The sequence below is a fragment of the Phyllostomus discolor genome, chromosome 8 (genome assembly GCF_004126475.2).
Source record: "Phyllostomus discolor isolate MPI-MPIP mPhyDis1 chromosome 8, mPhyDis1.pri.v3, whole genome shotgun sequence".
NCBI lineage: Eukaryota > Metazoa > Chordata > Mammalia > Chiroptera > Phyllostomidae > Phyllostomus > Phyllostomus discolor.
In genome coordinates, this window is record NC_040910.2 from 858677 (window position 1) to 999650 (window position 140974).

Here is a 140974-nt window from a genome sequence, read left to right on the forward strand (position 1 = left end):
ACAGTCAGCATCTACTTCGCTGTCTCCGTGGGCAACCCGCGTAAGGAACGGGCGCACACCGACCCAAGTGAACCGGGGGAGGCGGTGAGCTGAATCCGGGGGGTTTCTCCCTCCGGCTTCTGTGGGTCGGTGGGGACCCTGCGTGCGTCAATCAGGCAAAAGTCAGGAAGTGTGTACCACGAGCTACATTTAAAAAGTCTGGCAGTGAAGTCCACTGCGAGTTAGGTGAATGCTGCTTAACATGAAAACACCTCCTCCCATCTGTAAATATATCTGATACCCCATTTGGAAAAAAAAAATTCTCATTCTGGAAAGAAGGACATTGGGAGACAACCCGGGGAAACGAGAGACCAAACAGATGCACCGTCCGAGCTCCAAGCACACAATTCCCGGACCTCAGCGCTTCCCGGGACGCGGCCAAGGCCAAGTTCAGCCCGGGGACAAGGCAGGGGCCAGCCGTCCCCACAGTCGGAGGGACAGCCAGGGAGGTGGGTGGTCTGCAGCTGTCGTGCCCAAGGAAAACCTGACAGTTGTTTTTTTTTTTTTTTTTTTTTTAAGTTTGACGGCCTCTAGACGCAGCAGGGAAGAGTAGGGAAGGAAAATCTTAATGACGTCTGAAATAAGACAGAAATTCTTGCTTCTCTTTTACATCGATTTGATTTACTTGCTTAAAAAGACAAAAATAAACAAAAATAAGATCTCCAGTTTCCTTTAAAGACATTGAATTATGTCAAGCATAATTTCTCAGATCCCTGGGAGAAGCGGGGTCCCCTCAAGCCTGCAGAAGCCCCTCCGGAGGGAGGGGGGTGGGCAGGCAGCGCGGCCAGGCCCGCCCAGACTCGCCACCGGGCGGACGTTCTGCCTCGAGCGTCCCTGAAAACGTCCACGGGCCTTCCGCGTCCTCACCGACCGCACAGGACAGAAGCCCCGCCCCCCGTGGCTGCAGCCCCGGCGGGAGGGCCCTGGCGACCCCAGGACAGGAGGGGCCGGCCTCTCCGGAAAGTCGCCGTCCGGTGCCACGGCTGAGAGCAGGGTTAGCTGAGAATTACTGGTGTTGGAAGAGGTAAGTTTGGATTACATATTTGTGTGTGTGTGTGTGTGTGTGTATATATATATATATTTCTTTTAAATAGGCATTAAAACATCGTCTTCGGCGAGCGCCCCCTCGTGGCACACGCAGGAGCCCCGCGGCCCCCGGGGCCCGTGAACACGGTGGCACTCCCCCCCTCGCCTGTCACGTCTCTTCCTCCCGGGGACAGCGACGGAACGCACAGGCGCCCCCATGGGCGGGGCGGTGACGCCGGGTTGGTGGCAGGATGGCGGCTCGGACTGCAGTCTGCACCCCTGCCGCTCTGCCCAGACCGGGGGGAGACGCTGCTGGAACCACGGCGCACCGAGGACGCACGCTGGGGGTCAGCCCGCTCCGCCGGTGACGGGGGAGTCACTCCTCTCCCGGCCGGGGACTGACCGACCCGGGAGGCGACAGTGTCCTGCTCCCCCGGGCGTGGGGGCCCTTGACTCAGACGCCAGGCCACCACCGACCGACCTCCAGTGCGGTCCCAGTCCTTGCCTGTCACTCGGGGCGCTGACTCGCCCCTTCCATGAAACCAGGGCTCTGGGTCCCAGACGGAGTGTCACCTGGCCGCTCACAGGGCCACGGGGCCGTGCTGCGGGCCCCACCCTGGAAACGAGAACATGCCACGGGACCCCACCGCGAGCTCACCCAGGCTCGGTGCTAGGGACTCCGGTGTGTGCGCACACAGGCTTCGTTGCACGGACGGGCGGGAGCGGGTTTGTTCGCGCGGTGCTCCCGACCCGCTGGAGTGCCCGAGGGGCGCGGGTGGCGCCGGGGCTCGCGGTGCTGGCCTGGCCGGTCCCGGCGCTACGTCACCTTCTGCAGCTCCTGCCGCAGCCAGGCGGGCAGCGGCTGCCCGAGCCGGTGCAGCAGCCTGGAGAGCCCCACGTTGTGGTCCCGGTAGTAGCTGGACAGGAAGGCCCTGGCCTGAGAGGCAAAGGGAAAGGAGGCTGAAGGGAGGCGTCCGCCGGCTGCCGAGTGCGCGCGCCCTGCCCTGCTCCGGAGGTTCGCGCCGGCAGGGGGCGCTCGTTCCCCTGCCGCCGCCACCTGGCAGCGGCGCAGCCGAGAGAGAGAGAGACGACACCAGGTGCAGGTCTGCTGGATGCCGCTCGCGCCCCGTGAGGCCTGGAGAGTTCGGGGCGTGAGGGACCTGATGGGCGTGTCTAACGCCGAAGAAGAACCCGTGGGCGGGTGGGGTCCGCAGGCCGCAGAACTGCAGGGCCCAGCTGGTGCCGGCTCGGCTAGGGGGGGGCAGCGGGGACGCGCCCCCATCACGGGCTACTGCCCACCGCTTGCCTCAGCACCGCGTCCGTGCAGGCCCTGGGCGCGCACGCTTCATACGTATTGTCACGCTCACACAGCTCATCCCAAAGCGCCCGAGTACTGCACGTTTGGAAAGGGGTCGCTGTCTGCTGTTTACGCTTCGGGTGCACCCCAACCTCGAACAACGTCTGCGCGCACCTATGGATCTCTGTCTCTGTCTGTCTGTCTGTCTGTCTTCTACGCGCATAAAACCACTGACAGCAGCGCGAGAAACAGGGTGCGGGCTGCTCCCGCTCCTTCTGACGCGGCGCTCTGCCCCAGACCGGGAACGCCTTACCTCGGGGTCCATCGGCGGGTACTTCCGGCCTTTGCTTTTCCCGAGGCATTTGGTCTTCCCGCCTTCCAGCAGCTGACACCAAAAGCCCTTCTGGGGGTCGAACCTACGAGAGACGGAGGGGGGGCGTGACCCTCGAGAATGATTGACGGCGCGGAGTGTGCTGGCGCGGAGGGAAAGGGCCGCGGGCAGGCAGAGGGAAGCCGCGCGCCGCCCGCCCACCCACGCCCACGGCTTCCGCGTGATCTGATTCACTCCTGCGAGTGTGACCGCATTGGCCTGAGAGTCTGTTTGACACTAAATAACTGCGTGTGTTAATACAGTTCGGAGCATTGCTGCTGCAACGAAAACAGACAGGCATGTCGAGTCCAGTCTGGTGTTAGCATTAGGTTCCACGTTTTACGTACTCGCCCATACAAGCTCAAGGACGGACCATCAAAGCAGAAACCCAGCATAAAGGGCCTTTAGAAGATTTATTTACTCGTTACTGTGATTTCCTTGTGCAAACACATTAACGGGCTTCTGAAATCACTCAGGGGCATGAGGGTGGGGCCCGAGGGGTTTACCGTTGGGAGCACACAAAGCAGACTTGATTCTCACATTGTCGTTTACCAGTTATTGTATCGTTTTCCGTATGAACAGCTGCAGACCTCCGTGGGCCCCACCCTGCACACTCAAATGACTGGATATAATATAAATGCAATTCTGAGAACAGGAACATGAATCCACCTTCCTACTTTGGAAAAGTACCGTATTGTCTGACGCTTCCGCTCAGGGGAATCTGAAAGGGTGAAACGGAACGTGTTGTATTTGGCGGCAGCGGGGGCGCCCCGCGCTAACCACACGCGGGGGCGCGAGGGCGCCTCGTTTCCGCGCTGGAGGCAGAGACGAGCCCAGCAGACCAGCCTGGTCCCCGTGCTGTTAAACTCTAACGCCACTTTGCTCCCAGGGTTGCACAAAGTCACAAAAATAAAAAATAAAAGAAGAGGTGTGGTCTAACCAATCTGTTTAAACGGAGATGGAAGCAGGTTCGAACGAGAATCCCGCTCAGGACGCACGAGACCAGACGCGGAGAGAACGAACCGGGCGGGAAGGGCGCCGCCAGGGGCCGCTCTGGGGCGGGCGGTGTGCGTGGGCATGCGGCAGCGGGAGGGGGGCCGCAGCATCTGAGGGGGGGGCATGTGTCCTGCGGTTCTGCGGTGTTTCAGAGGCGCCCGGCCAACTGGGGGGCACAATCCATGGGCTGCAGGATGCTTGGCTGCCCGGGCCCTCGGCTCCGATCCCGGTGCGGGGCAGCCGCCTCTGCACGCGTGTGACCTCGGTCACGGGGAAACTTTCCTCGTGGTTCCTGCCCCACCTATTCTCAGAGTCGTGACCCTCGCGGTCCAGGTGGTCCTCGTCTGTGTCATCAAAGAGTATCAAAGCATCACCGGGCAAACAAAGACAGGGGGAGAGATCCAAGCCCACCTGCTTTTCCTTGTGCTCCTCGCCCGCCCCGGCCCGGCCCTTCCTGGGGTTTCTGTTCATTCCCCCGGAGAGGAAGGACAGTTCTGCCCGCTGCGCAGCCGGGCCGGACGCCGGCCCAGTGGGGTCCCGAACCGCAGCTGTGCCTGGGGGGAGGCCGCTGAGCTGCATGGGGGTGGCAAGCAGCCCACAGAGTGGCTGTGGTTGCGGGCTGGTGGCTTTGGGGACGGCCTGTCACGCAACCGCAGATGGCTGGGCACTGTGCACTGTGCAGGATTAGGTCTGAGCTGGTGGCCTCAGGTGGCGAATGCGGGGCAGGTGTGCAGTGGTGTCCCCGTCCCCTCTGCCCGAAGTCCCACTGAGGTCACGGAGCTGGTGACATCGTCAGCACTTTATCGCTGACCGTCAGTCACCCGGGGGACGAGACCAGAGCCCCCCACCTTTGTAACTTCGCTCTGAGGACCCCTTCTGCCCAGAGCGGGCACGTGGCCAGGCTCACAGGGGAAGGCTCACAAGAGGCCACTTGAGATGCGTGGCGTCGGGGGTGGGGTGCCAGCTGGGGGAGGAGGACGCCGCTCTCTGAGCCACGTGATGACGAGTGAACCCACAGCCCGTGGTAGTGAGGCTGCACACCCGCCCGCCGGGCGTCACTCATGACGGCCCCCAGTGGGAGCGCGGCCAGGCGCGGGGACAGACTCACGTGAGCGCCACGGAGTAGTTGTAGTGCGGGGAGACCCCCAGGAACCTCTGGACTTCGTCCATCACGGTGGCCGGGTCCGACCTCAGCTGCTGTCCGTCGATGATGAGCAGCTGCAGAGTCACAAACAGTCGCTTTACGGACAACACCGAACACAGCGTCCCCCAGACCGAGCGGTCCCCTCCCTGGGACGCGGGGCGGCATCCGCAGCGAGGCCCGGAACAACGGGCACAGCACACGGCACACGCTGTTCGTCGCCCTCGTGTCTCCCGGGAAGTGACGGCTGACACGTGCCGAGGCGTGTCTGCGACCCCCCGGGAACCTGGCCGCAAACCGGAAATAAGCACAGATGTGCTCTCTCGACGTGGCGGCCCGGCAGAAACCCGATTTCCTGCCTGTGAGGCCAGAGAACCATCCCGCTCACGAAACCCCGAGAGCTGACCCGGAGAAATGGTGGGGCTCGCAGGGAAGCCGCCCCACTCTTCTCCTCACGACCCGAGACTGAGGCCTGGGGCTCCGGGCCTGGCCTGGGCCGGGGCAGGAGGGTGAGCGAGGTGGACACCTTCCTCAGGTCCTTGCTGACGGTGCTGCCCCACACCCCCACGGTGACCGAGTGATGCCCACACAGCCGCGTCCCTGCGCCAGCCCCCGGCGATGGCCTGCAGGGTGCGCACAGGGGCCCGCAGGCTGCTGCCCAGCTGGCTGCTTGGTTGTTGGGAACTGCCCTGCTGGGCTCAGAAGCTGTAACCCCCCCCCAAGGCCAAGGCTAAGGCTGAGGGAGTGACCTTGGACCGTAAGCCACCAAGGAAACAAAAGCTTATCTCCCTGGCAGGAGCGCCGCTTCTGCTCCTTTTACTTCATCCGTAACTGGGCCCCAATGCTTGGTCGGTTAGCCAATGACGGGTAAGATTCCCCAAGGGGGGAACAATCTAAGACAGGCACGATCACGTGGGAGGCCCCCAGGGAAGGACTTTGGGGGCTACAGCAAAAGGAGGTGATGGACCCTCGCCCCTCAGCTTTGACAAAGCCTGGGTCCCCATTGTCTGTGAGAAAATCTCCTTATCTCTTGGCTGCCTTAGTTCCTTTGCTCCACCTAAGCCTGAAACAATGACAGAGGGTGGTGCCACCCTGTGCTGGAAAGGGTGGGTTCCCTGGATGATCAGGCCTAAGAAAGAAGATGTAAAATCCGGTGAAACCTGCTTTGTTTAGAATGCTCTCAATTAAATGATAATGGTCCAAGCAAGAAGTGAGTTTGTTCCTCAAAGTTTTATAGCTCTTTAGCTATCTGACCCTGACTCAGAATAGGCCCTCAGACTTCTTTGTTATCTATTGTTTGACCCTTACTTCCTGGCAATGATTAATCAGCCTTACCTGAATTCCTGTGTAAACGAACCCAATAAAAGCCCATTGAGGAACAGGCTCCTGGCCCTTCTCCTTTGAGAGATTGGCCATCTTCCCCCCCCAAGCAGATCATGTCTTGGTAGACTTATTCTCATCTGTGGTGGGGGGGGGGCCCTGCAGGCGAAGCCCCCCCCACACTTGGCTCATAGCCCAGAGGGGCTGCCTGGGAGTCTCGGGGTCTCCGTGTGAGGGCTCACCCCCGGGGCCCAGCTGCTGCCAAAGGGAGACCCCGAGAAGGGGCTCATGCCAGTGGCCCACGTTTGGACACCGTGGCTGGCACTGAATACATAAGAACCACATTCCTGCCGCAGGCATGGCTGTCTCGGATCCCAGATCGCTACTCCTGGCCCTGCTGGCCCCCTTCCTGTCCGTCGGCGTGGTGCGGTCCTGACGGGACACGCAGAAGCGGCAGTTTCGGGACGTTACCTGTGAGGCCGAGAAGTGGGCGAGCCAGCGCTCGAGGTGGACGGCGTACCAGCCGGGCGCCAGGCAGCGGTGTTGCAGGGCCTTGAGGGCAGGCGGGGCCTGGGGCCCGGTGGTGACCACGTCGTAGAAGTTGAACCTCAGGGCGGCCGGGTCCTCGTGGGAGCGCTGGTGCTGCGGGGGAAAGCCAGCGTGAGGCCGCGCCCCGGGGCCGGCGCCGGTCGGCATGGGCGTGCAGGTCTCCTTCACGCCACGGGAGTGACCCACACGAGCAACCGGCTTCAGAACAAAAACTGTGGTGAGAGGGGCCGACACCGAACCCTGGGCTCCGCCACGTTGCTGGTGCAGAGCCCGGCCTCGCACAGACATGGGGGGAGCGGACGGGACGCAGCAAGTGGACAACCTAGAGAGCGTGGGCGCAGGACGAGGGGGGCGCTGGGGTTCCCTCGGGGTCCGATCAGAAGCGAGAGTGTGTCTGGGACCCGAGGGACCGCTGTGACGGGAGGAGCTTTACATCAGCCGGGGGAGGCTCCTGCATCGCTGAGCTCAGGGGTCCGGGACAGCTGCCTCTGTGGGTCCCGACACTTCTCCGATGCCCCCCCCCCCCCCCCCGCAGGACACCAGGGACAGGCGTCAGACGTCTGTCGCCGATGCTCGTCCTGTTTGCGTTCACGCTGCCCACGGTCCTGTCCTTTGCTCTAACCGAGGGCTCCCTGCCAATCCCCCAGCACCGCCCCGCTGCCGAGTTCCGGCTCCGGATTCTGAGTCCCTCCCCCCGCCCCCCACCCCCAGCAGACCAGGCGAAGCCCGGACGGGCAGGGTCGCTCTCGTAGCCGCCGGGGAGCGGCAGAATGTCTGCCTCTATCGGTTCGGGGTCATGCATGTTTACTGGGGAAATGTGGAGAAGCCGAGAAAAAGAAAGAAGAAACATTTCCATGACCAGTTATCCTACTATGGTCTTTAAATGTTCCCCGAGGCCGTCTTGACCTCGGCGTTGCTTTCTACATGCCAAGAACATACACAAACACGCCTGTGGTGCTGGGATTTCAGTCCGTGCCCACGGTCGCCCTGCAAAGCCCAGGTCACCAGGCTCCGAGGGGCCTCACCCCCAGAGGAGTCGGTGTCCCTCCGACCGCCCCCAGCTCGGCCGAGCTGCCTTCACACCCCGTCCCCTCCGGCAGCCGCCTGCCCGCTGCCCTCTGCTTCACCAGGTTCGCCCCGCTCAGCATCTCAGGAGGAGAGGCCGCCGCGGTCCCCCCACGACTCGCAGCCGCCTGGCGCTGCCACGAGCACCTGCCCCGGGCTCAGACCCGTCCCCGCAGGGCCTGCTCCGGGCACTGGTTCCGCCAGCGCAGCACCCACAGCCTCGGCCCCACGTCACCGTCATGGTGGGTCACAGCGACAGCCCATCCCCCGCCCCCCACCCGTGTCTCCCGTGCCATGACTTTTTCACGGGGACACAGAAAGCCCTCACTCAGCGGTGCCAACAGGCCCTTGGCCGGCGGCGACAGAAGGCAGGACCAGGGCGGTTTCGCCGAGGGCTGGCTGGCGCATGCGCACACGCGGGCCCCTGCGCTGCTCTCCGCGGCGGGAGGAAACGCCACTGGGTGACGCGGGGATGTTCGGGGGTTCGCTGCGCTCGGTCACCGTCCGGTCACCACCCGGGACATTCGATTCACCCTTGACCCTGTTCCCACCAGGTCCTGATTTCGACCCCTGACCGTCTCTTGAGTCTCCCTGCCCCCACCCGGGTTCCCTCCCGCCCTCTGTGCACCACCTCCGCCTCGCTCAACCCACGCCCACCCGGCCCCGCCGCCGCACCTGGTACCAGGAGTACGCCCTGTCCGAGGGGTCGATGAGGATGGTGATGATCTTGGCCTTGGGGACCAGGGAGGCCGCTCGCTTGGGCGCTTCCTCCGAGTGGAAATAGTTCGCGCTCTTCTCAAACAGAAAGTCACCGGTGACATTGGACGGTGTCGGGAAGAAGTCCATATACCTGGGGGCAGAGGACGACACCTGACGGTAAGGCTTCCCTGCCGCACACACTGGGGACATGAAGTGACTTGTGCATTTCCCATTCATTTCTGTGCATTTCTAATTATCGGTGTGAAAGCAGCCGAAACGCTGGCTGCTCGCTGCACCGGGAGTGGTTTGCACGGACCTCGCCGGGGAGGGGGCCAGGCGGGGCCGGCGGGCCGCTGGGGACGCAGGGAAAACCCTTCAGACCCAGCTAGTGCTCTGTGCTGGCACAGCCAGATCCAGAGAGACTGCGCTTGCCCTTGGCGAGCAGCGAGTGACCTCACGTTGCCTAGCGAATGTCTCGAAACAGCATGCTTGTGTGTTTTCAAACTCCAACGCAAACTCCTCCCGCTGAGCTGGGCGTGCGCAGCAGGCGGGGTGACGTCAGAGGGGCTGGGAAGTGCGACCACCCTCCACCCCTGTGCGTGCGCGTTGGGCGCGCCCCGTGAGCGCCGGAGCGTCTGTCTGTCCGTCTGGTCGCTCCGGGTGTTCCTGCCTGCGGTCTGCAGCCCTCAGCCGGCTCCCTCCCCGCGCGCGGTGGGAGCAGCCGCCGTGTGGGACCGGCACGTTCCGAGGTTACTGCCGGGGGAGGTGTAAGGCCGAGTGCGACCCTCCTCGCAGCCCGCCACCTCCCTAGCCCCGATGTTCCGGAACAGCAAGGAGCAAGGAGGGGTGCCTAGAAGACACCGTGTTCCTCTTCGGCGTTTGTTAGGATGTTTCCCCAACGCGAAGGGGTGGGAGATTCAGCCTCATTCCTGCCAGACACCCTGCCTCTCCCTGAGTCACACGTGCGATCGTGGCCCTGCGTTCAGTGACTCGCCTGCGGCTCCCAAGTCCGCCTCGTCTTTTTACGGTTCGTTCCCACACTGAGACCCTAGGGCAGAGGGGACGCGTCTCTACTGAGCAGACGCGAGCCGGCCCCCGGTGTGCCCGCCCTCCCCGGTGTCTGACGGGGCAGGTGCCTGGGAGGGGGCACGGCTGTCCCACGGGCTGCCCTCAGGGTGCCCTGTGTGCCCGGGTCCTGGACGCCGGGGCCCTAATCTCTTAGGATATCAGGACAAACTGAGGACAAGCCCCAGAGAGAAGGTCTGCTCTGTGTAGGTTGTCAGGTCTACGCTATCCCGTTCCAGGAAGAATACTGTGATGTAAGTATCTTTTCACAAGCGATCAAATGCAAGCTGATGCTCCTTCTGTGTGCTTGTGTGACCCGCATTAGTACGGTCTGCGTTTCCCAAACGTTCCGTTGTTAGCGCGACAAACACCAGCCTCGTTGACAGTCCGTGTGGCTGATGAGGGCGCGTGCCCCGGACTGTGACATAGTACAGCCGACTGATTCCTTTTTCCCTGGGCGTCATGGTGAAGACAAACCCTGTATTTAGTGTAAAAAAAATTCTAGGTGCAGTGAAAAAATAATAATATGTTTAAGAAGAATTTAAAGTATCCTTATGAATAATTCTCGTGAGCAATGTTCCATAATCTTTGATACCCTACCGCATTAACTGACCTGAAAAATATCGTCGTCCCTGCACCACCCAAATCAAGTCACAGGCTGCACCGGACAGATGCTCGTCACTAGGGGTTAATGTCTACCACGCGGTGGCGGACGCAGGCCTAACACACACGTCCAGCAGCTGCTCGGGGGCCGCGTGCCACCGATAGGGGCCGGCGGTGAGTGCCCGTGTGCCGAAGGCGGGGCGCGTTCCCTCACCAGTCGATGCCCTTGTGGTAGTTGTTCCCGTTGAAGAACTGGACCTCCTCGAAGGTGCGGGGGCTGGGCAGGCTGCTGACGACGGCCGGGTGCATCAGGAGGAACAGGTACAGGGCCGTGGTCCCTGCGGCAGAGAGGGGGGCGGTCAGAGGGGAGAGAGTTACGTCGGCAGGACTGGCTCTCAGAAAGCACCGTTCGATTCTCCAGTGTCCAGGTGATTTCCTCAGAATCGGCCAGGTACCTTTCGTGTGTCGGCAAGCTGGCCATTTTTCACTGGTCCGCATGGTTCTATTGGCTGCAAGTCATGATTTAATGTTGCCACTGGCCCATGTGGGCAGGCTGGCGCTGCAGCCCGAGGGAACGTAGGGGACCAGGGCCCAATGCCCTCCTGGGGTCGGGCAGCCACAGCACTAAGGGCGTCCCGCACGACCCTGCACAACCTGGACCTGGTGGGTCCCCAGGTCCATGAGATAGAATGCGACCCCCAGCAGGGGGTGGCTGGAGCTGCTCTGTGAGCTCCCCACAGGGAGGGCCAGCGGCGACAACTCTTAGTCAGAAAGACGCCTTTGCTGGCCTCCCTGCACCGAAGGGGTGTGGGTGGGCTTGGGTCGAGCCAATGAGCACTTACAACCCAGGGAGGCAGGTCCCTCCCACCGCGAGAGAAGAGCCAGGCGCTTTCCAGCACGTGAGGAAGTGGGAACTCAGGGAGGGCTTCCAGGAGGAAGCGTTCTTTAAGGCTGCACCTTAGAAGCGTAAGTGTTCCCCAGAAGGTTGAAGGAGAGGGGCGGGATCGCGGAAGGACAGGTCCTTGAGTGTCCTGCCCTGGGGCAGGGTGTGGCAAGCGAGTGTGAGGATGGAGCTACAGAGACCGGCCGACAGAACCCCGAGGGGCCCGAGGCAGAAAAGGGGGAGCCCCTCCACCAGGGTGAGGAAGTGTGGGCTGGATATTCAGGTAATCGGCCGTCGGGGCCGGGGCCACGACCCCGCACGGAGAGCCTGAGGGTTAGTGATTATCCTGGGCTTTCGTTCCTTTTCATCCAGTGTCTGATACAAACACCCGGGGAGGACGCGGGGGCGGCCTCCCACCTTCACGCACTCTGGGGAGCCTTCACTCTCTGTACCGCTGACCCCTCCTGGCTTTCTCGGGGCCGCCAGTCCGCTGTGGGGGAGGGCCTGGCCCGCCGCCGAGGCTCGGACTGCCTTCTGGACGAGTCCAGGCGACGCCTTGCGCTCGGAGGGGCCCTGTGCTGAGTCTAACCCTTTGGGAAGTCCTCCCTCGCTCTGGTCAGGTCACAATCGGACCCGGAGCCAGGCCAGGAAGGGTGCCTCTCTGTGCCCAGGACCCCAGCGACTGGGGTCTCACCGAGCCCCAAGCCCGGCCTGGAGCAGGTCCCGCTGCTGGGGTCCCTTCCAGGGCTCGGCCATGGAGACGTGGGGCTCACGTCCATCCAGCTCCACTTGGCGGCCTGGCAAACGGCGGCCGGGGGGCCACTTTGTACCTTGTGTGGTGGCACGGGGTGCCCGAGCCACGTGTGAGTCGACAGCTCTCCTGGAGCCAGGGCTTTTGCACTTACCTGGGCCCACGCTCCTGGCTACCGCAGCCTCCAGTGGGGCAGCAGCCCCGCCCACCGAAGCAGTAGCCCCGCCCACTGGAGCAGCTGAGACCCGGAGGGCTCCCTACGCTGCGCCCGGGTGGGCTTTCAGAACAGTCACAGCTGCTTTTCACACCGGGAAGCCTTTTCATGGCGTATAGAGTATTATCGCCTTTTTTTTTTTTTTTTTTTACTTTGTCTTGGGAAAGCCACAACCCAGCTGAAAGCTTCATCATTTCCATCCCGGTGGGTGAAACGTTAAAATCTAGACGTGCACGCTGTCGTCTCCATGGACGCAGACGAGGAGGGGGACTAGACACCCACGCACGAACGTGTGGTTCGCTGGTGGAACTGACAAGCAGTCACGCTCCGTGACAAGTGGCGGAAGACATGTCTCTAAATTAAATTTTCGACACAATTTTACAACACGGGACTGTTTTCTGTCTCTCGTGGTTGTTCCAGGGTTAACCCCCTGCCAGGGAGTCGGCAGGAAATTGATGCCCGTTTTCAACCACCGGCGCTGCCGCGGCGACAGGTGTGGGGGTGGGCGCCGCAGGCGTAAGGACCGTCCTGGTTCCTTTTACGTCCCCGGGGGGAGGGGCTTCCTGGCCCCCGCCCGGCGGCCTGGACGTTTTTGCCCACGACCTCTCCGGCAGCCTGTGTGCCCCCACCACTAACACCGCCACGTCCCACCTCCCCGGGGCGGCGGGCCGGCCTCAGCCATCGCCGCCGCCGGCCGGGCTGCGCTCGGCGTGCTCACTGATGAACGCGCTTCTCGCGGAAGCAGTGAATTCGGAATACAGCGGCTCAATAAAAACTTTAATTAGTCGGGACATGAGCAACGTGGATAAAACTGTCACACCCTGAAGAAAGTATAAAATATTCTAATTAAAAATGTCATCTGGCTGCTGAAATACGTTCCCTCTCCTACACTCTCGTCCTCCGGCACACGAGGAACCCTGGCTGGTGGACCTCGGGTGCATCGGAAAATAAGCCCAGGCCGCACTTACGCTTAGTGATTATTCACACACGCACACACATGCACACACACGCACACACACGTAGAACATGGGAAAGCAGTAACGACAGCGGCTGGAACAGTCACTGCAAGGCTGGTACGCCGGGTCACATTGTTCGACTCAAGCGCTTATTAAAACGACTGAACTCAGGAGTCAATTAGGCCAAGCTGCAAACAGTGGAAGTTAAAAATCATAGAGCAGAACGTCGACTCGGAGTTGTCAAAAATCAGACATGTGTCCGATAGTTTCCACATCTGCCATTAAGACGTTCGTCCCTGAGTCTGGCTCCAGCGGCGCCCGGGCCCCTGCGAGGACCAGGCGGACGGAGAGCGGGTTCTGGGCAGGGCGGGCAGGGGGCCGCGTGGGTGTGGTGGGGGACGGGGGTGCCCGCCTTTCCAGCAGCGGTCGGGGATGCTTCGGGGCGACCTGGTCACGGCAGGGAGCGGTGCGCCGGGAGCCTCACCTGTCTTCTGCGGCCCGATGACCAGGAACTTGGGTAGGTGGTCGCAGGTCTTCTCTCGGGACCAGATGTCCTTGTGCCGCTTGTCGTCGCACGGGTTCTGCAAACGAGGGAGAACAGTGGGGCCGCGGTGCGGGGGCTGCCGCCTCAGCCCCCCGAACGGCTCACGGCGCAGGGTCGGAGGTGCGCCCACCCTGGACCAGGGGCGGACCCTGCTCCGGTCAGCACGCTCGTTTCCACGGTGCCTCCTGACCCTCCGAGTCCAGCTGGAGGTTGCCCTCTCCCGATGCGAGGCTCCGGCCTGGCTGCCGAGATCCCGTCTCTGCTCCTCAGCCGTTGTGGGTCTGACCGGGCCTGACCGTAGTCCCTCCGCCTGGTCCCTCCTGTTCCCCCCCCAGAGGCTGGACACCCCTCCTGGGACTCCGCACGTGCCCACCGTGTCTGCACCGCCCAGCTTTGCCCACCTCAGCCTTCCCCGCCCTCCCCTCCCCTCCCCCCCGTGGCCGTGACCCTCAGGCACCACCCGGCCCGTGACACTTGGGAGGACTGAAAGGGCCTGAAAGGAAGGGGACACGGTGTTTGGGAAGGTTCACTGACTGGTGAGCCGTCTTCCCTGCACTGGGACACTGGAATTCGAACCCGGTGCTCACAAAACTCCTCCTCCACCACACGTGTGGGGCACTGAGGCGAGTACATTGTTCATCCCGGTGTTTGACACGGCCGCTCACTTGTGGTCGCAGCGGTGTGCCTGGCCGGGCCGTCACCCCCACCTCCCTCCCGCCCCCGGCCCGGAAGGGCGTCTGAAGGCCGTCTCCCGCGGGTGGGGTGCTCTCGCTTTCCCATGAGACCGCCAGCGACCCCCCCAAAGGCGCTTCGCGGGAACGAATCCTAACGCTGGCACTTCCAGCCGATCTTCCCTACCGGCCGCGGAGTTCCCACGGGGTGCTCCCGCTGTGGGGTCGAGGCTAGCTCGGTGTAGGTTCTGCCAAAGGGAAATATTTTCGATTTGATTTTTTTCTATATTGAAATGTCTAGATATTAGGCAGCAATATCTTCACAGCAGTTTCCCATTTAGAATGTCTTTTCCTGACAAGTGATTTTTCAAGGTGAAACCTGTCAAATAAGTCGTCTTTGGTTTCAGTTCTTCGGGCTGTTTTGTCGAATGCAGGCTCTGCAGGACCACGGAATTCCCCACATCCCATCCAGCTCTGAGCAGAACGGAATCAAATTAAACGTAGGAGACACACCAGAAAATGCTCAACACAGGTAGGTGAGCTTCCCACGTTCAGCCTCACGAACGTGCTCTCGGCCAGGCACCCCCGGCCTGCAGGCCCATCTCCCCACTGAGTCGTCTGCTCCGGAGGCTGCTGGGCAGAGCATGCCCGGCCGCGCGGACTTTGTACAAGACGAGGACAGGCGTTTCTTCGTAACACGGGACGTGGGTGAACACCTGGTTTCTTAACACCCGTCACTTCTCGGGGCCCCTCCCCGGCGGGAGTCACACCGGCAGGTGTGAACCGGCGGGTACAACCCGCGGGATGCTCAGAGGTCGCCATCCGGGCTGTAACACGTCACCAGCGATGATTCTGCTCACGTTTCTCCAGTCTCCCTGTCAGGTTCCCACGGTGGGGGCACCGGTACCCCTGTCTGGGAGACACACGGAGCACCTGGGGAGGGAGGTCATTCGTGCTTCTCGCTAACAGTGGAGGGTTAGGTTAGGGCTCCCACGTGAGGCTGGGCTGTTTGAGAAAGGCGTCCCGACTCTGGCAGCCCCGTGTGTCAGCGGATCTGATCCCAGGGAAAGACTGGTTCGATTCAAAGGAGCGTAAAGACACAGGGAAGACAGACTCCATATGAAGCAGGAGGCGAAAAGGCTTTTTGCAGTTTATTCACACCCTCCGTGCTGGGCGCATCCGCCTGGGAGTCTGGTTCTGGGGCCTCAGGCGGCAGCGCTTTGGTTTCTGCTCTCTAGCCCACCTGAGCCCGGCTGAATGCAGAAGTTCCCCCAGCAACTGGACCGATGAACAACACCTCAGAAAGACAAGCCAGCAAAGGAATACAAACAACCCATGGGACAATCCAAGTGTATCATCGGAGAGAAGGAAACGATTGGACAAAGAAGAAGCTCATGTAAATGCCAGCTCGACCACCTCCAGTAGCGCCCTAACGCAGCTCCGCCCTCCTGGTTCCTCCTCCCCCCCCACCGCCAACCCCTCCCCCCAGCCCACCCCGGAGACCCCAGTTACCTGCCAGAGAGGGTCTCTCTGCTCCGGGAAGAGCTCGAAGTACTTGCGGGCCAGCTGCACGGGGGGCAGGGTCTGCAGCCGCAGGTTGGTCCAGCTCTGCACGAAGTTGGCCAGGTGCACGAAGGTGTACGAGCCCAGGCGGTCATTCCCGTAGTTGGACAGGTGGGTCATGAAAATGCTGATCTGAAAGGTGAAAGGGGGGATGAGAACGAGCGTGAAATATCACAGGCAAAGGCCCCCAAGTGGCAGAGAAGCTCTGGGCAGTAGCTCCCCTGACTTTGGGATTCCGTGAGAAGCACCATCATCGTGTTGGGCGGTGTTCCGGGTGGAACTGTGGCCCCCGAATTCACGTGTGGAAACTGTGGCCCCCGCTGTGACTGTGCGCAGAGGTACGGCCCTGAGGGAGGCCGTGAAGGTTGAATGGCGGCGTCAGGGTGGGGACCTACCCTGACAGGTCTGCTGCCCTTGTGAGAAGAGGGGTCTCTCGCTGTCTCTCTCCCCTGCCCCTGCCCCCAACTGTGTGTGTGGGGGCGAGCCCAGCGACCCCAGCCTCCGGGACGGGGAGCTGGCAGAAAACACGTGTGTGTGTTTAAGCCGCCCGGCCCGTGGGGCCTGGCTGGGGCCGCATGTTCAGTCCCACTGCAGTCGTCTCTCCTGAGCTGACGCCTACAGTCACGGCTGAGGCCGGCTGGGCGTCCTCCCCTGCTCTCGGGACGGCACTGCTCCCACACCCGGTAACCTCATCCCCGCCCGGCCAGTGGTGAGGCAGAACCAGCCGGTCCTGATTCAGACGCCCCTTCCAGACCTTTGCTGCTGCAGGTGCGCAGAGAGGCTCACGGAAGCTGGCTTCCTTCCGGTGTGATGAGGCATTTTTACTGCAGTAAAGGGCCTGACTTCATGTAGCCAAACACTCTCCCGCGCTCATGATCCTCCTACAAGTTTTCCGACCTCAGTATTTTCCAACGTGTTTTTGTGGATCAGAGACTAGGAAAGAGTGAAACCTAGACCAATTGCTGCTGAAGAAACAGCGCAAACTCGGAACCCGAATAGGATGTGACCCAGTGAACCACCGCAGGGCGCGCGGTGGAAGGAACGACTCGGACCCCTCCGTGCGGAGGACGCGCACAGCCTCCATCTGAGCGGCAGAGGGCGCCACCGCAGCTCACAGGCGGCTGGCAGGCCGACCACAGACGCAGGCGCACTTGGGCCTCAGTCCACGTGGGTAGACGTGCTGAGATTCACTTCGTCACTTGTGACTTAGCTCTATCAATATTTCAGAGCAGCCATTTTATAATTACGTGCTTTATTAACTTCATTAGAAAAGCAAAAGCAATCAAATGTCACGAATAATGACAGCGCAGCAGACGGAACGTGGGACCTGAACCCAGGGAAGGGCGGGTCAGCGCGCACAGGGAGGGCGAGCGCCGCGGCCTGGCCCCGCCGGCCTGGCCCGGCTCTTCGGGGAGAGCCCCTGTTCCCGCCAGGCTCCTGTGGGAATGAAGGTGGTTTTCCGTGCCCGCCGCACCTTGACGTCATCGCGGCCTGGTGGGAGCAGCCAGCTGCTCGGCCAGGTCGTGCGCTCGGCAGCGTGGTTCCGGAGACGGGCTCTGGGAGCGCCTGTGGTCTGAGCGAGTGAAGCCCGGCTCTCCCCAGAGCCTGCACCCGGCGCGCCCGAGGGCCCGTCTGCTGGGAGTCACGGCCGAGACCGCCCAGCGCCCCCTGGACTGTGCAGAACCCCCTCTCCTCCCTCTGCGCCCTGCACGCGGGGGAGGCTGCAGGCCTGTCCCGGAAACCAGTGAGCTGACCCGAGACCCTCCCGCCGCGGCTGAAGGCGGGGTCGGGGACGCAAGATAGTAACTGGAGGCTCGGAGCGAGGAGCAGCGAGTCTGAGCCAGTCCACGTGAAACATGAGGCCTCAAGACACCCAGGGGGCAGCGCAGCCACTGACCGCGCCCCGGGGAGGCCCCGGCGTCCAGGCCTCAGGTCTCCTGGGCCACCCGGTGGCTGGAGAACCGTCCTGACCATCCTGTGCGACACCCTCACCCCAACAGCTTCATACAGAGGTTGGCAGCCGACGTTGTTTTTCCTTCTGCCTTTTTGAAAATAAAAGAGAAGGAATATCTGTCTGCAGAAGAAAATATAGAAACCCATGTGAGTATTAGCTTGGTAACTTAAAGAGTGGTTTCTTTTCAATGGAAATGACAGAAGATAGATTATTTGGGGACTCTCACACGGAAACTTATGAGACAAGGGATGGCGGCGTTTGAGGAGAGTCTTGTGGAGAGACTGCAGATCCACCTTTGGAGGCTGAACCGCTCCCAACCCTCTTGCAGCCTGTTTGTCCCCTGGGCTGCATCCAAAGCTGCTTACTCTAAAGGTCAGAGGAGAAAGGCTATTTCTTAAGTCTTTACACAGCTTGTTTAGACAGAAGTCTAGATTAAATGCCCCGAATGCCAGGTGATAAAACGTTCTTCCTGGGGGTTCACGTGGCCTTGCTGGAGCTGGCTCAGGGTGCGTGTGTCCCGAGTTTTACCCTGGCCGGTGTCTGTCCATCTGTCTGTGTCCGTGTCCTCTCGGCAGGACTCAACCCCAGAGTCTCTGGAACGTAACGTGGTGTCCGTGGTTGATGGCCATGTACCTGCAGTGGTTCTCATGAGACCTTCATAAGCACAAAGTAATATCCATTTGATCCCAATAACTATGCATTTAGCTCACGTCACCACTATGATGAAGAACTAAGACCGTAAGCCCTCGCTGGCATAGCTCAGTGGATTGAACTCGGGCTGCAAGTCAAAGTGTCGCAGGTTCGATTCCCAGTCAGGGCACATGCCTGGATTGCAGGCCACAGCCCCCAGCAACCGCACATTGATGTTTCTCTCTCTCTCTCTCTCTCTCTCTCTCCCTCCCTCCCTCCCTTCCCTCTCTAAAAAATAAATAAATAAATCTTTAAAAAGAAGAATTAAAGATTTAAAAAAATTAAAAAAAAATAAAGAACTAAGACCGTGTAAAAGCAGTGTGCTCCGGGGTGATTACAGTTCCTCAGGACTGAAGTTATGATGAAAAACCAGGCTGCAGGTGGAGCTCGGGGAGAATACAATGATAAAGCCGTGGACACCTTCCGCCTGCCGGCTCGCACTGTGCTTCTGAGACGGAAGTTTAAGGCATGCGAATGTCTAAAATCTGACAGAGACACAGCTAAACCCACTACCTGGACAGAACTGCAAAGATCACTTTTAGACCAGGGCGGCGGTCTGGTTCCGCTTCATCGCGGCGCTAACATAACCCGGCCGGCAGCCGGGCGCTAAGTCACGGCCAGAACTCCGGAGGGCGAGCGGGCCGCGTTCTGCCCGCGGAGCAAACCCAGTGCCGGGCGAGCGAGGGAGCCGCCGCGGAAGGAGGCTGAGCCTGACGCTGTGGGTTCTCAGCCGAGCCCGCGTCTCCTCTAACGTCTCTTCGCTGAGAACGGACATGGGCACCGCGGCCGCGAGGGTTCTGGGGGTGGCCTGGCGGGTGGTCTGTGGGCGGCCCCGGGACATGGGTCTGCGCGAGAAGAACCCCTGCGGCCGCCGGAGCACTGCGACCCGGTGTTTCTGGCCGGATGGCTCGTGTGAACTACGCGCCCTGTACGAGGTGAGACCAATGAGGACAGGGGGTGGGCTGAGGCATGGATAGGGCGGCGGCAGCAGCGGTGTGCGGTGCGAAACAGCTCCCGGCCATCATTCCTTTTCCTGGACCGGACCGCACCGCTGCCCTTCAGCGGGCCGAGCAGGCCCCTCCGCTGGGCGGGCCCCGTGTTGGCCGCGATGCCCAGCCCCCCAGCACCGCCTGCGGGCGGCGTGGCCGTGCCCCGTGGGCGCCGTCGTTGGCGGACGCATAGCTGGGCCTGGAATCACTGCAGCGCAGACGGGCGCGTGGACTCAGGCACGCGGGGCCTCACCCTCCTGTGACAGAGACCGGCGGGAACAGTGTGTCCAACGGGTGGGTTCAGGGTGAGGCATCAGGGGCTAGTCCCAGGCCCCCGCGGCGGCGTCCAGGGGGTCCCCGAGTTCTGCGTGGGCAGGCAGGCAGGCTGGGCTGCCGCCTACGCCCCTCCCTCGGCCCCCCACGCGCCCAGCTCCGTCACGACCGACCCAGCTGGGAACACGCCTGAGTTTCCAATCACTGGTTTTGTACACACTTCACTCGGTGCCTCTCTTGTGAAGTTGCTAATGCACAAAACATAGGAGGAAGGACACAGGGAAATAAGATAAAAAACGGAGGTCTCGTTTGTCCGCGGATGAAGCATCAGCCCTCCGGATGGAGTGAGAATGTCTCGGGGGGCAGCGCGGGGCGGTCCCCTTCGTGCGGGACCAACACGGTCCTCCTCGGGGTGTGGTGCGGTAACCGCAGCCCGCGTGCCCAGCGCAGCGCCTTCCGCTGAAACTTAAAATCGTCTTTCAGGGCCAGCGTCCTTCCTTGAGGTACGCGTTAAACGCCTGCAAATGGTGCCTTTAGAAACGACCCCAGCGCGTGGCTCAGAGGGGAAACGCGCCGTTGGGAGAAACGGCGACAGGAACGGCAGCTGCGCAGGCCGCGCGGCGGGCGCGTCCCCGGGTGAGCAGTGCGCATGCGCGGCTGGTGGCCTCTGACCCCGGGCGGCCGGCGGGCGAGCTGCGGCGCAGCGGTCCGTCGTGTTTAGAAATACGCCCATTAGCTTGTTGCGTTATTGATGAGGCTTGTGGTTCCCGTAAAGCGTGAAGATAAACGGAGCGCAGGGCGGCGCCCCTCGTGGCCCCTGGACGGCCCTGGCTTTTCCACTCGCGTCTCTGCAGACGGCAGCCTTGCGTCTCCACGGGAGTCTGAGCCCAGGCTGGAGGCAGGGGGCGCGAGCCGGCATCCCACGGAGCTTCACGGGGGCGGGGGGCAGCGGGGCCGCGGGCTGCGGGGACGCCGGCGCGCTTCCCGGTACTCGGACACACGCGGTGGGACTGCTGGGCGAGAATTCGGGGCGCCCCAAGCACCCTTTTCTCAGTGATTGGGCCACCAGTCACTCGGTAAGCACACCCACCTGCGCCCTCAGGTCGGAGAACAAAGGACCTTTGCCCCGACCGGGCACGTGGTTCCGCCTGTCACTCCAAAACCACGTCACCCGCTCGGAACTCACTGCTGAGGGGACACGCGTCCTGTTCCAAGAACGGAGCAGAAACTGAACGGCTGGTTAAGGCTGATCTTTCCCCACCGCATCCCCCGTGGCACCCTGATGCTGACTTCCTCCCGCGACCCGGCCACGCGGCTGATGCTCACTCCTGTGCGCTGGCTGACGAGGCGCTCGGGGACACGTCCTCCTCCTGAGACCAGGGAGTGGGCACCGCCGGGTCCCCGCGACCTCCCTGACCGTGAGCAGGGGCCCCCCGGTGCGCTCACGGGGGGGGGGGCCGGGTGTCGCCGCCTGGGCTCTCACAGACTTCGCCGCACGCTGGTCTAACTGGGAAGCGCCCTTCCCGGGACAGTGACAGCTGAGCTGGCCGCCGTGTCCGTTCTGCAGAGCTTGTTACCCGGAGAGCGCGCCGGCCAGGTCCCCGCGCCGCAGCGGCAGGGCGCGGCGCGGTTTAGGTGAGAGCTGTCTGCGGACCCACGTGCGGCACCACCGTGGGTCCGGCTTTCTCCCGACTCCACCAGACTCGGGAAAGCAGAGCGAAGCCGAGACACGTGTCAACACGTCCACACACATGCGTGCACACACACAGTGACGTTTTGGGTCTTTTTTTCTTCGAACGATGAATTAATTCTCCCACGTCTCCACTTTCACTATTCCGAGGAATTTTGACTTAACATGGTGTTCTATTTTTACAGTTTTAGCTAGAAAGCAAACCATGGACTGAAATAATGTATTTCAAAATGTTGTTTAATTAGCTAACGTGAGATATGTCCCGATCTTATTGGGTTTAGAGACAAAGGAAATTTTATGAAAAACAGGTCACAAACACGGGGCTCGGGAAGGACCAGGTCTCCTTCTGTGCCCTCACTGTCACGCCCCGCTCCGAATCCTCATCCAAACGGGTGCTGGTTTGACTCAAGCAGTGGAAGGGAAAATATTCATATATTTACTATTATTTTTAAAATTCACCTATCAAAAAATTGCCCCCTCCTATTCAGGGACTTCCTGCGATGAAAAGTAAACACCAGCCGTGACAGTAAGAAGCGTCCTATTGGCCCGCGGTCGCTATGGTGACTGCGGAGGAGGCGCAGGCACGGGTAGGCGGGGCTGTGGTCAGTCACTCCCGGCCCACCTGGCCTCGGGCAGGGGCGCACAGCTTTCCCGCCCCCCACCGCGACCTGTTCTCAGAAACCTGCATGTCCGATGCAGGTCAGTTCGGTGGCCAGTCCAGAACTGGTGAATTCAGACACTACCGATTTCCTGGGGCAAACCTGTAGTCGTGAGTCAAGACGAGTTTATTAGTACGAAGTCAAAAGCTTATCCAGAGGAGCAGCAAAATGTAACATTGGAATGCTGGAGGAGCTGGTAGTAACTCACTTGGAGTGCAGAGTTAAAACATTTTGGCTGAAGTAGTTTGGCGTTATGAGGAGCCCGTCCTGGCCGGCAGAGGGAACGATCCCAGGACTCTGGCAGGGAGATGATTCAGGGCTGTTTTCATCTGCTCACCGCGTCTGCTAGCCCCGAGTGGGCTGGCTCTGTGTCCCCCAGAACAGCCAGGGGCGGGCCGGGCGCCAGAGGGCGGGCGGGAGCTGAAGAGCCGCGGGCACAGGGACAGCCTGCGTCTGGGGGCGGTGAACCAGTCAGAGCAGGTTCTCCAGAGCCACTCAGAGGGGGGGCAGGGGGGAGCAGGAGCATCCAGGGGTCACCCAGGGCACACGGGCGTCCGCTCTCGACCCCCGCATCCTGGGTCTCTCGGAAATGCCCTGCCAGGGCTCGGACGTCTGTCAGAACAAAGGGAGGCCCCGCGGCGTCGCCCTGCCGCAGCGTGTGACTCACGTCGGGGAGTGGGATCCGCGCGCTCATGCCCAGCGGTTGCTCTTTGTCCCGAGGAAAACGGGAGGGCTGTCCCCGCAGTGGCCAACAAGAGCAGCAGTGTCTGGGTGACATTTGGAAACACAGGAAATGAATTCTCCGTCGAGTCTGTTCTTCTGCTGCGCTGATAGGCCATTCGGTCCCACAGCTGCACACGCCACCTCCAGGCCACCACATGTCCCCTCCTGGGGCTGGACTGCGGCGGACTGCGGCAGACTCCCGCGGCCTAATGACCAACGGCGTGAGCGCCTGCAGTGCAGCCCAACTCCAAGGTACCAGTTCACGGACTCTGGACCCCTCCCCCAGGCTCGACGCTCCGGCCCCGCCCACCCGCTTCTTCGCGCTGCACCATCGGGACTCGCTGGCCCTTCCCGGCACATCTGCCCCTGGCCCTGCCCCACCAGCGATCGGAATGTGAGCGGCCGCGCTTCCTGCCGTCCCTCCAGCACTGCACCCCCCCACCCCCACCCCCAGCCGCCCCGAGTCCCAGCCCGCCCCGAGTCTCGGCCCCACGCACCCTCCTGGGCGCTGACTCTCCTCCACTTGGCAGCCAGACCGTGTCTCTCCAATCAGAATCCTGCTGCCTCAGACCCTGTCCAAAACCTTCCCAGGCCTCCCACGTGGACAGCCGCAGAGTCTTACAAACACGTGAAAACACGCCGTGAACACGGACGGAATAACGAGACGAGTCCTCCAGTGGCCTGTAGGGCACTGCACGCTCCGGTCCCGAGACCCCGCGGGTTTTATCCCCGACCCCCTCTGTGTCCAGCATACCGGACTCCGGAAGGCTCTTGAACCTCTCTGCGGGGCTGCTCCCCGGGGGGTCCACCTAAGGACGATCACAGGGGTCTCCGGACCCAGGCTGGCCAGCATGCCCTTGCCCGCCGCATTGCCTCCTGGCCCTGCGCGACCCTGCTGCGGAGAGATGGGACTGTTGCGGCTCGCCGGTGTCCGTCTCTCCGCGCCAGGACGTGTTTGCTGCCGGTGGCGCCTCCCTCCTCTGGGCCGCGGCCGGCGCAGGGGCGCCGCGCAACACGAGCGTGGGCTGCGAGGGAGCCAACCCCTCGTTCCTCTCCCACCGAAAACAGAGGAAGTCGATGAAAGTACCGTGGGTGCTAGACACTCCTCTTCCCTTCGCCGCCTCAAAACGGTTCCTCCTAAAATGCCAGTTGACAAGGATTTTAAAAGAGTTCTCCAAGGTCTGCTGACATATGTCTGCCATCACATGCATTATAATAAGCATGCAATTATTATAGTGCTTTAAAAAACACATTAAAGTTACAGCCACACCCCCTGTTCCCTTGCGTAATTCTAACGTTCTCTCTAGAGCTGTTATTCACCTGGTTCCGGAATGGGAGTAGAGAGCGGTGGAAGGAGACTAAACACGAACTGAGGGCAGGCGGGAGGAGGAAAGGGTCGCTAGGCACCCGCTGTGGCCGGGAGCGGCTGAGTGACATGCGTGTCAAAGACGCCCCGGCACCAGGGGGACGTGACCTTGGCTCTAGGCATTTGAAGAGCCCGAGTGGAATGGGGGGACCAGTCCGTTGTGCGGGTCCCCATTTCACAAGAAAAGAACAGCAACTGCTCAAGAGGGGCCGCACGATTTCTGGTCCTAGGTTTTTTCAGGAATGTATCCCAAGATCTCCCAAGGGACGGCCCTACCCCGCGGCAAGGGGCGAGGCCAGCAGGGCGGCTCTGAGAGTCGGGCAGCGCGTGCTCCTGGCTCAGAGGCAGCGAGAGCAGGACGCCGGCAGGCCAAGGCCTCCGAGGGGTCGCTCAGTGGGGACGCAGCCCCGGCCTGATGGCCCGACCCTCAGGTCGCTGTGGGGGCGTCCTGGGGGATGTGCAGACCGCCCGCCCGGGATGGAGCCCCTGAGCCCGGTGCGCACGGCAGGGGCCACGGGGCCAGCCGGGCACTCGGCTTCCTCTCTCCACGGGTCCCCATTTCCTGACCCCGACACCAGGGGGCGGGCAAGGAGGTCAGTAAGCCCAATCACAAGCTAACACAAAGACACCAGACGCTGCGTTTATTTCTCCACCGGGGGCCTCCGATTTGCCCACAGTCCAGGTGCGCGAAGCATCGCCGCCTGCCTGGTCACGACCGGGAGGACACGCTCCAAGACCTCATCCGCCCGTCCTTTTCTGGGGTGGGACGAGGCCGTAGGAACAGACAACCGGTTTCCCTCTGTTTTCCTTGGGCGCAGAGCACACGTTATCAAAGGCACTGAGTGGAGGGTAGAAGCCTGCGCGTCTGTGAAACTGCGCTCCCTTTAACTCTCCTCCCCTGGCGGTTCATCCGAGACTCCTCTGACCGCCTGCCGGCCGCGGGAGGCAGTGAGCTGGCGGAGCAGCTGCGTGCTCCCTGCGGCCTAAGGGCGCAGCGGAGGCTGGAGAGTGCAGTGCGGAGGCCGCTCCTTGCGGGGAACAGAGTGGGGGGAGGGGGGGGAGGGGGGGGAGGGGGAGAAACAGGAGGGGGAGGGAGGGGGGAGGGGGAGGGAGGGGTGGGAGAAGGCTGGGAGAAGAGGAGGAGAGAAGGAGAGAGAGGAAAATGCAGGGAGACACAGTGACTGGGGGCGCACAAGGGCGCCGTTGCCATGGCGACAGTTTGACAGTTGGCCGTAAAGGGCGGGCGGCGGGGGCCGCCCTCCCATCTGGTCTGTGCTCCCTGAGGTGAGCCCAGGTGTCAGAAGGTTCGAGCAGCCGGCCCCAACCCCACGAGGCCGAGGAAAGGACGGCCGTGTTTCTCGAGGGGGGTTGCCTTGCCGGGGGGACAGCAGCTGGAGGCCTGGGAGGGGAGGTGCGGGTTCTCTTGCTGGCCCCGAGGCCCCACACTCCTCCCCCCCCCCCACCCCCGCAGTGGCGTGGACCAGGCAGGACTGAGCAGCGGGCCGCTCCCAGGCCCCTCTGGGCAGTCCCTCTGGCCCTTGACCTCTGTGCCCCGCCCCCCGCACGCCCCCCGCACGCCCCCCGCACACTGCCAGCTCCTCGCAGCCAAGTCAGTCCAGAGTCCACACCCTCGCCTCACTGGAAGGTCACAGCGCCCTCGGCTTTTCTGGCCCTTCTGGGGGTGGAAACCCTTGTCTGCTTCCGCGGGCCGGCCGCAGGCACCTCCATCACACCTGGGCCCCAGTCCCTGTGTCCCCTCCCCCACAGCCTGCGAGGGCTGTCCCTGGTTCCCGCTTGTCCGGTGAGCGATGATGACGCGGACGGGACGGGGCGCTCCCGGTGAAGGTCAGGCAGCGGCTCTCTGAGGAGGAGAGGTTTGACTTGAGACCTGGGGGGCGGGAGAATCGGCCTCCCTGACTCCTGGGGGCAGCTGCTTGGAGCCTGGAGCCTGGGGGGGTCAGCAGTGCAGCCCCGGGGGGCGGGGGGCAAGCGTGCTGTGTGTCTGGGGGCGGGACAGACATACGGGGGTTGGCTGCAGGGGGCGAGTGGGGGCGGGGGGGGGGGGACCTGGTCAGTGGGGAGAAGGCAGCAGACGCCCCGCCAGGGCCCAGAGCTTGAACCGGGTCCTGAGATCCGGTGTGGGCAGCCCTGCAGGCCTTCGAGAGGGGCCGGGCATGCCGCCCTGCACGCACCCATCCCTCCCCCGGCTCTGGGGACGCTGCAGTCCGCGGGGCCGGAGCGGGAGCAGCGTTGCGGGCAGAGGGGGTGCAGCAGCAGCGGCTAGGAGGCTTGCTGCAGACGCGAGGAGCAGAGCCGCCGCCTGGGGCACGTCTAGGAGCCCGAGCTTCCCCAGAGTTGGTTCATCCCCCAGCCTGTGCCCGGGCCGCTGTGCGCACACACTCAGAAGGGGGCAGTGTCCGAGGTCTCCGAGGTGCCTGGCGCTGTGCTGGTCTCCAGAAGGTCACTTTGCAGCCACAGCCACTGAGCCCCTGGCCCCGCACCCCGGGCTGCCAACCACCGGGCCCCACACCCCCGGGCTTAGAGATGGGCTCCCCTCCCCGAGTCTGAAAGGCCGGCGATGATGCCGGAGCCGTCACAAACCCCAGCGTGCACTTGTCAATGGTGAGCTCGGCAGAAGGGGGCTAAAAGCTGCTTCCAGTCTGGGGCCACGTGACGTGGTTAAGTTTCTTCCTTATCTCCCTAGATGTGTTTGTGAGCAGAGCACCCTGCCGTGCAGCGGGCCCGCCGACGCAGGTTCGATTCCTGGCTCCAGCAGGCGGCCGGGGGGGCGGCAGGTGGGCTTCTGGGGGGAAACCATGGGAGGACAGAGATTTCTAATTCACGTCTTTTATTCTCATTTGACGCGACTGTGGACCTACCAGGGACAGAGAGCGTAAGCGGCTGTGATAGCTACTTAAGGAGGAGTGAAATTCCGCTACTTGCACTTATGCTTTGAATGGCACCCCTGGGTGCCCGGAACTGTGATAACAGTGACAACTGCGCATCTGGGGGGACCCCGTCCACTCAGAACCTCGTCTTCGCATTGTCGAAGCCCCCTGACTGTCGGGTGGCGGCGGGCCTTGTGCTCACAGGTGCGCAACCTGCTCTGTGCTTGAAGTCTCGCTGCCTCTCCAGCCTGCGGCTGTCCTCAGGGACTGGCTGCGGGCCGGCCCCCTCTGCAGGGCGTCGGGCCCAGCGGAGACCACCCCGTGGGGCCGGTGGCTGCAGATGCACGAGTGCCCCCCCCCCCCCGTGGGGGCATCAACCCTGCCCAGACTTTTCTGCTGAGCGGGTGGGGTTGGGTTTTTAAAATTTCTACCAGGTTCAACTCACTCATCTGTGTTACCTACAATCACGTGACGTTTGGGAAGGCCTCCCACTGTTCACGCCGCTAGTGTCTGTGTGCTAACCACGGCGCTCGCCCTGCCCGGGTTCATTCACATTCTGAGCGAGGCTCACACGGCAGCCAGTGTCGACGCTGAGGCGTGGCCCACGTGTGCCCAGCGACCTCTCTTCCCTTCAAAACGAGAGAGCACAGGCCCGGAGACCAGCAGCCGCCCGAGGAAAACAGCGACCTCTGACAGCCACCGCTGGGGGGCTTTGTCCGACAACAAGGCCGGTTTAACGAGCGGCCTGCGTTTGACGGCTCAATCTGTTTCCCGGGATAAACGACAGCGACAGAAGTGCCACCACTTAGAAGCGGCTCAGAAGGCACAACAAGGCGGCCCAGCTGAGAACGTTTTCAGACGCGAACACACAACGGACTAAAGCCTTCGTCTCTTTCCCACGTCACTGATGGGCAGGAGGGAGCAGCAGGCGAGCAAAACCCAAACTCAGACTCGCCCGGGGCTTGTGGGCTGCAAACTCGCCACAGATGAAAGAAGCGACATTGGATTCCACTTTTTCAAATGAGAATTCTGCCCAAGCTACTCACGTTTTCTCTGAAAAGTCGACACGCTCTCCTTCTGTCTCATCTCACGCTCTCGCCCCTTTTGCAGACAAACCCTGGTGTGGAGGGAAATTGTACGACTTTTTCTTCAGAATGTAGCCAGCCGGGAAGCGCACCCCCTGCACCCCGACTCGGTCACGCACACAGACACACACACACGCGGTGACACCATCCATCATACAGCGGCGGCCTCGTCAGAGGTCCCCGTGAGGAGAAACCAGAGACGCGGGAGAGGAAACGGCTGAGACACTGACAGTCATGCGCCCTGCACTCTGAGCAATAGGTGGCATCGTAACAATTCATTGTAGATTAAGCACCAGGTTTCCGATTATTGTTATTATTTTAAAAACCCTCGCCGGAGGATATGCTCATTGACCCCAGAGAGACCGGGAGAGAGAGAGAGAAACAGATCGTTTTCCTCCCGTACGCACCCCCACGGGGGATCGAACCCACGCCACGCCGGTGCAGGGGCAACGCTCCAACCCACTGCGCCCACTGGCCTCCGCGATTTCCAATTATTTTTCCATTTAAGATTCATTATATCTCAAAGAAAGATTTAACAAATAAATACCAGCACAAGCTAACTTGAGCGACAGAACCCTGGGGACCTCCCTTGACGAGACTGGATAGATGAAAACTCAAGACTTTTTAAAACATTCTTCAAAGAATACCCGCAAATGAAGTATTGACATAAATACTCCTTATCCTATCAGCACAGAAGCCAGAATGGAACATGTAAGAAAATAATTCGATTTTCGGAAACACAGAAGCATGAACTGAGGCAGGCGCAGGAAGGAAAGGAAACGCGGCGCTCGGAGAGACTCAGGAGCCGGAGCAGAGACCGTGAAAGCGGGAACCCCGCGGTGGGGCGCCAACTCCCCGCCGGAGCCGCGCGCCCCTCGGCCCGCAGCCCTCGGACTCGCCCGGCCCCACTGGTGCGGAGCGCTCTCCTCCCGCCGCCACCGCCGGGAGTTCAGCGACCTCGCTTCCAGACTCCGCTCAGTGCCCAGAGCCCTGGGACCCGCATTCCTACCTGACGTCACTCAAAACTGGGGAAAAGGGGCGTGTCTACCGACCCACGCCCACGGGGGCGGAGGCCGGGCTTGGCGCTGCTGGAAATGTGTTCGTGCGCAAGAGTCGTTCCGCCGCCTCCCCTAACGCGCCCCGGGAAAACTAAATTATCCAGTTACACTCGACGGAATGGACTTCCCCTGTAAAGCTCCGCGGTGTTCACTTATCGTTCTAGGGAAACGAAATGGAAAAAAACAATGTAATTTCCTGACTTGTTCCTGGTCTGGAGCTACGCAGGAATGCAGACTGCGTTCCCACAGGGCCTGGCGGGCCCCGCGTGGGGAGGGGGCCTCGCTCCCTGCTGTTCAACGGGCTGGCAGAGTCCGGTTCGCAGACAAACCCGCCCGCCCTGTAGGGGGCGCTCCTCACACCCCGCACTCCGCCCTCCGCAGGGTGGAGGGACCCCACGCTGGGTGGTGCGGCAAAGCCTGCGCAGCCCAGAACGAGGGGAGGGCGGCGCTGTTTCTCTGCGCTCTCTAGGCCCCCTGCTCACTGGTCCCCACCTCCGAGTGGACAAGAGGGACCCCCCCCCCCCCAGGAGCCCAGGAGCCCTGGACCCAGACCACGCAGAGCCCTGCCGGGAGGGTGAGTCACTGAGCGCTGGGGACTCATGTCCTCTGGTGACGGGCAGCCTGCGAATCTCCAAGAAAAATGTAAAAAAGCAGCGATGGATGGAGCGCCGACTGCAAATCAAAGGATCGCTGGTTTGATTCACAGCAGGGGCACACGCCTGGGTTGGGGCCCAGGTCCCCAGTAGGGGGCGCACGAGAGGCAGCCACACGATGATGTTTCCCTTGCTCTAAAAATAAATAAATAAAATCTTAAAAAAAAACCAGACCAAGGGAAAAGGAGAGGTGATGTGGTCTTTCAGTGGAAACAGGGTTTCCCGCAGTCTGTACCCGCTGCAGGGGTCCGCCCGCCCAGGAGGGAGGGGGGGCTGCATGGAGCCGGGGCCCAACCCCCGTCACACTAAGGGCCTGCAGGTCCCTGAGCCGGCAGGAGGCAGAGCTCCCCTGAGGAGAGCAGCGAGACTGGCTTTATTTTGTGAACACACACACTTCGGGGGCACAAGCCCCATCCTCCCGCGACCCAGTTGGAGATGTGACTGACGGGACTGATAGGCAGGGTCAGCGGAGGCCCGCGGCTGCCCTTACGGGGAGTGACGCAACAATGAGCACACAATAAACGAGAATGGGCCCGTGTTTCACGTGCTCACGACTGCACACCTGCCCTGTGTTACTGTATAAAGAGGCATATTTTGGTGGAATACATAGTTGCTTTTATCCAGTCATTAGAATTTTCCATATAGCGCACGGTGGCAACAGAAACTCGAAATCGAAGTCATCAGAGAACACTTGAATGCCTGGGTATCAGTCGCCAGTAATTCCTTTTCACCTGCTCTGAGCAGACTCGGGAGGCTGCTTGCAATCCGATTCGCTGTGCTGCACGTGTGCCATGCTTCTGAGAATTGTCCCCGGCCCCGGCCCTGCATCCGTGCACCGGGAACAGGACGTGGAGGGCGGCCAGGTCTGCCCACGCTGAGGTTCTCCCCACAGCCGCCCACTCTCCACCTGCCCGCAGAGCCGCGGGGGTCAGCGTGCGGGCCTGCCGCCAGACACGGGGCTCTGTGATGGACCCACGGGGAGCCAGAAGCTCATTAAGGAGCCCCTTGTGCTCCAAGGTCAGCTCCAAGTTCAGTGGAATTTGCCACGGGCCCCGGACGGGCGAGTGCTGGGGGTCTGGGCCCTGCTCTGCACCTGGGAACACCAGGCAGGTTTCCTGGCCATCTTCAAGCATTCCTGAGTCTGAGCATCTTTGAACATGTCCATTAAGAAAACTTAGAAAATCTCACTTTCATATTGTTCTTTGTGTGGGAGAAAACCGAAGCGAGCTGGGAGGAAAATGACATCTGGTAGGGCTCATTCATCTCCAGCTTTTATCACCACGGGCGCGCCATCTGACACGGCCCAGGCTTCCGCGCCGCCGTCAGCTGCTGCATATTTTATGGCGCAGTGTCTGGACTTGACTGATGGTGGCTTACCTGGCATAAGCTGTTTCACCTCGCCCGTGATTAAATTATATTTCTTCCTGTCTGAACAAAGATTATATTGGAACTACAGGAGGGATTCGGCACCAGGGAAATGCACGGCGGAGTGTGACAGTGGGGGGCGGGGCGGGGAGACATCAGCCTGAGATGGGGGCGAGAAGGAAGCCGAGGAGAGAGCGCTACCTGAATGTTAAGTGGCGCAGCCCGGCTGCTCTTTGGCAGTGCCACCCAACGGCCCCCCCCGGCGTTTAATTTTCGGCTGCACAGTTCATTTGGGCGAGGGAAGCCGGTGACCAAGGAAACTGAGAAGCCTATTCCTGGCAGGTCTCTGAATCGGAAGATGTCATACGTGGCGGTAACAGTTCACGCGTGAGTCAAGGTGTAAAACACATCCCAGTTTGCATTTTCCGTCTCACGGTGCATGAGAAAATGATGACACCTTAAAAGGCGTACGAAAATAGGATCTCGGCAACAAAGTTAACACACACACAAAACTGTTGGAAATGCACAAGAAAACGTGTCAGAGACCTTCGGGCACAGGGAGGTGCTGGCGTACTTCAGAGGGGGCGGGCACTCACGTGAAGCTGACCCTGGCCGCGGGCGTGGGAGACTGTGCTGGTCTCGGGGGGGACGTGGACGGTGGAACCGGACACACACGTGGGACTTGTCATGGTTACTGGACCCCGTCCCCTCCGTCAGGCGGATGAGCTCCCGCAGCAGAAGGGACGATGCCGTTGCCGACCCTGCTTTCCAGTGCTCCGGGGTGGGGCAGTGCTCCGGGACACCCCCGCAGGCCGTGGGAGCGTTGGGTGTCCTTGGAGGCACGACCCCACAGAGGACCCCAGGGACGACCCGGAGCTCACCCGGTGGCCGTGCCAGCCCGGCTGCCCCAGCTCTGCCCGGGCCCTGGCGGTGGGGCCGCTTTCTCCTGCCGAGTCTGCCCGCCGCCTCTCAGCCTCGGACCGCGTGGCCAGTGCGCCCTCTCCTCCGACCCTGCAGCCGCAGCTCTTGCCAGATTCATCACGTGGGTCTGTCGTCTCTGAAATTAAACCTGCCCTGTGTTTCTTTATGCCTCCCAGTTTCCAGGCCTGACTGGGTCGGAGAGGGACACGGGCTCCCGGTGAGACTCTCAGGTGAGATGCTACAGCAACAGAGCCCATGTTCCTGCGACGTGTCCTTTGGGATGTCACCAATGAGGAGTAGGAGCGCACGGCCCGCTGCAGCCGCGACCACCCCCTGCAGGTTTAACCCGCCCTCACGTAACGTTGATCCTTACTGGGCGCTGCAATTAAGCCGCCCGTGTCTTTGGGAGCAACCCTGGGGCTTCCCTCTGCTCCCTGTCAGGTTTCGTCTCGCTGGGTTTGGCCCTCGTCCCAACGGGCTCGGAGGCCCTGGGTTATTGGCACCACCGTTGGGGCGGGTCCTACCGCCACCTCCTCCATCGTCTGTCACCAGCACAGGCAGACCGGACACTGAGGACTGAAACGGACAGATCAGTCGAACTCCACAGGGAAACCCGCCCCGTGGGAGAGCCGTCACGGTGCCTGGCGCTGACCATGTGTCCGGGGCCGGCCGTCCCAGACGTCACTCTGCTGTGGCCACAGGCGTTGGAACACGGGGAGAGGAGGTGGTCTCCCCGGAAACAGCGTGGCCACAGGCCTGCCCTCCGGGGACCAGCCCTGGAGGAGCACAGGTGTCATCCCCGGTTCGAGGATCAACCGTGTCGGTAACTCGTCTTCCCGTCCGTGGGCGCAGGGGTGATTCCCCCAGCAGGCTTCTGAAGAGACACGGGGAGCAGTGGTTTGCTCGGGCAGAGACGGGAGAGGTGGCTGGATCCACGGACACCCAGTGCCGGAGACCTGGCAGCATCGCCCTCACTGCTGTGGCTGCCCAGGCCCAGGGGCTGAGCGACATCGCTGCGTGGTCCCCCGTCCCTGTGGACCCCGCCCGCCTGGTCCAGACCTCGCTCCGGCCCGTGGGGGATGTCCCGTGTCAGCCACTCTCCCGGCCCACGCCGCACGGCTCCTCCCGCTGGGTCTGCCCGGGGGCTCTGTCCTTCACACGCGTGTGCCCTGTCCTGAGTTCACCACCAAGTCATAGTGATGAGCAGGTGTGGTCTGTGGCCGGACACAGGAACCCTCCGGAAGGCGCCCCCCCACTGCACGGCTCCGCCTGCAGCTCCAGTCAGGCCGGGGGGCCCGGCAGGCTTTGGGAGGGAGGTCGGCGGTGGCTACGGTTCATGTCGCTTTAATGGCTGTGCAGTGTGTGTGTGTGTGGGGGGGGGGGTCACTAATTGTACCAGAGCATTTTCAGCCCCCACCCCCATCCATTTTACAATTTCCACCTCCACATGGGGTAGGTTTTTACTTAACTTCATCAGGAATCTAAAATACCAAATAAATACCAAATATGACTTGTATAAATAACCCCTTTCAGGTACGCCTGGAGCCCCCCCCCCCCCCCCCCCCCCAGTGCGCCGCTGCTGTGCAGAACGCAGGAGTGACTCTCCCGGACACGGCTCCTCCGGCGTCCCTGAGCCCCGGGCGCGAGGGCAGACACGCCTCGTGGAGACCTCAGAGGAGGGAGCATCGCCCCGGGAGGGAGACAGAGCGGAGACGACCCCCCACGGCCACACTTTCCCTCTCGCGGCAGGAAGTGAAGTGGCGGCACTTGCACGGAGGCTGGACGCTGAAAGGGCCCGACCACAGGGAGAGAAGGCCCGGCTTCCCTCTCTGACCCCAGAGGGAACCCCCGGTGGAGGCGCTGCAGGGGGGGCAGGTCTCCGAGGCCTCGAGCAGGAAGCAAACCCAACCGAGGGACACAAGGCGCAGCACCGACGCGGCCGTGGAGGGCCGGCCTCCCCCTCCCCACCGCCCCCGCACGCGGGTGGGCGTGGCTGCTGCCCGGGAGAGCGGGAGCGGCCCTGCGAGGCCCCTGTGCAGCCAGATCGCTGTCCCCAGCGCCGGCTGTGCGCATGCCCGCGTCTGGCCGGGCCTGAGGTCACGGGGAGTGGGATCATCGGGAACCGCAGCCTCGCTTCTCTCCGGCGGGGCCGGTATCTGCCCACGGCCATGGGGAGAGGACTGGGCACAGGCCCGAGGGCCGCGCCTTCCCGGAGCCCCTGGTGGCCGCGCACACGGCGCCGCGGGGACGCCTACCGGGTTCAGCAGCACGGTGAGGAAGAGCTCTCCGCCGCGGATGCTCTGGTCCAGCTCCTGCGGGCCGCCCGGGTACTCGCTGTAGAAGATGGTGTGCGTGAACAGCCCGCAGGTCTGCCGCGGGAGCACCTGAGGGCAGGACACAGAGGACATGGCCGCGTTAACCGCTGCACCGCCGCCGGGACCCGCGGCTGCCCGCCCTACTGCGCGGCCCGGCTGGAGGGAGCCCGGGGCTCGCTGCGACCCAGAGCCGATTTGGGTGGGACAGTGGCAATGGTGAGGGAGCTGGCATTGCAAAGCTACAGGGTGTGCCCTGTGCCGCTCAGTTGGCCGCGACCCCGGCGACTCCATGAACAGGTGACGTGCCCGGGGTCCTGTCCTCCCAGTCCCGAGAAACCCCGGAGACTCCGCCTGTGGCTTCTTTCACGGAATGAGCCCATCCCACACGGGGTCCCCCCTCTCCCTGCGGCCGCCCCGTCCCGGCATCACTGTTGTCTCCGAAGGGCCCCGCCTGCTCACGAGGTGCCCAGCGGGACAGCTGCAGCCTGCCGCTCGGCCCCGGCCACGGGTGGGAGTTAACCTGCACCGAGACCCGCCGGTGCGTCTTCTGGCACGTGTGTGTGTGTGTGTGAGTGTGTGTGAAGCTTTTCCACTCAGCTCCCTCAGTCTCACCCACCAGCGCAGTTGTGTTAAAGGACTGGCCCAAAAATAAAAACTTTCTTAGGGCTCGTTTACTCCAAGTGGGAGACTCTCCGAGGTGACATTTCTCGGGGCGTTAGGCATCAGGCCCCTCGCTCCTGAGCGGCGGCGACCCAGCCCTCCGGCTCCGGGACTCGGACCCTGGGTCCTCGTCGCGCCCACCTCTACCTCGTTTGGCTTTTCCGGTACTCTGAACTGAAAGTTTAATCACAGAAGTAGTTGTACAACCTAATGATTGCTTCTGGCATGTTCTGTGGCTAATTCTGTGGTAAATCTGAATATTCAACAGAGAAAGCAAGTGAGTGATTTTATTCCAAGAACTTATTTTGACTAATAAACTGCTCATTATCTAAGAGAAAGATGCATCCAATTGTACAGAGTAGCTTTAATTGTATTTATTCTTTGTTTAGTTCTCATACTAGTTTGTGTTGAATCCAAGGCAACGAATGCACACCGTGCTGGTTGAAAGGACGGTTTTTATTCCTCATCTGTCGGACGGTGGCGGGGCTGTGGCCAGCGGGGCCTGTCGCTCCGAGTTAGGATGGCAGGACCCGTGCCTCCTCTGCCCCCTTGTTTCCGTGACGACCGATGCCGCCATCTGTACCATCAGTAGCTCCATGTAAGTCTGAGGCTTCCAGGGCCAGCTTATCAGAAAACATTGATATTTTACGGGGAATGACTGTTGAGCAGTTTTGTGTTTTCTTTGGTTTTAGACGGTGATGGCGCAGATGGACAGGGGATGACTCTGGGTCACGGGCACCTGAGTGGTGGTGGGCTGGGGAGACAGGCACATTTATTGCACGTTTAAAGCGGGGGGAAGGGTTAGCTCACCTCCCTGAGTGCCAGGTGACCCATCAGGAGACGGGCTGCTTTACCTCAGGGTGAGGAAGGCTACGCTTTCTTTCTAAGGCTGTGAGTTCCCAACTGAAATGCATTTGGCTTTATTCTCGTGTAAAGGAAATGATGCATCGTTCTTATATCAGATTATTATTTTTTAAATTACTATATCTGGAATGAAAACATATACCTTCACTTCCGCAGTGTGCCCGGAAAGAGCCCTCGGAGGCTGTGTGGTGGAGCCTGCGGACAGACCGCAGACTGTGGTGGTGACCTGGGGGGTGTTTCCTTGCCTGGGACCTTCTCAGTGAAACCACCCACCGGACAGACCCGGAGGAATTCCCCGGAAGGGGGAGGTCCTCGGGCAACCTCCGACCCCGAACCGCAGCGCACCGTCTACCTGAAACCCACTCCCAGGTCTGCACGGGTCTTGCTCTCGCCACAACCACCCACTGTTCCAGCACCAGTGTGTGGGGACAGACCACGTGCTCCCGCGGGGCCTGTCACCGCCGCGGGGCGGCAGGACTCGGGATGCCGGTGTGAGGGGGTCGGGAGTGACGCGCGCGGCCCCGCCCGCGCCCCGCGCCCCGCCCCCGCGCCGCGCTCACCATGATGCTGTTGTGGATGAAGCCCCGGCGGTGCCGCGCCGGCTTCAGGTGCGGGTACTCCTCCGTGCTGGTGACCTGGATGCCCCAGACCTTCTTCCAGGCCGCGTACAGCTGCATGTGCACTGGGTAGACGCCCGAGTGGTGCGGGGACACCGCGTACCCCATGTGGGTGGGGATCCCGTGCTCCTGAAAGAAAGCCAGACGTCCGCCAGGGGTCAGTGGAGCGCGGTGACCCGGTGGCCACGGCCGCGGCGGAGGGACACTGACCTCTGTGCCACTGCGGGAAACAGAAACACTAACAGTCCCGTCTTCCAGCCGCTCACCACCGTACAAAGCTGACGGTGTGGCAGGCACGGTGCGCGCTTTGGGCACGTGGTGTGTGTGGCTGACACTGATTCTGGATTTGGACACGAGTCTGGGGGAGACAGAAGGGAACGCGCCCAGGGCTCGTGAGTGCGCCGCTGCCGGTGGGATGGAGAGAGGGGAGCGTTACCCGTCCCACTGCGACGCCGTTGCCATAGTTACTGTCGGCGCAAACCGGCGGGCGGAGGGCACCCCCAGGCCTTCGGCTCAGAGCGCACCGCGCCGCTCGCACCGCGCCCCTCGCACCGCGCGCTCTCCCCGAGTCTGCCACGCAGCCGAGCGGGACAGCTGCCGACTCACCCCCACTCTCGGCGCCCGGGGCGTCCACCCACAGCACGCACCGAACCGTCGGTCTTCTCCGTCGTCTCCCGCCCCCGGTCACGGAATAAAGCCCTGGTGTAGGTCGGAGCAGCGGGGGTGTGGGCGTGTGAGCGTGTGCACGCGTGTGCGTGTACCTGTGTGGGGTCCGAGAGGGCGGCGGGTCCCTTGGGGCGCTGGCTCCTGTGCCCTTCACTTCGGGGCGCGCCCCAAACTCTGGAGAGACTCCCGAGATCACACAGAGGATGGCTCGGATTCTCCGATTTGGACGCATCCCTCCGCGGACACAGATCTGCACAAACCACTCCTTTCCCCGGGCAGCGAATCGTTTCTGATACTAATTTAGAGTCGAGCTGAGAATTCCCTTAAGAGTCGTCTTCCCCCTTAACGTCAGCCGAGCGGTTTACAGAAAAGTGTCTTAAGCCCTGGGGGAGGGGGGCTCGAGTCCCCCTCTGGTTGGCAGCCCCGCCCCCAACACTGGCTGCTGTGACCTTTTGTCCTTGGGGGACACCCGGGCCTCTCCACGACGTAAAGTAATTCACATCTCTGACCATTTTTAATTTTGTGGAACCTTCATTACCATGTGAGATAGGTTAAATTCCATCCAACAAAATGTAATTTTAGGTTAATACATTGTGCCTACGTGTTAAAAAAAACACATTGTGCTCAGGTAAGTCACTGCCTACGAAGATGATTTGATTCCTGTCCTTGTCTGTGGACATGCTGACACGTGTCAAACAAAAGTCCTACCACACTTTACATTCCCACCTTGTTATCAGCGTGGTAAAGGGGCACCGTGCCTGGGAATCCAAGTACCAGAGCAGACCTGGTCTCAACACAACTTCACCTGGAGCACAACCCCGCCTCCGGCATTGTTAACCTGCGCCGGCGTGCTCGGGGACAATCTCTCGGGTTTACAAACTGCTCTGGTCACTACGGGCGCGGCTGCAGGGCGCCAAAGGGTCAGCCCTGAGGAGGGGACTGTGGGACGAAGCAATGGCACCCAGGATGGCCAAGGAGGAGACAGACAGTCAGGCTGAAAGAATCTTTCAAACTGAAACGTGCCAAAGAGAAAAGGAAAGGAAAGGTGTGGTCAACGGTGCGTTTGATGGATTGTCTCATTTGAAAGTGTATGTTCAGTGTAGCAGGGGTTAAATTTAAAAAAATCATGAAAATCTTGGCTCTTGACTGTTTCACAGTCATTTAACACTTGAAAACAAGTTCGGTCGTTGAAGCCATGAAGTTAAAATCTGCCTGTGGAAGCTCGTTATGCTATTACTGACCCCTGTAAGGGTCTACCCACAGAACGGTCATCTAATAGCTGATCGATAAGTGGGCGTGAAGTCCATCGACACGCCTTAGGGAGTGGTGGGCTGCTGTGTTCAGGCTATTCCATGTAAACACGCCCTTTGTGGGCTACAGATTTCAGATGAGGGGGCAGCGCGAACGCAGGCAAAGCTCACAGCAGCTCGAGGAACCACCGCGGCGGGAAACCACGGGTTCGAGCCATGCACCAGGAGAACACATGTTCAGACAGAAGCAGGGCACCAGAGGGGGCCTGTTTGTCTGGAGTGATGGCGAGTCAGGGGGCAGAGGGGCGGGTCCCGACGCCCGAGGGCCCGGAGTGGGCCCCCGAGTCCCCGGCCTGGTTTTATGACGAATCCCGGATGAGCCCTAAGGCTGCCCGAGAAACAGAACCAGAGGCCACGGGCAGAGGGCGGGTCCGTGCGTCTGTCCTCCTTCCGTGGAGGTCGCATACGTGGTGTGGGCCTTCCTCTGATTGGCCAGAACTGTGTCCAGTGCCCCAGGCTGGAATGAGAGCTGGGAAATCAGCCCTTCGGCTCGGCTCCTTGGCTCCGCACGAAGGCTCTGGACTCATTCCGGAGCAAACACGGGACAGCGGGCACAGCCGTCTCCCCGTCCCCTTGCGGGGCGTGTTCTAGCCCCCAGGGGACGCCTGACCCCGAGGACAGCACCAGGCCCCTCGTCTACCGCCAGCGACCACGTTCAGGGCTGAACTACGCACGGACGGAGGGCGGCCAGGCGAACGTGAGGTCTGATGTCTGTTCCAACGTGCACGTCAAACACGCAAGAAGTCGTTTGTCAGTTTTGTCATTGTCATCGTCCTGTTCTTTTGAAGGGAATGATCACATACTTCTTGGAGAAATAGGGTGAAAACTATGGCAGCCATGATGATGGGGGTGGTGGCGATGACGAGGATGATGATGGTGGTGATGATGAGGATGATGGTGATGACGATGGTGACGACGGTGACACGTGCCTTTTGAACTACTGCGAGCCAGCACGTTGCCCAGCGTCACACGCACACAGAGGTAGTTATGCATCTCATCCTCTCCCCACGGAAACACACGTGGTGGGAACTGCCATCCTCCCCATTTTACATGTTTGAAAATCAAAGCACAGCAACTGTCAGTCACGGCCTGAGGCCGCCCACCCGGAAATTGGCCAGGACGAAACCTGAGCCCAGGCAGCTCTGCAGCCGAACCCAGGCGCTGACCCCTGGGCGGGGGGCGCCGGGGGCACACTCCCATCATGGAAGGGTCACTGGCCAAACAGCGCAGGCCCCATGTTAGTCAAAGGAACCTGGCCTTTTCTCCTGGATTTTGAGCACAGTTCGTTGTTCTGTGTGTTTTAAACAAAACTTAATGTTGAGAGGGAACCTTTATTCGCCTTCAAGCAAGTAAATGAAACGCAGCGGCCCTAAGCCACTATTAGCTCGTCTCCTGGGGGACCTCTGCGGTGGTGGGCTGGCGCCAGCCCCTCCGGCTCGTCTGGGAAGGTGACCCCGCGCCCAGAAGCTATGGAGCAGGAAGGACGTCTTTCAGGGCTTCCCACTCCACTGGGAGTAACGGCCTCGGGCACCGGGCACGGCCGGTGCAGCCTCAGCAGGCTCGTGGTAACGTGCTTTCAGTGGTGCGGCTAGTTCATTTCCTTCAGCTGCGGCTGCCCGGTTTGGAAGAGCATTTCGCAGGTGGTGGTTAGTCCTCCGAGGTCAGACACGGTCGGCAGTGAAATCGCAGCTCGAGGGGGGAAAGCTGCGCCAGATGGAATGGAGGTGTGGGGGTGGGGGTGTGGCCTGCCCTCTGCCAGGGAAACCGCGTGGGGGAGTCCGGGCCGTGGAGCTTTTCGGTGCGAGGGGGCGTCTTCCCCCGGCCGCCGGAACAAGGCCGGCGCGTCCAGGCCTCGCCAGGACGCAGTGCGAGGCAAGAAAAGCCATTTCTCTCTAAACCCATCGCTAGGCACTTTGAATATTAATAGCTAATGGAATCCCCACTCTCATTTGCAGGCTAAAAGGCCGCCCTGTTGTTTAGGCTGCGGGTCTGGGGGGAGCAGGCGCGGGGGGCCGGGCAGGCGGCTCTTGCGCGAGCTGGCTGGGGAGGGCAGCGCGCCACTCCTCGCCCTTCCCGGGCCCCTGCGCTGCCACGGGTGGCTGACCAAGAGTTCGAAGTGTTTTCCTCGTCACGCGACACACGGACGACGCCGTTTACACACTCCCGTCTGCGTGTTAATCTTTCGGGTTCTCTACGGTGTCCGCTCCCGCACAGACCCGTCCGTGCCCCTCGGGAGTCGCTCATCTTCGCGGCGCTCACCTGGGCTGGCTGCACCGCGGGCGACAAAGGGCGTTACGGCAACCGGGACCCGAGGAGGTCATGGTGACCTTGGGGAGACGGGCCGGCTGTCCCAGAGACCTTGGGCCCTTGCCGGGGGCGCGGCACGCCACCGTCTAGGAGCAGCCAGCCGGCCGGGCCACCCGGCATGGGGCACGGGCGCTCCCTGTGACGCACACATGAGCGAGAGCTGTCCTGAACCCGCGGCCACGCGGACACGCTGTTCTACGTGCCGTCTGCGAGCCGGCGTCCAGGGCGCAGGCACGTGACCACTGGTGGGACGAGCCTCGGGTTTGCTGCTGTCACCGCCCCCCACCCCCGCCGTGGTGCCCCCTCCCTCCCTGACGCTGTCCTGCTCCCCCTCCTCACAGGCTCCCGCGGCAGAGCGGAACGGGGACCCACTGGTCTCTGCACATTCGCAACAGCTCCCCTGCTCTGTCTTCCGAGGAAATGCCGTTCACTCTTGATTTCGCCATTTAGTGCTTTTTTCAAATCTAAAAGCACTTTTTGCAGGCCCTGCTTTGGGATTTGAAATACTGATACAAAAAATACACAAGGCAGATTGAACAAATTATCTGCAAAACCACAGCGGGCTTCAGTCCGAGAGCCCTGCCCAGACATGACGCCGCGGCTCTCAGGGGCGGTCCTGGCCAGCTGCAGCTGCATTTCTGCCGCAGGGCGTGACCCTGGCACCAGGCGGCCGCTCGGGTGCGGAGAACCAGGTTAAGGGGTCACGTGGATCGAAGGTGATGGGAATGCAGCAAAGCAGACGTGGCCCCACCCACCGGGCACGAGAACGGGGCGGGGGGGGGGGAGCCTCCTCGGAGGAAGAGGAGAGAAAGGCAGCGCGTCCTCCCCACGTGGTTCTCAGGGGCGTGCGGCGTGGGTGTGGGGGGCTGGGAAGTGCTCCTGCATGTTCAGGCACCCAGAGCCCGGGCGGAGTCGGCTCCGCCGTGTTGTGCAGGAAGAGGGGACCCTTGGGGTCTGAACCAGAGCCCCCGAACCAGGCGCAGGAGCAGCGCACGAGAGCAGTGACAGTGGGGACAGCAGCCGTCACCAAGGACGGCAGGCCTGAGGCCCACGGGGACCTACACGTTCCGGTCACGGAGAAACCAGATGGGCTGACAGCACAGGCAGCCGGGGGCCTGGTGGCTGGGCCTCGGGGTCCCGTTTAGGGGATTTTGAGTCAGATATGACAGTGTCTGTGTTACGTGCCGACGGGGCCTGTGCGGCTGCTCCAAGGAGAATGGCCCAGGAGGGCCAGCCGTGACCTGGGGCCAGAGGGCCTGGCCCAAACTGCTCACACTCGCGGGTTCTCCAGACTTCTGGATGGTGCTGTGAGGGGAGAGGTGGGCCCTCTCCCAGAGAGACAGCCGTAGTGTGGACATTGTTTCTTAAAAGATCTAAAGTCTTCAGAAAAAAATCTGTACAGTAAATGAAGAATTACTTATTCGAGAGAACCTACTAAGACTGGTAAGAACCACGAAAGCGTGTGCGTTTGAGCCACGACCCACTCCTTGCCCGACCTGCCCCAGCTTTGACAAAATTTCTTCTCCTCTTGGGGGCACCCAAGAACTCAGGACTCCTCTCTGCCTGGCTCCCTGGGCAGAGGGTGGGGTGCAGATTGGGAGCCAGCATCCCTCGTCCTTGGGCTCTGGGCACCAGAGCTCCGTTCTAGAAGGAGCAGCGGAGCCCCCGTCCCCCCAGGGACCCATGCCAGAGCAGCAGCTGTGCCCAGACTCAGGGGACCGGGAAGACGGGCCCCTGACTTGTCCGGGTTCCAGCTCGGGGGCAGCGTGGTGGTTCTCAGCCAGGAGAGGCGCGCCAGGGAGACCAGGAGCCACCACCCCAGCCCAGCTCCCTGCTCACAGTCTGGGCGTCACACCCAGAGAAGAGGCCCTGGGTCCCCGACTCGAGTCTGGAGCTTCGGGGCCGAGAGCCGGCGGGGGAGGGCGGGTCACCAGGAGACACAGCCCCGTGGGCTGTACACCCAGGGTGGCGGTGGTGTCCGCATGACTTAGGGGAGGAGCGGGCATGGCCGCTGCGGGAGCAGGCGGCGCTTTCTGCTGCCCTTCCCCGCGACATGCGCACTTCAGCTTTGGGTGGAAGCCCCGCCCGGCCACCTTACGGTGAGGGCCCTCAGGACGCAGGGGTTTCCCAGAGTCGCTCCTCGGTGCACTTGGGTGTTTACGAGAACAGTTTAAACGTCAGCATTTTTCGTATCAGGAGGATTGTGTCTAATTGTGAAAAAAGTTGTACAGAGTGTAGAAATACATGTAGCATTTTTAGAGCAGGGTTTAGAAGCTATGCCTTTATTTCAAATCCTTTGCTTTGGACTCACGAGCAAGATTTCTGACCGCTTGATAAAACATCAAGAAAAACTCACATCGTTATTGAAAAGTTAGCTCTGGAGATCAAACGTGATCTTTTTTCCTTGGGGATATTTTTGGTCTCCGACGAATAGGGGGCGGAAAGGCTGCACTCATTTGAAGATTTTAATGGGTCCGCAGGCGAAACGTAACATAACCAAACCCCACTTCTTAACTTTCCCCACACAGACCTGCCGCAGAACGCACACAGGTCCCCTGGGTCTGGGCTGCAGGCGAGGGTGAGCTGGGAGGGCCTGGTAACGCCCTGTCCGGGGCTCCCATGCGGCAGCATCTCCCGCCCTCTGTCTGCCGCCCCCTGCGAGACACGGCTCCCCTCGAGTGACACGTGCACACGACTGATGGCAGCGGAAGTGTAGGTCTAGTACAAGGGAGAAGATAAAAAGGGACAGGGTGGGACGAGAGTGGGTTTACAGCTGTTCCCATGGGAAATAAGACAATAAGTACAAGAATGAATCCTGTGTTTTGTGTGCTCTGAACCGTGAACCTGCTTTTGCCCAGCTTGCATTTCCCCGGCCCCACGGGCACACGGGGACAAAATCTTGAAATGACACATTCTTGGCTGCCCCAGATTGTCACTAGACTAACGCCTCTACGTGCGTGTGCACACACACACACACACGGCATGTGTACACAGGTGAAGCATGAACACACAGGTGCACACTGCATGCAGACACACTGTGGGTCAGGCATGACACATACACAGTGCCCACACGTGCCCACCTAGCGTCACATGCATGTGCACGCCTGCACTGAGAATGATGATGCTCTGCAGCAAACAGGTCTTCTGACATAAAGGAACAGCCTCGCAATGTGTTTCTCTCATGAATTTTAGACATGTTACAACAGAAAACAAACTCTACCCTGAGGGAATCTAGAGAAATTCTACAAATAAAACCGTCTCGATCAACTGTTTAACCATTTTTGAAACATCAACATGAAGCTTCTACGTCATTGGAATCCTTCTCGTAAATGCTGTGAGAACAACGATGCTTTTCACGGATAAACCCTCTGGCAGCCTAGGTCGTACCAAGGTCAGTTGGTGAGGAGGTCAGGATGGGACGGAAAAGAGATCTGAGCACATGGGTTTCTCAGCACGAGCCACTCGCTCAGTCTGCAAACCTCCGCCCACAGCTGCTCCGCCGGCTGCAGCCTGGTGGGTGTCCCGGCCTCTCCTTCCTTCTGTGGACTGTGCTGCCATCCAGGGCGACCAGCAGCAGGTCTGGAGCTGATCGGGGGTTACCTGGTCCAGGGCTTGGGGCTGGCGTGTGAGCCGATGCACATTAATTGTCTAAAAACTTCGTAGTTCAGAGAAGGTGAACGGCGATCATCGCCACTTTGGGGCAGAAAACTGAGGCGTGAAGACAGTGAACGAGCTGCCGGCTGTTTGAGCCCTCGTGAGGAGCGGCCGGGGCCCCCCCAGCACACCAGTGTCTCCCCACGGCCCCCCACCCCCTCACACATGGGGACAGTGCGTCACCTGGGTACCGAGAGATGGCGATTCCACAAGATGCGCGTCCCCTGCCCTCGGATCACACACGCATGTCGCCCCGTGTGGACAGTTAGGGGCGAGGTTCTGCATGTCACAACTGCAGAAGGACGACGTTTCAGCGTGTGTGTTTCATGGACTTCTTCATGGACTTCGTTTTAGTTGTGATATCTCGAGTATGCAACTTAGAATCAGATTTTTTCTTTTTAAAATATATTTATAGGTTTCCACCTAGCTCTTGGCCACACGGACTTAATGAATGTAACTGTTCTGAATGGGCTTGAAATAGCCTTCGAGGCTCCACGACAAAGCAGTTACCTGAGTCTTCCCCGGGGCGGGGCAGGGTCTCGGAGAGCAGTCACCCGACCCCGTGGAATCCACCATCACCGAGAACCTGCCGCCCCCAGAGCAAGGCTTCGGCGTGGGGATGGGGGGGAGGTTTGGGCCAAGGAGAAACAGTTTCTTTTCAGAGTAACCTCACTGAGAGAATTCGGCAACGCAGTCAAGGCAAGTTTATTTTTGGAATAAGGGAATATTTACTTAATTTTACAGTGTTCTGAAGCAGCACAAAATTGGTTAGGCATTCCCTAAGTAGATATGAATATTCCTATAAACTCACATATTCAGAAATATTGGGCTTTTTTAAAGCAAGACATAACTGCCTGCTCATCTGGGCTTAGATAGACCATAATTGGTTAAGTAACCAATTATGATGAATTAATCCATTATGATGAATGCAGTAAGTAGGTTACTGAGTGCTTACCAGTGGGCACTGCTCCAAGCAAAGCATTCGGTTCCTCAACGCAATCTTAGCAGGTAGTCCCTACTACTCTCCTCCTACAGACAGGGAAACCGAGGCACGGAGAGGCCGAGTCACGTATTAGTTTAAGATGGAGCGGCCGTGGGTGGAAGTCAGGATTCGAATCCGCGCTTCATGGTGCTGCGTTCGCAATCGGAACTGCCGGTTGCACCCGCCGCACACCTGCGGGGAGGCGCCCACGCGGGGATGTGACACAGGCCGCGGGCTCGGAGACCGAGTGGGTGCACCATGCGCGTCCTCACAGGCGCACCTTCACAATCCAGGCCTCGGGTGGCCGTGGCTCTGCTCCTCCGAACGAGCTTCGCGACACACTGACCCCTGTCAGCCCCCGCTCGGTGCAGAGAACGGCTCCTGCGAGTGAGGACGCCGCCCCGCGGCCGGGGCTTTGCTGGCTGGGCCCTGGCCACCCGCCCCCGGGCGAGAACCTGAGGACGTGCATCCGAGCGTTTTCCTGGGGCAGTTTTTCTTTCCGGAGTGCAGAAGGGGGGCGCGCTTCACTCCGTTCTGGAGCGGCGGTGGGCAGGCTTCCGGGGTGCGGCCCGGGCGCCCCGAGGGTGACGGGTTTAGACTGTGGGGCCTGACGGCCTCTTTGGAGCGACCCGGGTCCGCCGCCGCAGAAGCCGCCGCGGACGGTGGGCAACCACGTGGCAGCGTCGCGGAGACGCGCATCTGAGAACGTCCGCAGCCGAACTGCATGCACCTTATGTCACAAAGTATTATCGCGCCCGTGATCATTTCTCAGTCGTTTAAAAGGGAAAATAGACACACAGAGAACAGAACCTTCTCAGCTCAAGGACGACACAGCGCGCACCGCAGGCCGGCGTGGGCCCCTGGGACGTGGCTCGCACCCCCAGTCTGGAGCAGGGGGTTGCCGCCCCCGCCGCACGCCCAGCTGAAGGTAACACAAACGGAGCCCCTTTGAAACCGACCGGAGAGCCGTCCCAGAGGGACTGCCGGGCAGCCCCACGCCCCAAACCTCTGGGGGGAAAGCAGGGCAATAACCTGGCACGGCCCGAAAGCAGCCTTGGGTCCCGAAGAACTTCGCACAGAATGAGAAAGCAGATCTCGTGACTGCAGGACTGATGGCTGTGGGCCCTGAGAAGGAAGGCGCCTACCAAGAAGGGCCACCTGGGCCCCCGTGAGCAAACAGAGCCCGCAGCGGTCTCTGCACGGGGCCCAGCGCACGCTGCACGCCAGGGAGCAGCCCTTGCACAGGGGCTCCTCCTGGAATCCTGTTTCAACCAATGGGACTGAAGCTTTCCCGTCCAATTGGAGCTAGGCAGCCATAACCTTATTAGCGTCTTCATTGACCAATCATAGCTGATCTATTCTGACCAATCAGGGCAGTGCCTTTTGAACCAATCAAACTGTGAGGATTTAGAGTCCTCATTTGCATAAGGGCAGACCAATCAGGAACCAGGGGTGGGGACCTCAGTCCCTATAAGCCAGCTCCCCCCGGACTCTGGGAGCGTACTCTCCCGCCCTACTGGATGTTGGAGGCTTTGTGTCCCTGATTGCGCAGAAACGCAGATCCTTTCTGAGCGGAGTGGCGCAGACCAGCCCCGGCGGAGCAGAGTGCGGCGGGGCAGGGCCATGCAGCACAAGGCACGCTGATGAGGGGCGGAGCCGAGCCGAGCCGCCCAGTTGGGGCAGGGCCTGGCCCCAGGGCTGCCTCACAAGTGAACGGGTTGGCACCTAACAGCTGCTGTCTGCACTGCACCCCAAGTTGGGGGTTCCTATTGGTGCTGAATTGGTCTCTTCAACCAGTGGTTGACAGAGTACCAGACTGAAAACGACAGCCAAAGACGACTATTGGACGTGGAATTCGTGCCCCTTTGTTAGCTCACCGGTACTGGTGTAACTGTTCCCTTCCCCTTCCTCGTGGACACGCTCTGCCCTGTGTCTCCTAGTTAGAGTACTACTCAGGCTTCTGCCTGAATCAGGGCTCCCCGAATAGGCCTTCTCCTTGGGGCTCAAGTAAATGCTTGTTGCCTCTTACTTTGGCTTCTTCTTTTCAGGTTCCCACACATTATTGACACTCGTTAGAAATGTAAGCTCTTAGGCTCTGACAACGTGCTGAGTCAGGCTCCAGCCGCGTCTCTGTCAGCTGGGGGGAGGGAATGCGCTAAGTCCCGGGTCCCCTGGGACCGCTGGTCTGGATCCCTGGCGCTCTGACCCCCTTCGCCCACCCAGCCGGTCATCCAGCCACAAGGCTTCCGGGAGGCTGGGCTGATCTTAATGCACGTGCTGGGGATGCAGTGGAAGAAGTGCCAGGTTCTCCACAGATGCAAGAAGAACCCTTCCATAAAGGTGGGGGAGGGGGGCCTTCTGACAGTGGTCTACTTTTTAAAATACGTTTGGTGTACAGCATGGCCCAGTACCCACAGGCCTGGAACAAAATAACACGACGTGCGCCTTTCCCGCACGAGATGCCCTCGCCAATGTTTCCTCCCCTATTTCTGCTGGGTTCGACCCGATTGGTTTTGCCGCCCACCGGGACATGGCAACTCCTGGCTGCACAGGCACCGCGCGCACTCACCTGGGCGAACTCCTTGTTGAGCGTCATCTGCTCCACCAGCGAGGACTCGTTGTGGAAGAGGTGGGGCTGCATGTGGCTCCACATGTGCGGGAACCACCAGAACTCGTCCACCGACCGCAGCAGGAGGTCGTCGCCCTCGTCCTCCTCCGCCGTCCCTGGAAAACAGGAGGTGACGGCGGCTTCAGTGACAACTCCCTATGAGGGTAAAGGCTACCTGCATCTGTGGGATTTCTGTCCTTCTGACCACTGGCCCATCACTCCAGCTTCGTGGTGTTCTAATGAAAAGAATGACCCTCATTTAAGTTACACAGAGGTCATGGGGTCGTGCTGGGAGGGAGGAGCTGGGGGCAGGGAGTGGCCGGTTCAGGGCTCTGGGAGAGCAGATGGGACGCTGCCACTGGGTGCATCTGCTGCCGGGGCGTGGGGGCGAACAGCGAACTTTGTGTTAGAGTGTTTTTGCCTTAAACTCATCAAGCAATAACTCGCTCCCTTACTGCATGCTGTGAGTCTAAAATTGAGCTTCAAATGTAGCGGATGGGGTTGTTCATGTTTCTGATTACAAAGGTAACGTTCGCTATTGAAGAGATGTGCAGAGCGCAGACTGGCGATGCGGAAAGCTCAAAAACAAAAACAGACTGACTCGCAGGACAAACCAGTGGAAACATTTTGGTATCTTTAAAATCTTTTTCTACTCATTTTTTAAAAGTTAATCTCACCCTGTATAAACACTTGCATGTCTTTACATTTTTAACTTAACAGTATGAACATACACATTTCCCATTTTGATAAAAATAGTTCATAAGATGTAAACAATGAATCTCTTAACACATTAGAAACACGATTTGAGAATTTAAAACTAATATTAACGCCTCACTCTCCGTTAGGAAAATGTGTTAACAGTGCCCAATGCATAGAAAAAAACTAGCTGTCACAGCAAAGTGAAGACAATAAGAATGCTAAGAGAATTCACTAAGTGCAGCTATTCAAGAATATTTTGACTATGAAATTATTGCAGTGTTTGTACAATTGTACATCCAGTTCAATTCCAAAATGTTCTGAATCAATAACATGAGCATTGATCCGTGTTTAGTCTCTGGATACTTAACCAAGTGAGTGAAGCAAAATGAATACTGGCTTATAGCTCAAGGTATATTTATTGGGCTTATTTATTCATTTATTTTTTTTCAGGGGGCTGCTTGATTTTATATTCTTTACTTAAATTAAGCAAATAAATACGAAGGGTATTTTTAGAGGATCTTCTCCCTCTGTGCAGCGTTCACGGCTCATGCACCCTCAAATGCCGTGACCGGGGGAGTGAGTCTCTGGTGCCGACCCACGCCAGGGTCCAAGCGCCTCCCTCTGCCACCCGCCCAGCTCTGCGATCTCGGACAGGTGACCTCTGCGAGTCTGGGTTTCCCAGCCTGGAAATGGGGACGTAAACGCCTCTGTCACAGCGTCCTTGGGAAGAAGAGTCAGTGAGGCCGATTTACGGAAGCGCCGTGTACTGTGACTTGCAGGGAGCAGGCACTCGTAAATGCTGGGGTCTCTTCTTTCTTAAGGACGTCTGGTGGTTTACGCCTGCACTGTCCTGCATGTCTGTATTTTAAACACTCTTCAGGGTGTCCCCCGCCCGGATTCCTGGCTTCTGACCATCAGGGGTCCGACCCCTGCGCTCTCACTGCAGGGCCGCTGCTCCTGGAGCAGGGGGTGGGGAGCAGCGGTGCGGTTCAGTCATTGCTCTGGGCGCGCCAGCTCCCGTGTGCGCTGCACCAGGGTGCGTGCTGTTCCCTGATGCGGCTCCTGGTCCCAGGAGGGGTGAGGCCCCAGGCTCGGAGGCTGGGCGCCCTGACCAGCAGACCGGGGCTGCTGCTGCTGCACAGAGAGGGAAGAGGCTCGGGCGGTGGTGCAGGCCTACGGGCAAGATGGGCGCAGAATTCTCAGCTCGGGTTAACTCTCTCTGACACCTCAGTGCTGCAGACGGCCAATCCATTGACTTTTGATCATCTGTTGAGAATGCCAGCTACTGACATCCGAATGAAGAGATGGTTATTGTGCCCCCAGGGGGACACTGGCACAGACTGTGTTTGGTATAGACCGCGTATTTCTCACAGCCACAGTGTAGCCGCACGGGGCGTCCCGCCCTCCCCCCGCCTGGTGGCTGCTGGGTGCGGGAGGGGCCCCAGACCCCACAGAGAGGATCACCTCTCTGTAACCTGCTGAGGTCAGCAGATGCCGCGCCCCACAGCATCCTAGGACTTTTATCCTGGGCATGGTGTGCATCCGTCACCGCTGCCCACGGGGCCCCGAGATGTGGCCAGAACCTCCCCCTTCAGCGGGCGGGCTGACTGCTGGGCAGCGTCCCCTTGCCCCATCAGGGTCACACAGCTCACGGCCTCGGGGACAGCTCCTGACACCCGAGACAGCCGGGTGGCAGGTCAGGGGCCGGAGGCCACTGCGGCGCTTGACGGGCAAAGCAGATTTTCGAATGTTATCAAATCCAACTAAACAAAGATGTAGATTTTCATTCATGGAAAGGGTATTTTTCTGCACATAATCTGCATGTAAGTTACAGGCGAGCGTACAAGCCGAGGCTCGTCCGGGCCCGTCTCCAGCTTGGGCCACGGGCCTGGCCACGTCCGTGGCCCCACGGAGCTGCCCCTTCTGACCTGACTGACCCAGGTTCAAGTTCACGTCGTTATTAATGAGAAATGTACTGCTTTTCTACTATGAAGGTTTTTTTATATTTAAAAGCTTTTGTACTCATGTAAAGGTCTTTTACTTTTCTGATTCCCTGAAAATATAAAGTGTTTCAATTCAGAAGTAAAATATTGAAGAATTCATTCCTTTGTTACCACTTTGGAAGGAGCTGTGTTATCATGGTACATTTCTGCAAGTTCTTTAAGTCTGCTGAAGCGTGAGTAATTGTGGCAAGATCTGGGCTCCAGGTTAATTCCCGACAGGCACCATTGTAACATCAAAATGAGACACATAAAATTTCAGTCTGTGCGTTGTGGCACGGGTGCTCGCGCCCACCTTACCCTTGCTCATTATGCACGACTGCTGTAATTACTAAATGATAAGCTAGGTTCCACCCAGCTGGATCCAGGAGAAACTAATTTTAAATACTGCACTAAATAAAAAGAACTGTATTGTGATAAAAGTTGATTAAAAGCTAGCTATATTTCCAAAATTAGAACATAGAGACATGTGAATTGTTCTGTTTGCTTTCTTGATAATAGTTGACTGACAGACAAAAACATTTTAAAAGCAGCAGCGACAGACACTTCCCTAGCACCTGCAGCGCGCTCCACGCTGCTCCAGAGGGAGAGCCGGGGTCGCTGGGCTCCTGTGGGGACGCAGGCGCAGGAAGGAGGCCCAGAGAGGCTGCGTTTCCGCCCACGCATCACGGGAGACCCCGGGGCCTGCTCTGAGCAGAAGCCGTCAGCTTCCCGCACCGAGTCTTAGAGCCAAGACCCCCCAGGGGTGTCCAGCCCGGGCCCACGGGCCACACGCGCCTCAGGGTGGCTATTCGGTGCGGCCCCACACAACATCGTAAATGCACTTAAGACGTTAAGAGAGTTTTTTGCAATTACGTGTCACGGTGTATTTAATGTGTGGCCCAGAGATGCCAAAAGGCTGGACACCCCCGCCACAGAAAAGCGAAAACAAATGGAGAAGGAACGTAACTCTGATTTTTTACTTCCACATTTGAAAGTTAGTAGCTCTCTTTCTATAAAGGGTCTCTTTCTGTAGAACGAACTCTAATGGAAAAGGCCACTATTCACCCAATTTGCAAGTATTATTCTCGAAGTAACTGATGGAGTCTCGGGGAGTGTACGGTTGACGGGAAGAGCAGCCAGGACCCCCGCGGAAGTCACGCCCAGGAGCAGCAGCGCCTGCAGCCCCTCCTCCGGGGGCAGAGCTGCTGCCGCGCGGTTCTGGTCGAGGTTTAAACACTTCCAGACCAGGACGCGTGGCTCCGAGCTTCACGCTCGCATTGTTTCGTTTCTTCTTAATCAGCGGCATGTCCTTCCTCCTTCAGTTCGGTGCCACGAGGGACTGGCTTCGGGCGGGCGCAGCGTGGTGCCGGTTTGGGGTGAGCACTCTCAGCACGGGAAGGACGTGGGGGGGCTGAACGGAGAGGACTCGTGGGAAGCCCAGAGGGGAGCCGCGTGAGGGAAGTGGCATCCATCCTCGTTACCCGGTGCGTGGGATGAGGTGTCTTCCAGGTGGAGAGGCTCAGCACTCAGCGGCGCCTGGGGGACAGCAGAGGCAGTCCTGCCAGGAGGCCGCCTCCTCGGGGTTACTGGTGCGGCCCAGTTAGGGCTCCTCCCAGGACAGAGGCTGGGGGGTGGGGCGGGGTGCGTGTCCTCCGCCCTGCGCAGCACCCATGGCTCCCTGCGCTCCAGGGAACCGACGTGAACTCGGTGCCCTGGAACCCGGCACCCTGGAAACACAGGGACACTGTGGATGCATTTCATGAACTAGCCAACCAATCAAGGTTTCCTGCTCACGGGAGGACACCAGACTGCTAGGACTTACGAATTCACACCCATCCTGACTCTCCAGTGTCACTCGTCACCCCAGCACGACAGATCAGAGTGTTTCTCCCAGCGTTTTGTTAGGTTAACACCGGCGTGAAGAGCTGATGAGTCCGTTTAGGAGACACAGTGAAAACACAGTGCTGGGCGTCTTCCTCGAACAACTGTCCCTGTGGGATCGGCTCGCGAGCTGCGGGTTTCCCAGCCGCCGTGAGCGTGTGCACGTCCGGGGCTGTGGAGGGGAGGAGCGGTGACCTCCGGCACGCTGACCCTGGGGCCGCCTGGCAGGCTCCGCGCCCTGAGGGTGGGCAGCAGAGGAAAACCTCGGCATCTGCCCCGACACATTCCAGCCCGGGAACGGCTCTCCTTGCACCACCCAGCTGTTTGGACAACAGAGTGTTATCCCTGGGTGCGGAGGGTCCCGCATTTTCGTCTCGAGTGAGCGGGTGTGGCCTGTGCAGTCAGGTGCCTTCTGACCTCACGGCTGAGGGCCTTTGCGGGAGGTTGGGGGGCAACCCAGTCCCTTTCCCCAGCGCCAAGCTGGGGTGGCTCTGCTCGGGCAGATGCGGTGACCCCAAGCCAAAGGGCAAAATGCCCATTTAAAATAAGCAATCATGTGATGTATCACCTGGTCGAAGTACTAATTTTCCTCCCATTACTTTAAACAGATTTACGCGCTTCGAAGCAGAAGGGAAAAAGCATTATGGAAAGGCCGGCGAGACGCCACTGCTCCAACGATCTAATAAATCAGACCAAGCCTCTTGGGAGAACACTGTACAGCCTCTTGGGGTGAACGAGCTGCATTTAGGGTAATTAAAGGCGCCTTTGCACGAGACATCTGTAATTCGTCCGCAGACAGCCGGTAGTCGGAGATAGCACCGCGGACGCGCTGCCGGAGATGCCGCGGGCAGAGCCCCGAGTGAGGCATCACCACGCCTGAGGCGGAGAGCGCGGGCCGCGCCCTGGAGCCGTGCCCTGGAGCCGCGCCCTCACGGCCGCTGGTGCAGTTCTCACGTTTTCTGTCGGGAGGGACTCCCTTTCACGCAGGGCTTCCTCGCGCTCTCGCTAGCCCTGCTACGGCCGGTGCTCAGAAACTTAGAGCTGGTCTCCAGAGGGGAGGACGGGCGAGGGAGAGAAATGTGGGGACCTAGGGTCGTGCGTCGTGCGTGGGCGCCAGTCATGTTCGGAGGCTCTGGAGCAGCAGCCCAGACCGGGAGGGAAGGTTCGCTGCAGCGGGGCGGGGCCGGGAGGAGGCGGGGCCTAACTGTGCGGGGGGGGGGGGGGGGGCGGAGTGGGGGGGAGGGGCGGAGTGAGGGCCACAGCGCAGGGCCAGCGTCCTGGAAGGGCAGGTGCGCCGGGGGGAGGAACTTCCCCATCTGTTACATTCTGCTGAGGCTACAACGTTGCTCTCCCGTTAATGAGTGTTTTCCCAGGGAACGTGATGTTAACAAAACTGCCTGTTAGCTCGTCTAGCTGACAATTTACAAACAGTGTCCTTTCTAATCGTTCTTACGATGTCATCATCGCCACCGTCACTGCTCTTCCTCCCGAGACCCGAGATGCACGGCCCCTCCTGGCTCGACGGTCACGGTACCCTCCACGACCGGAACAGCCCGTCCTCTGCCCGTGGACCTGGCCGCTCACCGAGCGAGCCCCCCCCGTGTGCCCCGCAGTCGCTCGGGGCGCCCACTGCCGACCCCCTCAGAACTCGCTCTCCTGGTTACGCGGCGCAGCCTGAGGACACCAACCCCTCCTTACCTGTGTGGTAAAACTTCCCTGAAAATCCAAGGTTGAAGGTAAAGTTTGCAACCTGAGTGCGCAGTAAATTTTGAGTCTCTAGTAATGCCTGAAATAAACAAGAAATTAACATGATTTTAGAAAAATAAGTAGGAAGCTTTGGAGCGCCTCTTTTTCACACGGGTATGCACGAGTGAGACAAAACACGAACCCTGCTGCCTGGGGCGGGGGGTCTGACGGGCACACGCCGCTCCCCTCTCACGCATCACAGGCACCACCCTCACCGCGGGCACGGGCGTTCGCCCGGTCCGGGGCGCTCAGGTCCTGCGCACGTGCTAAGAGGCTGGGAGGCCACTCTCTGACACAGAGCACTCAAACCACTTTTACTTCTGCGTGAGGTTTCTGGGGCTGCAGGTGAGTATATTCATTTTCCTGGGGAAATCGTCAGAATTGCTACATATAGACACGTCCTGTATTTGTCGGAACAGAAGGATCACATCTGTTGGAGTGGCCATGTGGTACCGTACTCAGCCGTGGTGGCTCTGCTGTCACTCTTAAGGCTCAGTTACTGAGTGTGAAGCGTGGGGTCTGCAAACCGAAGGGCGATGGGCACTAGACGAGATGCTGATGGCAAATCTTGAGATGTGAGGGGAGAGGACCGGTAGGAAATAGAGGGCTGACTTCAGGAAGAAAAGTCTTGTAAGTGTGCCAGACGTTTCCCTAGCTTCTAGGCCTGTGATTGATCCGCGTTGGCCCCTTGACCGCGGACAGGCTGCGGGTGCCCTGTCGGGGTCGGCCCCGCCCGTCCTCCCTGTGTCCACGCCTGCGGCCTGGCTCGGAGACGCTGCTCACACCCGGGGCTTCTCCTCTCGCTTACTGACTCAGATGGGTTTCTACTTCTTGGGCCTTTTAGAGGGGACTGGCTTTGCCCTGGCAGACAGGAGACCCCCACTTCCACCCAGGGGCGTGGGTAAGATGGATCTCCGGTGGCCGCTCACCCTGGGGCCGGGTGAGCGAGGGGCCAGGGGCGCAGCCACTTCTGCTGAGCAGGCCGTGGTGGCCGAGCGCTCGCTTCGCCACTTGTGACCTAACTGCTTACGTCCCCAGAGTCAAGAGGGCTCTCCTGCAGATCGGTTTAATTGAAGGGAAAAAAATAAAAGAAAAAATAACAAGCAACTAACAGGCGGATGAGCCACATAGCAATTGTCCCAGATCCCAGTTTTCCTGGGTATGATTCTGGCCAATCTTGTTGAAATATTATCGATTCAGTAGAAACGGAAAAAAATTGCTTTGACTCAGTTACATGAAATACATCTTTCTCAAAAAGAACAAACTCAATATTAAAAGTGGGCGGCGTTAAAAACAAGCCGGGTGGGCTCGCTGAGCTGGCCGGTGGGAAGCACTGTGGGACGGGGCCGTGGAGTAAGACCTAGAACCTTCCTTCCCGGCGAGCTCCCTTCTCTGGCTTCTCACTTTACGGAGGCCCCGAGCCCCTACATCTCGAAACAGTTTTTTTAAAATGTTCCCCCTTCACCCTCTCCTCCTCCCCTCCCACCCCAGCCACTCAGCAGTCTGCCTCGGGGTTCTGGGAGTCCCCCCTCCATCCACACCTGGGCCGGCTGGGCCAGGCCCGTGCTGGGGTAAGGAGACTGACCCGTGAGCCGCCCGCTGCCCGGCACCAGGCTGCTTCCTCAGGGCGGACCACCCGCTTCCCCCGCGGACCTGTGTCCCCCGTGGCAGGCCTCCTGGACTCCTCCCCCCGCTCCTAAATCACTGCCCTCTGCCCACTGTGCTCACACTCCCCCAGCTCCCCACGCCCTCCACCCCCCAGTCAGGCTCACGTCCCCAGCTGCACCCGCGCTGCACCCTGGGCTCCCTGGGTTAGGGACTCTTGTGGGTCACCTTGCTCCCCGCACCCTCTGCTGCCCTGTGAGGTGGGGTCGCGCATCACCTGGCTCTCAGGGTGCCTGTTCCACTGTGGCAGGGCCTGGCACACAGTGGGGGCTCAGGGCGTGGCACACAGTGGGGGCTCAGTGAGCACTGTTAACGAGCACTCAGCAGGGCATTTTCTCCCACAACTGGGTGCCCTGGGCTCCGCATTTCCAGCTCAGACCTCGAGTCCCTGTTTCCCCGGATCACCCTGCCCCGGAGCGGCCCCAGCTCGGGCGTTCCCCGGCCTCTCCACCGGTTCTCCATGCTCCAAAAGCCCCAGCCGCCCCCAATCCCGCCCCCAACCCCCTCGCCACCCAGACCCAGCCTTCAAAGACCTGTCCACCCACCACCTGTGCAGGAAGCCTTCCACCGCGCCCTCCTCGAGGCGCTCCCCCTCCTGCTCTCCCGGGGGAACTCCCTCAGCCACCTTTCTCGGACGCGCACCGTTGTCCACTCCCCTGGCCGCTCCTCCTCTTCTCCTCCCGCTGGCCCACGAGCACCTGCAGGTGGTCCGGCCTCGCTGCTCCCATGTTGCTAAACGTGTTTTCATACGTGTGGAAATCGCTCAAAACGTGGTGGAAACCCCCATCGGTGCACGGCAACAGTAAACCGAATCAGGTCCCCCTGCTTGGTCACTAACGCGTCCCTGATGGTAAGTGCTCACCAGGGTTCATGGACCAGAGGACCCCGGGGGCCACGGACCGGGCGCTGCATCCCCCCCAGCACAGGGACCCCAGGGCATCCTGTGACCTTGGGTCCCAGGTCCTGGGTGACACATCCCCCTGGGCGGGCGGGACTTTCTCCCTTCGAGCTAACGAGCCCCCTGAGGAAGCTGCCGCCTCCCCCACCCCCAACCCCCTGCTGTGATCGCAGCCTGCGGACAGGGCTCCCGACTCAGGTGGGAGTGAGAGCGGCCGTCTCTGTAAACAGAAACCAAACGACAGACATAAAAGAAACCCTGGGAGGAGCCAAGCCTCCCCACACTGCGAGTGGGTGTGGGCGTTCTTCGGTTTTCAGGACTCAAGGACGGCAAGTTCCCGTGTCCTCCCACGATGAAGAGAGAGGCACACGTGTGTTCATGAACACGCACAGGACAACCGGAGCTGTCCCATGACCCTCCCCCCTGACCCCTCCATCAGGCTGAGCTCACACTCGGGGAGGGGGAGGGGGAGGCTCAGGGGGGCTCTGGAGTGGACATGTGCCCGGCGAACAAACGTGCTCCACGATGCCCCTGGCGAATCAACGGCCTCATCAGTTACTTGCAAATTGGTAGTGGTGCAGAAATAATCGTATTACATGCTGTTATTGTGAGTAATGCACAGAAGCTGCCCTGCAGTGGGGCAGGGGCTGAGGCCTGTGACGGCCTCTGAGACAGTGGCAGTTCGGTTGAGGCTGGAGAGGGAGGGGCTGGCTCTGCCTACCACGGGACTTGGGGGCCGGGGGCCCAGGCGGGTGTCGGGAAGGACCGTGGCACCTCCCAACATACCACCTCCCTGCATCGGTTCAGCCGAGATGGTGCACCTTGAGAATTCTCACAGCAGGCACCACCTCAGTGTCCAGCCGGGGCCTGCCCTCTTTCCCCTTCAGGGGTGTCCAGCCCTCAGCCTGAAGGCTGATTGGATCATTATCAACTTCAGCTGGTGTCCCAGACTGTCAGCCTCGTCCAGCGCGAAATCTCCAGCACAAAACCTCGCCAACCACTTCCGACACGTTCCACCAGTCACAGCACCTTCTCCATACACGGCACAGATCTTTTTTTGCATTCCAGTTGTGTTTTTACCTTTCTTGAAATAATAAAGCATAATATGCTGAAAATGTGGCCTATTTTCTTCCATCTTCAATGGTAAAATGGCTACACAAAAATTCACCAATTTTGGTAAGTTTTTTTTAAATGCACACTGAGATGACAGCTGTCGTAATACAATCTCACAAAACTGTTTCGAATGACATTAAAGGCAAACTAAGGTGCACGAGAGCCATCGCACAGAAACAAACAGACCAACCCTTTGCCAACCCACTAAACCTCCTAGTTATTATTTTACTAATGACGGATGATTTGACATTATAAAAACCTTATGAAGTGTTGGAACGTGTTAAAACAAGTCCTCCCCGGCTCTGTACCTGCATACATGAGGTGGTAGCACTTCCCCGGAAGCTCAAGGGTGACCTTTCACAGACCACAGGGAGTCTCGTTTCATCGCCTGACTCTGAGCTTGGACACGCGCACGCCGCTCACCTTGGGCCAGGAAGGAGGTAAAACTCCCTTAAAAACTGTCTCACCTGCCGCAGTATTCTGTGTGCATCTCTGGTATCAGTTCCAGAGACTGGGGGTCGCCTGCATTCTTCCTGATCGCTGCATCTGTTAAGCAAGACAGACGTTCTTCTCCACGTCCTTGTTAATTACTGACATGTCCCATGTTCACATGATAAATACACTTTTGGGGGCAGTTTCTGTGGGGACGTTTCATGGCCAGTAGGAAGCAATTTGCTTTCCGGTGTTAACAGCAGGAAGACTCCGCGCTCCGGACGCGGCCGACAGGCGGCAGGGAACACGGGACCGCGCTCACACCCGGGCGCGGGCGGCGCCCCACCAGGGGTGTGCGCGCCCGCGTCCGCGTTGCTGGCTGCTAATGAGACCGCAGCTCCTACTGCTCTGAGGCCGACACTGCCTTCACTTTAATGAGTTCATTACTTGCTGTCTTCTGAAAGGGAGACAACAAATTTTCTTTTAATTAAAGGTCAGAACACCCCGGCGGAGGGCAGGGAAGGGGTTCTCCGCGGCGGAGGGGCCGGGAGATGGGGCCGCCTGCCCGGGCAGCCGAGCAGGGTCGGGGGACAGGTGCGCGGTCTCGGGAGCGCAGGCAGCCGTCAGTCTCGGGGACGCAGGGCCCCTCCGTTGAAGACAAGGGAGACCACCACAGCAGGGGCGCGCGTGTGCGGAAGGCCGCGTGAAAGGGATCGGCCCGAGCAGTTACAGCGGCTCTCGCCCATCACAGCGCGCGGACGCGGATGCGCAGGGGCGATGCGGGGTGCGGCGCGGGGCGGGCCTTGGAGGGCGCAGGAGCCCGGGCGCTGGGACGCACAGGCCGCAGGACAGCCGGGCAAGGCGCCTCTCAAATGCTTTGTGGCAGGGTGTGAGGCGGGGGCAGAACCGCGGTGGGGGCGCTGGTGTGGATAACACGAAGGGTGAGTGGGCGGAGCAGGAGACAGAAGAACGTGCGCGCGCAGGGGGAGCCGGCCGGCTGCCCGCTGGGCCGGTCCGCAGGTCCGGTGCTGTTTGCACCGCCGGGCGGGGCGCTAATTAATACACGGTCTGCTCGGACTGCATGGTGCGAGCAACGCGCTGCTCTCACGCATTTTCACGCAAATGAAACGAGGAGATTTAAGCGTTAACAACGAAATGGGTCATCTGCCCCCCAAAACAGGGCGGTTAGGTTAAGGCCGGAAACGTTTCGTTTTGCTCTGATGACGCCTGCGTCCCACACGGGGACCACTGTGGTCCTGCGCGCTGCTGTCTGATGGAGACCCTCCTCTGTTCCACACGCCAACAGTCAACCTGTGACAACTGCATTAAGAAATAATCCGATGAAGTGGTTGTTCACGAAACAACTGCGACCCGATCTCTTGTTCTCGGAAGGAAACTTGGTAAGAGATTCGGTATGATTTGCATCTTGAATGCAACAGGAGCTATAGCTGCCATTTCACGTAATTATTTATCGTGAATAGCTTTTCGCTGGCTAACAGTGGTTTCCTTGTTTTCGTGTGGAGAAACAGGGAGAGCGCTTGGCTTGTGGACGCGGTGCCGATGGCCCATGCCCGCGCTCCTTCACGACTTCCGGCGAATCAACAGGGTGCTCGGACGGGCCCGCCCATGGGTGTCCTGCGGCCTTGCCCTGGAGCCCGCCGCCGGGCCCGCCGCCGGCCTTTGTCTCGGGGCCTCTTGCCGGCAGAGAACGGGCTCCCATGTGCCTCGGAGCAGGCGTGGCGGGGCCCTCTCGGCGAGTCTCTCAGCCGGAGGCCCCGCGAGGAGGCTCAGCTGTGTCCCTGTCCCTCGCCGCGGGCCCAAACCTGGCATCGAGGCGAGACCGCATCTCGCTGACCGTCTGTCACGGCCACGGAAGACGCGGAGAACGCCCTGCCGGGGGCCACGTCGGCGTGGGCTGTGCTTCCCGTGGCGTCGCCACACCCAGCACAGTCTCTGGTTTGTCCTCGGAGCGCGGGCCCGAGCGTCAGGGGGTGGGTGAGGGGTGCTCACGGTGAGGTCCTCCCTCACAGGGGGGCAGGGGCGGGGGGCCGGGGGGCCGGGGCAGGGCAGCGATGAACAGACCTGTACCTTCCGACCCGCCTGTTTCCAGTCGCGGCAGCAACGTGGCCGGCTCTCTGGGCGTGTTTAAAACCCGCGAGTCAGTGTGCACCTGTGGTTTTGTTGCCCACAGGACGGACGCCCGCCATTCTGTGTTGTGTGTGACCCAGCAACACGGGTGATAACGTTGTTTCGGAATATTAAAACGTGTGCTTTTCCGAGGCTGTATTTTATCAACCCAGTTCACTGGCGAACAGCACGGACGCCACCTCATCTGGCTTCAAGTGGGAGTTGATTTGGCTGTCACCCTAAGCCGAAGGAACGACAAAATCAGGGCAAAGCTAATTGGAGTAAATTACAGACGGCGCGGGAAAATCGAGGACCTCCATTTTAACATTTTGCCTGATTCCCGAGGAATTTAACCTCTCACTCTCACACACTGCCTCCTGAGGGTGGCCGCTGCTGAGCAGTCCGCTCAGAAACCAGACCCCCGCAGCAATCAGCCCGCGACGATGCATCACAGGGACACCAAGGACCCCGGGGTGTGCTCGCTCCTCTCCAAGGGCGCGGCGGCGGCGGCGGGGACTGTGGTGAACCCGGGCTCCAAGGGGCTGCCAGTCATTTGAGGAAGACGGGAAAGTGAAGGGAAACAAGCCCGGGGCTGCCCCAGGCGGAGACCTAACGCTCTGTCCCCACTGTCTCGGTCTCGGCAGGACACTCATTTCCATGCAACAACTCCTTCTCCTTTTCCAGTTTTCTGCACCTGACTTTTTACACGCTCCCGTCTTCGAGGAGCCGCATCTTCCCGGGGCCTTCCCTGCCCCCCTCCCCCCCCCCCAGGCCGTCGGAGTCTCCGGTGTCCTGCCCGGAGCGCTCACTGACCTCCGGTCCACCACTGTCTCCCTGGTCCTGGCGGCAGCGGGACCACACTCCTGAGTGGGGGTGAGGTCTGGGTGGGTCTCCAACGTGGCCCGTCTCCTCCGAGGGACCCGCAGGCTCTCTGGCTCTCTCGGGGGTCTCATGGCTCAGCAGAGCAGCCCCCTGACAGAGCTGATGGCCGGTCCAAGCGCTGCCGTGTGGGGAGCCCGGCCGTCCACTCCCACCTCGACTTTCAGGGCCGCCGGGCCTCGCTCCCAGTCTGGGCAGTCTGGCCGGGTCTGACCTCGGAGGAGCGAGCGCTCCGTGCTCCCGGGAACTTCACCGACGCTGTGTTTAGGGCCCGGTGCCCGTGAGCGAGCCTTTAGCCCGTCCTCTTCTCCTGGGCGCTTTTACAAACACCTGTTGACTCGCTGCCCGGCTTCCGACCCTGGTTCCCAGTGCTCCGGCCCCTCTGCGGAGTGGCGGCTTCCCGCCCGCCGGGGGCGCTGGCCCAGGGCGCGCACCGCGAGGCGCCCCCAGGCGGCTGGGCCAGCGGGTGGGAGCGGGGCGGGCGGTCGGACCCGCGTCCATCCCTCGGTGTCAGAGAAGAGATGGACCTGGCGCCCTGTCCGCCCCGGTGTGGCCGCCGCTGACGGCACCATGAAGGCCCCGCGTGGGGCCAACGCAGCTCGGTGGCCATCATTCCCAGAAAGGACGACCCGGCACAGACATTTGAGTGGGCGTCGCCTGCTCGTGTGTCGGCAGGGGCTGGGCGGGCAGCAGCCGGGGCGGCCGGCGGCCTGGACGGAGGGCGGCCAGGCCCTGCTGGTTCCTGCTGGCCCCCCCTCCGCAGGCGGCGCCCCGGCCCCTGGGAATGAAGCAGCGGCCTCTGCGGGGCCGCCCTCTGAGGACCCCGCCCCGAGGCCCCGTTTATTTCCATGGGGCGGCGGCTACGAGTAAAATGATGCAAAAACGTAACCGCAGAATAACGTGCGCTAACGCAATGCCACAGCCCGTTAAAGCAGAAAAACTAGTTGGAGGTTTTTTAAAATCACGATCACACGTCACATTCCGCTGCTCGCCGACGACCGGCACGGGGGCGGGGGGGGGGGGCGCATCAGGCTCCTCCGCGGGGTCGTGCACGCAGGACAGGCGGTTTCCGGCCGGGCCCGCTGCTCCGCCCCTGGCGCGGGGGTCACGTTTGGTCCAAACTGGAGCTGGGCCGCGCCCGGTGCAGGGGACCCGGGGGCGGCGGCTTTCTGAGCCGAAGGCGGAGGAGACCGGCGCCGTTTGCCCTCCGGACGCACAGCCGCCCCCGCCCCCGCCGGCGCCCCAGGTGAGCGCGGGGAGCGCCGCGGGGAGAGCGGCTCCGCGGGGGCAGACGCGCTGTCAGTCCAGGGGCCGCGCGGGGCGTGGGCGGCTTTGCCTCAGCCCTGCAGATTTCCTCCTTTTCGGGGCTAATTGGGCAAAAAATTGCTAGGGTTATTTCTAAATTGGTGATTGGAGAAGAGGCGGGAAATAGTTTAACCTTTTTCACAGGAAAATTAAGCGGCAACCTGTTTAATTACCAGACGATCAGTCTGAAATACAGTTGGATTTACCAGGGTGAATACTTTTCAGCCTTGCCGCGACAGGAGAATTTCCACAAGGACTTGATCCTTTAACTTTAAATTGCTGATGTTTAATCTGATCGAGTTGAACGGTTACAGCTTTTAATGTGTCATTGACTCTACGGACGTTTCCGAGTGCCTGCACGTGTCTGGTGGGGGGCGGGCCGAGGACAGGAGTTTGTCTGTCCCTCCCTCCGCTCCCTCGTCTGCATGACAGGTGTGCAGCGAGAGCGCTCACCGAGTCGCTTCGTTAACAGTGTAGACCTTCCTCTTCCCTGGGCCCGACCCTCACTCACCCCGGAGCCCCTCCGGGAGCCCCTCCAGGTGGTGCCCCGCGACCCACAGCTGTTGCATCCGCCTCCGCTGGACTCGCCTCCCGTCTGCACGGACACCTGACGGCTGTCAGTGGCAGTCACAGCGCGTGACTGTGGTGGGAGGTCGGAGGCCACAGCTCCGCGGGGTCCACGGGCCACGTGCTCTCTGGCACTGCGCCAGCACAGAGCCCCGTCCTCCGGCCCCGCCCTGCGTGGGTCTGACGGGCGCAGTTCTCCGGGCCGACGGAACTTGCCCGCCAGCCCCCCACCCACCTCGGAGCTCCGCGGGTGTGCGAGGCGGCCGCAGCCGTGCCCCTGCTGTGTCGGCGCCTCACCAAATCACTCCCGTGTGGGGCCTCGCAGTCAGGGTGGCTGCGGGGAACCCTGAAACGCCCCGAGTTCACCCCTCACGAGCCCCTGGAGAAGTCTGTTCTGGACAAATGAGTCGCTCCCGTGTGGGCAGAGTTGTGAACAAGCTGTGCTCTCCTTAACACTTTGAGAATGGTCTCGCCGAAAACAGACAATTAAACAAGAGAGAGAACTGGGTGGGGGGGGGGCACGTGCAGCTCGACTCCCGATGCAGAGCCGATCGCTAACATCTGTGTGGGGGTCCGACGGCGCTGACCCCTGCGGGGGCGCTGCTGCGGCGCCTGCCCGTCCCTCCCTCTCGCCGGCACACTCGGCGGGGACCAGTGTCCTGCACGCCAAAGGGATGCTATTTGGTGACTTTTAAATTTAATGAATCAGATCCTGCAGGGTGTAGGGGATTTTTTCCACGTTTACTTGAGTATAAGTTACGAAGTCCCAGCTTCCCAAAACGCACGGCCACCCACAAGCGGTGCAGACGCGTTGAGGATCTGCCGAGAGAGGAACGCACAACATAAAGGGGAAACAGCGTGTAAACTCGACACACTAGCTAGAACAACAAGCACAAGACCCGCTGATGAAGGAGGAGGACCAGACGCCGGCGCACCGGAACATGAGGAGGCGAAGTGTGTGTGTTTAAAGCCCGTGGACGTGAAGGTCCCTCGATGACCCACGGAACGCCAAGCCGCGACCTCCAGTCCCGCGACCTCCAGTCCAGGACATGGCAGCCGAAGATGCTGGTCAGGTTCCCATCAGACAGCCCGGCCGCTTGCAAGGGGAAGCTCCCGGGGGTCAGCGACAAGGGGGGAATCGCTACATTCTGCTGGTTGTGAAAACGGGCTCAGGGACGCCTGGCTTCGACGGGCGTGGGGTCTGGGTTACAGGGTCGGCGCGTCAGCGTCTGTTTTACGGTGAGTATCACGGACGGTCACTGTCAGTTACTGCGTGTTTATTGGGTCGTACTTCGTGTTCTGTTTCGTTTTCTGAATACCACCAGATTAGCCCTAAGACTCCAGGGGTCGTGCTGGGTGGGTCATTAAACCCCCTCCCACTTTATCCACCCCCCCCCCACGTGCAAACTTTGTCTCTCTCTCAGTTTGCTATTTATGCATCCTATCTGTAAAACCTCTGCAGGACTATTCCGAGTTTTCCCTCCAGTTCACAAAATTAGGGCGCCATTTTTGAGCACTTCACGCTCCCAGCCGGCACTGAGGTAAGAGCCCCCCTGCATGGGCTCGGAGCAGCAGCCGGGAGTGAGAGAGGCGGCCTCCTGCTGGTTCCCGTGGAGACGCTGGTGGCGGAGGTGGATGCAGGCAGACAGTGCTGGGGGCATTTCAGAAGCCCGACCCGCCGTTAGCTTCCGCCGGATGTTCGAGGTGCTGGGGAGCATCCAACAGACTCGGGTTCTGGGTGCGAATGTCGGCTGGCAGACTCGCTGCCAGGGAGCAATCAGTTTAAACACTCGGGATGGAGCGCTTCCCGAGGGCAGCTCGCTGGGGGGCCCTTGCCAGAGACAGCGGTCGGGGGACGCCTGGCAGGTGGTCGGTCATGAGCCCGGCCTCAGGGGAGGTGGGTGCAGGCTCGGATTTGGGGCACCTTGGCCCACGTGTGGCTGCCGACACCACTGCCCTCACGTAGCTGGAGGGGAAGGAAAATTAACGACGGGCTGAGCTGGGGCCCAGGGCAGCGACCCTTCAGGAGGAGAAATTAGATGGAGCGAAGGGAGACGGGTCCACGGAGGAGAGGTAGGATGAGACCATCGCACGCCTGGACCGGCGAGAAAATGGGCAGCAGGGGACCGTCCCTGGAGGCAGGACCCGGCCAGCTGCCCCGGGACTGGAGAGGCTCAGGGTGCAGGGCTGGGGGCCGCAGAGCCCTGAGCAGGCCAGCCTCTGGTGGAAGGAGGTGGGAGCCTGACGCCCTGGTGCTTGTTAGGTGAGACCTTCGCGGGAACACGCCCGGTGGAACTCTGGGTCGCCAGTGGGGAATTCTGCACCGGGCGGCTCCCCAAATGAGGTGGGGAGCAGGAGAACTAGCTCAGGACCAGAGGCAAGGCTCTGCCCCGGGTCCCGAACCTGCGCTCAGGACGGGGCTGCGTCCCAGAACCCCGGTGGAACGGCCCAGCAGAGATGACGCCGGAGTGGGCAGGCGCTTCGTCCCCGCACTCGGCCAGAGAGCAGCAGCGCCGGCGGGCGAGGGGCCTCTTCGCCTCCCCCCCTTCCGCCAGCCCACGGGTGGCTCGCAGGCGGCCCTCCCCCGGACACGGGCGGGAGGGAAGCTTCCATCGGACGCCGCAGGACGGACAGGAATGCCGGTCCCAGGTTTAACAGAATGTATCGTCTCTTTCTCGGACTGTCCTTCCCAGGAATTAGAGGTAAGACTACGTCAGCCTGCATGATTAAATGATAGTGATGTTCCGTGTTGGACAGGGAGGTTCAATGCGATTATCTTGGACATGTTACGTACTTTCACGGTCACGTGTGTCCTCCGGTCTCCTGACCGCGGCTCACCTCACCGCACGCCCGAGAGGCAGACACGGCGCTGCCGGAGAAGCTCGACCTTCGGCCGGAAACAATCAAATTCACTCGTTGGATCGTGAATCTCCACACCCTTTTCAGTCTCCCGAAACACAGGTTTCCTCAGCTGTCACGACCCCTGACGCTGTGGTTCTGAGACTTGTGTGAGCAAACAGGCTTCCCCTGAACCTGTCTTTCTCGGATCGCCAGCAAAGGGTGACACGTCACGTTCAAGTGTCTGCTCACCATTTACGTTACCTTTCGTTTTCGTCTCGGCGTTATCTTTTGACTTTGTGGAGATTTCAAGGGGCCTGATCTTGCTGAAAAAGTTTATTTTTAATGTAAAGTGTTATCCACTTTCAGTAGTTACATGCATCTCCAATTTTTAATACATTTATTTCTTCGTATTGATGAATGTTTTATTCTACAGTCTGTTTAAAGACATCCCACGCTGCAATGTAACCGTAGGTTATTCCGATGCTCTGTGTGAGGGCGCAGCTCTCCCCCGCACAGGCCACTGCGCTTACTCAGAGGCACCGGCCCGGCCGGGGGACGAGGGGCGCACCTTCCTGGCCTGTGCAGCCCCCGTGGGCGGTGGCTGCAGGGTGCAGAGCAGGGGGCCCAACATGAATGGGGTTCACACTCGGATTGACAGATCACCCCAACAAGCTCAACCACATCCGAATCGCTCAGATTCTGTGAATGGAAATATGCAGGATTAAAAATTCGATTACTTTCTTCGAAAGACCCAAGCCTTGAAGTGACTGGGAGAAAATACACAGGTGCCACCTTGCTGACGGACGGCCCCCCCACACACGTTCTTCCGATCCGCTAGGGGGCGTCGATGGCTGACCCGCTGTGGCCCCGGGGTCCCCTGGGTCCCCCTCCACCTGGGACGCCAGGCTGCTCCCCTGGCATGCTGGTGCTAACTCAGGGCTCTTCCCGCGAGACCCAGGATGCCTCCGGGGGCATCCCTGCATCAAGGGGCTTCTCCTCAGTCCCTCTAACCGCTCAGAACTGCTGCAACCTGAAGTGGGTCCTCCCTCCCCGTCCCCTCGCCCGCCGGGTCCCAGGTCAGCCCCTCCCTCTGCAGGCTCCTGACACAGCCCCTTGCGTACCTATGAGATGTCTCGGCTCCTGGCCCCAGGCCCGATGTTTCCCCACAGACACCCGGGAAACACGGTCACGAGGAGCGGTGAGGGCACGTGCTCATCCAGACACACTCATGAACACAGGCACATGCGTGTGCTAGCCCAGCTTCTCTCTCTGGCAGAAAAGTGAAGTCGGAACTCCTGTCCCGACTGACATGAAGGCAGCATGAGAGCGCGAGCTTAGCTGGGAAGAGTTCCCATGTGCTGGAGGACAGAGAGGGGACACTTGTCGGAGTTGGGGTAACAGAGGAGGAAACGGGAGGTCTTCCTTCCTGCGGGATGAAGTTTGAGACTGAGGTTACAGGGAACAGGCTCGGCACAGCGGCGCTGCCCCCGACCGAGGCCATCACCGCAGACTCGGAGGCGGCTGTCGCCAGGCCCGGCACCGCCGGGGGCTCCCCTCAGTCTGCAGGTGAGACCCGGGGACCCAGCAGCGCCACGGGAGAGGTCCGTGCCTGACGTTCTCAGCCAGCACCAGCACCCGGCTTTCCTGACTAGCGGGGCCGCTGCTCCCCCTCCCCCCACGAAGTGGCCTTTTCCACCATCTCACTTTCGTGTTGGATCTTCTCACCCACTCCCACGGATTTCACGTTTCCTCCTGTGAGAACACAAATGCACATGTTTCTTAAATGTGCGTCCCAAGGACAGACCCCAAGGACAGCGTGGTGGGCCTCTTCCGGGGGGTGACTGGCCGCCGTGGCTCGGAGAGCACCCCACGAGGGTGGCAGCCGGCCTTCCAGCCCCGCGGGAGCAGCCCCCGACTCTCTCGGACGCCCCGCCTGCTGACCGGGCACTTCCTGCTTGCGGGTGCGGCTGCAGGCACCCCCTCGGCCCGCTGCTCAGAGCTCGGGTCTGCGGGAGACCCACGGAGCGGGATGGATGCTCCAGGGGTGGACACATTCACGCTGCCTCGGCCGGCCGGTGGGGGCCAGGCTCCTGGTTCCCACGCAGAGCTGACGTCACGCTGCGAGAGGCTTGGCTCTCACCTTCAGTGACACGTCGAACAGAGCTATCGGCCATGCTTTCCCGATCGGGCCTGGGTCCCGCGTCCCTGACCTCCGCGGGTCCTCCCAGCAGCAGACACCCATGGGTGGTGGGGGGCACGGAGGTCTCCCAGCCTGGGTGCGCATATTTCTCCCCAAAGGACTGTTACTAGTCACAGTTCCGGGATGTGGGAGGTGGGATTGAAGTCTTACGGCTTTAGAAAGAAGGAGGTCACGCACGCCTTGGTGACACGAGGCCTCCGAGTGGGGAAATGTGTCCGTGTCTGTGCATGGACGTGGTCATGCGCCCGCTCACAGGGCCCTTCCTGCCGTCACTGTCCCCTCGCTCGGCTGAGGAAGCGACTCGGCTGTCTTTCGCAGCCGCCCCCCGACCTGGGCTGCATGCGCCCCCACTTCTGACGAGTGTCGGAGCAACGTCAATGGTGTGAAACCGTGTCCTTGCCCCGCGCGCTTCTCCTTGCACTGGATTGGAAAGGCGAAGCGCCCCCGACAGCACCCTTTGGTGAGGGCCCCGGGGGGTGTGAGCGGCTCTCGGATGGGCCCGCTTCCTGGCGAGGGAGCCGACCTCCCGGGTCCTGCGCTCCCCGCTCCGGACACAACCGTGTGCGCCGTTCAGCTCCCCACGTGGCTCTGGGGTTTCAGAGCACAGGTTAACGTCGCCTCTCCCCCTCCGTTCTTCTCTCTCTCTCTCTCTCTCTCTCATAGTGCAGGACGTTGATGTCAGGACACGGTCCTCCACAGCGGAGCGCAGAGCCCTGACTTGGTCGCCCTGCCCTGTGCTGAGGGCGACGCGGTCCGAGGGGAGCGTTTTCAGAGCCTGCTCGGACTTCAGGACTTCTGTGGGTTCCTTTCCTCAGTGGCGGCGTCGCGAAGAGAAACTGGGCTCCCCAGGAGCTCCTCCCGGGAAGGGCACCAGCGGGGACGCCGTGGCATCAAGTCACACGCACCCAGCAGGCAGCGGAGACCCACTGTGCCTTTGTTTTTAAAGACGGTTTCGTGGAGTCAGAGCGGACGAGTGGCTGACGCGGTGGAAGAGCCCTTGAGCGGCACACAGGCGCCCGTGCTCGGGGTCCGGCTTCTCCGAGGCAAAGAGCCGCGACCCTTGTCTTCCGCCTGCACGCAGGACCGCGCGGAGGTTCCGGGGGCCTCCCCGAGCGCGGGGAGCAGTCTCTGTCCGAGACCCGGCAGCGGCGTCCTCCCGGCAGCCGGACGAGGGGCGAGCCCACGGACACCCCCCTTCATTCTTCATCCTGAGGGGCCCCTGGAGAGGCTTTAACTGCAATCGATAAACTAGTGCCGACAGTCTGAGAAACTCCAAAGCAAACTTGAATTTAAAATAGTTAAGCATTCAGAAAGTAAAAGTCCATTGAAAATACTGGTGCGGGCTAGGAACAGAATCTCTGGAACGCAGCGCACAGTGCAACACGCGTGTCCCGGGTGTGGGCGTGACTGGGCGGCTGTCTCGGGCCCGTGGCAACGGCTGTTCGGGGGGGGGTGGCGCGCATCTGTGGGTCCACGCAGTGACAGGCGACACCTGTTTCTGGCAGCGGATTTCACACCCGCATTTCCCCACACAGCAAACTGCTCCCTTTTCTGTCGGTGCGGGCCAAGAGTGAGAGTTCCTTAAAGTAACTAAACCAGGTAGGCAAACTAAAACACCTAAGGCAGGCAAATTTTATCAAATTACTACTTTAAAGTGATTTCTCATTGAATACACTGAAATAAGGTTTTGGAATGTTGCTCTATTTGGAAGTTGTGAAATAATCCGAAAGTTTTAACTATTCCTCTCACTTGTGAAATGCAGCTGTCAGGAACAGAATGGTGAGCAGGAAAATGTCTATGAAATTTTTATGTATTTCACCTCATATCTGAAACGTTTATCATGTGTCGTGGCTTATTCTGTAATATTCAATTTGATGGACAATGATAAACAAGGTTAAAATAAGCACCAGAAAACCATGTATTTATGGAGATCGATTCCCATGTAAAATTAATAGAGAAGTGAACATTGGCATTAGCGCCATAACCTGGGTGAGCACACACATCCATCAATCGGTTCCTTCAAGAAGAGAAGTTAGGTCCCCCCCACCCACCCCTGGACAGAGGGGTGGGGACAAACACGGCTCAGACGTGCGAGCCGACCGAAGGCTCCGGAGAAGACGACCCTGTTTCCGTCTCTCTTCGTTTTACACAAACGTGGCTGGTTCACGGCAGCCTCCCCTCAGAGAGGAAGACAGGTGTAGCAGGCATGCCGCGTGCCTCTCATAAAGCATTCTGAATACCAAGGATCCTCACAAAACGTCTTTTGCAAGAGTTATTGGCAAGCAAGTAGAAGCACTTGTATTACATTTCACTTGTAATGCACTCGAGGTTTCGAACCAAAGGAAAAAATGCTTGACACACTGAGCCTGGTGTTTTCAGCTGTATGCCCAGACAACCCACGAGAGCGTGGCTTTGCAACTCTGAAAGTTCTATGTTTATGCTAATTCAGTGTTTTTTCATGTCTTTTCCATAAATTCTATTGATTCCACTGTTTTAGATGAGAATTTCTTTATAATTATTACCATAATATTTTAACTATCTTAATACATATTTTAAGTTCAATGTGTGATTACTAACAGTGTGTTTGACAGCAATTATGGACATACAATGGGGGTCCTTGAAAAACTAACATATTGGGTTGGCAAAAAGCTCATTTTTTTTCCATATGATGGTTCTAGTATTGCTTAGTTGTCTTCAACCTCATTTGAAACAGTTTTGTTAAGATTGTATTGTGCCCTGGCTGGCGTAGCTCAGTGGATTGAGCTCGGGCTGCGAACCAAAGTGTTACAGGTTCGATTCCCAGTCAGGGCACATGCCTGGGTTGCAGGCCACAGCCCCCAGCAACCGCACATTGATGTTTCTCTCTCTCTTTCTCTCTTTCTCCTCCTTCCCTCTCTAAAAATAAATATTTAAAAAAAGATTGTATTGTGACAGCTGTCATATCAGTGTGCATTAAAAAAGCATCAAAATTGGTGAATTTTTGTGTAGCCATGTTAATATCGAAGACGGAAGGAAACACGCAATATTGTCGGCATATTGTGCTGGATTATCTCAGGAAAGGTAAAAATGCGACTGAAACGCATGGAAGCACCAGTGCCGTGTGTGGAGAAGGTGCTGTGACCGACCGTGGGTCGGAGGTGGTTTGTGAAGCTTCCCGCTGGACAGTGCTGCCGGTCGGGCGGACCCGCTGCCGTGGACAGCGGCCCAGGGAGGCAGTGACTGAGAACAGTCAGCGTGCCAGCACGTGGGAGACAGCTGACACCCCCAAAACACCTCTGTCAATACAAGTGTTAGTGAGAAGGAAAAACGTGTCTTTTATTTTACGGCAAAACTGAACCGACCTAAAGGCCAGCTCGACAGAACCCCCGATGGCCCCAGCGCCACGTCCGAGTGCATGCCCACAGGGGCTGGGGCCAGGGTCCCCGAGAGACGCCCCCTTCCCTGCAGCGCTGTTCTCAGCCCACGAGGCCCGACAACACCCGGACGTCCGTCACCACTGGGAGGGGGAGGAAAACGTGGCGTGTGCACTCGGTGACGTGCTCCCCGGCCTCAGAGGAGGAGGAGGCCCTGTCCTTTGCAGCCGCGTGGGGGCCTGCAGGCGCCGGGCTCAGGGGGTGGAACAAGCCCGACACGGAGACACGCACACTGAGTGCCCTCCCTCATGCGTGCAATCCAGTGTGAGAGAGCCACACTCGGAGACCCCGCAGAGCGGCGGATGCCAGGCGTTGCTGGGGGCAGGGGTCGGGGGGGCAGGCGGTGGCCAGAGTGTTGCACAGGGTTTCAGTCCCGCAGGGTAACCTGTCCTGAAGGCCGACCGTCCAGCACGGCTCTCACAGCCCCCTGGGCGGGCGTGTGGGGTCAACACCTGCCGAGAGGGCCGGCCTCAGGCCACACGTGCCTCCCCCCCCCCGGCGCCGCCTAACCGAGAGCTTTAGCTGCGGAGTGGGAGCTTCGGAGACGACGGTCACTTCTGTGCTCCGCTGTTGACAGAGGCGGGGGACTTCTCCACTCAGAGGGGTGTGCTGTGGCCCGATGCACCATAGACTCCCGAGAGGCGTCTGCAGCCACTCCGAGTGGATCGTACAGCTGCAGTGAACCTGCCCTGCGGCCGGGTGGCACACGGTGAGGGGAACGCACCCGTCTGGCAGGGGGCGGGGGTCTCTCTGACCGGCAGCGCTGTCTCCCGCAGGCCGAGCCTCAGCACGAGGTGGGCGGGCGCCTCTGGGTGTCAGCCCAGGGATCTGGGCCAGGGACTCGGGGGGTACACAAGGGCCTGGGAGCTCGGTCTGCACCCCCGCACTGTGCAGAGCCTAAGAAGCTATCGACGGGAAGACACGCCCCGACGCCCGAGGTGTTAAAATGGCGCCGGGTACGAATCTCGGCTTGGAATCAGTGAGAAGTGGAGATCGAATGGTTGACAGAAATCCAAGGAGCCCTTTCAGCTCTCTGCTCCCCGCAGATCAGCTGGTTGTTAGGGAGTGTCAGGTGTGCGTCTCGTTGTTACTCGTGGGTCCGACCGTTTAATCTTCGCGGTGGTGGCGGCCCGTCAGGCAGGCACTGTCCTCAGACCCGTCCCCCGAATGGGGACACGAGAGGCTGACGGCGATCAGGTGACTCGCCCGAGTTTGCGGTTCGCGCCTGGTGCACCGGGTCCAGGCCTCCCTTCAGACCTGAGGTCTTCAAGTGCTTTGTTCGTCGGAGACAATGGTCTGTTTTCCTTCGGTGAAACACACGTTCATGCCGGAAAACAAGCCGCTTCTGTTCAACAGATCAGATTTGCCGGAAGCAGGATCACGAGCCCAGGACAGAACCAACCCCTCGCCCGTGTTCTCCGTGGAGAGAACGGCGGCTCTGCCTCGCGAAGGAAAAGACTGATCGTCCCCCCGAAAGAGGATTTGATTTTAGCTTCCGCTGCTGCTGCTGCTGCTGCTGCTTTGGAAAAAAAATCAGCCGCTGGTGGAGCCTGTGTTTTTTCAGCAGGATAATTGGTCTTGTGCCGCTTCGTGTCGTTACCATGTATCGAGGCAAAGGCTTATTTGTGGCCTGCGGGGGCCCCCCCCCCCCCCGACCCCCGCAGGCTCTGAGCTGGGAGCCGCTGCTGCCCTTCATCGACGAGAAAAGGCGCAGCTGCTACTCTGTCTCCTCCCGGGGGGCCTGGATGAGAGAGCCCCCCCCCCCCGTAGAAACTGCGATGGGGGGGGGGGGGCTGCACTGAAAGCACCGCCCACGGCACCGAGTTACACTCTGTTACCAGACACACCCCGGAGCCCGCAGGACACGGGCCGGGAACAGCAGGATTCAGCCGGCAAAGCTGCTAACGAGGGACGGTGGTGATATGAAACCAAAGGAAACCTCGGCGAGAAAGCGTCGCAGACGCTCTGCATGGCACTTCGCAACGACAATAATGACCGTTTAATTAGTCTGGACGGTACGGTAGCCCCGAGTGTCTCCGTGATGGTCACAATTGTCTCAGAACACAGTGCGTTTCTACAGGGAGTACCGGAGGAGCCGGCATCGCTTTGGTTTTGATTTTCTTTTTGGTGATTCTTGAGCGGTGACCCCTTCCTTGGACTCTACTGGGGGTTACCAGCACGACACACACTCAGCAGCCCTGAGTGAAGAGGTTCTTCATAACCTGAGACAATTCACTGGTTGATTAATCAATCAATCAATCAATCACTGTTTGTATCATTAGACAATGACAGAATATTCACAACCACTGGAAAAGCGCCCCCTGCCCCCCGACCAAGGCTGTCCCGGGGGGGTTGAGGTGGAGCCCTGAGATGGTGGAGGGCAGCAGAGGCCGCTGCCCCACCTGCCTGGACCTGGCCCTGGCCGGCCTGGGTGGGTGGTTTTAGCGATGCAGGCTCTGCCCTCTGCTCTCTCCCAGAGTGACCAGGGCTCCATCCGCACCGGCGGACCGCAGCTGCCCTCTCCCCCTGCCACCCCGTCAGGGGAGCTGCTGTGGGCTCCTCCCGGCTGCCCCCAGACCGGTGCCCCACTGAGCTCCCCCGGCCTTCCCGCTCGGCCTGTGGGGGTGGAAATGAACTCAGGGCATGTCCGTGCTTGAGGTAAAATGCAGCCCGTGTACAAAAAGCTGTGAAATTATTCCGAGCAGAGGACCCTCGGCCGGTACCGGGTCTGGCTCAAACACACGCGTTAAACCACGCAGACGCTGGGCGGACACCCCGACGACAGGGTTCGGTGGGAGGTGCCTCCGCGGCCCTTGTTTCCAGCGAAAAGTAGGCGCGTTCTCAGGAACCCCCTCGGGAAAACGGACACGTGGAAACAAAGTGAAGTTCTCCCCACAGAATTTCTGGGCACGACTGAACAATGGGCATTTAGCTTCCCTGTTCTCTCGACACTCCCAGCCCCCGATTTTGGGACTGTTCCTGGCGCCGAGTTGCGGGCACCTGGCTCGCCCTGCCCGCCCCGTTAGCAGGGGGTCGCGCTGCGGCTCTGGGTGGGCCGGGCGCGCGGACCGGGAGGAAGGGAGGGTCTGAGCAGCCGAATCCCGGACGGGTGCCTGGGCCTCTCCGCTGCCCCCTGAGTGCAGGCTGCGCCCCCAAGGGTTCCCTCACCCCTTCCCCGGAGGATGGAGGACGGAGGAGGAGGCCGGCCTGCGCTGGCCCAGGCTCCCGGGCTCCCGGGTTCCTGCCTGGTGACGGGGGCGGGGAGGGCAGGCTGGCGCATGTCTCCTTCCCGCAATGCCGGACAGCGGTCTTCCCCGCGACGTCAGCCTGTCGTGACCTCGGAGGGAACAGAGTATCCAAAACGGGGCGCTCCACCCACTCTCCTCCTTCTTCGACTCACTTCCCTCTGGCGCTGGCCGCGACCCCTCGGTCCGGCGGCCGCCTCTGCCCAGGTCTGCAAACGTGGACGGACGGGCGGTTTCCCCGCCGCCGACGTGAGACCTCACGCCGACCCCCTCTGCTCAGCCCCCTCCCTGCCCCACGCGGCGCTGTGAGCGCGGTAACGGCACGTCCAGGCTGGAAGGAGCGGCGCCCGCCCGCCCCGCCCCCCCACGGGCTCCCAGCTGCCCCTCCCCCCCTGCCGCCCCCAGCCCAGCGGGTCAGCGCACCAGGCTGGCTTCTGTCCCCCGCGTCCCCGTCTTGTCCCACCCCGGCTCCCACAGGACTATGGCCGTGGTGGCCTCGGATAGGGGGACGGGTCTGCACGCACCCTGGGGCCCGCAGGGGGGATGGACAAGGGTCACCAGTAAGCTTCGGCGCCGAGACTCCCGCCCCAACCCAAGCCCGGTTCCGAGGAGGAGGGGGCTGAGCCCCTCCGCACGGGCGGTCTGGGCCGCTCTTTCCCGGCCACTGGTCCGCTCAGTGTCCGTCCTGACGTTGCGAAGCCTCGTTTCGCTCACTCCGCGCGCAGACGGCGCCTCCGCGTCCTCGCGAACACTAAGCGACGCGGTGCCGATAACGAGGAGCGCAGGGCTCAGTGCGCACGAGCGTGCCGACCGAGCGCTGCTTTTAAACAAAGACACGTCGTGCCTGTGGTGCCCACACCGTCGTAGTCGGTCCCCGAACAGCCCTTCTCGGAAGCGCCCCCCGTTCAGACCGCGAGGGTCCCTCCAACCCCAGTTCCGGCCACGTCCCCTTCTGGCTTACACCGCCGGGGGGCGCGGGGCGTCTGCCTGATGGCAGCGGCTGTTCTGACGGACAGGACCCACGTCTCCGCCCTCCGTCCGTCCCCGCCCCTCGTCTCCCCGCCGTCCAACCAGCGCAGGGAGTCCACACTCCCCGCCGCGCGGCATTCCCAGCCGCACCTCCGAGGGGCGCACCCCCCACCGAGCACATACCTCCCCCCACCGTGTATGTGCGGGGGGGCCCCTCCGTGAACCAGCCCAGAGACTGCGGGCCACCTCCCCGCTCCCTACAAGAAGAAACGCTGTCACCAGTTCTGTGTCCCCGCTGTCCGCAGGGCCTGCGTCACAGGGAGGGGGCGGGGCACTGCACGCTGCCCGGGACCGTGGTGGCCCCTGCGCTCCTGGGAACCGTGGGTGCCCGCCGCCCCAGGTGCAGAGCCCTCGGGTGCGGGGTGAGCCGCTCGGGCGTCGGGCTGGATCACAGAGGGTCAGTGCATGAAACGCGAGTGTCCCCGGTCCAGGCCCGGCTTGGGGGGGTGTCACCAAGCTCCCTCCTCCTCTGCCCTGGTGGGGAGACGGCACAGCCCCAGACAATCAGCCCGAGGAGGAAGGACACGTGATCTCAGATTCTTTCCCACAAAGTCGCTTTTATCCAAGAAACAAAGTCAAAATAGAAACTGAATGCCAAGAGGAGACTGGAATTCTAACACTGACCTCTGAGTGCCCCAGGGTCACAGCCCCCGCGCCGGTCAGGCTGCTGGCCGGCCCTGGTCAGCGGTCCTGAGGGGAACCAGCGACACCACCACAGGGGCCAAAAGGAGGGTTTTCTTCAGAGAGTGTGCGGGTGGAGCATGGAACTGTATCCGTGCACACACGCACACCGTGCCCCGACCCTTCCCCGCCTGGGGCTCGGCCCCACGCCTGGTTCTGCTTCAGTTCTCTGTCCTCCCTGGGGGTCAGGCTCTGGGGGTCAGGCTGCCTGGGAGCCCCCGCTGACCTTTGGGGGTCATGTGGACAGATGGTGCTGAGCGGCTGCTTGTGTTTCCACCGAGGGCACCTGGACTGGCCGAGTCCCGGCTGCCCAGTACCCCCTGAGTCCCAGGGGACAGCCCAGGCCCCAGCCGAGAGGCGGAGCCTGCCAGGCCTCGTGCAGGTTTTGGGGTGGGAGTCCCTCACAGAACCTGGGGGGGGCACATGGCCGCTTTGCGAGCTGTGCCTTTGAAATGAAAGCAAAACTAGAATTTGAAAGGATCACAGTGAGTAGTAAACACAAAAGAGTGGGGGGGGGGGTCACTTAGCCCCTCCCACCTGTGCCCAAAGTGACAGCGCAGGGCCCCAAACAGAGCTCCACTCACGGCCCGTTAGAACGGGGGGCCACCGGTCCCCGTGTGCTGTGGAGATCTCTAAGCAGCGAGCGGTCTTCCCTGGCTGTGACCGTGTGTCATTACCGTGGCGACACAGGCCTCGGGACGGGGAACCACGCCGCGCTTCCAAGTGAGTGTCACGGTTCCATCTCCGGGGGGTAACCGGCCACCAGCAGGCAAACACCCCAACCCTTCTCAACCCCTCTACAACCTCAGACTGTGTCCTGCTGTTTTTATGTATGTGTCTTTGCTGCAACGGCGTGTCCACGGAGTGAATTCGGCTACACCCAGGACAGGACAGGGCAGGCGCCTGGGAGGGCATTGTGTCGGGGTGGGAAGAGGGGGACTCGGCCCCAGGGCCACCCACCGAGCCAGCGAGTGGCTGTGGCGTCGCGCTGTCCCAGCAACCGCGGCCGGCGCGCTCCTCACCCAGTGGGTCTGACCCCGCAGGGAAGGGCCCCCAGCCCCACCCCGGCCCACTGGCCAGAGCATCATGGTGCTTCGTCCCCAGGCTGCCAGGAGCTGCCCGGGTCTCGCCCCAGTGCTGCCTGTGAATCTCTCTCCGCCTGTCCTCGTCTCCAGACCTACAACAGTGCCAGGACAGCTCCCACCCCCCCACGCTGGGCCGCCCTGAGGTTCCAGGAAGGTCCCGGCTATTTCTGCACTGAACTTACCGCCAGTGTCAGAGCCCACGGGGCAGGGCATCAGTCTGGGGGCAGAGTTCTGGGGCGCATGGGCCCCACTGGCACACACATCATCACCACGCCCCGGCTGGGGGGCCGCGCCCTGGGTCTAGTGGGGGGGTCCGGCTGGGACCAGGCAGGCAGGGCGAGCTCTGCTGCCTGTGGGATGATGCACTCTAGCCCTCAAAGCCTCCGGGTGTGTGTGTGTGAGCAGCTGGTGCGCCTGAGTGGGAGGCTTTCTTCCACGACCGTTTCCCTCACACCTACTGCTCCTTGACACGGGGAGCCGTGTGCAACCTGCAGTACCAACACTAAACCTGAGCGGCACCACCCAGCCAGCGAAACAGAAACGACGATGCTCCTGCCCAACGCTCTTACCTTCACGTCCTTGACGTTCATGCGGGTCCCCTCCTTGCCCACGAAGATGTCGTCGATGTCCACCAGCACGTACCTGTCCAGGGACAGGGCCAGCCTCCCCCCCGTCAGGAAGGACACGGCGTCGATGAAGATGAGCTTGTGCAGCCAGAAGCTCAGGGTGTTCCCGAAGAGCACGCGCTGGACGCCGTCCTGCAGCCCCAGGTCCTGGACGACGGTGGCCAGGAGCGGCTGGCCGGGCTGCGAGGGCGCGCCCCGCCCCGCCTGCGGCGCGGCCAGGAGCACGGGCAGGTAGGTGGAGTGGTTGGACTGGAAGGCGGTCCAGTCCTCCCCGGGCAGGGGGCCCTGGTGCACGCGGGGCGCCTTGGCGATGCGCAGCAGCGGCGCCCGCGGGCTGACGAAGCAGTCCCGCAGGGCCAGGGGGCTGGCCAGGCTCAGGGGGAAGCCGCGCAGCGGGGCGGGCGGCGCGCTGTGCGCCGCGGCCTTGTGGAAGCCGATGATGCCCACGCCGTACTCCGCGCAGTACTTGTCCAGGAGCTCGCGGCTCCACGCGTCCATGCCGGCGTACTTGAGGATGTTTTCGTACACCACCAGGGCGAACTTGCCTCTGCCGCCCTCGGTGAGAGGCGGGATGTCGCCCCTGCCGGGCGCGATGACCACGTGGTGCTGGAAGCGGCTGGACTCCAGGATGGCCACGACGTCCTGGCCCAGCTGCGAGTACTGGCTCTCCACGAACAGCAGCACCGTGGCGTCCGTGCGCGCCGCGTCGGCCGGCCGGGCGGTCCGCAGCCCCGCGGGCCGGGGCGCAGGCCGGTCGGGCGGGGCCCTGGCGCCCCCGCACCCCGCCCCGCCGGCGGCGGCCGTTTCCACCAGCGCCCCCGCCTGCCGGTAGCCGGCGTAGAGGAAGTAGGCGGAGACGAGGATGCTGGCCAGGCAGAAGGCGGCCAGGAGCACGGTCAGCGCTCGGAAGCTTCGGCGGAGCCGCCCGAGGAGGTGCATCTTCCGCGGCCGCGCTCCGGGGGCTCCCCCCCGTCTGCGCCGCTAACGAGCCGCGGCGGACCCGGCCGAGACGGTGCGAACGCGGCTTCCCGGCGGCTCATGTGACCATGGCAGACCGTGCGCGGCGTCGGGGGCTCGCGGCGGCTGGAGCTGGGGGGCGGAGGGCCGGGGAGGGTCCGCGTGCGTCCTTCCTCGGGACCTGGGGGGGAGGAGAGACAGCCACCTCTGAGACGAGCGACCAGAACCCTCCGCGCGCAGACCGGCTGGTGGGTGAGAAACCTACGGATCTACGAGAGCTGCCGCGCGGTCCATCTGCTAAAATCGTCAGCAGCCTGATGTGGATGTGCGTGATCTGCGTTTTACTGCTTAAGAGGGTGGCAGGTGTTTCCGTGTTCTCGAGAATACAGAGACCTATTTGATTCTTCTAAGACGCACACACGTACACGTGTATGTGTATTTGCGTGTATGTTTGTACACACAATCTCTTTACACAGACCGTTTCTCACACCGGTCATCTCAGAGAAGAGGCAAGAACGCGAGCTTCCGTGCGGAATGTGCATCGCTGCTGCACGGATGGCGCGCCCTGGCCCGTGGCCCTTCCGCACCCCCGGGGCCCGGCCGCCGGGTGTGTGTGGGGGGGCTGGAGGGCCAAGCGGAGGGGCGGCTGTGTCTGCCCGGGACAGCAGCGACAGGCTGCCCCCCTTCCTGGCCCCTGTTCTGAGGTCAGACGGAGTGACGTGGCCCCCCCTCCCGAGGGACCCCCAGACCGGAGTCTGGGGGGCTTCTCCTACCCGCCCCCCAGGCCGAGGAGCGAGGGGAGGGGAGGCGGGGGAGAAGGAGCAGAGCAGCGTGGCCGTCCTCGGGTCCCCTGACGACTGCGGGCCGGGGCCCGGGTGAGGACAGAGCCCTGACCAGCTTTTCCCAGAGCACGCTCCATGCTCCCCGCTCCCCCTTACCCCCGCCGCGTCTGCGACCCGGATTCAACCCGGGTTTTCCACCGTTGGGCTGCACCCCGAGGTCAGAGGTCCTCTGTCCCTGTCATTCACCTCGTTCAGCAGAAAACAGCGTGGGGACCGCCCGAACCCCCTTCCCCCAACCGCTGCGCCTCCAATGGACAAGGCTTCCACCGTTATCCGTTTTGTTTTGGTTTTGGCGCGGGTGACTCTGATTTCCAGCGAACTCCTCTCTGCACCTCTCTGTTTCCCTTCGTGCCTCTCAAGGCTGTGTCCAGCTACTGCTGGAACCTCCCGTCCCCAGGTTGCCGAGTCAGCGCCCCCAGGAAAGCAACCGGAACCTTCCCGCTGCTGGTGGGTGGCCCTTCCGCGGTGCGTTCGGTGCTGCAGGGAGACGAATCGGCCTGTTGTGTGAGGCGCCTGTTTCCTCACTCGGTGGACACGTCGTCCCTGCCTTTTGTTTTTGAATTTGAGGAGTCTGAGTGATTAACGACTGTTCATGTTTAAGAGATTATCAGATTGAATAACTAAACATTATATTACGTCACTGTTTCCATCTTATGTTTTTATGTATCAGATACACTTTCCCTAGATAGTAATTTAGATACAATTCAACCATAAGTTGAAATAACACTTGTTTATGTCCTAGATTTTTGAAAAAATATTTTTGTAACAACTCAAAAGTCCATGACTTGAAAATTTTAAATACCTACAAAGCAGAGTCCAGGTATATAAACGGACCTGGCTTTTCCCTGTGAGAGGCAGTGTGAGCCGGTTTGAAAGTCTCCCCGGTGATTTCACATTCACTTCCAAAGAAGATTAACTCCCACGGTAAGGACTGCTTAATGCTCTTTTATCAAAGGTAATTCTTTAAGGTAATCACCTGCTCTCCAGGAGCCTTCCCTGGGCTTCATAACTCACTTCCCTTTAAACAGACTGAACTGTGTTCCACTTAAAAGACATGAAATACAGCGATAAAGAGGCTTTGGCACAAAATACATAAATCAATTATGCTCTACCTTCTAGTTTTGTAAATGTTTGAAAATGTTCGGAAAGTTAATTTTAAAAATGTAAATTAAATTATACATATATATATATATATGAGTAACAAATATAACAAATATTGAAAGAGGTTTGAAATTTCCCAGGGAGCTTACCCAGTCTTCAACGGTGTCCCCCGCTGGGCTCCTCCGAGCTCACGCGCCTGATTTAAAAAGCCACCAAAGCAAACCGGGGACCCCCTCCCCCTCCCCTGCCCCCTTCTCCCCATGGCCCTGCAGGGGCAGAAATCTATGCAATCCAGAAATGTTCTGTGGGGTTTGTTTAGTATTTTAAAAACAAAGTCAATTGGGAGTTTAAAAAGAAACTGAGCGTGCGACAAGCTGATACTCTGTTCCATCTTTATCTATTCCGACAGGGAAGCTGTGACTTTGATTTTTTGAATACATAAGAGATGTCAGTTTTGCATATCAGAACAGCTCATGATAATACACAACAGCGAAAAAGAAAGAAAAAAGCATATGGGATTAGGATCTGTCGACCAAGAGAATAAATAAAATTTAAATGCGACATTTAACATTAGCATGTTTAGAGTTAGAAGAGCGACAGATACAGACTGTCACTGTTGTGGCGAGGGTGTTGGAACGTGTGGGCGCGCTTTAGCCTAAGGAGTCACCCCATCACCCCCCCCCAACCTCTCCTTCCCTAGCCAGACCGGCCCGCGGAGGCCAGCCGGGCTGGGGGGGAAAACAGGGGTGCACCAGGGGCGCTTCCTCCCGTCTTGGGCCTGAGCGAAGGGACGGTTTGGCACAGCCCAGGTGCCCGAGAGCGGTGGCCTGTCATTTGTCTGGGTCTCTCGCTGGGACACGGGGCCCTGGGAGCCCCTGGGGTTTCCGGGCTGAGAGCAGCTGCTTCTGTCCTGACGAGGCCAGGCCCGTGGGGCTCCGGGCTGGGGACTCTGAGCCCCGCCCCCGTCCTCAGGAAGGGCACAGAGGCTGGGCGTCAGCGTAAGGGTGGCCCCAGCCTCCGTGATGGAGCTGCAGTGAAAACCCCCGGTGGGGGGTTCGGGAGCACACAGGTTGGGGAACACACCCACATACCCGGAGGGCCCGCTTCCCGGGGTCCTGTGAGCGGCTCCAGGGGACAGTGGAGCCCACGGAGAGGGCTGGGGCCTCTCTCTAGCAGCCAAGCCGGACCGAGGCTGGGCTGCTCCTGAGACCGGCACCTGAACAGGGGCAGCCCCCTGGGCCCGAGCCCTGGCCTCTGGGGTGGGAGGGCCGGGTTGGGGGCCGCCTGCTGGGGCCCGAGCGCTTGGGTGCTGGAAGAGGACCCAGGGGCCTGCAGTGGGAAGAGTTCCGTGGGGCGGCGGCGTGGTGAAGGTTTGGGGTCACAAGAGGACGGGGTTTCTACACCCTGACCTCTGCGGTGCCCCTTGCAAAGGAACAGAGCAGCAACTTCAGGCTCTCGGGAAGGTGGGACGAGAAAAGGGAGGGCATTTTAGCCACGACCCCTGTGAAAAGAGTCACTCAAAGTGACTGGCCGTCACGTGGGGTTCGAGGTGGAGACGGCCACGGGCTCCGGCCCAGGGCACAGCCGGCGCCCAGAGAGGGGGGCTCGAGGACACGCTCACGTTTTTGTTTTGCCTCCGGGCAAAGCATCGCTGGTGGGGGGGGACACCTGGGGCCTGCTGGCAGCTGACCGGCGGACAGGAGCCCAGTGCCTGTGGGCGCCGAGACGGGGGCTCTTCCAACGGCAGCCGCGCGCACGCGGGGGCAACAGCCCAGCGCCCCTGGAAAGGTTCCCGGGTCGGGAGGCCCCCGCTGCGCGACCTGCCCGTCACCGCCCTGGAAAGCCTCTCGCTGGGAGTCTGGGCGGGGCCGGTCCGAGGTCACCCTGACCGCCTGCCTCCTGACCACCCCGGCCCGGGCGCGGCATCCCTGGTTCCCAGGTCATTTCTCCCCCAGTCGGGGCTCCCTGGCGGCTGGCCCCTCGGGGGCGCGGCCCTGGAGAACCCCCGCGGGGGTCCTTCTCTCCACCCTCAGACCCGGGGAGGCAAGGGCGGTTGTGCACACCCACGGACCTGGTCTCGCCTTCATCCCCGCACGTGCCCGTGGGGTCTCCGACCAGGGAGGGCCCCTCCTGCGACCTCCGGCGGAAGCGGCGGAAAGGCAAGGGCGGCCTGCGCAGCTCCTGGAGGAGACGGCGGCGCGTTTGGAAGGAGAGGTGCCCGGAGGGCAGCGGGGCTGGGACCCCGCGAACGGCCAGGCGGTGGCACCTGTGAGGCCGCCTGCGGAGCCGCCGTCCGGCCACCAGGAGGCGCAGCGGAGCCGGGAGAAGAGCGAGGGGTCGGCGGCGGCCGCTCCCCGGGCTCCAGGCTGCGCTCCCTGCGCGCACCCGCCGGCCCAGTCCTCACTGCCCGCTGCCGAGGCCCAGGCGGCCGGCACTCGGCCCGCGGGCCCAGTCCCGCCCTCCGCCTCGTTCTGCCCGGCACCTTGCTTCCCCCCGCGGCAGCGCCGGGCTCCTCGCCCCTGGTTAAGGGCAGTTGCGTTCATGCCGTCCTACAACCACGCTCGGCCCTTGGAGGCCGCCGGGAGGCTGGTGCGGCCCCCGGTGAAGAGGAGTCGGACGCCCCGGCTCCAAGAGGAGGAGACTGGGATTTGGAGGGTTTGGGGGGAGACAGGTGTGGTCGCACTGGTGAGAAAAACCAAGGGCTGAGCGACGCGGAACCAGAACAGCGATTATTGTAAACAATTTAACTCGTGCATCGGCAAGTGTCACTGCAATCTTAGAAATGTGGGTGCCCGGAGCCAGAGGTGTCCGCCGACAGTGCGGGAAAACACCCAGAGATGAGCCGGCCCTGCCCGCCGGAACCTGCGCGGGAGGCCGGCGAGGTCTCAGCGTCTGCAGCATCTCAGCCAGCGCCGCCGCCTTCTCGCGGCCCTGCCGCGTGGGCGCGGGTGTCCCGTCAAGAGCTCCGTTGGCACGCGCTTCGCGAGAGTCGCTTTTAGGGATATTACGGCAAATTAGCTCGCATTAATAAAACAGTGGTTTTTAATTAGAATTGTGCCGTGTAAACATCTAACCATCTATTCCCGAATGTTAATGGAACTCCCCGCTCTCTTGGGGAAGGAACATTCCAAAAATTAAAACCATCTTTCAGGAGAGATGCATGGTCTTTCGGGTGGTGGGTCCCCGACACCGACGGGAAAGTGGGGCGGGCGAACGCTCCGTCCCGCCCTGGACCACGCCCCTCCCTCCCCCAGGCCGGGGGGCAACAGCGCCTCCCAGCGCCCACTCCACGGGTCGGTGCGCCGGCCGGGACCAGAGCCACTCTCCCCGCAGGCCCGCGACTCAGCGATGATGGTGACTCGTGCTGTGTCCCAGCACCCAGCTGGGCTCTCCTGTCTCCATTCGCCTGTGATTTCTCTTTATTTACCGTTTTCCTTTCGTTTGCGCAAAAGGCCCGTCTGCGCGGCAGGGTCTGTGCTTCTGCCTTCACTGTCTTTTCTCTCCGTGTAAACAGTTTATCCGGACAGGGGCTGCCCGAGGCGAAGGGGGGGCAGTTCCGCGGTGCCCTTCCTGCTCTGGACAGACTGTGGGCTCTCCTTGCCCCGGGGCGGGGGGAAGGGCAGGACGCCCCTCCCCCCATGCCTGACACCGCAGGCTGTGCTGAGCCCGCACACACCTCTTCCCGCACTCGCCCGCGCTGCGCCCACAGACCTGGGCATCTGAGACACGTGGGTGGCTTCCGCACTGGCGCGTTCCCCCCAGAATCCACTTTGTCTCAGACTGTGATTTCATGAACACAGGGATAAACTGCTGTTCTTTCTCGCTTGGTCATTACCTTTCTCCTCGTGTGGTCTCGCAGGAGGTTCTTTCCTGGGGAGCTCTTCTCCAAGCCTTGGCCGTGCCTTCCAGAGAGGGGAGGGGCTTTTTCGGGGGGCTCAGAGTCTGACTGCCCGGGACCCACAGACCACCTCGGCCCACGGAGGGACCCATGCCTCTGCACTGTGCTCTTTACTTGGTAACAACTCAAGTCATGCTTACAGCCGCTTTTCATAATACAAAGTAATGAAAAGGCTGGGAGATCAGTATTATAGTAACCAATTTAGCTTTCCTAAAGTTTTAAAACAGCCATCTAAAACTACCACAAAATTAGCATAACTGGAGTTACAAAGAGTAAAGTATTAAAACCCTAAGTTGTCCTGACTGGTGTGGCTCAGTTGGTTGGGCATCGTCCTGCAAGCTGAAGCTCTTTTTTAAAAAAAGTTTATTTTCAATTCCGTTAGCATTTTGTATTACATGGGCCACGAAGTAGATTAATCGTGTCTGTCATTTTCCTCCCTGCAACTCACAATAGCAACCCGTGTTTACTATTTCCTATTAGTGCCTCGTATTTATTTGGAGAGAGAAAAGGAGAGATTTGCTTTTTGAAGTGAATTATTTCTGTTTTCCTAAACCACGTTTGGGTTGCCTCGCCTTTTCAACACTAGAGGGCGATGTGTGCTCGCTTCTATTGCAGAAATGGACCCGCAGCACCTGCTCTCGGAGGACAGCGTCCCAGGCAAAAGACAGAATCACGGTGAACAGGTGAGCGCCGCGCTCACAGGTAACCGGCTGCTCCCAGGCCCGACCTCCCGCTGTGACGCGGGGAGACGGCAGGGGGCAAGCCCAGGTCAGGGGCAGGTGGTCCGCGCCCTTCCTCCTGTTTGTAAACAGCGACCCGCGTTAACTCGAATGATTCCCTGTTTCTGAATTCTCGCCCCTGAGTTTTTAATTTGAATCTTTTTTTGGGGGGGGTGTTGTACCCAAGAAAGGGACAGATGAAATATCGCCTTTGCTTAATACTTCGCTAATTTGGGTGCATTTTTAATATCTAGATCTTTATCAGTAAGAGAACAGAAGTATATCTATAACTCAAAGAGGATATGCCTATTTTATTTATAAAGTAAACACAATAATATGCTTTTTTGTTAGAGTTACCATTCGGTTTTGCCTGTTTCTATTATGCAAACATGTTTGTGCAATATTTTCATTTGCCCACCCCCCCAAAAAAAACATGATTTCTAAGGATGACTGGACCCACTTAAGTGATTAACTGTTTAACGTCTTAAGAACAAAGGACACGAAGAGCAGCACGTACACGGAAAGAGGAATGTCCACTCCACTTCAAGTCGCCCCCCAGACGCGCCTGGGAGTTCTGATCTGGTGTGGAAACACTTCGGTGTAGAATGTCAGTCCGATTCACTTGAAAAGGCAGATTCTAGACGCCAAGTCCGCTGTGCAGCTACCGCTGAGACCTGTGAGGTCACGGGCTTCCCTGAGGATTCGCCGCGCACCGGGACCTGTGGGGACCTCCACTCCGGCGCGGCCGCTCTGCAGACCGTCTGAGAGACGGCGAGTCCTTCCGAGTCTGTCCGCGCAACGAAATCCCCTCTAATTAGCCGTTGTGGGTAAAATGTGGAAAATGTACAAAAGAATTTATCCCTATTCATGCTTTGAGTTCTTTCTCCAAAGTCAGCTTCTCGAAATTAGTCATTAACATTTCTTAGAGGAAAGTATTTTCGGGGACTAACGTGCCGTGAGTGCGTTCTGAAGACGACGGCGGGCAAGGCACCGGCGGTAACTGGCCTGCAGACACCGAGGCGGTGGGAAACGCAATCCAGACACAGGTCCTAATTAGACCCGGTCCCCCTCTGCTCAGGCCTTGGCTGAGGCCACACACACTCACACACTCACACGCGCACACACACTCGCACACACACACACACTTGCGCGCACACACACCCGCGCACACACACTCACACACTCACACTCACACACACACTCGTGCGCACGCACACACACTGGCACACTCACACACACTCTCTCACACTCACACGCGCGCACACTCGCACACACATGCACGCGCGCGCACACACACACTCGCACACACATGCACACACACTCGCACACTCGCACACCACGAGTGGCACAGCTGCATTTGGACCCAGAGGCCCTCCACCAATAGGCACCGCCGATCGTCCGCCCACGCGCAGATCTGGGCGGTGCTTCGGGAGCCGCTGCTGCCGAGGCCCCGCCCCGGAGGCCGGTGTCCGTGTGCTCACCCAGGGGCCTCCGTCCCTCCGTCCGCCCGCTGCTGCCTCCGGCTGCGAGGGGTCCATCCAGTCAGACCCCGCCGGTGGCCTGCCCATGGCGGGGCTATCGGAGAGTTTGGGGCGCTCGCAGCTGACCTCCGAGGGCAAAGGCGGAAGGAAGCTCAGAAGATTGTGAGTTTCTCAAACTCACAGGAGGAGTGCTCAAATTGTTGGACAGACTGAATATAAAAGAATTGATGAAAATGTGAATTAATCTACGTGACCATAATCATACAAAATGGGAATAATAAAGCGTTATGGGATTCGCAATGAAAACAGAGACTCATTGGAATAAACAGGAGAAACATGATGGAGGTCAGAGTCAGGATGGGAAATAACAGTGTTCTGAGACGCCTGTATTAGGGTCATTGTATTACTGAGCTTCAGACATCGGTTAGTTCACATACATTGATTTCTAGTGAACTAATAAAGAATTGATGCCTTCAAAACTAGTAGAGGAGAAAAAAAATGTGGCAAAATACTTTTAAAAAGGAGAGAAAAAGAAATCTAAAGTAGGTAGGACCAATGCAAAAGAAAATAAATAGGTCTATTTTTTCAGTAATTACATTAAACACAAATGAACTAAATTATCCTTTAAAAACAACGATTGGCAGATCGACCAAAACCCGCCACAAATCCAAGTGCATGCTGTTTGCAAGTGACATGTAAGAGAATATGAGAGTAAACATCTGGGAAAAAGATGAAGCAAAAATATTTCAATTAAAACAAACTGATGTAAACATTAGGAAATTAGATTTAAAGTGAAAAGAACCACTGAAGATTTAATAATAATAGAAAATTCAATCTAACTGAAAGTAGCTAAAATTTAAATTTGAATTCATCTAATATCATAGCCTCAAAATGTACGAAGCACCCTAACTCCACCCCCCCCCCCCCTTCCCTGGAGGAAAGAGGTCGCAGGAGTGGAGGGTGGCTGCGGGCAGCGAGGGGCAGGCGCTGCCCAGACCCCGGCGTTACCAGTCACCGCCCCCGCCCGAGTGCCGAACCCACGGTGCCCGGGAAGCTTGCCATCTCCTTGGAGGTGACACGAGCCCCGTCAGCCCAGTCGGGGTGAGGGGGCAGCCGCGACAGAGCCGGGGTGCGGGGTGGGGGGGGGCAGCACAAAGCTCCGCGGAGGTGAGAAGGCGCGGGCAGAGAAGGCGCGGCGAGCACCACGCTGCCCGTGGGACGCCTGGGAGGTGTGCGGAGGGGACATCCACGGGGCTGCCCAGCCTGCCCGAGTGGGGCCCGGTCTGGGCTGGCAGCGGGGCGTGGGAGTGGGCAAGGCCAGGGCGCCGAGGGACACGCGGAGGGGCCGCGTGCCGCGCCAGGGCAGAGGGGCACCGGGAAGGCCTCCGCCCCGCGGGGACTGTGGCCGGAGGCAGCGGGCGGGGAAGCCAGCAGCACAGCGACACGCGTGCTCCGGGCCAGGAGCTGGACGGAACCGCTGAGTCAAGACATGCCACTGACGATCGACCTCAGCTTCGGGGACCTTGTTCATGTGCCTGGGGGTGCGGCGCGGTCACGGAGGGCGGGAGCGAGCCGAGAAGGGGGCGGGCGGGCGGTGCAGGAGCGGAGGGCAGGCGCGAGGGCAGAGGGGAGGACGCGGGGGTGGCCGGGGACGCAGGACCCGCCGTGAGCTTGGCTGTCCCCAGGGCTCTGCGGGCGAGCGGAGGGATTTGAGCCCGAAGAGGGACCGGGACCCAGGCTTAGGCCCGGAGGCGGCGGGGGTTCTGCCCTCGGACCTGGACTGCCACGCTCCCCCTGGCTGCTCCCCACGCCCCCCGGGACTGACGTGGGTGCCGCCCGCTGGCAGCTGCTGCGCTGGGCCATCACTGCCTCAGAGCCCGCCGCCGCATGTAGCATCGCTCTGCAGGCCCGCGGCTGCTCTCAGCGGACCGTCCTGGGGGCAGTTACCGCGGACCCCGAGGTCCCCGGGCCTCCGGGCAGCCCGGGCGCGGGCAGAGACGCGGGACCGAGCGAGGCCGCAACAGGAAAACGGGCCTCTTCGCCTGCGGACGGGCGAAGGGAGGGGAGAAGAACTTCGTCTAATGTTTAACACTGGAGCTTAATTTCAAGAAATCACGAAGGACTTTATTAAACTATAAATTATTGTAAAAAATTGTATCCACTGGCTCTCCGCTGGTGAAGCTAATGTGTTGCTAATAGCGCGGCACTCGCATGCACGAGGCGCATTAACATCCAGGGCCCCTCCAAGGCGGCACGGGGAGGAGTTCAACTGCCCTCTCTCCAAACCGAGGCGGCTGCCCCTCATCTCCGTCGCTGGGGCGCTCCCGCGTCAGGGGTCACGAGGGACGACCCGCCCTTAAAACCCACCCCAGCTCGCACTTCCCGCCACGGACTTCCTCGCCCCGAGACGCCGCCCGGGGTCCTGGCACAGACGCCCGGGGACAGTGCAGGTCGTCTGGGGGCGGCACAGCTGAGGCCCGTGGCGGGGTTTGGGAGGGTTCTGCTGGGGTTTCCGTCACGTCGCCTCCCGAGCAGGGGACGCGGTGTAACACCCCGCACCCCCGGCGGCGAGCTGCCGCTGGGACGGAAGGTGAACCCTTCAATCGGACGCTGGATCTCGTGCACAAGCGGCTGTTGACTGACGCCCACGATCAAGGCCGTTAGTCAAGGGCCCGAGGCGCGGGTGAGCGGGGAATTCAATGCACAGGAAAGTGAGGGGACCCGCCCACGGCCGCCGTGGAGGCACCCACGACGCTGAGGGGTCCCGGCCCCTCCCTCCCCGGCTCTGCACCCCCCACACCCGGGCGGGAGGAGAGCTCCAGGCCACGCGCCAGGCTGCGGAGGGACTTCGGTGAAATGGGGCCGCTGGGATCTTCTTTCCGCAACTCACTGCCTACCTGCAGGTTTTCCGTGCCCCACGGTCACTCTTCCCACCGCCTCGGGGGCTTCCTTCGTGCTGCACGGCACAGCGTGGTGGGCTCGCTCCTTCCCCCGGGGAGACGGTCTCCATCTGACCCCGCTGGCAGTCTGTGCCTGTCATTTTTTTTTTTAAAAACCTAGTTGCTTCGTACTTTATGTTAAACTTTAACTGTTGCCTGCTGCAGGGTAAGAAGCAAGCTTGGCCATCAACCAGAACAACGTGGCTGGCCGCGTGTAAGTGTGTCCGTGCAGGACTTCGTCCGCCCACCCAGCACCCACGCGGACGCAGGGCGCTCTGGGAAAGTGCGGGGAGAGCTCGCGGGAGGAGGCCTGGGTGGGGCGCGGCGTCCCGCCCGCGGTCACAGGCGGCGGTTCCCGAGAGGCTCCTGTTGTGACACCTGCTGCCCGGGCTCTGGGGCGACCACAAACGCTCCTTTGCCTGCTTCCAAGGGAGGCCCAGACGCCGCGCCAACGTGATTCACCTGTTCGGTAGAAAACACCGGGAGATTCTGAAATGAAAACCGTTTTGGCGATCTTTAGAATATCTTTGGAAGAAAAAGGACAGGGGTGAAGACGGCCTTGTTTTACCCGGGGGAGCCGTGCGGTCCCTTTGGGACGCACCATCGCGCTTGCGGCTCCACTCGCGGGGTGGCTGGTGCTGTCCACTCACGGTCCGGCCGCCACGGGTCCCTCGCAGGCGTCGCCCTCCCGTCCCCGGGGTTCCCGTGGAAGGGGTGCGGAGCCCCGCTGTGCTCCGGGTGGTGTGGCCCCGGGGAGCCCGCCCCCACGGTGAGCGAGGGGACCGTTCAGGAGACGCCGGCAAGCGCCTGGGGAACCGGCGGCAGCGCTGCTCGCGCGTCCCAGGTTCCCGCGCGCGCAGCAAAACCGCGTTCTCATTCTCCCCGTTTCTCCCAAAGGTGTTTATTTTCAAGACCAGAAATTATGTAAACAAAAATGTTTTACATTTCAAAATCTCCCAGTGTCTTTACCAAACAGGCTCGCTAAGTGAATTGTTTTCACCATAGCACTTCGCTTCCTTTCAAAACATTAATAAACACTAATTAATTAATAAATAACTAGGAGATGTCTCAACACGGACGCCGCAGGAACTGCTGTTTAGTGTTTGACTAGTGCAGGTTGCAGGGTAACATTTCCATTTCCTCGTGTTGACCCAGTTTCACTTGCTGGAATTTGCCTTCTTGTCCTCTTCCACACCCTGTTTTCCCTCCTCCAGGACGCCAGAAAATCAAAATACACCACTCCCCACATTTTTTTCTGATAGTTTTTCACTCTTATCAAGACAGCTTACGGTCTGCGTTCCTTAAGACAGATGAATGGGAGTTAGTTTCCAAAATTCTGATGAGTCATATTAAAATGTTAATGGGTGAAGCGCGATCCTTTAAGTTAGATTCGTTGTTATCAGTGCGCAAGCGTGCGATCGCAAGTCCGGGAGAGGGTGCAGAGGAGGCCCAGAGAGCCCCGCCCAGAGCAGGGGCTGGAGTCCGCCGGCGCGGGGTGCTACGAGTGCCGCCGGCGCAGAGTCCGGGCGCGCGTGGTGGATCCCGGATCCCCTCAGCCCCTCGCGGCTCCATCTCCCACTCGGGGCGAGGCGTTCGCTGTGACACGGAGCCTCCCAGCCACCCTGGGAAGGAGGCCTCGCCGCCTCCACTGGGAGGCGGGCGCGGGAGGGCGAACAGGCTGTTTCAAGGTCCTGTCCCAAGAGAGGGTCCGCCTCCCCTCCCGCCTTCACTGGGCCGCGGCCCGGGGTGCCGCCCCTTCACGTTTGCGTCTGTGCTGGCCGCCCCCCCCCCCCCTCGGATGGGCTCGCACTTCAGTCTCCACGGTGGTCGCCAGGGGGCGGGCCCGGGCCGGGGGCGTTTCCCGGGGGTCTTTCCCGTTCAATCTTTAGATTTGTACTTTCCTGGACCGGCTCCAGGGAACCTTTGAAACCAGTGTGACTGAATTTATGAATCAGTCTGCTTGATTAAGATATTTATCAGTTCGTTATCCTTGAGAGATTACACCTGGTCGAAGGGTCCTTCATGCACGTTGTTGTCACACCCCGGAGGGCACAGGCACCCGTCCCTGCTTGGTGGCCGCACCCGGTGGTCTTGGGCCCGGACTGGCGGCCGGCCTGCTGGTCGCCAGGGACAGGCGGGTGGCGGTGGGCGGTGGTGGCTCTGCGGCCGGCACCCATGCTCCCCGCACCCATGCTCCCCGCAGCCGCGCAGTGAAAAGCTCAGGAAACCTGGGAACCCACCACCGGCTTCCCACCCAAGGCAGAAGGGCCTTCCCCACGAGTCTTCTGGGAAAGGTGCCCCCCACCCCCCGCTATGGTGGGCACGGCCTGGGGTGGCCGGAACTCCACCCCCTGATCTTCAGCATGCATGCTTCCTCCTGACGCCGCACAGAAACACAGCCCCAGTGCCTTTCCTGCGTTAGTGCACTGGTACCCACCACACGCACCAAGGTCCTGAGGCCCCTCCGTTCACCTGGTATGAATTAGCATTGCATTGGTCTTATCGTAAGTTATTCTCGCTGAGTTGGGATGACTTTTGTAATTGTGGAAAACATTTTTTAATTTAATAAGTACATGTATCTCTTTGTAATTTCCTTATTTTAGGTCCATTGTTCCGGCCGACTGAGTGGCGTTTCCATGATATTGGCTCTGACACCCACAGTGTACGAGGAGCCAGGGCGCTGGCTCTTCCGCTGTGTGAGCTTCAGTCACAGCCCGAGCTTTCGGGGCACGGGGAGCATGTGAGATGATTTACCCATGTACGCCATTTTGATTACTTTAGAGCTATACAGAGTAAAAGTAAAGTTGAAAATTACATTTTCTAAAATTCATTGTACCTCCTACTTTCCAGAGAAAGTAGCAAACAGTGTGCCAGACCCCAGACTATAGTTTCTCAGAACGGGGGACAAGAATCCCAGGCAGAGCAAGTGCGGCAGTCACACGACATCTTACAAGACGTGGCTACTCCTCGTCGCAATCTTCTGCAAGATGAAGGGATGTTCTCCACACAGAGCGTAACTTTCCGGTAGACCTTCCGAGCGTCAGCTTCTCAGGGTGGCACTTCCTGGCCAGCTCTGCAGCTGTCACTCTGCCCCTCTGCCCAGCACAGCGACCCACCCACAGCTCTGTCCTCGCTCTGTCCCAGGCCCCCCGCGAGCTGCTGCGCCCACCACGCATGCCAAGTGCGCCTGGCACACCCAACAGACCACAGATGATGTGTATCATCAGCACGAACACCATTAACCAGAAATGCATAGAGCTACCTCGTCTGGCCAAGGAGGACGGTCTGTCTGGATGAGGCGAGTACCTTGAGCACTGAAGTGAGCCCCCCCTCGACGGACCCACTTGAGCGTCGTTTCTGTGGTTTTCAGACAACGTCCCATCCCAGGGAAAACGGTTTCATAAACTGGGGCGTCAGTAGCCCCAACACTTGAAGTGCGCTCATAAGTGTAGTTTTTATTATTTTGTTTTTTTCTCACAAGTGTAATTTTTAAATGCCTGCCTCCCTCGTGTGCCTCAACTCCTCCCAGGCGAGCCGTCCCAGCTGCGCTGGCGGAGTGGCAGGGCAAGGCCGGCTGGCAGCAGGGCGCAGCCTGAGCTCCAGCAGGTCCGTGCTCTTGGCAGCGGCAGCGGCACGGCGCACCGAGTCAGGGCTCCTGCGCATCTCGGCCTCTGCTTCCCCTCCTCGGGCTAATCCTCCCGCCTCTGCCTCTCCCTCTGAGGTTTAAGTGATTGTCTGTGGGCGGGGACCACTATTCCGTGTGTCCACGAGCAGCACCTGTCGGAGACGCCTAATGACACAGGATGAGGATCAGCTGTCCAGGACGGAATTTCCGATGCAGAAACGGAGGCCGGCCGAAGGTCCTCGGGCAGTGCGTCCCTCCCCTCTCCCCACGAGCATGCAGGCGGCCTCCGGGCCACACAGGGACGCTCTGCGCCTAAACTACTCAGCATGGAAGTGGTCTGTGAGGGTCTAGAACACCAGGGTGAGGGCTACTGACACGTACTGGTATTTATTTTTGTCAGTAAGTCACCCTGGCCGCAGGGGAAAGGTCCCACCGACCGTGAAGGGGAGGAGACGCACGGACAGGGAGCAGAGGCCCCGCTGCGGAAGGCGGTGGGCTCGACACGGTTCTCCGGTGGGACAAGAGCCAACGTGTTGAGGTTGACGTCTCGACTCCGACATGAACTTCCCATTTTTCCCAGCTTTCTCGCACTGCTGATGTGCCCCAGGCACTTTCTCTGGGCACCCGCCACCCACTTCCACGTGCAAACCAGGACTTCGGGTGAAGGATCGCCACAGGGTGACATCGGTGGCTGCTCTGGACTCCACAAGAGAGCATTTCCGCTGAGGTGGTGGACCATGAAGAGAGATGAGGGGGACAGAGAGGGGGAGAGAGAGAGAGAGAGAGAGAGAGAGAGAAAACGAAGGGGGAGGGAGGAGAGAAACAATTGAGGATAGGAGGGAGGAAGGGAGGAGAGCGGGACTGGGAAGAGGAAAGGATGGGAAGAGAGGAGAGAGGAAGGGAAGGGGAAGAAAGGGGAGGAGGAAGGAGGAAAAGCGGAGAGAGAAGAGGGTGGCTCAGGAAGCGTTTCCGCCCTGACTTTCTGCTTGAACACAGCGAACCCGCCCGGCCGACTCTCACTTCCGCAGGGTCATTATTAAAGCCAAATCCTGTTAAAGACCTTCAGGGGGAAGTTAAATACATTCCTTAAAGCACAAGTTCACCTGATGCTGGGATGTCCAAAGAGGGTGAAATTTTTTTTTTTAATTTGGGGAAAAAAAGAGTGTGTGTGTGTGTACTACCTTGCTAAAAGTTGCCTTCTCCCTCAAATTCTTTAAACATTTAAAACAATCATTTCTAAAATGTGTAAAGGCTGAGTTTGGGAGAAAAGTCTCAATTCTACAACTTAGGAGACTTATCACTTTTGTTTTCCCAAATGTCCTCAAGACATCATCACATTAAGCTCTCAATCCTGCAGACGTATTTAACCATGTTGTTTAACCATGGTGTTTATTTAGCATTAATGAAGTTCCTTAAGTATAGCTCTTGAAAAAAGCATTTCTAAAACAGCCCTCACATGCAGATTCCTCCGTGAGTCACTTCGAGGCCCATGTGCAGGCTGTCATATGCAGGCGCTTCCGCTGGACGATGCTTCGCGGCCTGCGTGACAGGAGCGCTCGGGAACGTGGACGCACTGCAGGGGGCAGGGTGAGCGAACACACCGACTCACACAGGCCAGCGTGCCACCAGTGGGGATGAGGAGTGAGTTACATTTTAAAATCTGCTTGTTTTGGAGCGCCCAACACCCTCGATATTTGGGTTTCGTTGTCCGGCTATTCTGGGCTCGGGGAAGGTCTGTTACGAGCCAGCACTGTCCTGGAAGAGCACTCGCTGGAAGACAGACAGAGACAGCCTGGAGACAGGCTCCACACTGCGGCCCCCGACACCGCGACACCTCTGACTCCCCAGGCTGCCGGAAACGCTTCAGGGAGGGCGCACTTCACGCGCGGGGAGGCGCCGAGGAGGGTGCCCGGGCGCTGGAGGAAAGGTGGGGAAACGCTGCGAGCGCCGTCTGACGCCTGACCTGGCCCTCGCGCCTCCGCCTTAACGCGAAGCGGCAGACAGCCTGTCTCCGGCCCCGCCCCGGGGGTGGGGGGGGAGGGCTGGCTCTCGCTCCAGCGGCCCAGCCGCGCCAGGCGCACACCGCAGTCACAGACCCCCGCACTTCCCGCCTGGGTGCGGGCGGGCCCCTGCGGGGTGTCTGAGCCCCCTGCCGGCGCCGAGGTGAATGCCCCACACCGGCCTCACCCCGGGGTCTCGCTGCTCTTGAGCACACGCTCCACCTTCCCGGAGTTCCTGCCAGGTGTAGGCCGGATGCCCACTCTTCATAAGGAGGAAAACTTTGTTACTGTAGCATTTGAGTCCGCTCAGAAAATACGTTCCTTCCTTAAGTATCCCACAGTAGGTGCCAGAGAAAAACGTCTCCCTTCAGGGTAGGCCTGAAGCATAATGCATTATCGATGGATTGCAGCCCAAAAGGAGCGGGCCTGCTGGGCCCACAGCTCTCCGGCCTGGCTCCCAGCCAGGGCCGATGCGCCAGTGGTACCCTGTGTCTCCCCGCTGCTCCCCAAGTCCGGGCGGCAGCGCCAGCCGGCACCCCCGGATTGCAGAGAGCACGCTGCATGCTCCGCTCCCCTGCCCTCCCCCCAGTAACGGGCACCACGTGAGCACAGGAAGTTTGATCTGTGGGTTTTGGGCCTCAAAGGCACCTTCTCTGCTCACCCAGAATGTTCCCGGGGACGGGGAAACGAGCGGCCTCTGGGGGACACCCCTCCACGGGGCGGGGGACACCCCTCCACGGGGCGGGAGACAGCGGGTGGGCTTCTCGGAGAAGGAAGGTTAGCACTGAGAGCGGAATGAAGAGGCCAAGTTTGTTTTAAACCTAATTACAGAGCTGGGGGCGGGGAGAACAGGTACAACAGTTGTGACACCCGGATGAAATGTAAAGGGTTGTGAAGTGAATATATACACGAATGCATACATGCATACATAAGCATGGTGTTCTGTTTTGGCTATAGAATGTAGAATTTTCAAATTATGATTATATATTTATATATATAATCATCTCCATTTACTTCCTCTTGGTATTTAGAAAAAATTATTTAAACGGACACATCTCTTAGAGAATAACTTCAGCTGGCAGAAAACAGAATGCAACCCGTATAATTCGCAGGCCTATTGAGAGGGAATAAGACAGCAAAGTCCTCGTGCGGTTTCACCCTGCGCGTCCAGGGAGGTGTCTGCCGGCCTCTGAGGCCGAGCTTCACGCCACGGTCAGTGAGTCACACACACTGTGATTCCCCCCCCCCCCCTCGGGGTTGTCTGAGCGTCAGTCTCCGTGCGGACCGACTGCCAGGAAGGTAGAGTTAGAAAAACGAACTGTTCTGTTTGTCATGTAATTTCCCCCAACCTCCCCCACCAGCTTCCTGGGAGACCCTGGGTGCCCGCGCTCTGCCAGGGGAGCCCTCCCAGGCAGACACCCGAGGGCCCCTGAGCAGGGCAGCGTCCGAGGCCATGCAGGTGCTGGGCGCTGAGCGGAGGCGGCCAGGGCCCTCCTGCTGAGCTCCTCGTGGCTCCTGCCCTCAGGCCTCCCGTGCGGATGGGCACCGGGGGGCCGGGTGCCCCGGCCTCTGCACGCCTGCTGCCCGCCGACCTCCTGGCCTGTGCACAGCACCTCCCTGGTGCCTGGACGGGGCCGCCTGGCTTCTCTTTAAAGAATAAATAAATATTATTCCTTTGATATAAAAAAAATCACCCTTTAAGTCTTTGGGGGGAGGGAATCATTACATCCTAGCTTTGGAGAAATCCAACCAATGACAGTAACTTTTTTCTTCATCAATGTCCTTCTGTGGCAAGAAACTCCTAGGATTTAAAGCTGTGAAGTTGGCGAGAAAAGCAAACAAAACAAAAGAAAACACAAACCCTAAGATCACGAGGAAGACACACCAACATTTCTACATGCCACTTGGTTTACAACATCTATGATCCCGAGTGGATGGGAGGCTCTCTGGGAGCAGCAAGGGCGGATCGGAAAGAGGCAGGACAGGGCGTGAACGCCGGGAAGTTCTTCGGGGCCAGACCAGGGCCCCGGGTGCCCTGTGGTCGTGAAATCAGAGCGCCCCTCGGAGATGCTGGGATCACAGCTGTGAGCCACAGCATTAGCAATCGGGCCACGTTAAAAGGAAGACGCAGGGCTGAGGGCCCCTTTTTATTCAGTTTTCCCTCGCAGACGCTCGGAGGGATGCGAAACGCCCTGCGGCTCAGACCCCGCTTCCTCCTCCGCAGCTGCCGGGTGCAGGGGACCGGGAGGCGTTCACAGGTGCAGCGCCGGCCCGGGCCGTGCTCCCGGCCCTCCGCGGGCTGGCGGCGCGTGACCGGGGCTGCCGTGGGAATTCTTCTTCTTCCCTGGCAGGACCGCGCGGGAGAGCGTCTCTTTCTTTGGAGCAATTTGCGGCTGTGGCACACAGTTTCACACGTCCGTGGCAGCTGCCTCTCCCAGGCAGACCGCGGAACGGAGCATGCCTGGAATCGCGTGTCCCGAAGCGGCGCCGGGTTCCCATCTTGGGGGACCCGAGTGCCATTTTTTCAGGGACTCTTGGGGGGGGGGGGGCGCGCGCACAGCCCTGCGGTCTGGATGCCGAGTCCACGCAACTGCGCCTTCGGTGCGAAGAGGCCAGAACCGTCACCCAGTGAGCTGTGTGTTATGCGGGTGTTCCGGCAACAGTTTAAAATATTTCAAGTTCTCCTGCTTCGGGCAGGCTGTGTTTTCCGTTTGCGGTGCCGAGAGAACTTGTGCGCAGCGCGGGGACAGGGAGGCGCCGCCGCGCCGAGAGGGGGACGGGGCGGGGTGCGAACCGGCGGTCGGCTGGCGCCCCGACCTCTCCCCGATAAAACTTCCCGGGCTCCGCTCGCCTGCCTGGCTACGCGGCGAGCGTTCGCCCACCGCGCACGCCTCGGTGTCCGCAAACGAAGCGACACTTACCTAGGGGAGCGTTTCTGGATTCGCCTGTCCCCGGCGGAGGGGTCCCGAGGCCGCGGGGTGCTGTCCGGTGCTGCGTCCGAGGGGCGCCGGGTGCAGCGGGAGCGCAGTGCCCGCGCCGCCGCCACCACCACCGGGATCGGGATCGGGCTCGAGCTCCAGTCCCGGCCGCGCTCCCCGCCGACACGCACGCTGCCCTTCCCAAGCCCGCCGGCAGCGGGAGGGACTCAGCCCGGCTCGGCGCCGGGAGCGCGCGGCGTCCTCCGGGACGCAGGGTTCCGGCGGCGGCGGGCGGCAGGCGCGGCGGCGGCGGCGGCGCGGGCACCGGGACCTCGCCGGCCAGCTGCGCCGCTGCGCGGCCGTCTCTCCGCCCCCCGCTCGGACCGGCGGGGCGGCCCTGCCGGGGATGATTGGCAGGCGCGCCGCTTCCTCCGGCGGATCGTGCGGAGGGCTGCGAGGCCCGGGGGCCGCTGTGATGTCACCGGGCAGGGCTGGCGCACTGGGACCCGCTCCCGCCGCCGCGCGCCCGGCCGCCGGCTGCACCCGCACACCTTGGGGTGGACAGGGCGCTCCTCCCACAGTTGGGCCGCGGCCCGCGGGTTCCAGAATGAAATGCCACTTCGCAGCCATGACACCGACAGATTCCATTGGGCAAAGCCAGGAAAGTTCGAGGTGGGGTTTTGGGTGATGAGTGAGTGCGAGCCACACCCATGGCCTCAACAAAGGCCGGCACCGGTGATGATGACCGCTGGCGCCTTGGAGGGTGGCAGGGAGCTGCTGAGACCAGGAACAGTATTCTTGACCAAACACACGACAGACGGAGAGAACCAGGGGCCGTGTAGGCGCGCCTGTGTTTATCGTACAAATTACTTCGTTCGTTGGGGTCAATTACAGGATTAGGATGGAGAAATTTCATCCCCAAACCACTTGCCTCCACGTCTCCGTGTCTCCTCTCCTACTTGGCAACATAAGATGAAGCCCCCCTGCCCTTTGCCCTCTACCAGCTCAGGTGACCCCCGCAGATGCCACCCACGTCCGCGGGGGGCCTCACAGGGAGCTCTGGGACCAGACCCGGGCAGGTGCTCTCCCTGACTCCCGTGCTTCCCGCCAGGCCCTGCAGTTCCTCTCGCTGGGCCACGGCGGAGTCTCCGCCGCCCAACTGTGCGGAGTGGGGGGTGCGGGTGACAGCTGGGCCCAGCCCCTTACTGAATGGAGCACACGGCCGCACCCTCTTCTCTCGCCCAAAGCCCCCTGTGACGTGTGTGTCTTTGGAGACATAGTTCTGCTTGGATCGCTGGGGGGTCGGCGACCCTGTCCTCCCACAGGGTCTTCTGGGTGGATAATTTTCAAGCACCCAGTGCTGCTGGGCCGTTGTGACGCACAGAGCTGTGAGGCCAGCAGGCTGCAGACGCCAGCTAGCCAGGGAGAGGAAAGCGCCCAGTAAACTCCAGAGAAGATCTACCGGGTAGTGAATTACGGACACTGTCGGCCAGTAAGTCATATTACAGATCGCAGCTCAGTTACTTTTTCAGGTGCACAGGCTGAAATATAGACGAAAGGGAACATTTACAGGGTGAAATCCTCAAAAAAAAAAAAAAAAAAAAAGAAAAAGAGTCCAGGAACTACTTCTACCTTTTAGGAACCCTTGGGAAGCAAAGATTCCTTGAAGGTCAAGTCAGAACTCCACAGTGACGCACACCGAAATTCCTAGCAGGCCAGCAGTCCAGCATGTCAGCGGTGTCTGTCACAGCAGTCCCCACTGGAGCACCACCCCGCTGAACGCCAACTGCTGAGAAGCAAAAGGGAATAAACACAAAACCCGGTTCAAGATTCTCCATCCTGTGGAGCTTCTCACATTAATGATGCCTTTTTATTTATTCGTTTGCTCATCATTCTTGTCTTAGCTACACAAAAGTGAAAAGAAACATTAAAAAAATACTCAAATTCCTTATTGTGGCGACATGTTTGTACCTCACAGCTCAATGAACAAAGCTACTTCATCCGACTGGTTTCGGAGACTGGAACCAAATGACGACACGAGGACCTTAGACGAAATCCACGGAGTTAAAACTCGGGTTTTCACGCGGAGTTGCACGCTCAGCACGGGGGTAACCGACAGTACGTGGGGGTCGCTGATCGGTCCCCTCTCCAGTATCAGTCCGTGAACATTGTTTGTGGCTAACTAGATACGACATTATTGCTCGGGGTAAAATGAACAACAACGTTCAAGCACTTTGACGATGTACAAGCTCACTCTGTGTAATACCAGGGACGGCATTCTTAACCCTCTTGGTTGGAGCGGTGTCCTGACACGCCAAGGCTGTGAGTTCGATCCCTGATCAGGCACATGCAAGAGTCAACCCCTGAACGCATAAGTAAGTGGAACAACAAGTCTCTCTCTCTCCCCCCTTCCTCTCTCTCTCTGCCTTCCTCTCTCTCTCTAAAATCAATCAATCAATCAATAAAAGTATTTATAATGTTCTAGCATAAAATACTTTAAAATGTGTTAAATACTAATTTTAGAAACAAAAAATTCCAGGATTCTGAGTTCGACTTCACGGTAAGAAAACAAAGCAAGACAAACCACTTCACCATCCTGTCCTCACTGTGTACTCAGACATAAACTAACCCTTGGGGACAGAGCCCGCCCCCCCCCCCCCCCCCCCGTGTGTGTGGGTGTGAGTGATGAAACCAACCAGAGGAGCTTTCTTTCCTTGTTCCGGCTGAAGTTGGAGAAATTCCCTGTGTCCATACGAAACAATAAAAATCAAATAATCCCAAAGGCACCTTGACTGGTTTTCTAAAATTGTCCTGTGTTTATTATATTTTCCAAGGAGTAAAACACTTATTTGTGAAATCACTGATTGTCATGGTTCCCTAACGTGCTGTGCCGAGGAACTGGAGCACTCGACCTTGGGTGCTGCGGGGTGCGGGGTGGGAGGCAGGAGGCGGGGGGTGGCGGGCAGCAGCCGCCCGGGAAGCGGCACCTTCTCGCGGCGGGTTCACTCCCCCGGCCCCAAGTTCCACGGTGTGTGGGCCGTGCACACACGCACGTCAGGTGCAGGGCCCCTCTCCTTAGCTCGTAACAACGGCCATCGTGCCGGCCCTCTCCCCAGCACTCAGAGCTACTTTTCTTTCGCAAAACACTGTTTGTACTCATTGAGTTTGGAGAGAGGAAGGGAGAGAGACATCGGCCTGCTGTTCTGCCCATCCACGCGGTTTTTACTTGTCTTAAACATCCTCTGGAGAACAAAATAATCCCCCTTTCTCTGTCCAGACAAAGGTCCAGGCTTCAGTGGGTCTTTGTTAAATTGGATTAAATTCATTGAACAAATACATTTTTGAGGATCTGCATATTTTTATTCAATTGCTATCAAAATGTCTTTTCTCAACTGAGTTTCCTTGAACCATGTATCATATACATGGTTTTGAAATTGAAAAAATGAAAAATTTTGGAATTGTTGTATAATACACACTTAAAATGCATAGAAAGAACATAAAGTAGCCCTGGATGGTGTGTCCCAGTGGACTGAGCGCGGCCTGCGAACCAAAGGGCGGTCCCCTTCCATTCCCAGTCAGGGCACCTGCCTGGGCTGCAGGCCGGGTCCCCAGTAGGGGGCGCGAGAGAGGCAACCACACACTGATGTTTCTCTCCCTGTCTTTCTCCCTCCCTTCCCCTCTCTAAAAATAAATAAGTAAATAAATAAGACCTTTTAAAAAAGAACATAAAGTATACATCAGTGACCATTCAATGGAAGAAACAGAAAACAATTTACCACACATTTATTTAAAAAAGAAAGCTATTTTTTTGCTTGATATGTCAGTTAATTTTTTTTAACGACAGTCAGCGAGTGATTGTATCTACTAACAAAAATAATAAAGGCTTCAGAAAAGTTTGGCACATTTAACAATTTCTAAAATTTCTACTCATTATTTTCTTTCCCATTAACTTCTTTTTTTAACTGCTACTAAAGGCCAATTTTAAGTCCATCATTTTAAAATAAATAGAAATTTGCAAAGAAAATCCAAAGAAATATTTGCAAGTACCTCACAATTTCTATTTTTAATACCCTTTTCCTGCATATACAGATGAGAAGTAGGTATTATAGTTGTTTTTTTTTTAAACTTTTTTAAAAAGATTTTATTTATTTATTTTTAGAGAGGGAAGGGAGGGAGGGAGGGAAAGAGAGAGAGAGAGAGAGAGAGAAACATCAATGTGCGGTCACTGGGGGCCATGGCCTGCAACCCAGGAATGTACCCTGGCTGGGAATCGAACCTGGGACACTTTGGTTCCCAGCCCGCACTCAATCCACTGAGCTACTCCAGCCAGGGGGTATTATAGTTTTAAATATAGGTTTTTTTTATTTTTCCACATTTCATTTCTCTGAATTCTAACGTAAGAACCACTTCGGAGTGAGTGACTGTGAGCAGTTCAGTCTACAGTCTGGGGGAGTGAGCTTGAGGGACTCTGTCGTCACGGCCCAACTCCGTCTCCTTTTCTCGCAATAATTTCGTTTTCATCACGAGCAACTTCCCAGTTGTTCCAACTCACACGAGAGGCTCTCGCCAAATCTTGTGTGGAACGAGCAAGCACGCGGGGAAGAGACACACACCGCGCCGCTCGAGTTCGCGCCGGGCAGAACAGCCTGGGACTGCGCCGGGAGTGACGGGGGAGCCTGGGCGCGCGCGCACGCGAAGGGGCACCGAGTCCGCTGGGGTCACGCGGGGGCCGGCAGTCCTGGGCCGCAGAGGGCAGCGCGCCGCGCACGCATCTGGATCTCTGGTGGGCGGGTTCTCGAGAGGGAAAGGAGGGAACCGCGGGCTGAAAGGAGGACCCTTCCGCCGGGGTCACTTGAGCGCCTGGTTCTGCAGGAGAGCAGCCGGCATGTTCCGGCTTCAAGTACACCCCGTGAGCGTGGGGCCCGAAAGGCCCAGACCGCGCACACCAGACAGTCTGCCGCCTGGGAGAACGTGCCTTTCGGGGAGCAGCGGAGGCCGGCCGGGTTGTCCCGGGGCCGCATCCCGTGTCTGCTGCGTGGGGGGCGCACTGCGTGGGGGGGGGGCGGGGGGCCGTGGGGGCGGGCAGTGCAGATGAACTGTGCCACCGCCCCACCACTGCGCGCAGAAGGTTCGGCGCGGTTCTCTGTCGGAGGCTGGAGAGAGGGCCGGCGTTCACGCAGCACATGGGTCGGCCCAGCTCCCGGGGACATGTGCTTCGGCGGGTGGGGCCCGTGCTCGCATGGAAACAGTTTGACCCGGGAATGAACGAAGGGCGGCGCCTCAGAGCCGGGAAACCCGGGGGGCGCCCTAACGCCCGCACACGGACGCGCGCTCACGCACCGGCCTGAGCCGCTCCGGGTCCCGCAGGGCCAGGCGCAGCGCACCCAGGTGCGCGCGGCCGCGGCGTTCCGTGGGCAGGGAAACCCCGCCGAGTCTCCCTCCTCAGGGCCCGCGCCGCTGAAATCCGCCGCTCCTCGCCGCCAAGGGGGTGTTAGCGAGGGTCTGCTTTAGGTGTTTACATATTTGTGTACACTGAGTTTCACTGGCATTTGCAGGATGGGACGAACGACATTGCAATTCCCAAAGGCTCCATCAGGTAGTTATTTCTACATTACAACACGCATCGTTTTATTTTAGGGCTTTACTGGAATAAGTAAAGTACGCGAAACGACCGTGTGTTAACCAGAAATAAACGCAGGCCCTGAAGGCAGGAACGGATTCCCAAGAGAGGACGAGACCGCGGCCGGAGGGCCCAGCACGGAGGGGGCGGAACAAGAGGGGTTCTGTGCGGAGCCGAGCCGAGCCAGGTGAGGCCGCAGACGCGCCGCCGGACAGCGGACAGCGGACAGCGGACACTGGGCTGGCGGATGAGTGTGCCCGGTCGGCTGGGAGCTGCCCGGCGGAGGAAACTCCCAGGGAGACGAAGCCCCGCCTGCAGGGGCCTGCGGCTGCGCCCGTCGCCCTGCTGCCGCCGCCGGTACCTCCGGCTCCCATAGAGGGCAACATTGCACAGAGGATGGCGCGCCCACACCCTGCCAGCTCGTCTCTGCCGGGGAGCTGCCGAGGCCAGGAGCCCGGCGTGGGTTTGCCCTCACCCTCCGAGCGGCAGATGCCCTGATGCGCAGGTGCCGGAGGAGGCACCGCATCCAAGGCAGGGAGCAGGGACCCGGTGTCCTTCTTGCTGGCAGATTGAGGCTCCCGCCCCCAGTCTCACCTGTCATGGGACTCGGTCCCCGAGTCTCAGGTGGCAGGTGGCATTCTCTCCTGTAGTTACGCCTACCTGCACAGTCACTCACTCCAGGGGAAATGTGGGTGAGGCGGGGGCTTCTCCGGGGGTGGGGACGAAAGGCCAGCTGCAGGCAAGAGGAAAACCAGGTCTGTGTCTCAAATCCGGCACCTCTGAACTCCAGACTCCGGGTGGTGCCGTGACAGGACACCTGGAGACCCCCGGCGAGGTGGGGGTCGAGATGAACAAGGGGGTCACCCATGGGGGGAGGGGGGGGGAGGATGCACGGTCATTCGAGGCCAGAGCTCCCAGAGCTCCTTCTGTCACTGAGCACACCGGGCTCACGCGCCTCCCTCCCTCCTGGCTGGACAGAGGCCCGAGTCCCGCCCTCACAGATGCTAAATATAGTTACAACCTGCGGCCTTTACTCTCCAGTGACCTTTATAGTAACGGCTGCTTTGCACTGAGCCTGCACTGAGGCAGCAGAGAAGGGACTCAGGGCATGCGTCACACCATTAGACCCCATTGCTTTAAATACCCCACTGCCCGTGGGTTTCGGCCCTGGTGGCGCTGTGGGGCCTCGGGGTGAGGGGCGCGCGCCTGCCCCTCGGCGGTGCCTGGGGCGCCCTCCCGAGCCGGAGGCAGCGCTCGGGGCCCCTGCCGTGGGACGTGCTCCCCCAGACCGTGGGGGTGACGCACGGGGCTCACGACTGGCAGAAGCGAGTGGCGGTGAATAAAACTGCGGGCCGCACTTTCAGTCTCTCTTAGTCGTAAGAGATAGAAAAAGTAGACTTTTGATTCAGGGTCGTGCTTGGTAGGTGAAGGTCAAACCACAGTGAAATAAATTGTTTAGATGAAGTCAGGTCATGCTAATCAGTAAAACAAAGCTCATTACTTAGCAAGTGCGACTTCTCAGGTCTAAATAATTCATGTTTTCCATCTGCCGACGGAACTGCGGGCTGCGAGTGCGCATCAGTCAGCGGTCGCGCCGGGGGCGACCTGGCCCGTCTCCCCACCTCGGATTCTCGGTTGCGTGGGAGGCGGCGGCTCCTGCAGCAGGACCCCCGCTGGGCCGGGCCGGCCGGCCTTTCTTCTGCTGCGGACCTGCGGGCCCAGTTGCTGCTGCCCTCAGGGGTCTGTTTCCTCGTGCCCCCTTCCCTGACGCATCCCGCACAGGAACTGCGTCATCCCCAGGGCCCTAGAGAGCCCTCCGGCGCTCACCAGAGACATCCTTGTGGGCTGTCTGGAGGCTCACCGTGACCCCCAGGGGCTGCGGTCCCTGCAGCGTCACCGAGTTGAGCGGATGGGGACACTGCGCCACGGCAGCAGGCCTGGACCCCGCCTGACTCAGCCGTCCCGCCCCGTGGCCCCCCCACCATGCCACAGCGCTTCTCGGAGTGCCTCTGTCCACACGGCGCTCTGCGAGGTGACTCTGTGGGCTGGTGGCCTTGCGGGTGGCCCCCTGAAACCCACGCTCCCCAGGGCACTCGATGGCACGGGGGCCTGCCGATCTCTCCGCAGGGCAGCTGAGTGGTGATCTGGCAGCATCCCAGCTCCCACTGCCCCACGGACGCCCCGTGCATGAAGGCTCCTCGGGCTGAGACAGACCCCGAGGCTGCCGAGGGCGGGTTTAAGCCGCCTGGAAATCCGCAGTGGTGCGGGGTCCTCGCCACGGACGTCTGCCGGTGGGGAGGAGACGAGGGCATGTGTGGGGTTCTGGTTTCTCCAGCGTCCGTTTAAGGTGCGGCACCCCCTCCTCTGGTGTGAGTAAGAGGGGGCACGGGCGGCTTCCTGAGCCCCGTGCCGTGTCACAGCCCAGAGCGCGGTCGTCAGACCGGCGAGAGGGGCGGCACGAGCAGCCCAGACGGGAGGGCCTCACGGGGCGGTTCTCGCTGTGGCTCTGGGCGCGGGTGCCTGCCCTCGTCCTCACCTCCCCTGCCCGCGGACACCTGCAGCGGCGGCTGGACGTGGTGGTGTCAGTGCGTGCACTGAAACGGGGCCTCCGTTTAACACGCTCCAGCCTGGTCTGTCGTGTTTCTCTACAACCCTGAGTGCAAAGAGATCGAGTCATTTGCATGGCTTTATAACTGAAGCTCTTCCCCATTTTTTATTCCGTTTAGCGGACTCTTTGTGTCGTATAAACAGGACGCCACGCCTGCCCCACAAACCCAGGCGCAACGAGCACCCACCGAGGAGGCCGCTCCCCGGAGGGTGCAGGGCCGCGGGGCCGCGGGGGCCGGGGGGTCGGATATGGACGCGGAAGCGAGTGGAGCTCTCAGTTCAACGGTGGGGACGCTGGCCTCTCACGGCCAGCAGACGGCCGCAGAACGGCTGATGTCCCGGTTCCCCCTAGGACCTCAATTGTTTGCAATGATCGGTTTATGCACACACACCGAGACACCCCCAACTCCCCGGGAAAGGGAGCGCGAGCTGCACGGAGCCGTGGGAGGTGGCGCTGGGAGGCCGCGGGGCCCGCCTGGCGGGGAGCAGCCGGCCCTGGGGGGCAGCGTTGTGGAGCTCACCCTGGGCGCCGTCTGGGGGGCCGCCTGGCCTCAGGGCGTCCCCGAGCAGCTCCCCGAGGGCACGCACTGTCTGCCCGGAGTGGCTAACGCTCAAGGTAAAGACAGCTTTTCCCTGTGCAGTGTCCTTGGGGGGCACTTCCAACGTGAAGCAGCTCCAGCCTGAGGGGAGGAGTCCGGGCTCCAGAGTGAAGCCCAGGAGGAGGCGGCACGGTGGGTGCGGCGCTGCCCAGGGTCCCCTGCCCCGACGCCCCCGCCCAGACGCCGGGGCTCTCCCGCCGGAGACGCTTTTAAAAGCCCAGTTTTTAAAATGTGGGTAAATATCAAGATTTGTCTTCACTCTGTTTAGTTCATTTGCTTCCATGAAACAAATGCGTTCTATAACACGTGTTTTTGTTTTTGCTAAGGTGGAGGTGGAGCTCAAAGCAGAAATGTCACTCACAAACTCAGTAAGATTTTTTCTGTCTAGTTAACGTATGGAATAAAGTACACGTTCAAAAAAGTTTAGAAAAGCCCAAACTTTTTTGCTTTGGCATTAATGATCCTACATTTATGAAGGAAGACCTTTTTTTTTTTTGACTGATGCCATTTAGGATCAGAGAACCATCGATTTTACTGTTAGAGCAGCAATTGTGAAGAGAATAGATTGCGCTGTAATGAAAGTGCATCCATAACTAAAGACACTGGACATAAATTTCCGTGTTGGGTGCTACAGTGCGCCTGAGGTGAGGGCGGGTTGAGTACCGTTCCCTCGGCCCGTGCTCACGGGGGCTCACCCTCCGCCCAGGCAGGAAACGACACGAACCAGCAGTGGCCTCGTCGCTTGGTTTCTGACTCGACAAGGGGGCAGCTGATTCGCTGTTTCCTCTTTCTGCTGAAAGGACCAAAAAGCATTCTGATGGTTCTCAATAGGAAACGCCTGAGCAAAGGGCGGGCATGCCCCAAACACCTCCTCTTCGGAACTCAACAAACGGGAGTGGCCGTAACTCCCGCACGACAAAGTGAAGTGGTGACAATGACCTCGACGGCCCCAGGGCCACGGGCATCTCCCCGAGCACCGGTGGCGGCGGTGACGGCAGCCACTGGTCCCCGGCTCCCGTGGGGCTGGCAGTGCGCCCGGCGGTCTGCGCTTCCTTCCTTCAGGGGAACACGTTCAAGTTTAAACAAAATCCAGGCCGGGTGGGGACGGGTCCTGGGCAGACCCTTCCAGAGTGCGTGGGCGTTCGCAGCCCACGGACAGGTGAGAAGTAACGACGACAGTGAGAAAGGGGAGGGAAGGGGCAAAGTCAGGCAGAGCAGGAGCCAGCTGGGGGCTCGCGGGGAGCCGGGGAGCCGGTGTCTCGGGGGACTTCTGGTGACGCGGGGCGCACGCGGACACGCCCTGTGGGTGAGACGCAGTGGGCGCCTTCTCTGTTTGCTGAGAGTCACTGTTCCGATGCCAGGAAAGTTGGTTCTGGCTTTCGAAGGGCGGTTTTGCAGATCGACCTCCGTCCCCGCCCGTGGCATTTTACTTTCTGATGTGTTAGCTCTCTGTACTTTGTCTCGGCCCTCTTCTAACGCATTTAGAAAACTGGAACAAAGTATTTCAAGAATGAAGCACCAAAAATTTCTAATTTTTCAAGGTTTACTGAGTTATAATTATTAACTACAAAATGTGAAAAACAGAAAAATGTTGAAATTAAGCTCTATAAAGGCAAGAGTGGTACTGAATAAATTAAATTATGTGAGCTCATAGAGTGTATAAAATTGAATTTTTGAATTATATTATTGTGCTTTGTAATATCTTCACTTGTAGGAAGAACTTTATGGCTTTTCTATTTCATTGGATACATTTATATTCTCTGTTGAAATGGGTTAAATCGCAGCCTAGCATTCTGAAGCACAAAAGAATTGTTTTCCATTGGAATTCATCTGTCTCCATACTCAAATGCATTCTTAGCCCATTAGACTCGAGACGGTGTATCACCCAATGCCGGGGGCGTGAGGGATGAAGGTGGGGCCGCGTGGCGGTGGGCAGAGCCCCAGCCCAACGACCGGAGGGCAGCAGTCCTGGGTCCGGCCCCAACACACAGGACCACGGGCCTTGGCACGTCGGCACGTGCGTTCCGAGGACAGGACGCCTTCCACTCGGCCTGCTCTACTGTCGGGTCACAGCAGTGTTGCCGCCACTGCAGAGAATGTCAGCCCGGGAAGGGAAAAGTTGCAAATGGCTTGTTTGATTTGGGGGCGCACCGAAATAGCCATTTGGATGAACACTGTCTACCTTTTCAACAGGTGACATCAGAGGATTATTCACTCTCCCGCGTCCTTTGAGACCCTGGCCCCAGGGCCTCTCCACGACGTTTCCCGCGGCCCCCACTGGGACGTCGTGACCCTGCCCCGCCTCCCCGCGTGGCACCCCCCTCCCCCGCCCCCCGGCTCCGCACTGAAGCACCGTCGCAGGGTCCGGAATGTCCCAACTTCCAGGCCGCCCTCCTCTGAGACGGGACATGACAGTCCCTCCCTGACCGACCCGCTGGCACCTCTGGTGGGGACTTGGAGCCCCTGGGGCCCTCAGAGCTGTCTGACGACACCCGGCAGGAGGTCCCCCGTCCCACGACCACCTCTCAGCTGACCCCTCCGAAGGAAGAGTGTCGGTCCCCAAGTGCCGAGGTGAAGGACCTCCGAGGGCGCGGAGGCTGCGCTGCGGTGGCCGCGGCCAGGCGCTCTGAGCTTGATGTTGACAGAGTCGGGTGGGCCCAGGGGAGACCCTCCCCTGTGAACAGTGAGGCTCGGCCGGGCATTTGGGCAGGAGGCAGCCAGGGGTGTGGCCGTGCGGGGACACCGCGCCCCGGGGGGGACAATGTGGCGGACCCCTGGGGGAGAGGGCACAAGTGAAACGGGACAACTGTGACCGAGAAACTTGTCAACCTTTTTTTGGATTCATTTTCTATGAGATTTTCAGAAGGTCGTGATGAGGACTCATCACGTGAGGACTCGTCACTCGGTGTCAGAGGAGACCAGGGCACGGCAGTGTTGCCTCCGCCCGACCTCGACCTCTGAAGGTGGGCAGCGGGGCTCTGGGACCCGCTGTGAGCGAGCAGCGGCCGGGCGGCTCCCGTCCACCGGCTCCCTCTTCGCTCCCCGAGCCTCGAGGGGTTCGAGGGGCGCAGGAGCAAGGGCAAAGCCGAACCCTAACCGTCCTACCCACCGGCCTCCCAGGCCCCCCTGCATGTCCAGCCAGCGGTAACGAGAGCCCGACACCCGGTCTCGCCGCCGCTCCCTGAGAGCCGTCGGGCCTACACTGAGGCTCGGCCCGAGGACACAACCCCCGAGGCGGAGAGGTTTCCGGTAAGTAATTGGCGTGCTCATACATATTCAGAAAATCAGTGCTAACATTCACGGAACAAAGAAGGTCTGTTATTTGGATTAATGGAGAAGGCAATCAGTCGGCGAAAACCTCACAAAAGCCATTTCCATAACGAGCCGCGCAGAAGTCACGAGGCAACGACAAGCCAGCGTCTCCGGGTGGAGGGACGGTCGGAAGGGTCAGCGGCTGCTGCCCGTCCGGCCACGCGTCCTGTCTGCCCAAAACGGGATGGGCGTGTGCTCGCGTTAGTGCGTGGGTTGTGAGAAGCAGACGGAGCATTCCTGCGTAAGGGAAGCAACAGGCCTCACCAGAGAACATGCACTTGAACTTGTAACAGGCGTTTCTTGGGAAAGAAGAGGAGTCAGGAGGAAGCCAGTTGCGCCGAGACCCGTAACGGGAGACCCCACGGGGCGGCGCGGACACGGCGGGCGTGGCGCCTGGGCCTGCGGTCTGCCAGGGCGGCTCGCAGGCGGTGCTCGCAGGCGGAGCCGCGGGAACCTGGAGAAAGTTCCCGGAGCTGCGGACAAGATGTGCTCGCTTCACTGCAGTGTTTCTTGCTCGTGGACACAGTCAGGCCCAGGATCGGCTCGATGTCCCCCCACCCCCACCGCCGTGTCACGTGTGACGGGGACGTCCGGGGAGTGGGACACATGGAGGGAGACGCTGGAACGAGGAAACCTCGGTGTCACGGCTCAGGCAGAACGGCGGGCCGAGCCCCGGTGTCCTCTGGGTTTCGGGGACTGGGCCGCGTGGCGGCGACCCCTGTAAACACACGGGTGGTCCCGCCCTGCCCGGGAGCCTTTCCGCGGGCGCACACCCCCGCACGCACAGAGCCCCGCACGGGGCGGGCGTGGGCGGAGGGCTGGGGGCTGGGCAGCGCTCCCTCTCGCCGGAGGGAGTGGTGCCTCTGTCCCTGGCGCCGGCGTGCAGAGCACTGACCGCCGCTCGGAGGCCGCCGTGGGAGGACAGCCCCGGGGAGGAGCGGCAGGAGGCGGCAGGGCCAAGGGACATGCAGGTGGCATCCTCGGACCCGAGGCCACCCACGAAGCTAACTGAATCCTGCCCCGCTCCGGGACCGTGGGTTGCAGGAACCGACACATCTCCTTCCTTTTTCAGTGGGGTTGATGGGGGCCTCTGAACCTTGTCGCTTGCAGCCGGAGGGACCGCGGTCTGCACAGTGGGACCATCTGCCCTTCCAACCAGCCCTCCCGGCCGGGACAGGGTTCTCCCTCCCGGACTCACTCCCACCGGGAGCCCAGGCGGGAACCGGCAGAGGGACCTGCCTTCCGCGAGCCTCCAGGCGGAAGTGGGGGGTCGCCCCTCCGGCTCCCACGGTGCCTGGGGGCGCCGATTCCACTGTGCCTCGTCTCGGAGGGAGCCTTTCTCACGGAACGTCCTCACCGGCTTCGTGCTTGGAAAGTCCGGCCTGAATGCCAGCTCCGCTGCTTGGAGTTGGAAGTTCACTGAATTAGTTTAGAGCTCCTTTCTATCTGTAAAATATGGCTCATCAAACCCAAGTAACAGGACTAAGTAGAATGAAATGACGGGTGAACTGTCTCCCTGTAAGGAGGGCGTGCTCCCGCCGGGACCCCCGAACCGAGAATGGAGCCCCGCGGGGACACAGGCCCGCCGCAGCCGGAGCAGGTGGGGGCGGCCCTCGGGGGAGGCGGGAGGGGAGGGGCCCAGGCCCAACACGGCCGGTGTCCTCATGAGACAACGACCACGAGAAGAGAGACACACAGGCAGGGTCTCGGGGACCAGGAGGGCAGAGGCGGTCACTGCCAGCAGCTGGGGGTTAGGGAGGGAGCCCTCTGTGGCCTCAGGTGTGGTGTGGCCCTGCCACCACCCGGCCTCTGAGCTTTGGGACCAGGAGACGGAAAGTTTCTGCTCCAGGAGACAAGTGGAACGCGCAGCCTCCTGCCTGCCAGGTGCGTGACAAACACCGCACACCTGTCACAGGGTCCACTCCTCGCTGGCCGACCGCGCTGACACTTTCACATACAGTCACATAAACACAGTGTGTGTGTGCTTCTTTCCACGCATCTCTACAACAGTAAGATACAGTAAAAGGTCCGTTGGGTCCTCTCAGGGAAAGGACTCACCAGCCTCTGCACCCATCCCTCCCCTCCTCGGACCCACTGGCACGCGGGGTCTGACCACATCCCATAATAACAGCACCATGGCAACAGCCGGCTGGGCCTCTCACCGACTCCCCTCCAGTTTTCTCCGGCATGTCATGAGGTCAGTTGGCCACACTGAGAATCGGCAGGATTTTGTTTATAAACGAACCGGAAGATATCAAATTTAAAAAATGAAAACTGTCATTTAAAATGCCGCAGCACTTGGGGCCTAATGGATTGTAATTGTTTTCTTGCGTTTTCCCGGGCAGCTCCTGGGGTGGAAGAACACGCTGCAACCTACGGAATCAGGCCTCCGATGCACCGTGCCTCTAGTCTGCGTGCAGCGTAGCGTTCTGAGTGGGAATTATTCGGGAAGACCTTCTATTCTTTCTGTCCTGGTTTTAGAGGGGGGAGGGAGGGAGAGAGAGGAACACTGGTTTGTAGTGCCACTGGTCCACGCGCTCATTGGTCGGCTCTCTCCTGTGCCCTGACGGGGGGGGGGGGGACGGGACGGGACCTGCAACCCTGGCCCACAGCCTTGACCTGCAGCCTTGACCTGCAGCCTTGGGTCACCACGGGAGCCAACCGAGCCGCCCGGCCAGGGCCCCGCAGAGGCCCTTTGAGAAGCGCCGATGACAGAGCCACACGCACAGCACTAACGGAGTTCCTCTCCTGCCCCGTTTCCCCGCAGGGGACCCGCTGTTCTGGGTTCCTCGAGCACGTGAAGGGGCACCCACTGGCGGACACAGGTGTGTGCTGGGACGCAAGGATCCGTGGCCCTGGATGTCCCGTAACCTCGGCATCGAAAGCCGCACGGCACCCCCCCCCCCCCCCCCCCCCCCCCCCCGCTGAGCGCCAGGCAGCATTCCCAGCATCCCCGGCTCTGCACACCGGCCTCCAGGTCTCTGTGAAACCCTGTTCTCCTCTCGCCCAGGGGCCCAGTTTCAGGGCCACATGTGTGCAGGCCAACGACCGGGGTCGGCCCCCCACCGACTGTCACCCCCCCCACAACTGTCCAGGCCGGCTCACCCGCCGGTCGGACGCCGGAGTAAACGTGGTCAGGGTTGGGCCCCGTCCCTCCCCCCTCCGCCCGGTCACGCTGCTGCCTGCCCACGGGCACCTCGGCGGTGCGTCCCATCTGCATGTGTCCAGGGACTGCGGAGGGATCCAGCCAGACCGGGACCAGGTCTGCACGGAACAGCAGAACCACAGAAGGCTGCAACCAGATCTGCTTTAGTTCAGTCACAGAGCCTGCGCTCGTGATGCATCTCGTCCAGTTGATGGGGAGAAAGATACTAAAGGTCAAGGCGCCCCACATGTACTGACGACGACGCACGGCGAGCAAAGAGGCCACAATGCGTCAGACCATTACGGGTGTTACAGTGTGAAGGCACTGAAACGGCCTCTTAAGATCAGTGCAGTCGAGGCTGTAAATAGCGGCTGGGACAATGAGCCAAGCGTCTCACAGACAAGTGCCCTTTCAAAGGTCTTTCAGGATGACCTGAGATCGGACGGATGGTGTGAGTCAAAGTTCGTGGTCACAAGCCACATAAATCGCCTCTGGTTGAGGAGCATTTACAGACTTAGCAAATCTACACGAGGTATTTGTCCTTCCTCCCTTCCTCCCTCCCTTCCGGCTAGTGTGGCAGACCTGGGGGGGGGGGGGGGCTGGCTACAGGACAGACGAACCAGGACGTAAGCTACAAGCATTTGAGTAACTTTAATAATGAGACTATTGATAACAGTTTCTTAAAAATTCAAATTTCAGTGGAATCTCCTATCTGACTTTAGAAATAATCAGCACACAAGCACCCATTTGTATGACCACGGGGCTTGCTGCTCAGGTGCTGTGACCAGTTGCATGTAGGTCACCCAGGGGCTGGGTGTTCCGAGGGGCTGACTCTGACCTCCGGCCTTTGAAGTCAGAACCGAAGACCCAGCACGGGCAGTGTGTCCGGGCCTGGGCGGCCCCCGGAGCAGCCCGTGCGGGCGGCCCTGTGGACACAGCCGGCCCCCAGAGCCGACAGCTGGAACGAGCTGTTTTCACAGCCTTGCAAACGGTGTGCGGCCGTCCTCGGGGAAATACTGGGGCTTTGTGGAGTAAGTGCAGTAACTTAAATTTCAATCAGATATCCATCTCCTGCCAAAGAGTTGTCTCTGTTATCTAATATAGCTACTTCCCTGGCACACCTGTCAGGTTTAAAAGGTCAAAACTCTGGACGCCTCCACCTTTACGTAACGTGCGTTGAACGGGCCGCTGCGCACTGAAACCTGCTTTAAAGGGCACGCAGACATCCCGGTCCCGCAGCGATGGGCGTTGCCTTCACAAACAGGGGTTTGCCTCTCCCTGAGAGGCGGTGGGGCTTCTGGGTGGCCGCACCGCCGGACTGACCGGCCAGCTCAGGCAGCACCGCTCCGCAGCGCTCCCCAGACGGGGGCTGAAGGAACCGGGCCAGGCACATCCTCGCCAGAGGGTCGTGCCTTCACAGCTCACCCTTCTCGGCACTGCACAGCCCACCTCCCGGCTCGTCAGCAGGCGTCACCCTGCGGTGAGGGGGACCCAGGGCTTGGGACCGGGGCTTCCACCGACGGAGGGAGGGCGAGTCGCGCACACAGAGCCGCTGCAGGCGGGGCGATGAACGACGTTGTGCCTTCTGCCTCACAGACAGAAGTAACGGTCCGATGTCACCGTGACGATGCAGTGGGAAGGTGTCACCGCACGTCCTCCAGCAGGCTGCGGCGAGGCGGGACCCAGGCCCGTCGGAGGGGGCGAGACCCGGAGCCAGGGGTGTGCCAGCTCTGGCTGCAGGTCACGGCCCAGAGCCCCCGGGCCAGGTCCTCCTCGGGAGTCTGGCCCCCTCTCTGGAGACCCTCCCAGGGGAGCTGGGGTGGGGGCGTGTTTTGACCCCGGTGCGGCTACTGAGGCCACTGTAACGAGCGACAGGTCGGGAAAGTATTTCCTTCTGGGGACAAGTTCCCACTGACCGGGCAGACTCCAGGTATCAGGTTGCTGAGCTTTGAGTGGCGTGTGGTTCCATTGATCGCCGAGGTTCCTCTGTGTGGCGTTTGGGACACCAGACGCCGGCCTGAGTCAGAATCGAAGACGACCCAGGGCACAGGACGTCCCCAAGGAGCCAGGGACCGTGACTCCACTGTTCGTGACACAGGCCCTTCAGCCGCCCCGGCTCCTCCGGGGACCCTGTAAATGGGGTGACGCGCCCAGGGCCCTGACCTCACAGGCCTGCTCAGCCCTGGGGTCGATGACCCCGTGCAGGGTCCCCGCTCTCCCTGCCGCCGCTCTGTCCCCAGCGCCGCTGTCTCTCCCCAAGGGCCCGGCCTGCTCACCCTGGGCCCCACAGGACAGGACGGCACAGCTGCCGCCCGTGTTCTCCCCCAGCGGGCGGGGCTCAGCTTTCCACCCTGAGCCCCACGGGGTGGTGTTTGGGCTGGTCTCCTGCGGCCCCGAGCCCCCGCGGCCTGCCTCCCCAGGACAGGCCACCTGCCCGTCAGCCTCACTCTGCACGGGTCTCCTCCCCGCCCACCGGCGCTTTATCAAGCCTCACTCTCCCCTGCAGCGGAGAACGCGGGTTTTTACGTCTGTTGTCCGTTTTCTCCGCTCCACACTCAGATCTGAGAGATCACACCGAGTTCTGTTCACTGCGCCCGCCCGTCGCCGGGAGGCGCGCTGGGCGCGGAACCGTCCCTGGTGGGGAGCTCTTGGATAGACAGATTACCTTTCCCTTACAAAACCCGTAGGTGAATAAAGTCATCAGAAGAAAAGATTTAAAGGGGAAAAAATCTAAGGGTGGAGAAATGTCACGAAGTCCTCATGCAAAAGGGTGGCCGAGAAGGAGTCACTGCAGATAAAGGAGACCCAAACAAAGTAGAAGGCGCGGACAGAGGCCAGAGAAGGAAGGAATTCCAAACCGCGATGCGTGGTCAGCAGGGCGAACGCCCGCGGTGGCCGTGCTCCGCCCCGGGGCCCGGGGAGAGCAGCCTCCGCGTGTCGCGAGGCCACAGCCAGTCCGAGGAGCAGGCAGAGGGCCCCCCCTCCCCTCCAGCGCGCGCACGCACACCTGTGGTCCGCCAAAGTCTGGCGCGCGGTGAGCACGCCCGCAGGCCCGCAGGGGAGCAAACGCATGTGGGCGGGGTGCTCTGCGGCCTTCCATCCCCTTCCTGGTCGGGCGGAGTGATCCCCTGGGGCGTGTGACACCTTCGGGGGTGGAAATGCAGCAAGGACCAGAGGGCCAGGGACCCTCCGCCAAGGAATAAGTGGGGGTGAAACTCAGCGCGTAAGGACCGGGTCACCCACTCGGGGGTCAGGGTGCGTTCTCTGGGCACGCAGACACACTCCCCGCGGGTGGGAGAGGAAGATGATGGGAGCGTGGGAGGCAGGGTCCCTGCGAGGGAGCCAGGCGAGGACACGAGGGGCTGTGGGGCGCAGCTTGTGCTGGCGCGTCTGTGGCCTGTTTTCCTCGTGGGAGGAGGGCGCCGGGGGAGAGCCCAGCAGGACAGCTGTGGGGCCCCCGGGGCGGGGCGGGCCTGGGCAGGAAGGGGGGTGCCCTGCACAGACCGGGCACCTGAGGGAGTGGGCGGTCCTGGAGAGATCAAGGGGAACCGGAAGCAGGAATTCTAAAGGCAGAAAGGGTCGGGTATTGTATCCAGAGAAAAATGCTGAGATTCAAAAAAGGTTTATAAAGCAAATATTTAGATAATGAAAATGCCAGAGCTCGGGCAGGACTGTTTTAAAGATAAGGTTACTGGGCAGCCAGACGTCGTGGGGTCAGGGTGCGCGGTCCAGGCGGCGCACAGAAACTCTCTGGGTCCGGAGACGCAGGCGCGCCGGGACGCCGGCGCCTTTAGCCGCGCCGAGACCCGGACAGGCTTCGCGCCACCGTCCTCGGGACCCGAGTGCGCGGCCGTCTGTCAGGTGCCCGAGAGGCTGTGCTCAGTGAGAATGGAAAATGCTGGCTTCAAGCCGGAGGGAGGGGGAGGGAGACGCTCCCCGTCTTTTCTGACCAGAAATAGGAGGAGCCCCCGTCCTCGCACGCGGGCGGACTCGGCACCGCGGGGAAGTTCCCCTGGGCTGTGCGGGCCCTGCGGGGGCTGGGGGTTTGCCCGAGGGGCTGGCCGCCCCGGCGACCTAGCAAGAGGAGCTGGGGTGGGGGGCAGCGTGATGAAATGGGGGGGCAGTGGGTAGAGGCACAGGCCTGCCTGGCACTGAGATGGGAGGGGACCCAGAAGTACAGTGGGGAGGGGGCAGGTGGCAGCCACGTTAAAGGGGTTAGAGGTTCTGGGACAAACTGGCCTCCCATTTCTGACTTTGGAACTTTGGGATATAACATTTCCAGGTCAAAACAAAGTAAAGCCCTCCCTCGCTCCCCCACAAAGAAAACCCACCCAACAGCCGCTGACTTCGTGGTTAGCACCAGACAGAAACAGGGCTGAGCACCCCACACGCATCCCCCGCTCCAGCCTGGGAGCGGGCCGCCCGTCCCACGGAACTGCGGCGCGTGCCCGCGTGGGAGCCGGTGGGAGCGAGCAAGACACGGACGCGGCCGGCTTTCCTCCAGATCCAGGGGTCCCCAACCCTCCCGTCCTGCGACCCCAGGCTGCAGAGGGTTCTGGGTCCGCACACACTCAGGGACGCCGGCCCGGGGCGAAGCCGGTGGGAGCGCATCAGTCCACGCCGGCTGGCCGCTCTGCAGAACTCGCCCCGGGACGGGACGGGGCGGGCGGGTTCCGGCAGGACCCTGGACACTCCGCTGGCTCCGCTTCTTGTCTGCTGAGGGGACGGTGGGTGCCACCAAGGGGTCAGTCGCGAGTCACGAAGATCTTGGCGACACTGACAATGGGAGGAAGGAGGCGGCGCTGAGGTCAGCTCCTGCCGCAGACTGTCCTGTTGCTCTCCGCGGCCCCCAGCGCCCTTTTCCCGCCTTGCGCTCGGGGAAGACAGAGAACAGACCCCTAGGGGCTGTCTCCCAGGGATGGCGGCAGCGGGGACGAGAGACAGAACCCCTGGGCGTGGGTGTCCACACCCGGGGCGTGGAGTGTCAGAGCGAGTTGCCAAGGACGGTGGCGGGTGGACGGTGGCTTTGGGGAACCGAGGAGGAGAGGGGCAGGGACCGGAGGGACAGGGGCTTCAGCAAGAGTCCTGACTTCGGGTTATCCTCGAGGTGAGAATGGCCATGGTCATCTACAGAGAAGGACACTCAGTATCCCGGATGAGTGTTCACTGCAACCTGGGTCACCTCGCTGGTTACAGGCGGAGCCAGCTTTGCACGCAGCGGTCAGTCCGTCTGCGGCACCGACAGGCCCCCGGCCGGTCAGCTCCTGTGAGCAGGGCGCCCTGCTGTTCGGGCGAACCGCGGCCAGCGCCTCTGTAACCTGAAGTTGGCGAGGTCCCACCCTGGGCCCGTGAGCTCACCTGTTTGGTTATTTTCTCTCTCCACCTGAAGTTTTTGAGATAAAAAGTCTTTATTTTGAAAGTCTTATTTTGAGATCTCTCCCTGTATAAGCATATCACCAGACTCAAATATGCAGTGTCTCATCCACATGTAGGCGGCCTTCTGGGGCGACCCCCGGGTCTGGTTCACGGCCAGTTCGGCAGAAACGCGTCCGGCGGGGCTGGGCTGCTGACAGCCATCCCCAGCCTCACTGTGTCCGTCTCTCCGCCGTCCTGGGTCACTTTTCACGCAGGGTCTTCCGACTCGAGCACCTTGACCCGGACGGTGTCTGAGGCAGACCGTGGTGCCACGTGCCTGCCTTTCCCTTTCCGTCTGCGAAAGGAGGCGGAGCCGACAGAAGGGGACGCGGAGTCCTCGACCCCCATCGCCAGTTCGCCCAGCGCCCGCGGTTGGCGGGCGTCGGTGATGGTGCACAGGGCACAGTCTGTGAGGGAGCGTTCCCGGCTCTGCGGTCCCGACCCCAGCCCCGTCCGGGTGGAGGCCCCGGGCCCTGGCACCCCCGGGAGTGTGGGTTCCACCTCACTGAGCAGCACCCGCATCCGAACCCGGCTTTCAGGAACATGGCTCCGTCCTTAACTAGACCCGCCTCTTTGCATCAGTTGGTAAAATGGTACTTTCAGTGCAACTTAATTTGGTGCAAAAACTATTTTTTATGTTATGATTCCTATTTTTCTCTCTTTGCTGAGTTCTCTGCTAGGTTTTACACACGCTAATAAACTCTTCTGGAAGAGAAAGCAAACATAAGGCAAGCAGGCACCTACGGAGCACTCACCACACACTCACAAGTCACGTTCAGTGTGAAGAGCCTTCTAATACGGGAGAGCCATGGCCACACCCCAGGCCCCGCCCCCACACCCCCACAGGAGGCCCGCAGGCGGGGGTCTCAGTGTCCCTGCAGCCCAGATGGTGTCTCGGGGGACTTCCCAGGAGGGGAGGGCCGTGCACACAGGAGGGCGCCCCCCCAACACAGAGGCCTCACAGGATCACCCCCAGCGCACGAGCCGGAACTAACGGAGCAGACGCGTGCACACGCCCAGTGAGCATCGTGCATGTTTCCGTTCGCTCAATGGATCCTAAGGGAATCTATTAATTACCGGAACCTGGACGAGGTGTAGTGAGTTGGAGTCGCGGGCGGTATAATCGGCGGCATGAGTTACTTCCAGGATTGCCTGTGAAGTGGGAGCACTTGGGAAGAAAGTTGCTGCATAAAACACAGGACGTCCAGTTCATTTTTAATTCAGATAAACAACAAATAACTTTTAGTGCCCCCAATTTTTGCCCAGGACATACTTATACTACAACATTATCCATTCTTCATCTGAAACACAAATGTTTTCATTCGCTAAACCCGGGGACCCTGTCCAGAGAGTTCAGCTCACTGACTGCTCCTAGGCATCAGGGACCCGGCATTTTTAAATACACCAGGTGACTCTGGCAGATTGCAAAGAGTGACGGTATTGTTGTTTGCATCAGCAGTGACGCATGGTAAAGGCAGCTGCAAGGAAAAGTGAGAGGTGGTACGAGGAGTCCCGAGGGCAGAGGGACTTGTCACGCAGAAGTCACCTTGAAAGGGGTGTGCGGGCCTCTGACGGGAGAAGCGATGGGGACCTGGGAACGGACCTGGGAATGGACCTGGGAACGGACACAGGTGACAGCACTTCCCACTCCGGGATGAGGAGTCCTGGCATTTTGAAAATGCCAGTATTCCAGGAGTATTAAAGTATTACTTTGATGTATTGCAATTCTAGTCAAATTCTGTAGGTGGGTTAGCGTGAATCCTGAAACCACGCTAGGTGTGTCCTTGGACAAGCGGGGGGAGGGGCCCTTGGGGAGTGTGGAGTGGGGGAGGGGGGGCTGTGTGGGGGCAGGTGCCCGGTCAGGTGGTGTCAACATGACCACAGAGGAAAGACCGACGATACCAGATCAAGAGTGCTAATGTGGACACTGCGCACGCGGGACATTTGTCTATCGTAAAAGTAGTGGCATCAGTTGGTAGAGAAGGATGGATTGTGTAGCAAATAGTGCTTCTCCATTATTGATTTCAGAGAGAGAGAAACATCGATCTGTTGTTCCACTTACTGATGCGTTCACTGGTTGATACTTGCATGTGCCCTGACCAGGAATCGAACCTACAACCTTGGTATATCAGGACAGCACTCTAACCAACCGAGCTACCTGACCAGAGCCTAGCAAATAGTGTTTTGCAACCTTTCTCATTTGAGGAGAAAAATAAAACTACATATTAGTAGATTTCTGCTGAACTGAAGACCAGAGTCTGACAGAAACAACCGCCAGGGGAATAAATGAAAAGGGGAAGAGGGGACCTTTGGGAGGTGGTGCACTGAACACCCTTCAGCTAGCTCCAACCGTAGGGTAAAACACGATAGAAAATTCTAACCATTTACAACGTTGCAGAGAGAAGGCATAGTGCGCAGAGATTGTGTGCAACGTGTAGAAGTCACGTGAGACGAGTGTCTACATGGTATAAGGAGTTCCTACAAGTCACGGGGAAGAAAGAAAAGTAAGTGATATTGGACCAAGGACTCCAAAGGGTGAATCAAAAGGCAGAGGGACAGCCAGTAAATAAAAAGTACGTTCACCTTATTGAAAAACACGGGATCCCAACTGAAAGAGCCGAAGGTCACCCGTCCCATTAACCCACAGACGGGAGTCACAGCACGGAAGGGCCGGTCCACCCCTCACACGGCACTCGCTCCTCTCCTGGACCCGGTGTCCCCCCACCTCCTCGGGGGCCACCCCGCCCTCCTCCCGCCGGGAGGCTGCGGAGGCACTTGCATTCCCACCGACGGCGACGACGACGGTCTTACCACATGTTTTCTGTGATTTTCCTTGGTTACCATCTCCTAGACTTTGACAATTTCATGTAAAAATTTCTTTGCTGGCAACGCCGTTTGGCACCATCAACCTTTCCTTCCGCAGCGGGTCCTGTCAGCCACAGGCCCCCCTCACCGTGCACTGGGCGGAGCTGGGGGGCTCTGGCTCCGGGTCTCCGCCCCCACCCCGAGGCTCCGCGGCGAGGAGGACCTGCCCCCACTCCTGGGACGGGTCCACTGGCCCCTGGCCGGTGCCCACCCACGGCCTTACTGCCTCCCGCCTCCCGGCCCGTGTGCCTCCGCTCCGCCCGCAGGCCGCCCTCTTCACCCGGCCAGGTGAGGTGACCCGGGCCGGAGGTGCGGCCGTGGCCCTGGGGCTGCGGTGGGCAGGGCCCCCCCACCCCCCCACTGGCAGCTTCCTCCTTAGGGACGCGTCGGCAGGGGCGCAGGGCACAGACCACTGTGTCCTGCACCAGCGGGTCCCTCGCCCATGCGCTGCTTCCGACAACAAGCACGTGTCTTGCCTCCGGTTTCTGCTTCTGGAAACACCTTAGTGCTTCCACTACACACAGCTGCAGTCCGACTGAAAGCAGTGGGCACCACTTGTACCGGCGGGCTCGGTGCAGCTCCAAGACGCCTCCCCGGTCTAAAAGCGCCACCGTCTCCGCAGGCCACCAGCGGCCGCCCCGCAGCCGCGCGGCCACCCCACCTTCCACCCCGCAGGCAGCCTCCCGGCTCCCGTGGTTCTCGGCCAACAGCAGCACAGTGTTCCTCGAAGGCAGACGGTTCTTGTAAGTATTTGTGATTGAGGAAATTGAGACTTTGCTAATCAAAGACAATCAACCAAGCACAATCGACCGTGTTTAATTAGACCCAAGAATAGAGGGAGATGAATATTAATGTCAGCCGCGCAGCCCCTACAGGGGACAAAAATGTCCAGGAAAGCAGCATTCACTCTTTCGGTCCCCAAACACCAATGGCACCTCTTTGTCATAACTGATTTCATCCTGCAATATTCGCAGATACCGCCTTCCGTGCCCCAGCAGCATCTGAAGGAACGAAGAGTGCACAACGGGGGTCCTGTTCCCTCTCCGTCCACGTCCGGGTGGCTGACATGTGTGGGTCTCTCCACAGGCACAGCAAGAGCTCTGGGCTAACTTCACCTAAACCTTCCACCTTTGCACTTAGCAGCCATTGACGACGATCTCGATATTCATGCTCTTTTCCGGCTTTTGCATCTTACTTGAATAACACATTGTTTTGTAAACAATAACCAGAGCACTGACATTTCCTGAAATCTCGGCCCCTGCACTCCATGCTCCGCTGACTTCAGCGCAACTGCGGGACGCTCAGCACCGTGCACCCCAGGCTTGTGCAGAAGAGGGGGCTCCCCCTGCAGACGCGGAGCGCGCGCCTTGCGACACAAAGTCAGACTCGCAGGCCTTCCCCAGCAGGGAGAGACGGGGAGGTCAGGGGCACGGGGAGAGGCAGCAGCGAGGCCACGGGCCGTGTAAGCTCCGTGATCTCCGCAGTGCTCTAGAAAAATCATCATGCCATTGGGCTCTTTGCTTCTACTGTGTCTTAATTGTCTCGCACCTCAACCATTAATTAAAACAATTTAAGGGCAGTGAAGTGACTGATTGTGATAAGTAATTTAAGCCTGGAACGGAACCCTCCCAGCGGATGTCCAGGCTAACCCCGGAGTTCCCCCCTCACCTGACGCTCTCCGGGACGGAGCTGGTGCCAGAAGCGAGGGGTTATGCGGGCTCTGAAGAACGACTTTCTCGTTTCCTGGAAAGTGTCCATGATGCAACTGAAGAACTTGCCAGAGAAAAAACTTTTGATTTCCAAAATACCTTTTCTGTACTTTTAAAAAGAAACGAAGCATATTCATTTCAGATTTACCTACAATATATTTACTTTCCACATGAAGACAGCAATTTTTCTTGATTTCAAGAAGCAGGAGTTTGCAAGGAAAAGGTAATCAGTATCAAGTATTGGGCGGAGCAGTCTGCTTTGTCACTGGAGTCAGGTGATACCCGAATGACAAAAAAGACGCCCTCGAAATAATCAAAATCACAGTTTGATAGGACACACGTCATTAACGAGTTACATTTCAGTGGGGTGAGACAGAAAACACAGTGTGTACGTGAAGCGAACCACGGTGCTGAGCGCTACGAAAAACACAAAATGGAAAGCAGCTCACGGTGATGCCCATGGGATTCTCGTGGAGATGCAGAGCGGCCTGTGGCCCCACGTGGCCTGCAGGCAGCCGGGGTGGTGCCTGCGGAGCCCCGCCCACGGCGTGAGCTTCCCTGTCTGTCCGGTGGTGCCCGTGGAAGGGAAATGGCGCTCACTTCACTTCAAAGCATCCCTTGGTTTTGCCACGAGAACGTTACTGTGTGCCAAAACAGCATCAGCAAAACCGCACGCGTCCCTGCGTGCGAGTTCCCGCGTCCCAGAGCGGAAGCTCCTCTCCAGAAGCCCGAGTGAGGGACAGGCGGCCTCCGGTGGCGCACAGCCTGTCGGGGTTTCTGCACAAGCGTGGAAAAGTCCAGATGCAGTGACGCTGCCCAGCGTCGCCCGCACGCTCACCCCCATGTGCCCCGCGCTGCGGACACCTCTGCGTGGGCAGAGCCCCCCACCCCCCCACCCCAGCCGTGCTCTGACCAACAGCCTCCGTTCTACCCGACCTTTGAAAACACCGTGAACACCGGCGACTTTGTCCGAAGCACTGTGCCGGGGCCCGTGTCTGAATGGAGGCCGGACTTTCGCCAGAATACTTGGGGCAGTTGGCTTAGTGCTGCGGCATCACTGGTTGTGAATGGCCCTGGCCTTATTAAGAATAGCGTGACCCCCTTATTTAAGATAAGACAATTATTAAACTCAAGGACTTTGAATATTGCCTAACATTCTGACTCAGTTTGACTTAGAGAAAGGTGATTAATCACTTAACCCCCACAGGCGCCGCTCTGATGGGGAGAGGAGGGGGGACCTCCAGGTGCCCGGCCTCCCAGGCGTGGACGGGAGTCCTCCTTACAGTGGCCAGACCCGCTCGAACCGGAGCAGGAGCATTTCACTCGGTGGGAAGAGCTGAGAAAGGCTTTGGAAGGAGGTGATGTTTGAAGGAAGAGAACCCGCTTCCTGTGCCTGACGCCCACCTGCTCCTCGGCGGCCAGCTGGGCTCTCTCCTCCGCCCCTCTGCTGGAGTGCTCTTGCTCAAGGTCAGGGGGCATGAACTGCTGCGAATGTTGATCACGACCCGTGAGCTCCCGACAGCCTGCACAGCTACCCAGCCACCCCTGGCTCCTGCACGTCGCCCCTCCCGACTTCACAAACCCTTCTCGCCCCCCTTCCCTCTCGTCTGCGCGGGACCGGCCCCACCGCCCTTCCTTGGAAGGAGGCGCGACGACCCCCCTGGCCTACGCCATGTGCTGGGGCGGCGTTCCCTCCGTCCTTTTTCTCATTCCTTCTCACTTTGACAAGTGTATATATAATTAGAATTCTTAGGTGTATTTGTTGATTATACAATATATTTTCTAAGCCTTGCCTGTCAAACACATATGCCCTGTGAGAAAATTTTAAAATATTGAACAATTATATTAAAGGCCTTAGGGGTATTCATGCTTTACAGTGTTTCTTGAAAAAGGTGATATGCACGTAAATACACACACACACATATGTATGTGTACACGTGTATGTATACAGGCACACACACACTGTATTTTTGTAGGAATTAGCTTATGTCTAATTTCCAATTGATTAACAAAACCATCTTTGTTTTGATACAACTAATAGGGTCATTCGACTCCCTTTCTCACTGGTTATGTGCCTCTTCGTTTCCTAGGTCTCTTCACTGAGGACTCAGCTCCGATGTTGTCCTGGAGAAGGCTTCCCTGACCCACTGCGCCCCTGTTGTGCAGACACGGAGTTTCCTTCAGCGGCATTAACCCAGGCGCGCCCTCAAGTCCCCCCACGTGCTCCCGTTCACCAGGACTGCAGCTTCGTGAGGGCCGGGCCCAGCCTGTCCTGTCTGTCACCGTGTCCCGGATTCCCGGGCCGGTGTCTGGGCACAGCACTTCACCGTGGTTTTGCGCGAGTGAGTGCTGCTTGTCTCAGTGGGGGACACGTTTCCGTAGCCCCCGCCCCCGTGTCTGCGTATCGTGCAGTGGGACGCTGGCCTCTGCTTCGTGCGGGATGTGTGCTCAGGGCTGCCTGTGCAGCGAGCCGCCTCTGAAGACAGGCTGGCCGTCCCCCCGGAGCCAAGGGGCGCGAGTTCACCTCCGGAGCATCAGGGAAGCAGGCTTCTGCCCGGGATCCCTCGGAGCGAAGTTTGCTCGGTTCCACTGTCTTGGGGCCTTCAGCACCTTGGCCCCGAGGGCACAGTGAATAGCTTGAGAGCTGGGGGCTTAACCACCCGTGTAGTCTATCTGATACCGTTTAATACTGGAACGGAGAGCCCCAGTACCTGGGAAAAGCTGTATTTTCAGTCTTCTCCTTGTATCTGTCCCTTTAATATCTTTTTACATTCTATGATTGTACTCATGTTTACGTGCCAATTATTAACGTCCAAGATGCATCTATCATTTTCAGCTAAAGCCATTTAGTACTTTATCATTCTGAAAATAAAAATATTTCCAATGTCCTACAATTAAATGATGCTAAAACAAAGCCACTTTTAGGTACTTGTCAATAGCTCGTTTCTACCTGAGTTGCATTAAAATATCTATGTGTGTATGCTTTCTTACAAGTCCCATGAATATGGGGTCTCTTTGGCTAGTGAGCCTGAATAAGTACTTCTTTTCAACAGTATATTTTGAAATGTTTTATGGAGTTGCTCCTTCAACTCCAGTTGTACATTTTTTAAGTCAAGAAAATGATTCAGCTAAAGTCTATTACAGCACAGTTATCCTATTTGTTACACTAGCTTTGTAGCTACCAAAGTTTCCTTGAATTATAGCTTCAAAATTTAACCAAGGTCCTCCACCCTAACCATCCATGGCTGAAATCATCCTTAATAATTTTCTCTGACTTGATACATAAACAGCAATATATTGACTTTATATTCCATCTGGATATGGCTAATAAATTTGGGTTACTCAGCTTTAAAATTGTTTGGGAAACATAAAACTCATTTAACTCATCAATTATGTGGATGCAGTCACTGTCACTTGGCTTTTCGGAGTATAAATAACTCGCTCCAGCTAAGCTACAGAGCTGCTGCGTTAGAAGTCTTCCCAGCCGAGGGAGTAGTGCAGACGCCTGCAGCTGTAAAGCGGGACAACCGGCACCCACGCATTCCACAGCACACTCACTCTGTGCTTCAAGTATTTTCTAAAGATCCCATAAAAATGGGTAAATATTTACTGTGGCTTAAGTTACTGCCTACAGTATGCTGCCACGCCTGTCCCCCCAAAGAAGCGATCTCTCAGACAGGTGCCAGGTAAAGAAGTTGCACATTATAATCTTCAGTGAAATGTGTATGCTTAACAGAAAACAGCACGTGCAACTCACTATTTTGTCATTCATATACATGTAGAAATCATCAAATTCAATTTAAATTTACCACGGAAATCTTACTAGCTTCCAACAAATTCTAAAAGTGCAATACTTAGGTATTAACTTTGAGCAAAAGATCAATACTTGTTTGATTTTTCCTTAATGTTTTTACACTCTAATATGAAAAACACTTTCATAATGTACACAATTGCACTAACTTTGAAATTCTAGTGGTATGTTCCATATTTTTTAAAACAAAAAATTGGTATAGTTAAAGCAACCAAAAAGTTCCCTTTGCCATATTCATCTCAACAAAAGCCAAATGCTTTGGAAAATGTTTCCTTTTGTTTAACACTACAATGTTTAAAAACATCCAGAATATTGCATTACAGGATCTTAAAGCTCCTGAAACTCATTTTCCCATTGTTTGAAGTAACAGCGTTCCGGCACTGGCTGGGGTGCCGCACTGGACTGAGCCTGGGAACCAAAGGGTCACCGATTGGGTTCCCAGCCAGGACACACGCCTGGGTTGCCGGCCAGGTCCCCAGTAGGGGGCGCGAGAGAGGCCACCACACATTAATGTTTCGCTTCCTCTCTCCCTCCCTTTCCTTCCAAAAATAAAAAAAGTAAAATAAAATCTTAAAAAAACAGCATTCTGAGAAAAACAGCGGCAGGCCGTGGGTTCATAGGTAACAGATAGCACCTTGGTTCGTAGGGGTTGGGTCACAGTCCCTGCTGGGCAGCTGGCTGATACCGCTGCTGCTGGCTGCAGGACTGGCCGGTGGCGCTCGACTGGCTCGAACACAAAAACGGGAGGGGGCGGGGACTCCTCCCCTCCCTCTTTCCCGCCTCGACACACCGGACACTCAGACGTGCAGGGGTGCCCCCGCAGACCCAGGGCCACCCTTCCCGGAGTGCCCGCCGAGCGCTCCGCGCCCCTCCTCCGGAACCCCGGTCCTGCCCCGCACGGTGTTTGCCGGCAGAGAAGTGCGCGGGAGGCCGCTGGAGCTTCCCGCCAGCCCCCGAGCGCGTGCGGTGGACCCGAACCCGAACCCGAACCCAGACATTCAGCCTACGGGGTCCAGGCGCCCAGCCGAGGCTCCCGGGAGAAACGGCCTTGACCAGCTCCACTTGTCAACCTTCTGCTGAAGTACAGCCCCCCCCGCCCCGCAAGGTCTTCGGGAAGACCAGTGTGCTTCTCATGGGTAAAGCGAGTGAACACGGGTCGTCGGTTTAAATCCACGAGGCGACGAGACTGCGCGTCACAAGGATGGGTAAGGGCAGCTTTTCAGTATCAGAACTGACGCGTGCATTGTTTCTTAAACCCCTGCACGCTCGCCCTCTCCTCGGCCGTCAACTCCCTGCACTCAAGGGAGGAAAAAGGAAAAAAAAAACCCAAAACCATAATTTCCTAGATAAGGAAGCGGCTCATAGTTTTCATACCAACTCCGTGGTGTGCTAGCAACATGCTCTTTCATTTCTTACACGCAAATTTCAATACATTCTTCTGCGTCGTGGAAATTCTAGGCACAGTCCAAATTTTTGCAAATAAACCACTCATTTCACTTGAATATGTTTTTATTATATGAACTATGGGGCTACCTAGTGACATACTCATAGGAAAAACGGACGGAAAATTCACTAAAACAGACATTTGTGGAACATAAAATGATATATTGGACTAAATTTCAGTAAATCATATTAAATCATTCTGTACGTTTCATGTTTATATTCTGTGTGTAATATCGTTGCCCATTCTCTTCTAGTCTTACTGGTCATTGTATTTTCTTTTTTAACAGACAACATGTAAATTCTTTGTTATATTTATTTATAAATATTTATATTTATTAAAATTCATCAGAAAGATTACCTAAAAACATATATTCTCAGCTGAGTAAAGAAGATATCAAACACATAAACATTTTAGATTCCAAATAATAAAAACTTAGTAAAGTCAAAAGTTTATACTTAAGTGTGAACCAATTGTGAATTTCCACAAGTACTTCTTCCTTCTCTCTGTTTAGATTGCTTGTGGTCATTACCAGTATGAGTCACTGCTTAGAAAAAATAAACAATTTATAGCTTTGTGTACCTAAGTAAAATTAACTTTTGAATATTATTGAAATATTATCATCATTCTAATATAGCATGAGTAACAGTAAACAAATATTTCAACAAGAAAAACATAACCTAACTTTTAAAATGCATTCTTGGAACCCCCCCTCCATTCTTTTTTTTTAAAGATTTTATTTATTTATTTTTAGAGAGGGAAGGGAGGGAGGGAGGGAGAGAGAGAGAGAGAAAGACAGAGAGAGAGAACATCAATGTGCGGTTGCTGGGTGTCATGGCCTGCAACCCAGGCATATACCCTGGCTGGGAATCGAACCTGCGACACTTTGGTTCCCAGCCCGCGCTCAATCCACTGAGCTACGCCAGCCAGCGCTCATTCTTTTAATATTATGTCTGTTAAGCGTGGCTTTGTGAAAGACGAATCATTAACTAACATGTAACCGAGAGAAACAGCATGATGGCGTGAGCGTCCCAGGAGCCAACTCAAAGGGGGCTGATTCCAGCAACGGACACTCTGGCCCCAGGAGACTTGATGACCCGGGACGACAAAGCCGGCCCTCTGCTGGACCAGCCTGGAGACGACCACCAGAACAGATGGGGCTCGCTCACTCACACCCAGAAGACGCCCACCCCTCCCCCGCGCTCTCTGTGCTGCTTACCCTCTGTCCCGGCGGAGACCGCGGCCGCGCTGCGTGAGGGGATGGTCTTTGGGGGGGCTCTGCCACCCTCTCGGGCTGCCCGCCCCGGATGAACCCCTTTCCTTCTCACCAGCACCTGTCCCTGAGGCCTGGCCAGTGAAGCGGCAGGCAGCCTGGCCTGAGTGTGGTATCATCATTGTCTATTTTGGTATTAATTTGACATGAGAGAAGCTCATGTGAAGCAAAGATGGAGACGTCTGCCTGTGGCTTCCCAACTTCTTTACCTAAAAACACACCCAGGAGCCCAGCACGTCTCCACTGCGGATGCCCAGTTAAATGCCAACACTGTGAACCCTGACCTGACGCCGGGCTGCCTGCGCCCCGGCTGGGAGCCCTTCGTGAGGTGTATGTACGTGCGCAGGGCTCTCTGGCACCGTCTTGGGGGCAGCAAGGAAGCAGAAACACCTTGGGCAGACGTTCCGACGGGCCCGTTGCTATGACGGGCCTCCAGCCTGCTGCCGACCTAGTATTCACACAGTGCTGTCCACTGTTTGAGGGACAGTCTGCCATAGATGTGCACAGTTTGAAGTGCAAAATGAAGCGTCATGGCTGTTTCCACTGTTCTGAGCTTCCAGAAGATGCCCCTCACCCAAGTGTCCGGGAAGCCCCTGGCTGTTTTACCGGGACAAGTGCGTGCTAGTTTCCAGGAAACGAAAATGCCCACTCTACCCGTTTGCCGGAGCTGCTGCCGCCGCCGTGCCTGGTGAGGGACAGGAGGGGGGTCGCGTTAAATGAGCGAATATCCCAGCGGCGGGGAATCCTTCCACTTCCTCCCCTTTCCAGTAGCTGCGCCGCAGCACTCATTTTTAGTGATGACCGAGTATTGTGAAGTTGTGCAAACAGGCCGCTCGCCTCATTTTGCCTCCTCCCTCCCCCGCCAGTCCTGGCCGCCCCCTCCCTTTCTTTTCTACTCTTTTCTTTCCCTGACATGAGTAATTTGTGGGTGATTTCCCAAAACAAGTCGGCTTCCCTGCAACCCCAGACACTGTGCGACACTCGCAGGTGGTCAGGGAGCGAGTCAGTGTCGCAGGCGGTTGCACACCCGTGTCCCGCTGGGAGCGCACTCCCAGGATGCCCTTCCCACCCACAGCCTGCCCAGCGCAGGGAGGGAGTGCTCGGAGCCTGGTGCTCGGGGGAGGGGGGTTCCGGTGTGCAGGGGTGAGCTCCTGAGCACAAGCAACACCGGAAGGGATAAGAGGAACACGAAGACAAAGAACACAAGCTCCGTACTGTAAATGCCACTTGGTTTTAATCTCTCACCATAAGCCAGGCTCATGAAAAAGACAATCAATCCCCATTTCCAGCTCAACACACTGGAAAGGTCGGAAACGTCCATCTTACATAGCTGTCGCCTCTGGTACAGACAACACTGGGAACTCTGCACTCCCCGGTGAGGTTCGGGACTCGCAGGGTGAGAGGGGAGAGGTTTGCTGGACCCCTACCAGTGGCTGGCGTACAGTTTTTGGTGTTAACTGTAACTACTAATATAACTCTGGTGCCAAAGTCCCAATTCCTTGTTTTAGTTATTCCCAAGAGTGCGAGGGAAAGGAGCCATGTTGATGAAACTAATTACCTGAAAAATTATTTTTAAAAATTGTGCTGAAATGGAGCTTCATTAACATGAACGGGCGATGTGACTTGACTGCGGAAAAAGGCCGACACGCTCTCAGGCTGCGCTCACGGAGCGTCCAATCACAGGAGAGGAGGCTTCTGCGGCACTTGGGTTTATTAAAATCAGCTTAAAATCGCCATCTCTCAGGCTCACTTCGAGTGAAAAAACCTTGACCGTGCAGAAAAGGGGGGATTAGAGACCGCATCATCACCAGCAGTGTCTCCGGGGGTGAGGCGCCCGGAGACACCCCCTGGCTTCGCCCCGCAGGCCTCCCCGGGCCTTCCCTCGACCCCAGCCCTTCCTTGAGACCCAGGCCACCTCCGGAAAGACAAACGCTCTGAGCAGTCACGGTGTCTGATGTTCCCCCGACACCTGCTCATCGTGCCGTCTACTCACAGTCACAGCGCAACACACTGCCTTGTATTTGTGCCTCTGTGCGGTCTCCACCCAGGGACACGACTCATGAAGGGGACGTGTTCTCTGCCCAGTCTGGCCCTGAGAGTCCCGCCCAGCACCGCTCTGGGCACACCGTAAGCCACTGACACACAGAAATGACAACTTTTCATCAGGCGAGGATACAGAATGAGAAAGAACAGTTCAGGTTTGAAAGAGGACATATTTTATGTCAATGCACGAACAGCTTCCACACGACTCAAGTCCTCTGACAGAAAGAGCTGCCTGATGCGGAAGGAAGCATGCGAGATCCAAGCAGAAGCTACATGCTTATTTGATAATTAAACTGTGAAAGTTGAGAACAGCCTGAGTAACCTTTAAGAATCCTCTAATCTCTTTGTCATTTTAGCTCAAGAAGAAATTATTAAAATTTACCCAGTAGTATAATATATTCACTTCAATACTCCCTGCTAAACCCAAATACGCTCACTTTGGAACAGACTATTAACATCTCCCTTCCTTTATGTTTTAAGAAGATATGTATTAATTTCCATGGAGCAGAGGAATGAACAATATAATCAATCAGAAACAGTGGCACCATTAGCAGGCGATTCTGTGGCAGGTTTGGCTGTCCTGGAGGTTATACCAGGTTTCCGACGTTTCCAAATGCGGAACTGTGTGTGGTTGTGTCGGTCCTAAATTCATGCACTTTAAGTGTATGTTTCGTTTCCTGCTGCCACTGCCTCACGAGTAGAGTTTCTAGATACGATACCTGCTGTGTTAAGTGTGAAACTTGTGACTTTTCAATTACTCCCACTTGGATTTCAAGGTGCACGTTTATTGGTCAGGATCACTTTGGTTGGAAGTGACAGACAGTTACCTGTAGCTCCCTGATGCATCACGGAGGGAGCCTACTGCTCATGTCCCCCGAGTCCCCCCCGGGGCAGGCCGGCTCTCAGCCGAGCCAGCAGCACACCCCCTGCCCCCTCCACACCACTCTGAGCTCCTCTGTGATGCTCTGACCTAATCAGGTGATCTTCCGCAGAGTTACTACATTGTATCGGACCAGCTGAGCACCCCACGGACGTGGACTGACCTCCCACCCGGCGCCAGCGGGTGCTGACCCCTGACCCTCGCTAGGCCAGAATGAACTGGGTGAGTTTTCTGGGAAGAGTCAGCCCTAAGCCATCCCCGACCTGCCCCACACTCAGTGGGGGGGACTGTCCCCACCCCAGGTGGTGGGGACACGGCTCCCCAAGGCAGAGAACGGTGTTGTTTCCACAGGAAGGGCCAACGGGCGCCTGGCCGGTGGGACGGCAGCCACAGCTGCAGCCCCTCCTCCTGCACCGGAAGACCTGCGAGTAGGCTGGAGGTTGCCCTGTGCATGGCTCCACTGCCACACTGGTGACAGCCTGTTCCCCATCTCCCTCGTTTCAATTCTCACTTAAAATTAGTTCCTCCTTTCACTATTTCCTGACCGGCCTTCCTTCCTTCCACACCAGCTCGTCCCCACGGCCATTTGCAGTTCCTCCCCTTCGTGAGGCCGGGGAGCGGAGCCACACAGCCGGCACCACAGAAGCTGAGGCTCACTTCCTGCTGGTTTCTAATTCCTCGCTGAGAAAGCACTTCATTGGCCTTTATGATTGATGCTGAATTTTAAGGCCATTTTCTTAACACAATCTAAAACATTTTTTAAAGATCTTCTTCTTACTATGCATAGCTTGTGTTCATTTGACAGACACTTCACATTACAGTTGCTCCCATGTAAAATATTTTGGTCTATCCCCTCAACAGTTTCCCTCTGGAGAGGCAGAGATGTCCAGGTTTCATGTCGATATGACTGGTCACCATAGTGGCTAATCCCTGCGATGTCACATTACAAACTGTCAGGTTATAAGGACATCTCTTAAATGCCCGAGGAACACGGCAGGTCATCATTGCGGATATCTTTAAAGTGACATACGACATATTCTGCAGAAAACTGACCTTCAGGCATCACTTTCTCTCACCAAAGTTTCCCGGCAAAACTCGGGAGCCAGGACAGAAACCAGACAGTGGACTTGAGTGGCTAGAGTCGCCCAGGCCAGATGCCCCTCCACCCTCTACTCCATCCCCCTTAAAAGTTGTCAAGGACATTGGCTTATCGACAAACAGCACGTTTTCACAAGAACCCCAGGAACCAGCTTCAAAAGATAGACTCTGACCTTTGGGCCCTCCAGCTACCACGGATGTGCTGACCTTCAACCGTAAAACCAGGATGACGCGCAGCAGCCCAGGCTGGGCAGGTCCTCACGGGAGCAGACAGTGCTGCCTGCGGTAGAGAACCTTGCAACCCCCGCCCCCACCCTTGATGTCTTTGTTCGGTTCCCCTCTCCTTCCCCCGCAAACCCCTCAGCCTGCACTGAGATGCTGCCCCATCTTCTCCAGTGGCCGGCGCTTGGATGAACTGCTCTCCTTGTCCACCGGCACCTGTCTCAGAGTTTGTCAGGCCCTGCCGTGCCCACCGTCGTAGGGCTCTGGTTTCTAAGGTCCCCGTTAGCAACAGATGCAGTTACTCCTTCCACAAGGAGATCTGGCGCAGAGTGGGGGGGGATGCTGTGATGGGTTGCACAGGGTGCCTTGTGCCTACTCAGATTTTTACTGTGATGCTGAAAACATCCCAGTTTCTCATCGCAGCTTAGTCCCCAAGTCCCCTGGGGCTGCCGCTGCGGACTTACTTGCAGACTCTGAGTCCCCTGCGGCTGCCACCTGCTCGGCCACCCGGAACCTTCCCGGGAACCTCGCACCCAGAGAACGAAGCACGTTTGGGTCAGAGGGCTGCAGGCAAAGCAGCGAGTCTCAGGTCCGAGGGTGACTTACCGAGGCCTCCAGGGATGACAGGGAGGGACGACAGCGGCGATGACAGCGGGAGAGGTGGGTGGGGGCGCCCGGCCGGGTCCTCGCCCCGAGGGCCTCAGCCGTGCGCTCGGGTCCGCGCCCCCTCGCCGAAGGCTGCGAGAAGACAGACGACGGAAGAACACGACTCGGGTGACGCGGACAGACCGGACCGGGCCTCCCGGAGGCCGACTGTCCCCCGGGAGGGCGGCAGCAGGGCGGGGGAGGCGCCGCTCTCGAGGGACGGAGCGTGCAGCGCAGGACGGGGCGAGCAGGCGGCTCCTCGGCTGGGCCAGCTGGTCGACCTCGCCTGGCGCCGGAAGTGCTCTCCCCGGTAGCCTGCGTTTCCGGTCACGGGGGCAGCCAGGGGGACGTCCCCTGGGTTCCGAGCGCTCGGGGCACCGGCCCGGCGACCCGGCTGGGGCCCAGACACCGATGTCCAGGGCACCGAAGATGCTCTTCGGCCGAGCGTGTGCGGGCCTCGAGGTCCTGCCCCCCCCAGACCCACTTCCGGCCGGCCCTGCGGGGCAGGGCGGGGAGCCCCGCAGCACCGGCTGCCGGAAGGTCTCCCCGGGGGGGGGGGGGGGGGACCTGCGGGCGTGTGAGCGTGAACGTGGGCGTTTACAAAGACAACCCTAGAGGAAACTCTCCAGCTAATTAATGTAGCTTAACATTTTACGCATTAAGTGAAAAGGTGAGGGGTCATGTTACCTCGATGCATGGGAAAATGTGCACACCCAGCATCCATTCTTCACAAAGTGTTTAGCGATAGAGGAATGGAAAGTCTCTTTTAGCTCACTAGCGTGCACGTGCAAAAGGAATTGGCGAGTGTCACAGTTGGGAAAAGAAGGAGAGCCTCCCTCCGAGTCCTGCCCGCACCTCGCCGGACTGCGCCTCACATGGGGGGTCCTCACCGGAGCAGACGGGGGCTGCGCTGGGAGGAGGGACGGAAGGCAGTTTTTGTATTTATGCGAGAAGTGATTCTCCACAAAGACCCTCCCCCGCCTACTGATGAGTTAATAGAATTAATGAGTTTAGCAAGTCTCAAATGACAAAAATCAGCTGCATTTCTAAAATGTAGCAGCAATCAACACACTGCTTAATAAGATAAAATAAAAAGTGACCTTTACAATAGCAACAAAGATAGAAATAAAGACAGAAATTTAATGTGTTAAATTTGTCGAAAGCAAATTATGGACATTTACTATAACACAAATGAAAATATGACAAAATGGTAGAAATTATAACTATTTCAAGGATGGGAGACTCAATGTTGTTATAATGTAAACTTAAATTCATGGAGACTGAAATTCTAGTGAAATTTTTGATATGGGCTGTTTCACTTAATTTTACTTTTATTTTAACAACTTGATTATGTCAAAGAGCACATGAGCAAGAATGGCCAAAGGCGTTCTAGAGAAAGTCAATGTGCAGAGACTGCCTTTCCACCTATCAGCAGGTGGCTGCGAAAGCCTGGTAACCAGCACAGACCAAACAGGAAGGCAGAGGGGACTGAATTCAGAGAGAGGCCTGGAGCACAGAAGTAGATCCAAGCAGATATGGAAACCTGATTTGAAATAGAACAATGGCAGAGACTTGTGGAAACAATAGATTCTTCAGATGCAATGTGACAGTAATGGCAACACAGTATTAGTGATGCTGGTTTGGGGTGAAGGGGATGTGAGAAATTAGGAGTTTCTTTTTTACATTTAAAAGAATCCCTAAATATAGAAAAATAAACAGAAAGAAGTTAGCAAAGATTAAAATGTAGGGAGGGAGGAGGAAGTGCAGATTATAAATAACTCTCAAAGTCTGGTTATGAAGGAAAAAAGAGAGTTTAGACCCCGAGGAAGCTGGGACAGGAGGATGCCATTTTCATCGTGGGGCTCAGAGCCGCCGTGTAGCCCAATGGCCATGACCCAGTGGTAGTCCCGGGGGAAGCAGGGGGTGAGACTGTCATTGACTTCAAAGTCGGTCTGTACAGGGAAGTCTCAGCCCTCTACACTTTGATATAAAGGAAGCAGAGAGAGAGAGAGAGAGAGCTGACATCGTGACCCGGAGCTGGAATGAGACCAGGCTCGTCCTCAGGCCTCCATGTGTAGGAAATGGCAGAGAGTGAGATGACACGGTATTTACCCCCGCCCGGGGGCTGGCTTGGAACACTGCCTACTGAGTTGTCTGCCAGTAATGCTCAAATAAAATTTTATCTCGTTTTTTTTTTCTATTTTAAAAGGCTTTGTTGCACTGGGAGCAGAAAAGCTGAAGTCTAGCGTTTTGAGCTGTAAAATCAGAAAATAGAATAGGACTAAAAGAAAGTTTTAATAAGCATAGTCTTTAGATAAAAAGGCAACTTCTAGAGTTGTGTTAATGCCCTGTGGCAAGGTTAACTTGTAAGGTTTACAGTGGTGAAGGAGGAGTCATTAAACATTACATAGCTGGTACGGATTTCTAATATTTTAAGAAACTATATCACATCATTGGTTCTTTTGTCCTTATGTGCTGTCTTAGTCATTTTATTTTAGGCACCTGGGTCTATTTTATCAAAATTGTCTTTAAAAATGTCTTAGGTAAGCGTGGCAACTGAAAATAACCCCACCCAGTGGTTTCAGAAACCTGATCTTCCAGGCTGAGAAGAAGCCCCTGTGTGTGATAACAAGGAAAGGTTGTTTGTCAGCGAATTTCAGGCCTGTGGTTTCAAGTCCCATTACATTGCTCCTTCTGTTTCACTCCTTATTGACTTTTAGTATTAAAACAAAGAACAATATTGTTTTTATTTCTAGGGTCAAGTTACAGAAAACAATACTCTGGCTACAAGTAACACAGCACCATTACATAAAATGCAATAAGAGAATAAAGCCCTGAATTTGAGGTTACCACTTTGTCCTCACTCTGGTTGGCCTGTGGGGTTTATGGAGAAGCCCCTTAAACATCTTTAAACATCGTCAAAATAGCCTCATTCCCGTTAATGGTAGTGTGGTGACGAGGCCCGGCTGTGTTTGCGTTCCATTAGGGCCTTGTGGGCTTCCTCTTCCTAAATGGACCTTTTAACTTCAATGCCAGTCCTTTGAGGTCTAGGCTTGTTTGCTCTCAGCAAAAACATGGTGTCAGTGACTTGGAATAAAAACGTCTCTCAAAGGATATAGTGATTTTTAAAAACATGTACTTATGAAATATTTCCTTATCATAAAGAAGTACCTGAAATTCATTTTAAAATCAGAGTATTAGTCATTAAAATCAGATTATTTTAAATTTGAAGTTAAGTGGGGTGAGCTAAACTGAGCATCAATCAATTGCAGTTTTTTCTGCATTCCACTTAGAGGGGGAAGCACTAAATAATAAGAAAACGCAGAGCTCACAATAGCAGTATGGTAAATGGGAAAAAAACCCTATGAGCCGTCTCAGATCTCATTGTGTAGTTCTTTTCCAAACTCTGCTGCTAGAGTTTTACAAAGAACAGATTATTTTCTAGAGCCTCATGCAAGTTTGCTTGGTCTTCAGAGGGTCACCAATAAATTCACACTAGATAAACCTATGATTATGAGATAAAAGGCGTAAAATTATTCTGATCCGTTTATATCAATTGTATTGACCACTTATATTCAAAATGTTGCAACAACAGCGCTGGTCTTAAGGGCTCACTCCTTCTGATTCACTGATTTACCGGAGCCTCTGGCTAGACACGCAGGACTGAAGGATCACGAACCTTTCTGTTGTTTCCTTTGTGGAAACTCATTCAAAGATACGAAACCCATCGGGTCGGGGAGAACAAGAGAGGAAACTGCAGCCGTGGAAAAGCTTGATTCCTCACTAGCTGGTTGACACAGCGGTGCTTCCAGGGGGCGTGGCTGACCCAGGAGTCATTGTTTCCAGGCCCCAGGGACCTCAGGTGGTGACCGAGCTGGGGTCACGTGGGGAGCGAGAGCAGGAGCCCATGTCAAAGTCTGGATCGGAACGTGTATTTGCTGTTTGCTCAGCAGCCATAGCATTTTCGTTGGGTGATTTAATGGAATTTGCTAAACTTTCATATATTTCTATTTTTATTATTTTCCCCAAAGAAACAGTCCCTGACTGATGGGTTTGTGTTTTCTTCTTTCTCTGATTTATACATTTTTTCTTTAACTTGTCTATTTCCTCCTCTTTCTTTCTTTGGATTTCTCAATTTTTTGTCAAATTCAAGGTTTAATTAATTTTTTTAAAAAATGAAAGTATTTGACTTTATCTCAGAAAACAGTTGTGGCTACAGCCTAATGTGTTTTAAAGTGTTCCCGTTTCCAGAAATCATCTCAAATTCTAGGTAGAATATCCTAACTGAGCCATGTTTTTAGATGCTGTATAGTATTCAAATGAATATTTTTAGTGACATATTTGTCAATTAACATAATTTTATTACCTTTTGAAGAAGGTGTGACTGATAAGAGTTCCCCCTCATTACAGTGTATTGGATTTTCTTCAGGGTCCGGTATTTGTGTCTTTGGAACGGTTTGTGGAGACAAGAGCCGTCCTCCATATCTGGTGTGGCTCAATGCACGCCCTCTCGTGACCCCATTTTGTTGAAGGTAATGGGCATTGGTAAAAGCAAAGATGATGTTTGCTATTCATCTTTGTATTTAAATGTAGTTTTACATAGGGAGTATGAAAATATGTATGTTACATTTATTTTAAAAGAATGAGGGTGGTTTGCTAATGTTTCTCGTGTTTCTTTCATTTATGCTTGTATTTCTAAGAATTTCTGACATGTATATTCAAAGCTTATGAAGTTAAGAAACTTTTTCTATTAGGTTATTTTCTTTTTAATGCTTTTTATCTTGAGCTATACTTCATTTTTGTGTTTAGTACTATAACTAATCTTACATTGTTGTTTGAATTTCTTTGGTGAAACTGATTAATTTGTTACTTATACATTGCCAGTATTATATATGTTATAAATAATGAATATACCAATATTTTTAGAAGGTTTGTATACTTTCATTATTGAATAAACTTTTGTTTTTGTTTTATGATTTCAGTTCTTGATGTTTTCACTGCTTTGTTTTTATTTTATGGACTATTTTTATATTCTTGTTTTATAATATCTAGAAAAACTGGGTGGTGCACACAATGTCTTAAATTCTGTGAGTGGTTGCTTTATGTCGACATTCATTGCTACATGTGATGTGCTCCTGTGGCGGTTTTATGAGTCTAAGAATCGAGTGAGAAAGAAGCAAGTGAGGTCTTAAGAGACCAGTCCCATGTGACTGTAGGTAACTAAAATCCAATTGCATTCGCTTGTGGTAATGGGAGATTTTCTTACAAAAAACAAATGAGCTGAAAGACATACCGGGGGACAGGTGTCCCCAGTGTCACCTGGGCCTTTCCTGGGGGTCTTGGGGT

At 58.7% G+C, this 140974-nt stretch overlaps 1 protein-coding gene across 1 annotated transcript; it reads right to left on the reverse strand.

Moving 5' to 3' along the window:
* Positions 1-1788: 1788 nt before the first annotated feature.
* LOC114502535 (bifunctional heparan sulfate N-deacetylase/N-sulfotransferase 4) lies at positions 1789-79574 on the reverse strand. The gene is made up of 13 exons (XM_028519523.2): positions 78407-79574; positions 54310-54397; positions 48011-48165; positions 36466-36651; positions 34322-34450; positions 15702-15884; positions 13459-13555; positions 10385-10508; positions 8479-8653; positions 6661-6831; positions 4837-4946; positions 2676-2778; positions 1789-2002 (listed from the first exon to the last, which is right to left on the reverse strand). Exons 1-13 carry the CDS (start codon positions 79400-79402, stop codon positions 1883-1885), a joined length of 2637 nt encoding a protein of 878 aa, XP_028375324.1. The 5' UTR covers positions 79403-79574; the 3' UTR covers positions 1789-1882.
* Between the last annotated feature and the right edge of the window lie 61400 nt (positions 79575-140974).

What these genes read in the sequence shown, in the direction of transcription:
- LOC114502535 (XM_028519523.2), bottom strand. Translation starts at nt 79,402, where the DNA reads ATGCACCTCCTCGGGCGGCTCCGCCGAAGCTTCCGAGCGCTGACCGTG. An exon ending in GGGCGTACTCCTGGTACCAG is followed by an intron (nt 6,832 to 8,478) that starts GTGCGGCGGCGG and finishes TTTCCCCCGCAG; the next exon opens with CACCAGCGCTCCCACGAGGA. An exon ending in ACCCGCCGATGGACCCCGAG is followed by an intron (nt 2,003 to 2,675) that starts GTAAGGCGTTCC and finishes TTTGCCTCTCAG; the next exon opens with GCCAGGGCCTTCCTGTCCAG.